Here is a 144,179-nt window from a genome sequence, read left to right on the forward strand (position 1 = left end):
TTGTATTACACAACTTAACTACATTTGTTTCATCCACAACCAAACTCAACCAGCTTTTCACCTTCAACTACTGGACAAAATCCTGTTTATGTAGCCACAAAAATGTTCAAGGACATTTCTGATCTTTTAATACACTTCTTCCAACAACTACCTGTCCAAAAATAGTGGCATATCTAGTCAAACTTGTCTCTATGCACATCTATATCCATAGAGCCAGGTGATTTGTAAAAACAAAAGAAATAAATGTTGTCACTGTATTGCGTAGACACTGCAGAGCCACTCTTGGAGAGATATATGTGTCAGGCATAAAACTTGACACGGAGGTAATGGGTAATAAAGTGGTGATATTGTGAAATGATATTGTCTCTGTTATTGTTTTACCCGTGCCTGTCAGCAAGACACACAATTCTGTGTAATATAATATATTGTATAATGAAATCACAGTAATAGTAGTGGATCCCCAAACAACAAATGTCATGACAAACACATTTTACTATGCAATGAGGAAACCGATATCGGGTGCAGATTTACTGTAGAGCATCAGTAAGTGAAGCTGTTATTATTAAATGATGTGAAAACCTCATATCTCCAATTCGATTATGTTTTATTTTTGTTTTTAGGTGGGGTTGACTGGATGTTGTGGAGAACAATAAAATCTGATTCAGCATTTTATTGATTTTACGTTGGCCGCAAAAGCTGTGCTCATGTGTGGGACGCACATGCAGGACAGACCATGACCTTGTTTACTATCAGGGCACCTGAGTGAAGAGGGCTGGATAGCGTGAACTCATGTGTATTCAATGCGTGTGTAGTGTGGGATGAAGTGTATTTTGACCCCAAACTTGTTTATTCCTTTTTAACTACAATATTTTGTTTTCTGTATTTACAAAAGTGTCAGAATATCTCCTGTACTTTGTGCTGTATAACCCCATGCAGCAACCCCTTAATGAACTTTGGTTAGTCTAATATCTTTTAGGTCTCCAAGTCCTTAGTATAAGTGATACACGTTTTTTTCACCTACAATGACATTAGCACAATATTCATTTATTTGTCTGCAGAGAAACCATTGCTGCTAGTGCAGCTGCTGCAATTCAGTGTGAAAAACACTGCCATTTGATAAAGCACATTCAGACTGTGAATGTGTGATTAAACATTTTTATTGACAATACATAATTATTTGACACTTGATTACATAAAACTCTCCAAATGTGAGTCATGACAATGTCCTGCTTTGCCCCAAGAACATAATAAAAAGTGGACAAGACACACCAAGTGCTGCTAACTGATTTCATTTCAGTGCTCTAACAATCATAAAACAAAGCCAATTGCTTTTTTTCCTTTTTTTTTTTTTTTACCCATTATCGGTCCAGTCCTTGTACCTGACCATTTTCAGAGAAATATTTCTTTTGCTTACTAAGACAGTTAACACTGACCTATGAATAATTCAAGCATTTCACCTATTTCAGGGGATGAACCAGTGTTGAGTTTACATATAGCAGACAACTTAGCAAAGAACCAACTTTAAATTGTATCTTTAGCCACTTTGTTAATAGCAGCTTGTCACAAAAATACATAATTTGTTTTCATTTCTTTCATTCTTCTCCATTATTGATATCACTTATCGATTCAATTCCTTATTGATTCTCTTATGGATTGTCATTGGGTTCTCATAGGCTCTGTTTTGAGAGTCACCGCAATCTCTAAGCAGCAATAAAGAAATTACATTAATGCAAATTAATTGCATGCTGTGTGTCAAATGTTTCATGTTTGTTGAGGTATTTCCCCTCTTCTTTGAGATCAGTGTTGGAGTCATTACTCAAAAAAGTAATTATTTCACATTTTAAACAGAACATGGACAATTTGACTTCAGTAAATCGCATTATAGGGTGGGGCTAGGTTTCACAATGGGTTCACCCGAAACCTTGGCTGCTTGTGACTACACCTGTTTCCACACTTTGGCTTGTGTGATTAGGAAGGACCAAAAGGGGTCCATGGCTCTCTTGGGGACACTCCCATAGGGCTTAAAATCTGGGACTCTGCACCAATTGCTTAGAACTGAAGAAGCTTCTCAGATGAGATGTGAAATGTCTTCAAGGAAACTTAAAGTACTCCGGACGCTTTTCTTTACAAGCTCCTTACACTACGATGACCTGGATGACTGAGAACCTTCACAGACATTACACAGAAAACTTTTCTTAAAAGGAATGCAGCATGTTAAAGAGAGGCTACAGCCTGACTGTTCATCTGTTTGTTACCTGATATTAAGGGTCTGGCTGCTGGGGTCGGCATTCGCTGAGCACTCGGGGTTCTTGGCTAGCTTAGCGTTAGCATGCTGTCTGCACAAATGCTTGCAAAGAACTGAAGTTGTGTTAGCAGAATAATGCGGTTGTTTCTGTCCTGGAAGCAGTTTTCCTCTTTACCATTTATGTCACCCTTCTGTACAATAAAAATAAATGTCCATATCCTCGCTCTACACTGTGTCGCTATCAGCTGATTGTAGCCCAATTGCAAGAACCAATAAGTGGCATCAAAAGGCAGGCAGACTAACAAAACAAAAGTCAGCCCACATTCAACAACAGCTTTAAACGTCCTAGAACTATTCCTAAAGACTACTTAAAGAAATGAATGAATGAATGAATGAATGAATGAAAGGGGACATGCAGAGGGTTGGTGTGACAGAGGAGAATACTAGTTACAGGGTGAGATGAAGGCATATTATCTGCTGTGGTGAGCTCTAAGAACTGCTGAAAGAAGAAGAAGGATCTAACAGCAATTATTTCACACTTTCTTTTTCAAACCCTTCCCGTCTATAGTAAGATGCTTCACTGGCTGAGACCACATCCTCATTTATTTCTCACAGCATTTCTAGTAGATAATGGCATGAAAATGAGTTGAGTCTACGATTTAGAAAAGGTCTCTGAGTGGACTGGAGATGGCTTCCGGACAGGGCAGATCCCCATGTTTTCCCCAGGGAGGTTGGGGCATGAAAATGAGAACAAACTGCTTATAGTGCAGGGGGGTCATATATCAACAGAGAATGGAAAGGGAATGCATGAAGTGTGAGCCTGCTCCTGAAATTCAGATAAATGATCTCCATTTTATTTTATTCATTTTTGCCAATTACTAAATTAGCATCCACACTCTTGTTTTTATCAGCAATGCAGAAAAAAAGCTGCCGGAATAACAGAGTATAATCAAGTATAATAAGAGGAATTAACTGTAATACAACAGCTGAATACAAAATCAATCCTGGCAAAACTAAGCTTCTTCTTTTTCACCCCGACAGCTTCTCTGGGGTGGGGGGTCATTACATCGGCTCATCCACCATTAATATCAAATCTGCCAAGAACGTTGGTATAGTTTTTGACCAGCATTTGAAATGCACATTTCACATCTCAAAGTTCATCCAATCTTGTTTCTTTCGTCTAAGAAACACTGCAAAAATCCAACCTCTAATTTGAAATCTTGAGTATATACGCTTTAACTTTCTTCCATCTCGAAGAGATGGCCCATCAAAAAACTAGCTGACACTCATACATCACTCCTCTTCGTTCTTCTCTTCACTGCCCAATCAAATTCTTTATTCATTTAAAAATTTTAATAAAAACATATAATAGCTCGATGGTCAGGCTCCTGCATATATAGCGGAGACCTTATTCCAGCAGTTAGCCTCTCTTAACTCTTAACTGTTTCCCTCTTTAGTATTAAATCCAGAGGCAATCAAGTTTTTGAGGATGAAGTGCCTAAACTTTGTAACAACTTGTCTCCGCCTAATCTAAATCTGTGGTGTTTTTCAAAGACTACTAAAAATTCGTTTTTATAGGTAAATTTTTTCAGTCTTTCACCCATTTGACTTTGTGTCTCTATGCTGGAACATGTTTACTTATCTTTAATGTGTGGTTTTATTCAAACTGTAAAGCACTGTGTAACTGTGCACTGAAATCAGGGCCCCTACCTTCATCACGCTTCCATTTACCACTGTGCTTTTAAAAGAAGTAGTGGCAGAACCAATTTCTGAGATAGCATCCAAAACAACTTGACATTGAGGGAAAAGAAGGTGGAGGGTAATAATACATTTAGTTACAGTTTGAGTACAGAATAAGCTGCAGTCAGTCAGCTGTTGTGAATGCTCTGTCAGTGGGTAATAATGGTGAAGGATCATGATGTCATCATTGAAAGTAAGCCACCCACTCAGCCAAATGACTTTGTTCTTAACACTGTACTTTCTTGGCCTCCTACAGTAAAGTAGATTGGATGATGAGTCACTAAGAAAAGCAGAGGACAGTCATACAGACACACGTTTTACAGTTAGATTATTAAATTGTACCAAATACATCTTAATTACAAATTTTTCATGGCCTTGAATAACAACCACATGCGCCTCACGCAATGCTGATCTGAAAATATAATCACTTGCAAAACCCATGTTTCTAATGGGCTCATCCGATGTCATTATGTTGCCTCATTATAGCACCTCCTGCACACCCTCATCATGAAAATCAGTCAGCAGCTAGTTCTGCATATATTTCTTCTTCCTCCAGAAGAGAAATTATGCAATAAGTTTAACAACTTTATAATGAAATTATCCAGATCCTAAAATGATTAAGCAAAACTGTGAACATTCAACATTCTTACACTGTTTAGACAAAGCAATGTGTTTATTTTTAAGATTTTTCAATATTACTAAACTAACAAAGTTTTACTTTGCAAAGAAAAACTGAGATTTTGGCAATGACAGGTTTTTGCACCGAAACATACATCATTACAACAAAAACAACCTGATGTTAATGTTAATGTCTGTCAACAACAGAGATGGGCAGTACAAGTAACGCGTTACTGTAATCCGATTACTTTTTCGAAGTAATGAGTAATGTAAGGGATTACTATTGCAAAAAATTTAATTAGATTACTGTTACTTTCCCGTAAGCACGCCGCGTTACTGCGTTACTAAAACCGTGATTTTTCGACGTTCGTGGCAACAGCTGTGTGCAGATCAACAAAGGATAATCTATCGAGTGCAGGAGAGAGTATGAGCGTGCAGCATTTAAAGCGTGGAAGTACTGACCTTACTTTGAGTTTGATTTCGTAAAAAGTGACAAAAACATTAGCGTCCACTGTTCACTGCGTGGGAAGAAAACTTCTTTTTACAGCGAAAAAAAACCCTAAACCTCCAAGGAAGCACCCAGTACGCTACGACGTAATCGGAAATTTATAGACAAACTCACGGATTCTTCCACTGACCGCTGCGGCACACCTGCACCAGGGCAAACATCCGCCTGCTATACAGGTGAAAATAGAGCAACAGGACCGCTGAGTCTTTGATTTTTTTTATTTTCTGCTGTGTTTCACTTGCATTTATTTGAAAGACTGAGTGTAAACACAAAAAAATATTTTATTTTATGTGCTGGAATGTGCAGAATATAGGTTTAAATGTTAAACAAATTTCTTCCAGTCAGAGAATGTTGTATATAATTAAATCTTTGCTTGATTCATAAAGTTAAAAGATTAAAACTAATAAAACTTTTTGAGGGTTGAAATAAAGAAAACCCTTTTTGAAGATATTTTTTTTGCCTGTGTCCTCTATGCCTTGGCTGCTTGGTCCCTCACAGTTTTGTTATTACTATTATTCCTGTTTTAATTTCTTTCCCAAGTTGTTGTGAGCCCCTCATTTCTTATAGTAATTTTGTTCCATTATTGTTTCTATTTGTTCTATTTACTTAGTTCCCTCTGTGTTCCCTTTCGGTTCCTTCTGTTTTCTCTCTATACTTGTCTATCGTTCTTCTGTCCAATACCTGTCTTCCTTTGTGTCAAGCTCTTTCTTGCTCTCCTGATTAGCTGTGGCTAACTTCCTGTTTTGTTTTGGTAGCTGTTTATCGTGATTGTTTTCAGCTGCGTTTAGTTCCCATACTGTCTCTGCTTTCCTTGTTACCTCTTGTTAATATATTGCTTCAGTCTTCCTTTGTCCATCTACATGTCATGCCATCCTCTCTACCTCCACTAAAATAACCAGTAACCGCCCGGTTACTGTGGATCAGGAAGTAGAAGAGGTCGTCCACCATTTGGAAGATTGCTGGTTTGACCCCTTGGGTCCTGTAATCAAAGTATCCTTGGGCATGTTACTACATACAGAGTTGGCCCTTTTAGTGTGAATGTAGTAAAAAAAAAAGGGCTTTGAGTGCTCAAATAGAGTAGTAAAGTGCTGCATAAGTACCAGTCCATTTACCTTTTGCTCCCGAGATGTTCATAGTATCTCGTCATGTTGCTGGTTTCCCTTGTACGTGTTAAACATTTAGTAGTCTGTGGACTCTGCATCACACTCTAACCCAGCGGTCCCCAACCTTTTTCGCGTCACGGACCAGTTTATGCCCGACAATATTTTCATGGACCGGCCTTTAAGGTGTCGCGGATAAATACAACAAAATAAAACTAGTACCGGTACCGAAAGGTTTATTCATAACCAGTGTTGGGTAAGTTACTTTAAAATACATTACATTACTAGTTACTTCTATCAAAAGTAACTCAGTTACTTCAAGTTACTCGTTACTTTCAAAGTAACTAGTTACTAGGGAAAGTAACTTTGGTTTTACTCAAATTCTCTTGTTAATGTGTTGCTTCTGTAACTGGATACCCAGCAAGATTGCCAGTCTTCTAGCTTGCTTACTTGCCACAAGTGCACTGTGCCACCTACCAATAGAAAGGAAAAGATAATGTGCATATTTCCACGAGAGAAATCCCACACCTGGACCGTCATTGACTGCTGCCATGATTCTAGCCTACGTCACAGCATCATGTGCGCCTTTTACATCCAACACAAAAACTGCAGTCGTGGTGCTTTGATTGTACTCAGAACTCGGAAATTCTGCCTTCTTAATAGGAAGATGTAGGTAACACCAGACTGCAGATGAGCTGCACACAGGGCTGGACTGGGACAAAAAATCGGCCCGGGCATTTTGACTAGAGACTGGCCCGCCATTATAGGAAAAATCATAAAGCCTTTGAATGAAAACAAACGCTGTTGTGACAGTGATGTACACTGTTTTGATGGTATATATGCATCAATTTATCAATTGTTTGTTGTAAGATTCAGATAATTATTTTTTAAAAGCGAGACATTTTAAATTAGAATAAGAAAGAAAAGTATTTCTTTGTGCCCCCCTCTCCCTGTTAATGCCCTACCTGGCCCTCCTGGCAAAACTTTGCTAGATCCGCACCTGCTCAGTTACCAGCTGTCAGCTACCTAAAAAAGGATCCTGGGCTTATCTGTCTCTCAGAAACAGTTCATAACTTCCCTTCAACTCATTTATGTCACCTAAAAGGTAAACCTGTTTCTCCATCACCTGTTCAGCTCTGATGATTCAGTAAGATGATTCTCCTGGTTTCATCTTCATGTTTCCCTCACACCAGATAACCAAACCAACATCATGACCAGCAGCTTTTTTGCAGCTGTGGCTCCAGCAAACATCAGCTGATACTAGAAATTAATATTAAATAAATTCTAACAACAGCTGATCAAGCTTAAACGTGCGGCTGTTGTTTAGCGCGACATCCGCTGCACTGTAAACCCGAATCAGTTCACTGAACTTAAAACATTTGTGGAAACTGATTACCTCAAAAGTTTTAAGTACACAAACTCATCTCTTCTAAGTATGGGGGTACTCAAAATTTGTATTTATTGTTAACTTAAAAATTTTTTAATTATATTTTTATTTTATTAATTGAGCTTTACTTAAAAACTATATACTTTAATTTTAATATTTTTGTGTTTTTTGTAGTTTACTATTTTGATCCAACACAATGCAATTATATTACAACCTAAACGCAAATTATATGATTATTAATTAAAAGATATTTATTTTTAAATGTTTGAGTTTAGACTAGTAAAAAAAATTTGAGAAATTCATTTACTTTACATTTTGTTTATTTAACATTTTTTTATGGAAATGTAAAAACATCACAAATGTTTTTATAAAACCATTAACATGGACATGGGCACCATAAAGTGAGCATTATAAATTCGGTGTAGAACATCTTTTTGTAAAATCACAAAGGACAACATCAGTCCTAATAGCATCTTTCTCAAAATACACAAAAATTCAAAATAAAAATTCAAATACTAATCACTTTTGTTTGAAAAAGAAATAAAAAACATTTTTTAAAAATGGATACAAATAAAGATGATCATCTTACAAATAACAAGAACAGGCAGGCAAGTATAGGAAAATTAGGTAAACTGATGGAGTTAAATCCACCCAAAACCTGTAGTAAACTTAAAGTGCTTTAAATAAAGTGCTTCAAACAAAGTGCTCAGTAACAGAGTGCATGTCCTAACAAACATTGCCTTATATTCCTTCCAAAACTACTCTTTCAGCAACAAATCATTTTTAAGAGCATGTAGGCAGGGTTTCAGGGGTTTGCCGTCATCAAGCCCCATGAAGATTTTTTGGACAAAGGTAAATGTGTGAACCAGCTTCCTGGGGTAGTCTAAATGCAGAGCATAGATCAAGCCAAACAATAAGGCAAATGCATCTGCAAATCTGGGAATATCACGCATCACCAAGTCGCCTTCCACCACAACGACCATGCTTGAGGAAGTAAAATGGACAGAACTGGTCTGGGAAGTGCCGTCGGTAACCACTGTGAGAAGGGCAACTGGAGTGTCAATGAGGGTCGACTCATCCAATGTGTCCGCCTGGAATAGACACAGTATCAATAAGTAAGGTTGGTTTGAGAGAATGTGACAAGCAAGACCTGTAATCTAGCAAAAAATTCAGCAGTGTAGTGGGTTACTTTGTAACGGGTTAGGGTACTCTACTTTTTTGAAAAATGTACATTAACGCGTTAGCTTCTGTCATTACATAATTAGTATGTTTGTTATTTTTCTAAAAAAAAAAAAAAAAGAAGTAATTTTTTATTTTATGACTTTATCTCAAAAAGAAACTAAATCTTGACTTCAGCCTTGTTTTTGGGGCCACCTGCAGCGTAGCCGAAGTGCTGTGATACGCCTGTGCCCTGCTCCTGACTCTGTGTGTGTGTGTGAGGGTTTTCTAAAGAGAGGGTATTTTGCTTGTACAATTTGGTAGCTGCTAGGGTATTAAATTGTATTTTAAAAAAAAACATGGTGTTTTATCTCACTGGCAGAATTTAAGTGATGCAAAAATACACTTACATTACATGTCTTAAAGAATTCTGGGTCCTCCTCCCGCAGGTATACAGGAAGGGCACGAAGCACTGCAGTGCGTTTCACGTTGACATCAGGCGCCTCCTAAAAAGGGAAAAGAAAAGTTCATTGAACACAAAGTTTTCAGGTGTCATTCTTTGGGGAGAATACATGTTTATGAAACTGCATGGCATGTGACTCTACATAATTTTGGAGACATTTCTTTTAAGACAACCTTTCTGTCTCTTATGACAAAGAGTCTGTATCTTACTCATTTGACAAAAATCCTACACAGTATTTTAAAATAATAACAGATCAGAGCTGTAATCTGTATAGAACACAGATGTTCAAAGCAAGGAAAAAATTGAGTTTTTATCAGTGAAACGTTTAATTTGTGTTAATTTTATCATTATCAATATTCACCTGAAGATCATAATGATTCAGGATGGTTCGCAGAGCCTCCGATATCTTGCCAGTCCGTGCAGCCTTCTGTCTGTATAGAGCCATGAGTCGTGGTGTGTGTCTGTCAAGTTCAGCGTAGAACTGGTTCCGCAGGTTGATGTTTGTGACTCGGTGGAACTCCGCACAAATCTAAAATAAAACAGGAACAAAAACATCAACATGAAGCCAAATTACTGACCAAATTTACATCTTATCATTAAAGAGGAATTGCCCAACTTCTGTCTAACCTTGTTTTATAGATGTCCTATTAAGTTTTTTTTTTTTTTTTTTAAATTGGACCCGAACCACAAGCACAAGTGTATCACAAAGCTGAAATATATTTTTGTTTGTTATCTATTATTTATTTATTTGTTATTTATTTATTATCTGAATCTGAAGAGATCTGCTGAACTTGCATTGTTTCATGTTAAACTGAAGAAGAAAAAAAAAATCAAAGCACAGATACCTGAGAGTCAAATAGCAGAGCAGGCCATTTCTCTAAGAAGTTCTTTACCATTGGGTTGTCTTGAACAATTTCATGGCGACGAAGTGGAAAGGTAGTCTGCATCAGTTTTTCAATCATTATTTTGTTGGGCTCAGTCTTCTCAACCTCATTTTTTATCTGGACTCTCATATCCTCCAAACTGACCTGATCTTCTCCTCTTGGAAAGTTTGGGAGGTAGTTCACCTCAGCTCTACTGGCTCTTTTTATGTTTGAGTGGGGGTGCTCTCCTTCAGGGTTGTTAACACTCCTCCTGCCAGCGTTGACAGACACCTCCACACATCCAGATCTGGCTAGCTTGGTGCGATACTTTCCCATCTTGAATTTTAAACTGGTCTTCCAACCATAACTTCCATTCCTACTTCCAGGCTCTTTAAGACATGGATGAGTGGTAACAAGAGCTTCTGCTGCCAAACCGACATCTCCATCACTCGGATAGGCTTTGAAGGTGTGCATCGCTGAAGCCATGGTCTCCAAGATGTTGTGCTTTTGGGCTCGAGTCAACTTCAGATGTTTTCCAGACATCTCAAAGGCTCTATTTCCCTCCTCAAGTACATGTTCAACTTCGTAAGAAAAGGTAGGTACTGGGAAAGTGTCAGGCCAACACTTCAGACGCTGAGCTAAAGGCACATGAGGAAGGATGTCTGTATCAGAACTTGCACAAGAACTGACATCACTTTCAGATCTCACTACTTTTAGTGTGCCCTTCTCCGGCAACTCTTGAATATCCAGTAGGCAGGTAAGTTGCCCATCAAAGTCGGGGTCTTTGTATTGTAAGGTAAACTCAAAGTCCAGCCTAGGGTTGAGCTTCTCACGGAGTATGGTGATTAGTTCTTCCACCGACTCAGGCCGCTTAGTTAGAGAAACCTTCACAACAACATCTGTGGTGAGGTGAACTCTCAGCAGGAACTTTTGGGATACTGCCATCATCCTATGAATAAAACAAGGAATGGAGATGATTTTTAAAAAAAATGAATCGTCTCATAAGCACTGTACATCATACCATTAACCTTATTATTAGGGGTGGGTTTTTATAATCGATTCATCGATTAAAATCAATTCTGGCTTGGATAACGTAAAATCGATTCATTAAAATCCTGAATCGATTTTTTAATATAAATTTATTTTGCCGGAAATGCCAGAATCTCTGGTGAAATCTCACAAAATTTCAACAACCACCAAACAGCTAAGACAGTAAAAGAGAGCAGGAACACCGATTCTGCACAAAGACGTAAACACACAGCGCAACCCGCGGATCAGAATCAGTTAGATGTCGCCTTTCTCACAGTCGGGGCTGAAAGCCGACAGCTCACTGATTCTGATCTGTCGGTGGGTCCGCGCTTTGTGTTCACGCCCTTTATGAGTTGATTCTAAAGCTGTTAGTTTGATGTCTCTCCAAACAATATTGACCGAACCAGCAGCAAAAGAAGATCCAAACTACGCTTCACATTAACACCGTCATGTATTCACTCTTACTTTTACTGTTTTGCTTCGACCACGATGCACAGCTCTCTCTCTCTCCCTGTACTTCAAGAACAGTTTCCCGTCTAAAAATCTGTTTTCTGCATTATTCGCTTGCTTGTTACGCACAAGTCTACCATTGTTTACAGCGCTGTCGGCCAACGTTTTTTTTCTTTGTTTTATATACTTCCGAAAAGAAAACCTAATTTCTGCCGTTCAATACTGAACAAATTTAAACTTTTTAAAATTATGCAAAACGCTTAGCCGTGTCTCTAATAAAACCGCTTTAACATCAGAGGTAATGTTCATATGTTGATTAATGGTTTTCTTTCGTTTTTGATGTACTGCAGAATATTTTTATAAAATCCCAGGCCAGGAAAATCGCCTTCATGTTTTTCTGTGTTTTATCCTCAGCTACTTTAACACAAAAGCATCTGCTGTGATGCTCACACCTTTGATAAAGTCTTGCGTGTGTCAGCTTCCTTTTTATAGATACAAAAATATGTAAATATACTGTTCTGAATTATAATATTTCTGACTGTCAAAATTTCCCAGATTCAAATCGAATTGAATCGAATCGAATTAAATCGAATCAATTCGGGACCTTGTGAATCGGAATTGAATCGATTCACGAAATCAGTGACGATACCCAGCCCTAGTCCTGACACACAGGCTGGTGTTTGTACAGCTTCCACAAACACAATAATTTTGTATTTTTAAGAAAAATAAATGCAATATAATCATAGTAAACACACTAACGCTCACGAACACCACCTACTGCCAACAGCGCATAACATACAACTCCCTTCAGTTACATCACACGTCCAGATTATGAAACTTTCAGTCAAAATTTGGGTTTCTAAACATTTTTAATTTTGAAATACCCCAATCAACGTATGAAGACGGTTTTTGGGGGACATTTTATATGCATTTCAGCAACTACTGAAATCTGCACTTTAAGGGACTTAATGAATGGTTTCTTTTAAAAATTAAAAATGATTGAGTATTTTCACATCACATGAAAATATAAATTTTTAATACAAATTTGGCCCTACAAAAAAATGGAAACTCAGTAACCAATATAATGGAGATTCTCTAAACATGAGCAAATATCACAGTAAAATTGTTGATTGGGATTTACACATTGGCTGTATCCTCAGTAATTTTGTACAATTATACAAAATTATTTTATAAGAACGCAACAACTGATGAAACAACTTACTTATGTGACTAAATATGAAGTGTTATAACTTACCACAAAGGTTGAACTGTGCCACCGACCCTTGGTAGATCTGCACATGATAAAAAGATGCATTATAAATAATAACACAGCTATTAAAAATTATACTGGCGGGGTACATTTAAGATGTTAATGTCACAAAATAAAATAGACCGGTTGAAAGAAGTACAAGGTAATGGTAATGGGGGGAGCCATGAAAATATATCTTTTCAACATGATTCAGTGTGACAAAGCAGGGGCATGATTAAAAAGAAAAAAAAAAAACAGGTCTTTTAACCTACAAATGTTTTAATGGCCATGAAGAAAGGACTCTTCAATAGATCTTTCAACTCACCTGTGTTTACTGTCTCCACCTGAAATTACTTGCAGTCTTAAGTTTTTTTCTTCGGTCTTCAGCCTTGGAATAAAAAATAAAAATACTGAAAACCTTATCAGCACACTAAATATACAACACCTTGCTATATTTCAATCTGGGTATTACTTTTAATTGTTTAAGATAGAAGTTGCCACTGCTAGCTAAGTCACTTTTGAATGATGCTAATGAGAAGAAAAAAAAAACCTGCCGAACAATGAGGCTGCTGTTGTAAAAACGCCAACTTTCTTGCGTTGGCAATGGGTCGTTAAAATATCACTAAGACACTTTCTTTATGTGCAATTCTTATTAAAACTGTGTTTTAATCGGTTAAAACTGTAAAAATGACGACATCATCGGTTTGAAAAAGAGCGCGAACAACCGCGAACAACTATTCACTACCTGGGTCTGTGCTGTTTAACACAAAAGTGCATTCGAAAACAAGTTATTGGCTTCAACATATTAATATACTTGCTTTTTTACAGAAAAAATAAACATAACGAAGGTTCCGTTTTACTTACAAGTTTCTCCAAATGTGCTCTCCAGTCGCTCGAGAAGGGCAGCCATATTGAACAGAATTTTCTGTCAACGTCGTTCAGGTTAGAGAGAAAACGTCATGACGTCATGACGTACACATGCGGAGCTCGAAAAAAAAAACATTTACTCAAAAATCATAATTAAAAAAGCAGTATTTACTCTTAACTTCTAAGCCATGTACAATTATAACTGTTTGAATCGTTAACAGAACAGAAAAGTTTTAAGTTGTTTCAACTTTGTGACGAATTTCAATTGTTGTATCCACAAACTTTATAAGTCAGGTATACTGTTGGGGTTTACAGTGTGGTTTCCTCTTTCTGGCGCAAAGTGGGCGATAAACAAACAAGAGAGAAAAGCCGATCCGCTGATCATTGATCAGTTTTCATGATTGAAGTAGAAACGGGAGAGGGAGGGGGAGAATGAAAGAAGGAGAGGCAGCTGTGCAGCAAAGACACAGAATAACTCCAGCTTTGTGCCTTTTTCATTGTAGCTGAATTACGGGACAAACTGTTCCTTTTCACCTCAATAAGAAACGCGTAATATTTTCTCTGAATACCAGATGGGATGGTTGGCAACTCTAATTTATGAACAAAATAAAGTTCAACATCATTAACTTCATAGCACCCACCCAGCTGTATAGAAACTTCGTCATGCTAGCTAGTACGCAGTACGGAAAAGGTCAGCAAAACGAAAATAAACTCCACCTAAACTTGGTTTATATCTGACCCAGATAGACTGCAGGTCATAACTTCTTACCTGAAGTTCAGTTCACACTTGGACCGGCGGCCGCCTCGGGTCTCTTTTCCTTCTGCGTCCCCTTTCCCTCATCCACCTGCTGCCTCCACCACTTGCTAATGTTACTGAATCTGTGGAAGCTCTGCGATAGCCACCACACGAAGTAACGAGTAACGACCCTATCTAAATCCCAGTAACGACTAACGCGTTCCTGATTTTGGCATAATAACTAGTTACTGTGCTCGTTACCACAATAATAACGTAGTTACTGTAACGCGTTACTTAATAACGCATTAGTCCCAACACTGTTCATAACACACGTGAAAAGACCCAGGAAAACCGAGTAAACGATAAAAACGATAACAAAATAACGCTGAAAACTGATAAAAACCCTGAAAACTATACATTTCACACCTGAGCCTCAACTCTCGCAGCCCGGTACCAAACGACTCACGGACCAATACCGGTCCGAGGACCGGTGGTTGGGGACCGCTGCTCTAACCTATCCTGTCAGTGTCACATCTAAAGAAATGTATGAAAAGCATCAGCAAATATCAGCATCTGGATTACAGTAAATGTTGTGGTTGAGGACTGATGTTTTAGTACTATTTCTCAGCATCTTGTTACACTTTTCAAGTTTATGTGTAAAGTTGTTTTTGTAGGATGGCACATTGAATGTGTTTAAATATCAGAATCAGAATACTACCATACCTTGGTACCTCTATTCTGCAAGAGTAATTTGGTTTTACAAAATCAGTTTTATATCTTTTTAAAAACAAGGGTGTTGCAGTGCTCGTATTTAATCAAAGGACAACTGAGTAGAAGATGCATTTTTATTAAAGAGGTTCCCTTCAGTCACTCTGAGTGACGGTTGGCATGTCACTTTTGGATTCACCTCTCGTCTTCATCACCCTCATCTTCATCACCCTCATCGCTTTCTTTATCGCCTTCAAGTAGGGAGTCTTGTTCTTCAGAGGCGCTGTCAGCAAATTCATCCCACCAGTGGAACTGTTCGCTGGCATGACTTTTCTCATCGTCACTGTCTTCCTCTCTAAACTGTCTCCTAAATCCTCCAGGAAGCAGATCCTCCTCTGCTTCTCCTTCATCCGGGTTGACTTCATAGTCAACCTCAGCAGCAGCAAGTTCATTTTCATCTTGATGAGCTTCATTGCATTCTTCTTCATCGTTGCTGCTGTCAGCATTTTGATCATCATCGGCAAAATTATAATTGCAATAACTGTGGTCATTTTCAGTATCTCTGTTATTGTGGTCATTTTCATCATCAGCGTTATTGTCATCATTTCCATCATCAGAGTTGCTGTCATCAATTTCAAAATGCATGTTGAAGAAATTATTCTGATTGATGTGATCACCATCGTTGTTGTCAAGCTGCTCTGGCTCCCAAAGTCTCGCAACTTCAAAGATATGTGGTGCAAACATTATAACATGTTCCACACCATTTTCAAAGAAGTTGTCCATATCTCCCCAGTTACCACCTTCAGCCAAGAGTGGTTGCTCTACATGAAAGTTCAGTTAGCAAAGTCACAGCTAATCAAAAGAAACGTCAACACTGCATTATGTTTCTTTTGTACAATAACAGATCAAGTTCTTACCCTCATTAGGCTGAGCATGGGCCCCATCTCCTTTTTCCGTCATCTGAGCTTTAAAGATCCCACAAAGACATAAGTTATTCAGGTTAAGCAGTACATTTCCCATCTGTACTGTAGGGCATGCTCAATAATCTCACTGTAAATATCTACCATCAGCTATCAAAGTTACAGCATCAAAATTAAGTTTCACTTATAAAGCAGTTCCCCCAAAACTCACCTTTTTTTCAAAGAAACTGTCCTAGTCCTAGTTCAGCTGGGTGTGTATCTGCTTGTTGCTGGAGTCAAAAATATGTTTCAGTTGTAACATTTAAACCTGCACTGTAACTGTGCAATAGCTGTGATGTCATAAGAACTACCAGAATTCCATCCCATGAGTGTTCCATGAAATTCCAACTCAGGAAGGCCAACTCTGATGGCCTTCATCAGGGCTTATGTAAGCTTACTTCAGGACTACCAATGTAGCCACTGTACTCCAGGTACCCTATGACCCTGATGGAGGGAGGAGTTAGCCCTTTTCTAACACAAAAATCAGTATAAATCACAATATACTGATATATAAAAAACATAACCATGCTAACAGACAGCCATTTCTAAGTAGGGATGGCGGTAAAAATAAAAAACTGAGCTTGGTTCTTTCATTGTGACAAAAAAGTCGGCAATGGCTGGGATGTGAGTCATTTAATTAATATTGCATGTACTTATGTGCTTAAAGTAAACAAACAAAAATAATATTATTAATGTTTTAGCAGTAGTAAAAGTTTTATATATTTAGTCTTCTCATATAAAACTGACAACACAAACATCATAAATAAGAGAAAAAACTGACCTCCTATTTTTCACCTGCTCATGAGTGTTTTCATGATGGCGGCAGCCTTGTTTTCTTTCAACAATCAGGAGAAGACCACAGCTGAAGACTCTGTATAGATAATGTAATTTATGGGAAGCTGCATCCCCTTTTACATTACAGGCAGGGGGAGAGGAGGGTCACGAAGACACGCTCATAAAACATTAATTCAGCACTTCATTCTGCTCAAAAGCAGCCACACACGGTGAAATAGGCTGTCAAATACAGTGTGCTTCTGCAGAGAGTTTGGTTCACTTTACTGTTAGCAGCAGTGGCCTCGGAAATGTTCATGCAGCTCATTGTAGTTCAGCATTTGAGAAAAGTCACTAAATAAGCCATTTCTGTCAAAATTGTTAGGAGTGAGAGTATTTACATAATTTTTACATTTAGTAAAATCAATATGTTTCCCTGTGATCCAAGTTGTGTAAACGCTGTTGTGTAAAAGCTGTGTAAACAGCAGGTTGTCACTTACCTGCAGAAGAAACAGCATGGGCTTTTTTTTTTCTTTTCGTAAGTGTATTGGTGCCTATGTCTTGTTCAGTCTCTGAGTGTTCCCATGCTGCAGGTAGCCAGAGGGTATGTGGACACAGGAACATTAAGTGTTGAGAAAACAAGTATTTATTCAATCAGCAGGTGTCATCAAATCTGAGAAAGAAATCCTAAAAACAGAACATCTGAGATTAAAAAAAACAACAACAACAACAACAAAAAAGAGCCAATTTCTAGGAATTAAGGGGATGGGGATTACTATATGTTTGTTGTTTTGCTTCATCATTAAACCAGACTGAAACACTGAACAGAGTGCGTGCTTTGTGCTAGCACATCTCACCGAGAGTAAAACCTCCCGAGTCACCTGAAAATCCTGCATTAAAACTAATTCTAAATTCTGCTGCTTCCTTAACGAAACCTTCTAGTAATTCTCAGACGTCTGACATTAAATGTGACAGCAGTTACCAGGAATGAAATTCGACTGTGGTAGACGGCACTTTTGAATAGTCAAGAATGGTATTTTTATCAGTATGGAAAGTGTCTCTTTTCATGGAATTTTTACTTTGTGCTATTTGTTTAACCTTTTCAAGATTTTAACAGGTAACCTTTAGAAACTGTGTCTAATTTCAGGGTTGTATATACCACTTATGATGCTGTGTAATGTATGGTTGGCTATGATGGTTTTGATGCCTCGCTCTCTTATAGGTAGAGTCGGGCCATTTGTTGTTTATTCTTTGTCTGTTTACATCAAAGAAAATGTCAGCCATGTGTTTCTGCGCTCCGTGCTCTGAGCAGGTTTCCTGTAATAAGGCATGAAAATGTTGAGGTGACTGTACCAGCACAGCACAAAGTACAAGGGACTCAATTTTCCAGCTAATGCACATTTTTTCAGCCATGTCTTTTCTCACTGTGCAAGACACACACTCACACAGATGTGCACATCAGCACACATATAACCCCAATTTGCACTTGTGCACCAATGCATGAAATGCACACTATGTCTGAAATGCTTTTTCTGTGATGTGAAGTGAAGGTCAAGAGGACGGGGCATGAATGACTGGCTTTTATTTTAGCTTGACATCATATGCAAGATACCATCTACGTCTTTGTATTGCAACAAAAGAAGCTCTGTCCTTATTTATTTATTTTTTAAATACTGAAATTCAAAGTTGTTTTTTGATTGGATCTAGCTCAGCAATATTTAGTGCATTATGTGTCATTTGTCTGTGCTATATCGAATTAAGAGACCTAGGTTAACAGAGAGTGAGGCGTTTGGGTCGAGTAAGTCTTTCCTCAGGCTAAACAATGAGACACAGCCAATGGTGTGCTTGATGAATCTGCTGACGTGTCAGTGTCGTCGTGTAAATAATTCAGAAAGACAATAGAGAAGAACAGAAGAACTCACTGCAGATGGCTGAAGGTCAAAGGTCCTTCCAGCTCCTTGACATGTTGGAAAAACAAACTGCATCACCGCACGGTGACTTATCCAGTTGCTCTGCACGACCCTCTTGAAAAGCTGAAACCTGACGCTGTTATGATCAAAGAGGGCAACTGTCTGTTAGACTGACCCACCTCTTCTATGGAGCTTTTTGGTAATATTTTTTACATGAGACATGATGAATGGAACAAATTAAATCCCTTATTATTAAGCTGCCCGAGATCACTAAATAAATAAGCCTGTAGCGAGTGATGCAAAATGATTGATACTGATGGACTGATGTGGGCACTCAAAGCCTCTCATGAGATTTTCATGACAGTCACATTAGAAAGAAATCAAAGGAAATGGACACTACTGGCAGCGCTTAATAACAATCCATCTATCCACTGTTCGGTGATTTTTATGCGGTTGGATATAAAGCTTTTTAAATGGAAGGCAAGGCCAGCATTGATCTGATACTAAAAGCCTTCCTGTTGCTAATGAGGATCATGTCATGCTGTATTTTTCTGAAGAAAATGTCAGCCCATTCAACCGCAGCATTTTATTCACTTACATCACTGTAGCTTGAACCAGCAGTTTATTTCTGGAATGAAATCCACAAAGAACGACGATTTATTTTTCATGTTGTAAAAACTTCACAGTCTTCATTCTTCAGGTGTGATTGCCCACTTATGACGTTATAAAACATATTCATCTGCTTTCAAAGGATCTTTGAGACGCTGTTGTGATTGATCTCCACAGAGCTTTTAAAGGAAAGGTCTTTTATTGTTAGTTAGAAGAAGAGAGCTGCATAAATATTTTCAAACTATATTTGCTTTCATACCTTTTTTCATGTCGCTTTACAAACACATCATGTTCACATCACAAAGTCACATACCTCCCAACGCTACCTCCTGTCTTCCACCCCCATATTCAACCATCAACACCTACCCTGCATCCTGTCAAACTGTCACATCACTCAGTCTCAGCTCTCAGCTTCATGCTAACATGCTGGAAAAAGCTGCTTAGCATTATGCCAAATGTGAAGCTGTCTTTGTCAGGTGATGAAAATGGTGTTTTCATGTGTTGATACTGATATACAGTCATTTTAAAGGCTGGCACATAAGTTTAAAGTTTCGACAAATAAGTGTACTACCTTACAATACAATATGTAATTTGGCGCTATATAAATTTAATTTAATTTAATTTAATTCTTTATTCTTGCCCATCCCTCTCATGCTGACACGCTTATCCAATTCATAGGAGCCTATCCCACACATCTGCCGAGAGGCTGGGTACACCCTTCAACAGGCCAGAGTCACACTACTAAGTTAGTCACCAGTGAACCCAATGCTGAGTTTTTCTGCAGTGTTCTGTCTGTGCTAGTCCTTGGTAAATGGACTGTAATTTATATAGTGCTTTTCAGCACCCAGAGCACTCTTTACACGGCAAACTGCATGCATGGAAACAATTCTAATACTCATGCAAATATGCAGATGCAGATGGATACATCAGGAGGTCTTGGGGAGTTCAGCATCTTGTCCGAGATCAGTTCCGCACACAGTATACATCTTCTGAAAAGTAGACAAGCCACGCCACCATAAACAATATGCTTTTGGGGGGACATAGGTGACAACTGGGTAACCAGTTTCATGTGGGGTGGATTAATATATATATATTTATATAGTTAGATGAAAAAATGCAGTTCCGTACTGAAAAATCCATCTTTAGTTTTTAAAATAATTCATTTGTAACAACAACAGTTGCCTCAAGGCACTTTATTTTGTAAGGCCCTACAATAATATAAGAAAACAGAGAAAACCCAAACAGTCATATGATGATGATGAAAAGGATGGTAGTATTTATTTATATAGCTAGTACCGGTACTTGTGAATGTGTTGGGGTCCCGGTGCCTGCCCGGTTGTCCCAGCGTGGCCACAAGTGGCTTTCCCCCCACTTGTATATAGAGCACTCAGTGTTGAAAATAAAGTACTGTTTAACTGTTATTCTCAAGTCTGCGCCTGAGTCCTTCCTGCCTGCCCTGATAGAGGGATTCCTCTTTAATCGTAATCATCCCTGAAGATTAGAGAGCATGATGTGAAATTGCCTGCATTTCTTTCCACACTTTGTAAATCTGCTGACGCCGCACTGTTTGTATGTTGCAAACAAAGAAGAAAAAAACTCCTTTTCAGGGTGATGAATGGACACTTAAAAACTTTGCAATGCTTAGTGTTCTGTTGTTTACATTACGCTTGTAGCTTATCTCTTTCTTCAGTGCACAGTCCTAATCTCTTGTATATGTTGTAAAATGTTTCCCATCTTGCCCTTTTTTGTAACTCTGAGTAATTTTTTTTAGTTTGACATGTGAAAGGTCAGTGAGCTCTGGAGAGGCCAGCAGATAATAAAGTGGTTAAGTGGCACCACCGTGTGGCCTTACAGACATTATTTTTGCTGACATATACAGCAGGGACACATCTAGTTCCTGAGAGTTTCTATGTGGAATTCATTTGCATTTATTGCATCTATACTTGGAGGTTAAGGCACTGCCTTCTCTTCTGTGTGATTTGCTGAATTCTGAAAAGACCAGGTGAATGACTGATCAGACAATTTGCAATGCACGAGTTCTTCAACTGATATAACACAGTTGCGAAGACTGTTGGGAAAAGATTTTTTCAATTGAATAACAGCTTAATGAAAATGCAATAGAGGGTATGATTTGCAGTTCATTTTCTTCTTAATGTGACCATGCATGCTGAGCTGCAGTCAAAGGTATAAAAATATAAAGACTTTGATACTGTAATAGGATCAGCACCCATCATACCTCGACGCACATCATCATTTATTACTAGCTCAGAGCGGGATTACTTGTGGGTGATGTTTGTTTACTGTGTGTGCTGATGCATATCAGTTACATTATGTTCTCTTCTAAAGTGCAAACAGTCTTTATGTGCACCTCTTACAGCAATCCTTGACCGTGTGGGTCTATAAGATGATCATTTTTTTAATGTAATTATTAAGAACAAAAATCTATAACCATTAAATGTAACAGTTCAGCGCACATTCTGCTCTGCCACGGTTTGTTTGATGTAATCAGGACAAACAGTAATTTAACAGAAAACATGGATATTTCTAGTAAATTAAAAGACATTTTTCAGCTCTTGGCACATGTTTGGCTTTTACCCATAATTCCACTATCACTTCCCTCTATGCCTGCCTCCTTCCCACCCCTCAGTCATGTGAATCCTCTTAGAGGTGGATTACTGGACTACGATGTCCACATCGAGAAGGAAAGCGAGGGCGAGAGATGGCGAGAGAGAAAAGGAGCATGAAGCGTCCAGAGTGAGAGGAACACGCAACAAAGAGAAGAAGAAAAAGACAAAGACAATGGAAAGGAACCCTTGGCCCCATGCAAGCCAGGAATGGGGTAGAAGGTGGTGTTTAGCTACACTTACTTTTCTACAGGTGCTACTATTTGTTTGTTTTTTCATATCTTCTTTTTAGTTATAGGTTATGTCTATAAAATAGTGGATAAATAGACACTTAATGAGTGGTACACTAAGTTGTCTGACTCTGTTGCTTGTCTGTCACAGTAATCATATCTTAGTGAGTTTAAAGTGTCTTTATGGCTTTGTGAACTATATTCTTTCCTTTCTATATTCTGTTTCTGTTTTCTCGTGGAATGATAATGCATGTGTTGTCTTTCTTTCGCTCCTTGCAGACAGAGCCTCACATGGTGAAGCGCACACTCCGGGTGTCCCACGCCCACTCTTGCTGACAAGGCAGGGAAAGACTAACAACCCGTGGCAGCAATGTCTCTCCTGTCCTTAACTGCCCCTCCCGGCTGGAGCATGTGCTCTGCTCTTTATATCCTCATTGTGTTGCTCCCAGAGGCCAAAACAGACGGCTTGAACGCTACCATTATCCGCAACGGTGGGGGCTCCCAGTGTGGGGAGTACACAAACCAGGTGATTACAATAACCATCTTGCAGTGATGTTCTCCAGACAATAGTAGCACAGCCTTATCACTGCAACAGCTTGCTACTTTTACCGTACACCAGAGATCCATCAGCTAGGTTAAGGAGCTTTCCATCTGAGCAGAAATCAGAATAATGTTCCCATCAAGTACATTTGAAATGCATAAAAAATATAAAAAATAATACACTAAGGTGGCAAGACATCTATTATTTTTTAAGTATATATATATTTAAGAGATTTTTTTTGGGGGGGGGGGGGGGGGGAATCAGAGAATTTAAGTGAGGAAAAGATAACACTGTTATGAGTTGATATAAATCTGAGATTATGTATAAGAGCATTGACAAAAACAAGTGAACAAAGACAGCGGTTGTTTCGGCTGTCTGAACTTGTCCTCAACAGGTGATGGAGGATGGGATGTGTCGCCTGGTGGCCACACTGCCTCAGCTGGACGAGCGTAGATGCCCCGATATGTTTCGCTGCACAGACGAGGTCTCTTACTGGCTGCATGAGAATGAGGAGAGGACGCAGCAGATCATGGCGCTGAAAGAGACCATCTCTGAGCTGCAGGAGGAGCTCAGGAACCATCGGCATCATATCAAAGTCCTCGAGCTGCAGGTGCGATTTCCATTTTTATACTTAAGTAGGTGGGAGAAGAGGGGACGCTATACTTAGCAGACTCGAGTCAACCATCAGCAGCAACCCTTTTAGCTTTGATTGCTACATGGAGAATATTGTGACAGTGTGAAAACACATTTTCTTGTTTTATTTTTAAGACTATACATGTAGTGGCTCACTTTTTTTGCGCTATTATAACTTAATATGTTCTGTCTGTAGTATTAAATATAGCAACATGTGATCAAATAAGCCTTATTGCAGTTTTATTTGAAATAAACATGTCCGCCTACGACAGGAAACGTGCTGCAGTTCTTTACTCTGATGTGGTGCTTGGTCATCAAACTGGCTTCTCTCCCAGCATGCCCTTGACCTTAGTCACTAACAGGATTACTCTACTCTTGCATGTGTTGCCTCATTCGTCTCAGTGTGAGCTTAAACAGAGACACTGGTCGGTGGCCACAGATGAAGTGGCTCGTGTCTTGTGTGTTGCACAGGAAGCACAGGACAGGGGAGAGGGCTCTGGAGTTTGTGGTGATGGGAGTTGTTGGTGGTGGTGGTGTGTCTGAGCTCTGAATAGATTAATCTGTCTTTAAGTATTACAAGTGGACTTGCTCCACACGTTTCCTGTGTGTGGTGTTCTGGGCATGTTATACCCAGAGGAGGCACTGGGGCAAACCCAGGACATGCTGGATAGATTATATCTTTTGGATAACTTGGGAACATCTCAGTGTTCCTTCAGATGAACTGCAGAGGCTAGCTGGGGAGAGGGAGGTCTGGGCTTCTGCAGACCCCATGACCCTTTATGGATGGATGGATGGATCTAGATGTTGGTGTGGCAGATATTGCATCTCCTAACATGTGAATGAAGGGTTCCTGTAACAGATTGATATATCTGTCACAGGAATGTGAATGATTTATTTCCTTTATTTTTTAACAAATTTAAAAATGCACTTGTCTCAGTTGTTGCACGTCCTTTCATTCACATGTGAGTCTGTGTATTTCTATTTCAATGATTTCAGAGTGAAGAGAGGGCCCACTTGAACATCTCCTTGGAGCAGCGTTTTCATGAGTTGGAGCTGCACTACGCTGAAGCCACTACCCTGCTGCACTTACAGGGGACTCTGATCCTAGACCTTCAGGTTATTACCATTTGGGGATATTTTGTTCAAATTTCTTCTCTCTTTTTTGTCATAAATGTTAGCAAAAGTGTTTTTGAGTGTTGGCCTCTGTTTGTATTTATGTTTAGAACCAACTACATAATCTGACACTTCTGGTGGATAAAGTAAAAAGAAGCCCCGGCTGTCTGATCAACATTGTCCGACCCAATCCTCTCATGAATGCTCACAATGCGCTGCACCCAGGTACATGCTCAAGCAATGATATTCCAGCAGAGGGTGCCAAATACTACTTGTTGATTTTCTCTGACACTTTCTTGCCTGTTTTACTCTTCTTTCAGAGATCCAGCATGTGAGGAACTGTCCTATAGACTGTGCCTCTATCTACCACAATGGTGTCAGGAGATCTGGCCTTTACACTGTGGTGCCATCACTGGCAGGGATGCCTGTGGAAGTCTATTGCGATATGGACACAGATGGTAAGTCATGTGCAAGTGATCCTGATTAAAGGGAAGCTATGGTGTTAATTTTTAACTCCATGTTATTATTCTGGGATTTACAGTCTCACACTCATCCTTGGCAAAGTCCCTGAGTTCATTTCCTGTCTAAAACAGTTTGCTTTTACCCCCAATTCCTTCTCTCATTAAGCCAACTTTCTTCTGATTTGCTGCCCCTCAAAACAAAAGATTCGAACAGCAGGTCTGTGCTGACAGCCAGAGCTGTGTGCCTGAAATGACCATATGATCATGTCTACTCTTAGTGATATCATACAAAGCCAAGGGTAGAAATACCTGACTAAAACAGAGTATTTGGAGCAGTCTAAAGCCTGAGCTTTAACTGTGTAAACCCTCATTATTTGAAAACTTTGGACATGATTAATGTGACCATGCAACACCAAATATTGTTATTCATGTGCATAACTTCAAAAGCAGTGCCATAGATTATCCATTAGTTATTTTCATCCAACACATAAATGCAATACCATTTTTGTGACCAAACCTCCTTTAAAACCAGTTCTACTTGGTACACTTGCATGAAGCCTTCACAGTTCGTCTATGGATTTAGGCTTTCTGAGCTGATACAGTCACTTTATGTGATATCAGACCGATTACTGAGATCAGAAAAATGGCCAGAGTTAAAATATGCACTGCCATTTATAATAGCTACTTAGTGTTTTTGTCAAATTGTTAAATATTCTGCACCTGACCTATAGTCATCAGCTGAGCAGATGATAACCCATCAAACATGGAATGAATTTTACACTTTCTCCCAGGTGGCGGCTGGACTGTGATTCAGCGGCGATTTGATGGCTCAGTGAGCTTTGACCGCAACTGGAGGGACTACAGGGATGGATTTGGTGAGCTGCACTCAGAGTTCTGGTTAGGCAATGACCACATACATGATCTGAGTGCCCAGGGAGACTACAGCCTGCGGATTGACCTGGAAGACTGGACCAGCAAGCACAAGCATGCCCTCTACCAGAGCTTCAGGTTAGTGTCAGATGACAAACTGTGCAGACTTTCATTGGGCTGGATATTCCAAAACATACACAAGCAACTGTGTTCCTTACATGATTTCTTGCAGTGTGGAAGATGAGGAGCATCAGTACCGTCTCCATGTGTCAGGCTTCAGTGGTACGGTTCAGGACTCTTTCAGTTGGTACCACGATAAGCAGGGCTTCAGTACACCAGACAGTGGAAACATCTGTGCTGAGATCTCACATGGCGGTTGGTGGTATAACCAGTGCTTCTACGCCAACCTTAATGGAGTCTATTACAGGGTAAGGATACACAAATTACCCTGCATTTTACATTTTTAAAGACAAATTCTTATTTTCTTCTTCATCATACAGGGAGGCCATTACACTCCCAAAGGGCGAGGGCCGCTGGGTCCAGATGGAATTGTTTGGCACTCCTGGAAAGACTCTGATTATTATTCCCTACGCAAAGTCAGCATGATGATCCGGCCACGCAACTTCCAAAGCCGCTCGTCACCATAACAATGGTGAGGACACGGGAACTGGCGTCCTTGGCAGCATTTGTAGGGATGAAGATATCTGATGATCAGGACGATGATAATTACACTTTATTGTATGCTCAGGAAACGTTTTGTGTGTGGAGCAGACCTACCCGGTAACCTCTTTGCTTTTAAATCTTATGTGACTGCGGCTGATAGCCATGTTGTATTGTGTGAATATAAACATCATCCTGTTCACTGATTATTTCTTTCCCCCCACTCACTCCTGGTAAGTGAATTCTTCCTTGTTTTATACTTCTTTTTGTACTATAGTTTGTTAACGTTGACATGTAAAATACCAGCCAAAATATATTTGTGTGATGACAAGGTTGTCTTCTAGCCACCATGTGGAGACAACCTGCAACTGGAAAGAATCACATGACACAGTTTGCTGAACGCTCGGCATGTATGTGCTTATTCCATATTTGTAATCACTCTATTGCCAGTTTTATTATTTTGGAGTTCTTCTACTGTTTTAATCAATGGGGGAAAAAAATCATTGAAATAAAAAGGGTTTGATATTACTAAACAAAGTCACTTAATATCTGATACGTGCTACTGTCTCAAAGTATTAGGTCATGTGCTATCTGAAGACTCCATATACATACACATTAATGTATTAATTGTGCAATAAACACTATATATACACTTATAAAATGTGGCTTAAAGACATGTTTCACATTCAGAAACTAGAAGCAGAGCATCCCCTCTCCCCAACTCTCCATCAAGGTCTTATCTGTAATGCATTATAAGCATCTTACATCATGTGCAGGGCATTATAATACATTTATAACACATTCCACAAGTGTTTAAATTGACAGCTTTTAACGAGGTCTAGAAAAAATTACCATTGTGGGTCATAATTTTTTAGAACTTTATAATGCTTTATACCTTCATGCCAAACATTCTGTATAGCATGCAATAGTGTTATATGGAGTTAGAAGAGACATTACATGACTTTGTCAGCTTTAAGTGACAGCACTGTATGTGCCTATTAAAAGCTGTCAATAACACAGTTATGAATACTTACACTTCTTTTTTTTTGGGGGGGGGGGGGGGGGGATGCAGTAATTACAGCAAAAAATAAAATAAAATAATGTAATTGCCAAGTGTTTGTTCTCACACCACATGCCATATAAAAGTGACACAATCAAATCAGTCTCTGTGGCCATGGTGCCAGAAAGAGGTAGTACTGAGCAGCAAATGTGCAGCTGAGCACATGAGCAGGATGTAGCTCATGTGAGTTGGAAATTAGACTGTGCGGGACTCAGACTCCTACAGTTGGCACTTTAAAGCACTGAGTACTAAATGCACAGCACTTTCTATGCCTCGTAAGTTATGCATGACCATAGACATCTTTTTTTAATAGAATGGCATTCATTGCTGTATAATCATTCTACACATTATCTGTGTTAGTTACTTACATCGTATTGATTTAAACCTGGGGTTTCCACAGTCCATTAGCATTTCATGTTACTATAGTATGATAATATGGTATGTGTTTAGCAGATATATTCCCAAAAAGCCTCGGGATTGCAAATTATCAGTTCAAATTCTTGCAAAAACTGGAAAATAATTCTGCAAGCTTTCTATATGGTCTTGTGAAGCAATAAACACACTGCGGGTGATTCCATTTGATAAGATCTATTCATATAGCCACTGTGGCCTACATGAACAACTGCACCTGATGGCAGCGTGAAATGAGAGCAGGGTAAAAAGGGCTCTTTCACTTCCTTCACAACAAGAATTCACAAAATGCACTCTTCACACAAGCTGCCAGCTCATTCCCATTCCTGTCCATATCTACGCAAGAATCTGCTGCAGCGAATAAAGGCTTTAGTGTGAGGAAATCCGGGTGCGTAGTGTGCCGTCCCCTCCGAGTCAGAGAACAAGATGAGGGCTCTTTCAAAACACACAAAGACACACACACGCAATAAATGACATCCTAATGAGTACAAATCATTGTTTAATAAATCAAACTGAATTTTTGCTTCTTTTTAAATGACATGTGTATTGCAAATAGTTCTATACATAATATATCAATTACAAGAAACCCCTGATAGGTGCAGTAGAATTTATATTTTCTAACAAAGAGTGAACAAGATTAGAGATTGATTTGAAAACTGGGCGGTGATAAGCAAAAACAAGAACATATAATTCATGGCTCTTCCAAACTCCTCTAATAGTACGAATTCTTACAGATGACTTTATTCTTGTACCATCATGTCAAACACAATGACTGCGTCAAACAATGGCAAATATTCTTTCAAAGTACTGAGAGAAAGTTAACTAGTGTGGCAGGGAAGCACTGATCCAATGACTTTTAGTTTAAACGTTTTAAAAAAGAAAAAAAGAACAGAACAGAAAAGAAAAGAAAAAAAAGAATAGAAAAAAAAAAGACTCATTCCAGATTCTTTTTCTTAAAATGCAAACTGCAGTGTGTGAGTACGCAGGACCTTTGGGGTGCCAACCAGGTTGACCATTTCGATTTTTCTCAAAAGGGAAAACAGGAAGAAGGTGGAGCTTCCTGTTCGCTTTTGAGGAAGTGTGGGATGAAGGGGAGCTGGGAGCTGCGAGTGGCGGTCACACACAGGGAGGACGTACACACTGCCTTTGCTAACTCTTTCAAGATTTGAATCCTTAAAGGAATGCTTCTGCTAACAATAGTGTAAATTTCTTTTTACATATAAATACTATATATGGTAACAAAATTATTCAAATGAACCTACAGTAAAGCTTGAATATATCCTGGCTGTCCTTATTGGCAGAGCGGAGAATAGCTTTGGTATTTGGCGTCCTTTCCTATATGACTATTAACATGGAATAAAAGTGAAAAGCTGCAGAGCGTTACCTTGAGATAGATGGTTATGTTTGCACGTGAAGCTGTACAAAAAAACAAAAAAAAAACAAACTGTATCACGTTAAAGAATTGCCAGGGTTTGATTTCATTGCCACTATAACTACAACATGGATTTTTTTCCCCCTGTCTGTGTTAAGAAGTACAGCTGCTGTCACTCTTGAAGCCTTTTCAGATGTCGTTCGTACTCTTTAACATCGAAGTAGCGGATACCGCAAAGCAGGGACTGTTGGGATGAGTTGTAAAAAGAGGAGATGAGGTAAGAGAAAAACAGAAGTGAGGACAGGGGTTGAAAAATGCAAAATAAGCAAAATTATTTTGGATCTTGAGCTGGTTTAAATCTTCTCGTCTCTTAGTGCAAGACAGCCAGCGGCCGCTTTCACATTGTAGTGAACTGACTGTGCGCTTGTCTCAGCTTCGCTGCGATCTGGGGGTGGGGGGGTGGGGGGGGTGCAGAGGAAGACAAACGAGCATTAATACAAAAAGGTCATGTGACGCCTTCATATCGTCACTTTGGTATGAAACTACTTTCTTTCCAGGTAATAAGGAAGTGAAAAGGACAAACTGTTTCACAGTCAAATTTACTGTGAGAAATGCTCTATTAAAATGCCTTTACCGTCTCGTAAAATTTGACTTGCTCCTCCAGGTACAACTGCATGACCCTGTTGTAGTCATAGATACGGTTGCTATGGAAATGGTTCATTTCAGCTGCAGCACAAGACAAGAGAAACCACGGTGATCAGCCTGCATGCAGCGATAAAGCAAATTACTTCATTATCTGTGACCGTGCTGTACCTTGTAATGCGTAAGACATGGTGCTGGCACGTTTAGCCATGGTGACTTTGTCCTGCTGAGTAATTTTACTGGCGGCTACCAGCTTGTCACCCTCCTTCACTTTGTCTATGGCTGCCTGCAGGGACCAAAAGTAAACATAAGGCACTTTAGTTAGACTATTTAAACCTTGTATAATAATATGCACACACTGCTACTTGTTAATTTTTGCTTCTATCTGATAAAAGGGACAGTACAACCAAAAATCAGATATGCATGTTTTTCCCCTGCTGTGCTATTTTTACCCTATCGTAGATTGTTTGAGTGTGTGTTGACCAGTTTTGGGAAGTTCCGCTATAGTGATTTCTGCAAATAGTACAGGTCCCAGACATCAACAGTCGGGGGCTTCAGAGTTTTCACTTTGCAATGATAATAACTATGAAAAACAGAAATTGCTCACAAATTAGTATGGAGTGCATAGGCAATTTTCTTCTATATTACTTAGAAAGTACTTAAAAAAAGCACTGGGTCCCTCAAAAAGACTGTACATGCAAAATGTGTGTGCATACACATTCCCAAGTTTTTTGTAATCTTAGGCAAAGAAAAGGGATAATAATTAACTTAAACACTTGACATATATTGTAAAGGTGCAGTAGTGATATAGAGGCGGTGACATATTTTAAACAGGTATCGTTATACTGTAGTTGAAGGTTGAAAGTGTATGTGTTAGCATGTGGGGCTGTGTGTATATGTGTAAATAAAGGAAGATGTTGGTATGATGTCTGTACTATCTATATTGTGGAACACACAGCACCTCTGTTCCTATCAGATACCCCATAACGGCAAATTATCACATTCCAGCCCATTTCCTGTGGCATGGGTGTTAGTGTACCTTATGGACTCCAATGGTATCTGGAAAACATCCAAGTAGTCCTTTGTATTCATTGTTGGTCTCCATGAGATGGTGGAGGTCTTTCTTGGGCTGAGAGAAAACAAAAATAGACACAAACATGAATATAAATGTAAAAAGGTAAAAGTCACCAGTACTTAAAAATAGAAGAAAGTAAAACAGGAAGGAATGCAAGAGCCAGATAAGAGAAAATACAATGAAGCCATAATTCAGTGTAGTTTTTTTTTTTTTTTTTTAAATAGCAGTACTATATATAAAACATCATGTATTCAGAGGAACATCCAACAGGGAGACACACTGGGATGAGATGGCACAGAAATAAAAACAAAATATTTAGCCAAACTATCATTTTAAATTGTAGTGCCAATTCCTTTGCACGCTATTGACGTTATTGTGCTGTTTGCATCCATTTTGGATAACATCAGATAAATTGGACTGGTTCCTTTTGTGCCCTGAGATGAATCCGTGTCTAGTGATCGTATTTCTCCAACACTAAACCGCATCACAGGTTTCATTCAACTAAAATCAGAATTCTACCAAATCACTAACAAAGTCTGCCTGGAGCAGGACGAGCTTACCAGACAAATCCTTCCTCTGGAAGCTGCTGGGACATCAAAAAGGCCAAGAATGGACTTTATTACTTTGCACACTCATCGGGTCATTCAGTCAAAAAAAACAAAAAAGCCACATTGATACACGAGTCAAAGCAAAACTAAGGAAGCACAAGGAATAAGTTTGCCGTAAGCCTCTTCCTGCACAGATAGAAACTGACGAGCAGGACGCTGGGTTAAAGAGGTCAGCAACAGGGGAACTGGGAAATGCTCACAGATATTGAGACATGCAGTGAACACAGATAATGGCCACAGAAAGAAGTTGCCCCACCCCTCTCTCTTTATGGAGAGGGGTGGGGTTTTGTGTGTGTGTGAGTTTTCAGACATAATCACAAGAGGAAAAGTAAGGGTAGACACATTTCTCTTACTTTTAATAGCAGTCACATTAGATTATTTTACAGCAGAGGTCAAAGTACGTACCTGCTCTGCAACCAGCTGAGCTATCTCTTCGTATGTCTTCCCAGCTGCTGTCATGGCATCGGTTAGGGCTGACTCACCTGCAGCGAGAAACACCGTTAAAATACATCCTACTGTTTCCCAACAGTCAATAACGAACACTCGATTTCAAAACCAAAGTCCACATAACAAATTACAGCATAGCTCTGATTGCTCCAGATGTCTTCAGCTGTAACCCGAGACAACGGTGTGACAAACACAGAACACCTTACACCCAGGAAAATGCCTCAAGTGTTCCAAATTACACATGACGCTGAATCGATATTTGTACTCCGTACCTTGGTATCCGCTGCTGGTGAAGACAGAGGAAAGGTTTTGGAAGGCTTTGCCGATTCTCTGATACTCTTTGGGCAGAGCTATGGTAAAACAAATGAACAAAGTAACAAAGACATTTTTCCCCCCATCTTTCTAAGTTGACAAAATATTCAGAATAATGAACATTTAATGTAAATAGTAATTACAGCACAGACTTAAGGTGTGGCCTAGGCGTGCTAAACACTTATTTAGCTCGAGTGCAGTGTGAACATACGGCCTGTGCATCTCTTCCAATGTTCATGCCCCACTGTGAGGATTTCCTTCACCCCGTCATCCATGGATTTGGTAAACCTGCTAAACTGCTCACATTTCTGTTCTCTGTGAATGAGGAACACCACTGGCATGAATTACGCAATACAGTACTACACACAAGTTACATAAACACTTTTCGGTGCTATAGTTTCTCTTGGTAAAACTCACACTTCTATCAGGTCCAGGTCTGGAGCTTCAGGCTCAATTGTGGAGAAGATCATCACTCCTACCGTCTCATCCTTCTCTGCTTTTCTCTTGCCCATCTTCCAGTCCTGTAACAATCAATTGTTTTAATTAAAAAAGAAATAATTAATGCCACAAAATAAGCCCCAACCCTAAACTATTAGTAATAACAATCTTAGTTTTGATCTGCAACATTTGGCTGAAAGAAAGTAGAATTAACTTCCTGCGGTTGTTTGCTACTGCTTTGCAGTTTATAGTCGTGGCCGGAAAAGGGTTTCTGCGATACTTTAAAAAAATCAAACTGAAGCTGAGTTTGCACTTTTTGAACAGACATTTCAGTCTGGTGTTGATAATTATTACGCTAATTATTACAAGTTATGGTCAAAATCATAACCGGCAAATTCAGTTCATTTGGGGCACAATTAATATTTATGACAATGTTAAAGAAATTCCTTCATGCCTTTCCAGAGACAAGACTTCCATACAGAAGGCTGGGCAACCGGACAACTATGGGAGTCCATATCCAGCTGTTTCTGCATGGTTTTAATTAGTTTTTGCTAGTTAGGCTGTCTGTCTAGTCTAGAATTTACATCTGTGAGCAATTAACTGATTAAATGCAACTGCTAAACAGCACCACAAGGTGATGCCTTCCTGTGCGGAGGTCCCAATCCTGGATGAATGGGAGGATTGTGTCAGGAAGGGCATCCAGTGCAAAATCTGTGCCAAATCAAACATGCAGATCCATCGCTTGGGAAATAAGGGCTCAGCCAAGAGTACCTTTTTAGTTGTACACCAACATGGACACATGTCACCTCAGTCAACTGACAATAGCTAGTTATTCTGTAGTTACATATTCCATATTATTTTGTTACATTAGCTTTAAATAACTAACTGACACCCCAAATCATTCGTGTAAGACTGATTTCAGCAACACAGTCTTAGAACACATACTCAAAGACCTTAAAAGATGGGAAGTGGATGTATCAGTTTACCTTCTCATCCTTGTAGGTGACGAAAAGCTGAAATACTTCACTGCTGGAAATAACGGGGTGCCTGCACATCCTGGTCATCCAACCCTGTAACCGCTCCATACGCATCTTAATAAACTCTTCCTCGAAACGGCCTTTTAAAAGAGATCAATGCATAAAGAACGGAAAAAATAAATATATTCAGCCATACGCATTTATTGGCTAGTTACCTACCTGTAACCTGCTTATCTGGTAAAGAAGGGATGGGAATGGCTGACCCAAATTTTTCCAGAAGCCTTTCATACAACCAGTCAAAGTGTTTATATCTGTGATTGACGGGCCGGTTTGTGGTCTGCATGCCAGGGGGAAAAAAAGTACAGCTTCCATTAAAGGAAGTAAAGATATACATTTCAGTCCTCCTTATATTTATTTATGCGTCTAAAGATTAGCTTAGTGCATTTAGTTGATTTGATAACCTAAAAAATAGCTCTTGGATACTTACACTGGGTGTGACTTGGTACTCAATGTAGCTCTTGAGGCCATACATCTTTGAGCCTTTTTTGGGATCAGCTACAACACAGTCTAGCTGGGCTTCTGGGTAAGACCACACTGGACCAACTTCTCCCGTCTGAGCACAAAACATGAAGGTTCAGAAGTCTACTGCGCCAGACAAACATATGGCGAGCTGGCAAAAGATGCTACAATACTACTTTATATAAAGGCAAATATCTCTACAGAAATAATTTAGCCATAGGTTTTTAATTATGACTGGTGACTTCTGTGTAATAACTTAATAAGACGCATGTTGATGTTCTAACAGAACTAAAGAAAAACACAAAAAAAAACATTTTTGGAGATGACCTACATAAATTGGAAGCCTGTCTTTGCCCTTTACAAGCTGCTTGCAAAGGAGGTAAAGCTCCGGACCCGACTTGGAGAACCCAGGGAACCTGCTCAAAGACACAAGACAAAATTTCCCGATTAGTCTTGTGTAGAGCAGTTATTTGATACGATGTTACCGTCATTAGAACAAGATTACTCTGTGCTGCTGCAACTCAGTTTATTATTATCTACAGTAAGAGCCTGAACACACTTTGGCTGAAGTAAATTCTGCTGTCCAAACTCTGATCAGCAGCTCAAACTGTACAGTGCAGCTTATTTTATGTTAAAAGCTGATTTGAAGCCAGGCACATTACTGACTTATTAACTCTTACTTGTTGAGGGAGATTTTCATTGAAGTTGCATGTGATCCGCCCCTCTGCAGTGCTCCACTTTCTCCGGCTTCTGACTCAGCATAACCAGTGGATTTCATGTCATCCCATTCATCGTCCCACTCGTCATCCTCTGCCCCTGAGGTAAGATTCGTGTACACCAAGTTGTTTTCAGATCACATACACAAAAAAAAAGCACTGTGTACAACTATTATACTACATTTATAGATGTTCCTACTATAAGAGTTGTGTGAAAATTCACACCTTAATGCTTCACTGAGCTTTACTTAGTGTGGGTCTAAATATAACATAACAGATTTTTCTTGAGATAGAGGTGTCAGTTGTTTGAGCATGAGGGCATGCAGCACACATCTATATCAGAAGCAATGCAAATCTATAAATGGTTCTCATGCTTTAAGATTTTAAGCATCATCACTGTCGTTTTCAATTAAATGGCTAAAAATATTGCACACTGCAAAGCTTAAATTTGTCCTTCAGTACGTCTCATTTGTGAAAATAGTGCATGCATACTGAACCAGACATGATATCTAGATCATTGCTTTTGTCAGAAGCTGCACACTTCATTTCAAAGCAGGCTTCAAATGCATTGACACAGTTCAAAGCAAAAAAGGGCTGAGCATGATTTGTTAGGATTGGTGCTAACCAGACCATGAAAGTCTGAATCAGGCAGCAGGCGGTAAGAGAAAACATTTCCACATATACATATAGCTGCACTGTTCCAACACTGCCTTTCAAAGCCAAACTTGGAGACTATATAATAACTTAGTTAAAACTGGAACTGGCATGTAAAATATCATATTATACTAACAAATCACACTGGATAAAACAGCAAAGAAAATACACAAAAATACCCCATAAATTACAGCAACTTTCATTCTACCTCCATGTTGGCCTGCCAAATCACATTTACTCATTAATTTTCATTTTTGTTTTTTTAAATATATGTGTCCTTGTGTCTGATCAGTTAGTTGAGATATGTGTGTTGTGTATGTGTGCCTGTTCACTGCTGATAACGCTACTGCTCCAACCCCCACAGACAAGCACAGGAGGACGAGCTCAGACCCAGTTCAACTCCTTTTTACTGCAATCGGATCACAATCAAACTGAAAACGAAACACTACAAAAGGCAAAGCAAATGTGCTGCCGTGGTCTGCCACCTGCTCCAAAGCGAGTTGACCAACTAGGGGTAAACACTTGGGGTATATTTAACCTGCTAGTAAGCCACAGCCTCAGCCATTCTCCTCCGCTATCTATCTGTAAATTTAAAATGCCATAAAGGTAAACGATTAAGAAAGGCAGCAAAGGTAGTCCTGCCAAAAGTGTTCTTGTATAAATCTACAAATGTTTAAAAGTTTATTCCTGCACCACTCACCAAAGTCTATAACTGAAAACTATATCTCTGTTTAGTTACTGATCTCTATCTGTGCAGGGCGTCTAACAAAGCTCCTCCAACCTCCTCTTATACAAAGATAATATTGTTAGTCTCAAACTGTACACACATGCTTTAAAAGAAATGTTTCTTTCTTCATATTATTGGCAGTCCACACACAAAAATGAGCAACAGGCTTCCAAAAAGCAATAAACGGAATACCTGTGTAATCAATAAGGTAAGGATATGGGTAGATGTCTTTAGCAAGAGAGAAACAGAGGAAAAGTCTGTTAATTTCCCCTCTGACCATTTTTCCAATGTACTATTTTTTTTTTACAAAAGAAAGTGAAGAATTTAAAAAGCAGCTCAAGTAATTTATCCTTCTGAGTCATGAGTGAGGCACAATTTTCCACAGTCTAGAGAAAACAGAATCATGATTTGACCGTTCTGTCCCCGTGCTGGAGCTTCTCTCTGTGGCGGGACTGCACAAGTAAGAAAAACCACATCGAGGAGTTACAGTCACTGCAAATCTGTGAAAATCTGAGTCACGTAGTATTTTCAAATACAGTATGTGGAGTTCAAGATTACAGGTTCTACTGTACATAGCATGCATTTCTGTTCATATCAGATAACATGAAGGACAGGATATATATGACGCAAACACCTTTCACTGGCTGCTCAATGAAAAATCATAATTGCAATTTTAAGATTTGTTTCCATAACATCTATTTCTCACCACACGGGAAAAGAAACATCCAAAATATACATCTGGGTGTTCTTCCTAAATCACATATTATTCATTTTTCCTCATACACTCAGCCAGAAATCCTTATTTCAGTAGCACTTTTTTCACAGTAGGACTTTTTCCATATATAAAAAGCCTGACCTCTTGAACATCTTATCACTGAAAACAAAGAGTCAATGGACTTTTTCCAACTACTGACAGCAGTTTGTGATTTGTGGAGTAATAAAAACACTTGGTATATCAATTTGTCGCAACAACAGTTAAAGAACTTTAAACACCATGTTATCCAATGGTCTGAAAAAATATGCTAAATTAAACACATAATGCCTCACTTGCATATCTAAAAATGAGCTTTTCAGAAAGCATGATTCAAAAACAAAACACTTGATAGCAAGCATGACTCAAAAATTTAACACAAAGCTTAATTTATCTTTTGTATTACCACAGAGGCATTCTCAAACTCGCAAGTTGTTGTCTGTTTGTAATTCAAACACCTTTAACCAGCCGAGCTCAAAAACTCATGCAGAATCACTAAAAAGCACCAAAGGCTGTTTGAAGCAACAACCTTTATCACATCAACCAATGTGATTGCAACAAAACAACGTGAGCCTGGCTGTTTGATGCATTAAGTGCGAGGGACTCTGAAGTCACTCGTGTTTGTAGGACTGCTCCCTCCCCTGCAGCCATATATACAGTACAGCTTATGCAGAAGAACAGTTTAACAAGTAAAGAGTGAGCTAAACTGTTTCACGAGGTAGTGTGATGAGCCAAAACCATTGCATGACTTTACCTTTCCTGTAACCACATTAAGACTAGGGGTGGGGGAAAAAATCGATACTGTGTAGTATTGTGATATTTTGTTTGCTAATAATGTATCGATACAGGGACAGCAGAAATCGATATTTTGTTACAAAAAACGTTTTTGTGCTCTGACTTCAGAGCATGTTGATCCTTTTTCTGAGCAAGAATCCTGACATTCCTTCACTGTCCAAATGTGTTTAACTTTTTTTTTGCAGCAATAAACATGAGAGTTTACTTATTTTAATTTAAGACATGTTTTATTTTAATTAAGTTTAAAACTTTTTTATTTAATGTAAAATTATATTTTGTTTTAATTTACTTTCAAATTCTTCAGTTGCTGAAGGGGCTGCATAGTTTTCATAAATTGCATAGTTCAGAATAGCTATAATTGTACCAGATGGTTGCGTTCAGTTAAGTTGGACTAGACTGTAATACAAACCGTTCAGTTTATCAACAATAAAACTGAAATGAGAGAAAGACTGAGTGTGAGACTTTGATATTAGATAAAATGAATATTGGTAAAGTTTACCTTTATGTACAGAATCTGAATATCGCAAAATATTTAAAAAAATTGCAATAATATCGTATCGTGCGTTAAGTATTGTGATAATATCGTATCGTGGGATGTATGGTGATTCCCACCTCTAATTAAGACGTTAAAAATTGCAGTGAAAATGAAGCTTACATACTTCAGAATGACATAAACACAGTAGCATGCGAGTATTGCTACAAAAGAAAAAGTTGAAATTTCAAACTATCAAAAGATATTACAGTGATTTTTATGATAATAAAAGGTTTACATTATACTTCTAACAATAGGACAACCATGGTTCCTGAAGCTATCTGGGTTTTTTTTTTTTTTTGTTTTTTTACCTGGGCCTTGGTAAGCCTGAGGGTGACCATGTGATACAGGGGCCCAGGGGTCAGGAGCGCTCTTCCCAGTCTGTGTGCCCTCTGGATTAGATGCCCAGTTGTTGGTGGAGTCCCCTGATGGGTCCGCGTTCCACGCCGACCACGGATCATTACCATTAGTAGCCTGCAAGAGTGAAACAGAACTTGTGAGGAATGGACGACGGGCGGTAATAACAGATCAAACGCGAGAAGAAGAGATGGTGCAGAGTCAAGTCCAGTCCTGTTTGGAGTCTGTTTAATGAGAAGTTGACAGTAGTTTCAAAACAACATCCTTTTCCAAACATTTGATGAGGACCAGGCTTCTCTGAGGGAATCTGCTGAGAGATAAATCAGCCCGGCAGTGAGTGAGCTGCTGTAGAGAAGGGTTAACTGAAAAGATCAAAATAATACCCGATAATCTGGAGAAAGAGGCACATGCTTGCATACAAAAACTTCCATTTGTGTTTTTACACAACCTATTTTTGTTTTTACAGCATTTAAAAATGCTCAAAATGCAGCATGCCATGCTTGCAAGGCAGGCATATACACAATCCTAACAACTCGAAGGCATGCAAAAACACTGCTGTTGTGTGTTTCTCTTCTGTAGGTTAAAAAAAAACAAATCACTGAAAAAAATAAACAGGCAAACTACTCAAATGACATTAACAAGCAAGTGCATTGAGGAACAACACTAAGAGCATGTGCTTTTAAATTTTGCAGCTCTTATACTTCTCATTACAGAGCAGCACTTAAAAAAGTGATTATTACTGATATTTGCATAATTTTCATCATGATTTGTGGTACAAGCGTGTGTTCTGGCCGGATGATTTGTCAGTGTGATTAGTAAAATACATGTGGGGATCATGAACTCTTTTACCACCGATTCATATGGTTTTTCTTTTCTTTTTTTAACAGTGTGTGGGTGCTGATTGGTGGAATGTCTTGTCTTGTGCTGAAGTGCAAGGTGAATGGAGAAGTTGAGATCATGCTTTTTGCAGGCAGTAAGGGTTGCAGGGGAATTTGCCAAAGCAGACCAATCAGAGAGGATCGCTTGGGCAAAGAATGAGTGAGGGCGGGAGGGCTTGGGTTCATGCTTTTAGGCCACTCCCACCACCCCAAACTCACGGTTACCTCATCAGGGGACGAAAGGTAGGGGGAAACTGGGGTGTCGGGGGTTTCCGGCTGGGGACTCAAGCCCCCAGCATCCACCTTGAGGGGACGGGGAGGGGGAAACAAAGGTGACATCATCACAAAGCGCCAGATGTGACAGTATACACTGTGCAGGGCTTTTTGTTAAAGTGATATAGATGTGTCAGAGGAACAATAGCCGACACATTTCCTGCTTTACCTCACTTGCTGAGCCGCAACATATTTTTACTGATCCAGCAGTATGTTCACTATTGTGGAACTTCCTGCCTGCTAACTGAAGATTTTGGTGGACTGCATATCGTTTAAAAATGACATGACAAAGATTAATATCTCCCACACCAGCTGGTCTCACTTCTGCATCTCTGGGGTTGACGGGATGCATTAACGTCAATACATTTTTGCCATCGCTCACTTCTGCTTTTTGATTGTTTTCTGTAGCGTAACCCTAGCATATATCATTTTTGAAGGGGAGAATGGAAGCACGCCAGGTGCACCGCTCTATATTTTGTACACCTACTTACCCAGCATTGCACTAGACTTGTGAAATTGAGAAATCTTCACTGGCTGAACGCATTACCTGGTTTTGTGCAGGTGTTGATGCAGGTGCATATGCATCAAAGAAGGACAGGTCTGAAGCTGCAACATTTCCTAAACTTGGAGTAGGTGCTGCAGCTGATGGGAACACAGAAAACTGCTTATTGAGCTGCAAATCAAGAAAAAAGAAAAAAGAAAAAAGACAATGGAAGAGAGAAAAAAAAATCCCATTAGCGATCAGATCCAGACATTCCAGCGTGATCTAATGAATTTTAAAGGTGCATCCTCATGCGGTAATGTGATCGTCTCATTTTTCACTCGTGGCTTTGCGAAACAGGGTTTTAATTTTCTCAATCTTTCCAAAAAACAGCAGTGTGATTGAAAAACAGACTGAGTTCTGGTGTTTTTCATGAGGCATTACATAAGCTACAAGTGCAATTGTCATCTGTGGGTTTTATATGATTTGGACACAGAATCAAAACAGTCCGGGAGCAGCTGGGGAGGTAACTCGAGGTCAGACAAACAAGCACGCACCCACCAAAATTTGCAAAGTTAAGCAGATGTTTAATATCAATGCCTCTCACCCTCACATACAATCATTAGCTCTTGTGTGGTAAGTGTTTACAGTGATGTTAAGTTGTTAACATCACAGACTTTAGTTTTAAACAACTCTTTCTGTGTCTGTAAATTTCTTCAGAGTGAATCATATCCTCCACATGAAGTCAGAGTTACTGGCTCAAGCCATACACCCGCGCACGCACACACAAACACCCAAATCAGCAAAACCCTGAATGAGGCACATCCTGTTGTGACTTTAGTTTCACGTAAGAGATGGCACCACAGTATGCAGATGCATCTTTGTCTGTGACGAGGTGTCTATGAAATGTCTAGCTGATTAATGTTCCACTGCACCCACGGTACATCATGACCTCGGTACAGAATGTTTTGTTTTCGTTTCGTTTTTTTCTTGCTTAATTTTATGTGAAGTAAAGTCTCTTTGAATATTCTATGGGGTTTGAAAGCTCTGCTGGCATCTCCTCCATACTCTTCACATCAACAGACACAATATAACTCACTTCAATGTAGTCTTCAGGAACCAGTCCCACCTCCCCTCTTGAGTTCTGTGCTTCCACCCAGCCACCTCCAATACTCTGAAAGAGAGACCCAGCTGCATATTAGTTACAGGAAAAAAAAAATACAAGGCATGTACTTAGGTATTTCAAAGTACAAAATGTTTTGTCTACAATGTTTCTCTCCGACTACTACTTCTTTAAATGCCACATATTTGTGTAATATTTTAAGTAACATCAATGCCAAAAACTGAAGACGAAGGTAATAATGTAGCACATAGCTTCTGAACGGCTTCTGATTTACTTTTCATGCACAGGTCGTATTACTACAAATCCAAAGAGAACCACATCTTTCCTTAAAAATATCCTTTCAATGCAACAAATGTTGCTTGGCTGATATGAAGCTCGCACATTTTTTTCAGTCCTGCTCGACCCGCAGACAAAACGTGTACTTTTAACTTGGAAGTCTAACTCTCCACTTACCTTTGCGCACTGGATTAAGGAGAAGTTATTTTATATACAAATGGAAGAATCACTTACCCATAAACCAAATACTCCAGATAGATTTAACAGATGACGGGGCCTTTCCTTTAAAGACACTATATTATCTCTATATTTTTCTCTCTGCTCAATAGTGTGTGAAACTTTATTTATATATTTGAGTTATGTTTTCTTAATGTTAATACCGTCGAAGCATTTGCATCATCTTCAATTCCCTATTTATATTTTAAAGGTCTGGTAGCCTCCTGCTTATTTTTTGTGTTTGTGTCTATTGTGGCAACATATGTATCCTTTACTTTTTCTTTTTTTTTCTTTTTTAATTGCTCTGATTAATATCTTCACTGCTTACAAAGCTGTCCTGCAAGAACTTTATCCTGTACCTTACATTTTTAAGGGAAGCTGTATGGTAACTAAAACAGGCTCAGTAAAAACTTGTACATATGCAATAGCCTATACACAAAAACTACATGTCACCTGTGGGAACCCAACAGATTGTTTATCAGTCACACTTGGATTTGACTCATTGTGAGTCAGATCTCGAGCTTACCATTTAAACATCATTTAAATGTTTAGTACCAAGCAAAAAAGAAATAAACAGGTAAGCCAGGTATGTACACACCTGAGACAAATTCCTCTTCAGTGAAGTTGATGAAAAATAAAAGTTCTGATACGCTGAGTCCTGATAGCCATGACACAGACATCGATTGGAAAACTATGTAGTTCACTTAACCAGTGACCTTTGAACTGTTTGTGGCTAGCAGCAATGACATCATGTTTGCTTTCTGGGGTTTTTTTTCACCTCTTGTCCTTCCTTCTTTTGTCCACATTTGTGACACACGTGAGGTCATGTGCTTTAAGTTTTTTGTTTTTAAATTGGAAGATCTGCACTAAACATTTGATCCTGGACTAATGTATGCAATGTTGTTGTAGGCAAAGTAATTAAAAAATGATGGTATCCACAACACAAGCAAGTTTTATGATTTAATGATTACAGGCAGATGCAAAAAAAAAAAAAAAACCCACACACACACTGAATTAAAAACTTATATCGTATACGTCACATCTAGACAGCTTCTTTACAGCTGAGAGCGTGAGACTTTACCCCTGATGCTAAACAGATGGAAAGTAGAGCAGTGTTTGTATCATTTACCTGATTGGTGATAGTAATTGTCTCGCCTTCTTTCACTGACAACTCATTGTTTCCAGGCTCAGCAGTGAAGTCGTATAAAACCTGTGCCTGCAGACAACAACAAAAAAAAAAAGTTCTAAGGTTTACTAGATAACTGATTAACAAACTTCAGACTTATATGAGGCCATAGTGAAACAGGCCAAACTTGTTCTTGGTATAGTATGCTTACTCTCAACTAAATTCTTGCATCAACCAAAACACGGGCAGACCCACAACGTTACCCAGTTCAGCTTAATACAGGAGCCAACAAGGTCTCTCACAGTGACCCACATGTACTAATCTGTCATTTCTCCATGGCCCCAGAGAAGCTCACTCACACACACTCACACACACACACACACACACACACACACACACACACACACACACACACACACACACGCATCTATCTATTCATCTATACTCATGGATGAATTTGAGACAGTAGACGGAAACCTTTCCAGTATGTTGTAAGTTAAATAAGCACAAACCCGAAATTGTTCATTAACCATCGACATGGAATGCAAGGCTATTAGGAAGCCATCAAAATAACATTTGTTTCAGTGTCCACCAACCACCACCCTGCAGTCCAGGAAGCTGGATGAGGTTTTTGAACAGAAGCATCATACCAGAAAATGACAATAAATGTTTTCATGTCTGCTGATGATCTTTAAAAAAAATCAAACTGAATTATCAGGTCGTTCTGTCGTTGGTCCCTCACATATGTTTTTTACTGTGCTGACTGCTGCATTTTTTATTAACACCAGTTATTTTATTTTATTAAGGATTTCCTAAAATAAAAAGCAGACCTGTGTTATTATTCTCAGTAGGATTTTTTGCATATCATAAACCATATCTAGAGTAGAGGGGATATTTAACTTCTTAGTTTTACGTACGGTTTATCTTTATACACACTCTGCTTCACGTACCATTTCCGGTACCCCTAAAAGAACACTCATTAGGTCCAAATGCGAACAATACTATGAGCAAAATTATCGTGTTTACAGTGCTGCAGCTACATTTATGGCCCTGTAGTCCTCACCTAAGGTAAACAGTAGTCACATATATGGTACGAACAGTGTTTTGAGAAAAGACTGCATTTCCCAGAATTCCGCGGAGGCAGCTATGACCCACAGTGGAAAGGTAGTAAAATGTCACAAGACACTTCGTTAATGAGACACATTTTCCATGTATCGCAAAAGCATTCGTTTCTCACTGAGCGCATACAGATGTGCGACAAGCGGCCATAACGCTTTTAAAGCAGACTCCCTAAATGCTTTCAGTCTTAATGCAAAGCTCACCGAGTGAAGTCTTCACTGTAAAACTATTGCGAGAAACTACACTTCTGACTGTTCAAGTCTACAGCCCTCAGTATTGGTGAAAAACAAGCTCCAGGGGGAACCCAAGAAGCCAGCGTAGTCGAGCTGGGGCTTTAAGAGAAGCCCAGGAAAGTTGTCAAACCCACCTTTTGCGCCATTATCGAAGCATTGATCAATCATTACAAAAACAGGCCCTGTAGTTTTCAGGATTTCCAGTCCTCAGCTGGACATTTCCTCCGCGCTTCTCTTCAACTGGAGGCGAAGCAAACACGATAACTCCTCCCGGTGGAAAGCCGCCGCGACAAAGGCATTAACACATGACTTAAAAACAGTAGGTCGTTTAAAAACTCAAAAAATCCGAGAAAACGAAAGGTGGGAAGGAGACCAGCTGAGTGCGACTACCAAGTTTGAAGCGCGTAAAGAGCTGCTGACAGTACGGAGGAGGGAGTGACCTGCAACACGCACAGAAACCGGAAAGGTAGTCCAGGTCCGATATGGTGGCTCCTCCAGAGAGACTACACGACTGTTTAAAATCGCAAATATTTTTTTTTTCAATATGAAGAAATAAAACACTTCATAATTAAACGATGATTAAAAAAATACAATATAAATATAAAACGTGGTAACTTAAAAATTTTAACTTGTCGGAAAAAATAAGTAATAACAATAATAATCAAAATAGTAGTAGTAATAAAATAATTTCTACTATTTGCCGGATTTTTTTAAAATTTCCAGTGCGTTTTTTAATTGTGTGTTTACTCACTATGGGCCTGACAGCTCAAAGGGAGTGACCCTGAACCTAAACTTATGTTTACTCTTTTGTTTAAGTCTCCCTCTGCTGGCCTCATTGTGCAAGTGCGTTTTTATTGTTGGTGGGTTTTTTTCTTAACTTTTTCAATAACAGCTCAAACCCCTAGCACATGTCAACAGCATGACATCTGTAGTCCTTCTCACCCATTATCACCTTCTCATATATCAAATATTTATTCGAGCCAAAATAATTCCGTGGTTCAGGACTGTGAATAGTGTGGTTGTTCTCTGAGTATTGTATTAAAATCCTAATCTCTGAAGGCCACAAAGAGTTTTTGTTATTCAAAATTTCAGCTGCAGTAAGTCTTCATGTCTTTATTTTTAATATCTGAGTTTCAGCTTTAATAGATTTTCAAACAAATCCTAAACCCATGGTTTGTTCTTTTTGTCCAGCCGATGTTTTGTAATTTTTATACAGCCTTCGGGACAGGTGACAGGGCATTGTACAACTCCGCTTGAGATAACATGAGGAGGGGCATCAGTACTGCCAAATCAGAATACAAGAGGAGAATAGAGGAACATCTTAACGACCCCAGACAGGTGTGGAGGGGCATACAGACTATTACCAACAAAGGATGTCCTGTGACACCTGTCCTGTGACACTCAGATGCAGGGCTAGCAGAGGAGCTGAACAGCTTTTTTGCCCGTTTTGAGTCTCAAACACTGCACTCAGCCACACCATTCCAACAACCACCACAACCCACACCAGACTCTAGCAACCCCCCACTGACTCTTGAGACACAGGATGTGAGGCATGTGCAGTGAACCCCAGGAAGGCTGCAGGTCCTGATGGAGTACCTGGGAAGGTGCTCAAGGCATGTGCCAAGCAGCTAGCACAGGTCTTCACTGGCATCTTCTTCAACCTGTCTCTGAAACATTTCACCTGCTTGAAATCTGCCATAATCATCCCCATTCCTAAAAAGTCACCCACAACCAGTCTCAATGACTGCCGTCCAATTGCGCTAACCCCTGCCATCACCAAGTGCTTCACGAAACTGGTTCCGGGGCACATCAGAACCTGTCTCCCCCCGCTCTGGACTCACACCAATTTGCATATCAGACTAACAGATCCACCAAAGACACCATAGCCATTGCTCTCCAAACAAATACTGAGTCACCTGGAGCAACAGGAGAGCTATGTCAGAATGTTCTTCACTGACTTCAGCTCAGCCTTCAACACAATAATACCGGACATTTTGATCACCAAGTTACCCAACCTCGGGCTCCTGCCACCCACCTGCTCTTGGATAAAGGACTTTTTGGTCAACAGATCCCAGCGGGGGAAACTGGATCCTCGCCTCTCCTCCTCCCACACTCTCAGCACCGGCTGTCCCCAGGGCTGTGTACTAACTCCCTCTACACATCTGAGTGCAGTCCTGCCCACCCAGAGGACATCATTGTTAAATTTGCTGATGACACAACGGTGTTGGGGCTGATCACAGGGGTGAGCGAGTGCAATCCTTCAAATTCCTTGGCATCCACATCTCTGCAGATCTCTCCTGGTCAGTAAACACCACTGTGCTAGTCAAGAAGGCCCAGCAGTGGCTACATTTCCTAAGGGTGCTCAGGAAGGAGCAACTAAACACCCCACTGCTGGTGACCTTCTACATATCCATCGTCGAGAGCCTGCTGACCTATGCCGTGTGGCACGCCAGCTCCACGGAGGCAGACAGGAAGAGATGCAGAGGTTGGTAAACACAGCACAAAAAATCATCAGTTGGCCTCTGCTCTCCTTGTCTACCATCTATAACTTCAGTTGTTTCAGGAGGGGCAGAAACATCTTTAAGGATATCACCCACGTTGGCTACCATCTTTTTAACCTGCTGGCCTCTGGCTGGCGCTTCAGATCCATATGGGCCAGAACAAACAGACTAAGGGATAGCTTCTTCACCATACTCAACTCAACCTTGCACAAAAGTAATTTGCACTGAAATATCTGCACTGACCACTGCACCGTTAGAGTGCTCATTCTGATGCTCCTTGGACTCTAGCATGAACTTATGTCTGTGCTTAAAATTGTCGGTGCTCAAATTGTCCATGTCATTATTCTCTGGTTGTGCTGTGTATTTATACTATGTGTATTGTTATATTATTGTATAGTTTTTTATAATATGCTAAGCACTTGTACACTTTTATGGAGCTGTTTTAAATCTCATTATACTGTGCATAATGACAATAAAGGCTTTCAGTTCAATTCAATTTAATTTTTGATGCCTGTCAGTTACAATTATATTTTATTTTCTCTCCTGATTTCCTGGGTTATCATTATTGGTAAAGACTTACATCACTGTGTAAAAGTCTTTTTTTAAAATATATTTTTCTCAGAAATTGCAGTGAAACAAGTGCAAGCATACATAGAAATACAGGACAAAAGTCAAAAACAGAGCTTGTATAGTTCTAATACACTTGAACCTTTATTCTTTAACACAGCCTGAACTCTCTCAGGTAAACTTTCTTTTAATTTTTAAGTAGTCTTTAGAATTAGTTCTCCAGACTTCTTGAAGGACATTGAATGCAGTTCTTTTGTCGCCCTTTCTTTCATTCTCTGTCAAGATGATCTCACACTGCTTCAAAAATGTTGAGCTCTGGGCTCTGGGGAAGTCAGTTTCTGTAATTTTCTGTTCAGATATACTTTTACTGTCTTGACAGTGTGTGTTGTCCATCAATCAACCCACTCTCCTAAACAGAAAGTCCAACAAACAATAAATTCTAGCATGCAAAAACTTCTATGAATATTTGTTTGCAGTTTATCACTGACAATGATGACGATGACTAAAGAAATCTTCCTCTCTCCTTATGTGCTCAAGTTAAGAAAACATTGCATATGTTGGTAAAAAGACAAAACAAAACCTAGACTGTGTGACTGAACCTGTGAGCAGGATGAGTTGCACAGTAAAATGACCAAAGAAGTGTCATGTGTAAGAGCACTCAAGTCAGTTGTTATGTAAGTTGTAACTCTACTTGAAGTGAAGTGCTTTTCCTTAAAATATTAGATATTTGTTTAGCCACTGCATAGAAGAAGAATCTCTCTGAAATGTTCGCTAAAGAATATGAGACGGTTAAAGATTGCACACTGTAAAAAATTACACATGAACAAGGAAATAAACCTAAAACTTTTGTATCTTAGGATCTGAATGCAGCACTCAGAGACTAACTACACAATTCACATTCCTGCGCCATGAAATTCTTTTGGCTCGACTCAAGCCTTTGATATATGAGAACGTGACAGTAGGTGAGAAGAAAGTATTATACATTTCACTTCTCCTTAGCACCCATTCATATATCAATTACCTGAGCCTGCCAGTTATAAAACAAAACAAAGTGTAGGTGAAATCTTCAGCCTACCTGTGGACATTTTAGTGCTGTATGAAAAGCACTGTGGCTGGAGACTGCTAGTACATAAAAGATTCAATTACGGATTTAATACTAAGGCTTTAAAGAAGTTGAGTTGGAAACTCTTCTGTGAGTTTTTACAAGAATGAGAATGTGACAGTGAGCCCAGAAAGCCCAGTTTTTATTGTTCAGCAAGGGCAAACAGTAAATGCCTGAGCACTTTTTTTCCCCCACTATCACTTGAGCTGATCTCGAAACGCAGGTGTGTCTTTGGATGGTGGGAGGGAGTTTGGCAGCCCCGCTAGTATTCAGCTCAGTTTGAAGATTTTCAGCTTTGCAGAGACATCATGTGCTCTCTGCTTCCCTTTTTCTCCCTGCTACTGATCTGCACAACAGGGTCATGGGCGATGGATGTCACAATGCCCTTTATGAAGTACCTGGACCAGGAGCAACTGGTGTGCCTGAAGTGGGGCTTTGACAGTCTAGCAGGTGACATTACATTCCAGCTGGCGGTCAACACCACAGGCTGGGTGGGTTTTGGTTTGAGCCCGAACGGAGACATGAAAGGATCAGACATCGTCATAGGAGGAGTTGGATCCGGTGGAAGCTACTTCTCGGTTAGTTATGAAATAATTATAAATGAGCAGCTGTTGTATTTTTACTTATTTAGCATAAACAGCTAGAAGCTTTCATCCTCATTCATCCTGTTTAATTTAATTTTGTGTTTTGGTTTTCTTTTCAGTTTCATATCAGTTGTTTTAGTTTGGATTCTATTGAAAATTATTAATTTTTGTTTCGTTTTTAGATTTGCATAGTTTTAGTTTTTAGTGTTACTGTGTCATGTTCGGTATTTTTCAAGGACAGAAATAGAAAAAATAGATACAGCGGTGTGAAAAAGTGCTTGCCACCTTCCTGATTTCTTATTATTACATGGCCCTGTGTGAAAAAGTGATGGCCCACACCTTGTTAAATCACAAATTAACTGTGATTAACCACATTTTATACAAAGCTGAGTTCAGTGTCACTGCCACACCCAGGGATGATTACTGCCAGACCTGCTGAATCAAGAAATCACTTAAATGGAACCTGCCTGACAAACTGAAGCGGGCTACGAGATCTCAACAAAACATTTCATGATCCAAAGAAAAAGCTGAGAAACAAAGTCACTGACATCTATCAGTCTGGAAAGTGATATAAAGGAATTTCTAAGGCTCTGGGCCTTCACTCCAGTGAACTATGGTGGTATTTTGTGGTAGTAGTGTGATGGTCTGGGGTTGTGTTGCTACCTAAGGGCCTGGAAGACTTGCTGTGGTAAATGGAACCATGAATTACAGTCATCTGCTCGTGACCTCAAGCTGAAGCACACTTGAGTTTTGCAGAAGGACAGTGATCCAAAACACACCAGCAAGTCCACCTCTGAATGGCTTAGGAAAAACAAAATGAAGACTTTAGAATGGTCTAGTCAAAGTCCTGACCTGAATCCGATTGAGATGCTGTGGCATGACCTTAATAAGGCATTTCATACTTGAAACCCCTCCAGTGTGGCTGAATTACAACAATACTGCAAAGATGAGTGGGCCAAAATTCCTCCACAGCGCTGTAGAAGTCTCATGGACATTTATTGCAAACTCTTGATTGCAGTTGTTGCTGCTAAGGGTGGCCCAACCAGTTGTTAGGTTTATAGAGAGGAATCACCATGCAGGTTTTGATTTTCCCCTTACTAGTAAACAGCTTCATTTAGAAACTGCATTTGTGTTTACTTGTGTTATCTTTTTCTAATATTTAACTTTGTCTGATGATCTGAAACAATTAAGTGTGACAAACATACAAAACAAATAAGAAATCAAGAAGTGGGCAAACCCTTTTTCACACCACACAACTTTTGTAAGTGATCTTTCAAAAGGACACACCTAACAGTTGCAGAGATTAATGTCTGGCTTTCTGCTGCTGTTTTTTTCCATTAGGATCGATACGCCACGGGCAACTCCATGCCTCTAGAGGATGCACAGCAGAGCTACACTCTCCTCTCTATGCGGGAAAATGAGGGGCAAACCGTCATGACCTTTAAGAGGCCTATTAAAACGTGTGATGATAAAGACTTCCAGATCACTGTAACTATTTTGTTGCTTGTTTCTTTTCTTTTTTTTTTTCTTTCCCCTTATCACAGTCTGCATGTGTAGGATTAGTGTGACACAGCCATCACAATTATTTTTTTTATTTTGTCTAATAAAGGTTTTTTTTGTTTTGTTTTGTTTTGTTTTACAAAGTAGTTCCCATAAAAACATAAAAACAAACAAGTGAATCGTGCTGAGAAGAGGTGTAACGTTTCTCTCTTCATACCACATCTTTAGGTCTCATATGACACCACAATTAGACTTTGTTGTCTAGGCCTGAAACACAAGTTAAGTCTCTTTGTTGTACCCTTTTCTCTGTTTTCCTTCTTTGTTTCCATAGATGTAATTCTCTGTCTAATGCTCAAGTTTCACAGTCTACAATCTGCTATTCCAGTTCTTTTGTTAGGCTCCCCGGGCTTTTTTTCCTCCACACATTGCCCTGGGTTTCCAGAAGAATACAGGCATGATTTCATTTTGAACACATGAAATGCTACACAATTCCTAGTAACAAGACTCAAAGATTATAGTACACCTTTGCAGTGGCACAGAAATCTACACAGTCAGAGCATTAAATCACTTTATGAAACATGTTAAGTTATTTTACAAGGTATAAAAAGATATTAATAATCAGAAACCTGTTACAATATCACCTTCCACATGAATGTATATATTACTGTATTGCTTCTATACTGTGTAAGGGATCATATTGCCTGACCTAAATTACCATCTCTCTCTCTCAGGCTCAGCCAATCAAACTCATCTTTGCCTATGGGAAAACAGATGAGATCTCTTACCACGAGTCCAGACGAGGCACCAAAGAAGTAAATCTACTGAACTATATGCCAAAGTCCATCCCAACCAACTCCAGCTATCTTAGTGCTACGGTGGACAACGTAAGAATTACTGACAATAACAGTCAGATCAGAAATATCGTATTGTTTGTTGTTTATTTACCTTTATATTTGTTGTTTACAGATCGTAGTCCCTTCCAACACTACCTACTATCACTGCAAAGTTATGCAGTTCCCAAAGTTAAATACAAAACATCATATTTACCAGGTAAGCATTATTTCTTTATGTTTCTGTCGCCACTGTTCTTTCATTTGTGTCTGATTGGGTAATTAAAATGCATATAAAAGCACACCCACATTAATGTACGTGTAAGCATAAATAAACTAATAAAAAAAAGTGTCACAGCCAAGTAGACTTTATGAATTTATATGCTGTCATTGTGATTTTTATGTTTATTTCAACCTCGTTGTCCTAATTTACCTCAGATCGAGCCTCTGATCGAGCACCTTGACCTCATTCATCATATGCTGCTGTACCATTGTCCCCCCAAAGTGACAGAGCCTTATGACAAGCCATGCTACATGGGAGACATAGAAGACAGCTGCTTTGGAATAGTGGCTTCTTGGGGAGTGGGAGGCGGGGTGAGAGAGACTGTACACTGTAAACCCAAAGAAGTTAGCAGAAGTTTATTAACTTAACAGTTGGACCTTATCAGAACTCCAATAGTTTGATTGCATTTGACATGTACCTTTTGTCTAAAATAAAAGTAAAATTGTTTAATAATTGAATTCATAAATATTTAGTAACAAGAACTTAGTTTTCGTTTATGACTCCCGTGTGAATAAGCTGACATAACTTACGAGGAACGAGTACAACAGAGTCATTATTTCAGTTTAGCAAAACTCAATATTTATTGTTCACTTTCGTAATCATTTTTTAAATAAACAAAAGTCAAACATCAACTTTGAAAACTCAAAAACAAGTCAGACAAAATGTAAAGTTTATTTATATTTTTATATGTAGCAGGTACTTAATATCCAAAATAGTTGAAAGTTCATCAAAAATAATAAGTTGAACTGACTAAAATGGGAGAAAATATTAGATTAACTGGAGTTTGTAGGACTGATTTTTTTTTTTTTTAAATTAAGTTTACATCACATCATTTTTTCTTGTGTGTGTTGTTTCTGTGCCAGTGTTACATCAGTTCTCCTACAATTCATCTCTAAATCTTCAGGTGTACGAGCTTCCGGAAAATGTGGGAATTCCCATTGGAGGAGAGAAGAGCGATGCATTCTATAGGCTGGAAATCCATTACAATAACCCAGAGAGGAAAGAAGGTAAATAGTGAGTTCATTAAAACTAAGGACAAGTTAAAAGAGAAATATGACCCCTTGACCTCTGCAGTGAGGTTGCCGCATTGATCTGGATTCTTTTATTACACTTAAAGTGTCACTGAAAATTAATCCAGAGTTGTTCTAAATGTTCACCTTTCACAATGATGAAACATTTCTGGCCTGATAGAAGCCTTAATTTTTGCCACAAACCCCTTCAAACACCATTTTTGGTTTTAACCTTTATTTAACCAGAAAGGAATAATTTTGAGATTTAGAAATTATTTTCTGAAAGTGCCTTGGACTAGGGCCGCACGGTGGCATGGTGGTTAGCACAGTTGTTCAATTCCACCATCAGGCCAGGGTCTTTCTGTGTGGAGTTTGCATGGGTACTCTGGCTTCCTCCCACAGTCCAAAGACATCCACTTTGTGGGGATTGGTTAATTGAAAAATCTATAATAATGCCCATAGGTGTGGATGTGACTGGTTGTCTGTCCCTGTGTGTTGGCCCTGCGACAGACTGGCGATCTGTCCAGGGTGTACCCCGCCTCTCGCCCCATGAAAGCTGGGATAGGCTCCAGCACCCCCCGCGACCCTGAAAAGGATAAGCAGAAGCAGATGGATAGATAGATGCCTCAGACTAAAATGGGTAGCATTAATCTTAATCTTACATACCAACACTGGGAGAAAACCGGCTCCCAGCTGGAGTGGGGGGCACCTGGGGAGCCATGTTTAAATACTGCGGCACAGATGTGTTATGCTGTGCTTTCCAAAACACCAAAACACCCAGTTAGATTGGCGATCTAGTTAAAGTGTTGAGGCACTTTGATACCCAGTATCCTACTATGTTTGCCAAAAATTGAATATGCTTCCTATGATCTTGAATTTATTTACTTAACTTTAATATTATTATTATTAATAGTAGTAGTAGTAGTATTTGACTGTTCTTTTTCTCTCTTCAGGCATTAAAGACAGCTCAGGATTAAGATTACACTATACTGCAAAGCTACGGCAGCATGATATGGGCATTCTGACTACAGGTGTCTTACCAGAAAGTGTGAAGTACGATATCCCTCCAAAAGCTAACCAGTTCCACACCTACGGCATATGCAACACTGCTTACTTTTCAAAGGTATGCACCTCTGCAATATGGATTCCACGATGCGTTTAAAAAGTCTGTAAAAGTTTTCTTTCTCCTTCCCATAGTTTTTGAACCCTGTGCCTGATCTTCAAGTGTTTGCTGTGCTCTTGCACACTCACTTGGCTGGGACGAAAGTCAGAGTTGGCCACTTCAGGTAAAAAAACAAAAAAAGGCAGACTGTATGCAGCTCAACAGCAATCAATGTCGTCTGCATGAATTTAGAGTTGACTGGTTTTCCCGGTGCATCCCACTGCAGGAATGAACGACAGATAGATTTTTTGGGCATAGATGAAAACTACAACTTTGATCTACAACAGGCTGTCAGTTTGGGAAGCATAAAGACAATCAAGCAGGTAAGGGTTCATTACTTCCATGCACATTTATGAACACGATAGAGAAAAATGGAAAACAATTAGGTGTCTATGGTTTTTTCCTTCCACTACAGGGTGATGAAATTGTAGTGGAGTGCACCTACAATACTACCAATCGTGCTTCAGTCACTAAGGTGGGTTACTAGTGTATGACCTTGTGTCATCGTATGGCTTGAATGAAATCAGGACTGCCTGAGTGAAACCAGAAAAAAATGTAGCACAAGCAACCTTAAACAAACAAGTGGTTTACTAGTTTTTGCTGTGATTATGACTGTTAAATATGTACTGCTTCCCATAGCAGCAAAATCCTTGTATCAAGAAGCATACAGATATGAACACAGTGTTCCTTCCTATTCATTATAATAATATTAAAAGATATGACACTGTGATCTGTAGTGAGGATAGGGAGTCAAGCGGAGACCTGGAGGTGTGCTCTGGAGCGAAGATGAATAAAAGTAAAAAATATCTGTAAATGAGAGGGAGACATTTGTATCGTGTGAAACTGCAGGGAGTAGAGGTAGTGAAAATGAACTAGCTTAAACACCTGGGGTTAACCAGGAATAGAGGGCAAGTGGGTTGGAGATGAGTGTCAGGAATGATTTGTGATTGAAGCAACAGTGAAAGGGAAAGTTTACAAGATGATAACCCTTGAAAACCACAATCTTCAAACCATACATCATAATGAGGCCTGTTGTGATGTATGGCTTGGAGATCGTGGCTCTGACAAAAAGAAAAGAGCTGGAACTGAAGATTCTAATATTTTCATCGGGAACCACACTGGACAAGATTAGAAATGAGTACATCAGAGGGGCAGCTCAGGTTGAACAGTTTGGAGACAAGGCTGAGATGGTTTGGACATGTGCAGAGGAGGGACAGTTGATTTATCAGACAAAGGATGCTGAAGATGGAGCTTCCAGGAAGGAGAAGAAGAGAAAGACCTCAGAAGAGAGAAGAGATGCAGAGGGTTGGTGTGACAGAGGAGAATGATCCACTGTGATGACTCCTAAAAGGAGCAGTTGGAAGAAGAAGATCTCGCAATCATTTTACACCATGAAAGCAAGTTAGACTGCATTGAATCTCTAATGCATGCTCCTTTCAGATGGGGTTAGCAACTACCAATGAGATGTGCCTTGCTTTCCTGTTCTACTACCCTGCGATCAACATCGCCTCATGTGTTAGCATTCCAGATACCAAAGGAGTGCTGATAGACGCAGAGAAGTAAGCTCTGATGCAATGCTTCAGCCACCCTTTTGATTTTTTTCCCCATACATATGCATTTGAGTAAACTAGCTATATACTGATTTTTGACAGAATACCCATGGATAAGATCACTGAGTATGAAATGATGTTAAAGAAGGCGCCGCAATATCAAGCAATCGTAAACAGCAATGTAAGTATCAGTCTTAGTTATTTGATACTGTCCTTTTTTTCCTGTGGGATTTCAAATGTTTTTGAAGATTAAAAGACAGATACTGGCACCGACAACACGTTATATTTTATTATTTATAGGTTATATAAAATGTTTATATCAATAAGCTTGTTTCTTTACAATATAGACATATAGTGGCTGGTTTATTAAAGTACAGGAAATAATATGAATATGAACGTGATTCCATCATTAACATTTGACCTATTGTTTTTGTTTTTTACATGTATTTATTTTTATCAAACAATCCATTGTTTCCTCCTCTACATCTGTTCTGTATTGTTGCCATTTTGCATTTATGCTAAGCATCTTTGGAGTGTTAATTTTTATAATACAATTTGACTGGCCAGTAAGCCAGGCTTCTATACTGTCACACACATCTATGCATGTGTATTTAAGATTTTATAAATGGTTCTTATGGTTTATGATCAAAATATGATAAACACAGCATAATCACAAAGTTGGAGCTTTTATTTGTCTTTGTCTACAATATGTGGCATTTAAGTGGAAGTCACTGACAAAAAAAGCAAGATATTTCATTGTTTTTTAACTGCAGAAAAAAAGTGTTATTGTGACTATCTTTTTTATTATTTGCAGCACAATGCCAGCCTTTTCCCAAATGGCACTGTAAGGGATCTGATGAAGACACCTGCTGCTTGCCAGATTAGAAACACTTCAAACAGATTTAGCACATCCTGGATTGTGAACCTTGCAGGGATCATACTTGTGCTACTCTGGATTATATTAATGTAGCCCAGGCATTGGCAATAGAGCCAGTTGCAATCCCTATAAAGGAAGACAGAGTTGTTCAAATCTTTACTGTATCGACATTACATCAGATTTTCCAAGCTTTTGGTTTCTCTTTTTATGATATCATTTATCTTTCTTGTTAAATGTTAATCACAGTCATTTTCTTTAGCACCTGATTGATTTTCATACAAAGCACAGGGACAGGGATATTTACATTACACATATTAAGCCATTAATACTGAAGCACAACTTCAGTTTGTAAGCTGGGATACTGTCTCTACCACAGCAGCAATAAAAACATTTATTGTTTCTGAAATGGCAATAATAAAAGTTTGCATGATTTTCAGTATGAATGCAGTTTATTTATTTTTCCTTTATTGCATTACTATTTGCTAATTGAGTAGATCATAACTTTCTGTATTATTACATCCAAATGTTGGTTGTTAAGATTAACAGTTAATTACAGACATGACATAATATGCTTCCCATGTTGCACAAAAAATGACTTTCTGTTTGGTGACATTTATTCTGTTGATTTGTCTAATTGTTAATTTCTGTGTTTAAAAGAAATCTGATCACTCACGTAATAAAGAAATGCACCGGTAGCAAATTGAACTGCCATTCCCGTAGACAAAGATTACAATTCAGTTGCTTTCCTAAAGGGGGCGCTCTGATTTATTTGTCTGCATGTTACTGACTGTGCAGTCAGAGAATGAATGTGTACGGCTAGCCGGCTGGTAGCTTCGGCAATGTTGTCAATATCAGAATGATATCACAGCGGGACAGAGGAGAACTTGCTCGGTTTTATACTGTTACAGATCCCAAGAAGCACCAGAAAGGCTACACTGTGTACAAAGTCACTGCAAGGGTAAGTAAATAGACGATAAGCACTGGGAAGGCTAGGCTAATGCTAGGTGTCAATAGCTAGCAGTGTTAGCCAAGCTGTTATGATTATAAAGGGACCCAAATAAAAACGTCAGGTTAACCGTGTGGCGGTGAATTAAAAGTGGCGACAGCTTTTGAGAACATATGAGTAGCTAATGGGCACATTCATACCCTCTCTTGTTTCAAAATACATGCTTTCTATTTGCTAACTTACACTGTCGATTTGAGGCGAATTGAATGTGACCCAGAGTTAACCCGGGTGTTAATGGTTTGATGCTAAGCAACTAAGTTAATGTTATGTATAGTGTTATGATACACAGATATTCAGGAGGTGGCAACTCGTTCTTTTTTTCCGCTACATTTTCAGCTAATAAAACTATTTAACACTTCTGTGTTAAAGATAAAGTACTTTATGATCCGCATGTTAAGCAGAACCGAAACACAATACGTGTGTACGAATGAGGAGGAGGCAAGTGTAACAGTGAAGCTGCAAGGTGCAGAGTTCGTAAAGGTGGATGAGTTTAAATACCTGGGGTCAACCATCTAAAGCATCTGAGTGCAGGCTGGGTGGAGTGGGTGGAGAGTGCCAGTGGAGATTTCTGACAGGAGGATAGCAGTAAAAGTCAAAGGGTAGGTTTAGAAAGTTGGAGATTAGGTTTAGGTTTAGAGACAGTGGAACTGACAAAAAGAGAGAAGGCAGAGCTGGAGGTGGCAGAGCTGAAGATGTTAACATTTTCATTGGTAGTGACCAGGATGGACAAGATTAGAAATGATTATATCACGGGGACTGACTAGCTTGGGTTGTTTAGAGACAAGGCTGAAATGGTTTGTACTTATGCAGAGGAAGGATAGTGGATATATTGGGCAAAGGGTGCTTAATTTAGAACTGCCAGGCAGGAATAAAATAGGAAAACCACAGAAAAAATTAATGGGTGTAGTGAAGGAGGACATGCAGAGGGTTAGTGTGACAGGAGGATGCTAGGAATAGGGTGAGATGCGTAGAGCAGCGTGCCTACTGATGATTGAATTTATCTGATTATTAATCAGCACTTGTGCGATCACATTGCTACATTCGCATTGTAAAAACTGGACTCGGGCAGGCTGAGTGTCTTTGTCTGGCTGCTGTCCTGACTCTGGGTGATGTCTCGTTCTAACACTCGAGACTTCCGTCACTGTACATAATGCCATCATTGTGACACTCAGAGCATTGTCCCTGCTCATACTTGTGACAGCCCTGCAAGGAAGTTGCTCTAGCAAGAGATAGGGATTACTCACATGGATTTTCTCCTCTCCCTCTTTCACACAGATAATCTCCAGGAAGAACCCAGAGGATGTCCAAGAGGTAAGACATGCAGCTTTTTTTCAATCCATTTTTTGAGTGGTCAATGCTTCTTTACCTTTGACAACTGAGAAATACCAAGACAGGGGCTACTGTGTTTCTCATCCAAAAATAATGGCAAGGAGATATTTCAGTTTCAGATATTTAGTTTTACTCGTTTTAATTCATGAATTTCAGAATCTGGCTTTATGGCTTCTTCACATTATATCCTGAAACCGAAGCTTAGCTCTTTTAACCAGAAACATTGTGAAATGTAGTTTACAGATAATTAGGCCTACACCTGGAAACTTGTTCATATCTAACTTTTGCACTATTTATTTTAATCTAAATGCTTACTATCTATATATGCCTTGGTATGGACAGAAATCCACCGAAGTTACTCATCATTTGTTTTGCTCATTTTACACGGTTTTACAGAGCATTTAACCAACCATACTTGTCTGTGTTGTGCGTGCATGCTGTCTTACATTTCAAACACACTGAGGAATGCAGTTAAGCCCACAACCAGTGCTAATGCAACAGGCATGATGTCAATTACTGTATGTGTTTCTAAGAGACAGAGATATGTTTTGCCAGAAACACACATACCTCCATTACTGAGTAATCTTCCTGTTTGGAGGATGTTGGCCTAGCTTTTCCCCACACCATCCAGCAGCCTAAAATTTCCACACACCACAGTAGCATCTCAATATGTGGCCATTATGCTTTTCTTTATTCCACTAAGTAACTGCTTCATTCTGGTTGTTGTGGCTTGTATTTAAAGTTTCGAAACACAAGATGACAGCAAAATGTGGACTACATTGATTTATGTTTTGGCCTAGTAGCAGTCACATGAGGGAAAAGTCTCTGGAGTTTAAGGCTGTGGAGTACTCTGGTTGTTATGTTAGCTATTTTTGAGTTTAACAAGATAGCAGTGATTTAATAGCATTATTGGTGACAATGAGATTGCATTTACAAACGAGTAGAAAATCAGCTGCTTTTGTTCAGTCAACGATAATAATCATAATCCATTCAATTAAAGGTAGATGGATCTTTAAACCTCAAATGATTGATTTATCTGTGTCTTCTGTGTCTGTCTTTCTGTAGATAACGGTGTGGAAGAGATACAGTGATTTCCGGAAACTCCACCAGAATCTCTGGCAGCTGCACAAGAATGCATGTGGCCAATCAGAGCTGTTTCCTCCCTTTGCTAAGGCCAAGGTCTTTGGTAAGAAGATGACTTTCTCTATTCCCCTGTGTCACACATTTGCCCTAAAATTATCCAGAGCGAAAGCTTGTCTTGATTGACAGAATTACTCCTCTACAGTTTTGTTCTTCTGTGAGATTTCTTTCAATTCTACAGTACCTCATCTTTGAGTTGTTGAGATTTTGAACAAAGAAAAATGTGAATGTTAGACTCTGTAGTAGGCGTGCAACTAAAGATTATTTTGTTAGTCGACTAATCTGCCAATTTTTCTTTGATTAGTTAATCGGTCAACAATTATTTCAATAACTCTTATTCCCGCTGTTACCCTGTTGTCTCGTCCCACAGCAAATTGAAATAATGACACAGGAAACAAAGGATTTTGAAAATAATCAAATGTGTTTAAACATTAGTCAAGAGGAACTCCGTGAGAATAAAAATTAAATAAATAAAAAATTAGGTAATACAAATTAAAGTGTCAGTAGTATTTTGGCCAAAAAAGTTATGTGCAAATAGGGAACTAAAATGGCTTCTGTCCATAAGTTTAAATAAAGCTTAAAATTAAATCATAAAGATTTTTTTTCCAGTCCAAAATAAAAAAAATTTCCAAAGTTTACAGATGATTTAATTCATGAATGCACGATTGCAGTGAAAATGCTCTGGACTGTTATCTTTGAGATGATGTCCCCAGCTGGTGATAATCATGCTGAGGATCCTCTCTGTCATGACTTCAGTCATTTGAGAGGTGCAAGAGCCTCTTCTCAGGACAAACTCATCTATACGCCTTTGCTTAATACTAGGAAAACTGAACAAAACAGAATTAGAAAAGACCGTTACTAATCCCAAATTTGGTTTTATTTCCTAGTTTCTCAGAGGGTGTAGCGATCAATGCCAATTACACTGTTTAATCCTGATATTAATGTGAGAAACAAACTAGGAGACAGTGTAGCTACTGCTGTTTAATAGTTTTCTATCGCATTTCACTTACTAGCCGACAAAACTGAAACAGTGTTCGCTTAGCAAGCATCATCCATGAAAGGTTTCCGACAGGTAAGCTAATATAAACATTACTGTGAAAACATGAACACAAACAAGGCATTAACGCAATGCACTAACTTGACTGCTTAAAACTGACCCATTCAGAGTCGACGTCACAGCTCCAGGGTGCCGGTGTTGTGTCAAAAACTGATTTCCAGATTTTTCCATGTGATTTATATGTAACGTCTTTAGTGCATGGTTTTAGAACATGACAATAAATGTTCTAAAACGTTGAGAATAAAATTCCACAGTGACAAATTTTCATAGTTGAAGTCATCAATTATATCGACGCATCGTTGCAGCCCTGCTTTGTAGAGATGGATTTGTCCACTTCAGATAGCTTGGTCTTATTATACTGTAAGCAGGCACTAGTTATAATAAATACAGTATAATCACTTGCTTAATGGAAGCATCACTTATGTATGTTTTTTGCATCCGTGTGTGCCTGTCGTAGGTCGTTTTGATGACTCAGTGATTGAGGAAAGAAGACAGTGCTCTGAGGATCTCCTGCAGTTCTCAGCTAATATCCCTGCTCTTTACAATAGCCAGCATATCCAAGATTTCTTCAAGGTATTCTAGTACACATTGACAGAAACACAAGAATAATCGCAAAAAACCTTTGACTGAAGTATTTTTTTATTGTCCAGGGTGGTGAGGTCCATGACGGCTCAGAGCTCATTGGACCAGCGGAGCCCTTTTCTGACTTCCTGGCTGACACTCTATCAGACTGTAGCTCTGATGGTAGGGTTGCACACAGAATGTCTTTCCTGTTATTAGTCTTCCTTTCAGCTTAGGTGCTGATTAGTAGGTGCTAATTCAAATTTGCTTTGCGATGTCTGGATATGTTTTTCAGTTCAGAGAGATATCAGTGGGGCAGAAGATTTGACTCTCACATCAGAGTATGGAGGTATGTACAATAAACATGCACACTTTAAATATTTTGGGATGTATATGGATCTAATAAATGGTGAGTGCAAAAAAGAGTCAAGACAGGATGGAGAGGGTGAGCATGGGTGATTTGTGACAGAAGAGTGAAACTAAAGATTTATAAGATGGTAGCGACTAGAAGAGACAGGATTAGAAATGAGTACGTGAGAGGAAGAGCTGAGATGGTTTGAACATGTGCAGAGAAGGAATAGTGGAAATTTTGGACAATCAATATAGGGCTGCCAGGCTGGAGGAAAACAAAAAAGGACCACAAAGAAGGTTAGTGGATGTAGTGAAGAAGGACATGCAGAGGAGGATACTAGGGATGGGGTGAGATGGAGACAGGTGATCTACTGTGGCTACCCCTAAACAGAGGAAGATGATGATGATGTAGTTTTGTTAAAGGTTTATGTTTGTAGCTGTCCGTTATGACCGCGGGATTCCTGTTATTCCTAGGCCCATCCAGTGACAGCGACTTGACCTCCCTTGCGGTGGACACAGACTCTTTGGCTGAGTTGGATGATGGCATGGCCTCAGGTCACACCTCCCCAAACCAGCCACAAGGGGGAGCCACCAACATTAGCAGCAGCTGCAGCCCTCGCTTGCCCTCCCTGCATGTACGTCGCACTCCATCACCTGCCCCGGTCCCTGCTTCCTCAGCCCCTAACCCAGAGGTTAGCTGGCCAGGTCGAGCACCGCTCTTCCCCAGCAGTCTGAAAAAATCCACTGGCGGCAACCTTAAGGACGTTAATTCAGACTACTTGGACAAAGCCAGTGAGCTCATTTGTTTTGCTGTCCAAAAGGAGAAGGAACAGGACTACCAGGCAGCTTTTTCATACTATCGCAGTGGAGTTGACTTGCTGCTGCAAGGCGTGCAAGGTTAGTTTGACCAAGAGCTCAATAAATTTCTTTATGGCCTCATAGTAGTTTTAAGTTGAGTGACACTTGGGCTCAGGAACTTACCTAGAAAACTTGCTTTGATGTTGTAGACTGGCAGTTATTGAAATGCAGAAACAGTATTGTCCAGAAACAGTGAAGTCCAATTTGTTAAAATTTCACTACAAATGGACCTTAAAAAGGATCTATTAAGCATAAATGCATCATTTTTACTTTGTAAGCCATTTAAATTCCATGTTTTTAACTTTAGACTCCACTCTATTCGATCTACTTTGTTAAAAAATATATTAATTACATTTTTTTTTCTTTAGGTGAGCCAAGTGCTACACGGCGAGAGGCTGTGAAAAAGAAGACTGCCGAATATCTGATGCGTGCAGAGCAAATATCTAGTCAGTATCTGAGAAGCAACATGGGTCAAGGGTCAACACAAACAGTGGTGAGTGGGAGTGAAATGCTGGTTCATAGGCTTTCTGTATTGTATTATACAAATGTTCTTTATATGCATGCATCTACCAGGTTCCTCACATGCACTGCAGTGAAGTGAAGTTTGTGAATAAATTGATTAATTGATTAAAGTAAATAAGTTTATCTTTTTGAATGAATGATTTAATTGCATATGTATGAAACACTGAAAGGTTTTTCTTTTCAAGGCCTTTGGGGTACAGTGCTGCTCTTCTTTGAACAGAGGAGGGCAGCAGAGTCCATCTGAGGAGCTGAGAGCTTACAGGGTGTTAGGGGTCATAGATAAGGTATGCTTTCAATTTACAAGTGTTGCATCTTCCAAGCTGACTGTATGACTTCATTTAAATGTTGTTTCATTCACCCAATCACCAGTTTGCCTTTTTTCTACCAAGTAATTTTTTAATGAAAACACATTTCATTTTTGATAGCAGAATTCTCACAAAATAATTACACTCAGGGCTAGCAGACATTCGTTAATTTAATGATGACTTCGACCCAGAGTATGGATGTTATCCAACTCCAGATTTCTCTTCCTTGTGTGTCCTTTACTTCTTTGACCATCTCTTTTATCAGGGGTAATAAAACACAGTAGATTTACTGGATGTATGGTAAGGGCTGAGTGTGTGTATGTTTAGCATCAGTTATGACTACCACAAGGTCAGTTTGGGTTGCTGGTCCTCTCAACCAGCTGCCGGCGAAGCAACTTCTCCACTCAGCCATGAAATGACTTGGCAAGCAGCTCAGAGAGCGACACACAACACTGAATCAATGATGCTCATCCTACACACTCACTCAGACACACGCACGCACACACAACAACAAACCCTAAGGAAAACGTTGACACAATACCAACATGTATAACTCCACTGAGGTGCACTCAAAATACACAATATGTCAGAAGTCTTTGAGGCGTTAAAACAAAACAAAAAAACTCAATCAAAGATGAAGTTATCCAGCAGTGGTGTTTTCTTTCCTCTTATCTATTTCCACCCCGTCCTCCTTCCTCCTTTTACTTTAAATGGGGACAGCGGGGACAGATGGAGAGAGGTCCTCGCCCTGCTGCCCCCACCAGCACCGCCTCACCCACCCCTCCTATCTATCTCCCCCCTTCCCTGATGTTTGTTTCTTAATTATATTAGCACCCTGGCTAGCACCGCCACTCTGTTTACTCACTGCTCCATTCATATCCATTTAGCCTGCACCTGTTTGGTCCCAGTCAGGGTCACATGGAGAGAACGCACTCTCAAAACATACACATGCACTACACACACACACACACACACACACACTGGGTCGCACACATATGCTCAAGCTCTCCCCTGAGACAGGGAGGGAGTAAACGAGCGATGGAGATGTCAGAGAGGAAGGGAGAAATGAGGAAGAAGGGAGAAAATGAAGATCTCAGGAAGGAAAAAGGGGGAAAGAGTGAAAAAGAACAGGGAAATTAAATGGGGGGGAAAAGGATTTGCTTTCCCTTTCTGTTGACATCTGACAGTTTAGTGATGACACTGCTAGTAATTACTGCCTCTGTCATGACAAATTGCATAGCTCTGTGGTGACATGTTTTAGACAGCACATGTTCTCTAAAATTGATGCTCAGTCTTGTATATAAACAGAGTTATAAATGACTCTCACTTTGTTCTGAATGTTTTTTAAGGACCAAGGAATGGCCAGATTTGCTAGAATATTTCCAAGAATATTTAGGTCTTTTATATCCTTTAAAGCCCTGTTGATTCTTGTTTTTCTGTATAATATGTATACAATATCTGTATAATATCGCGGAGACTGCAGTTTTAATGGCACAATAGGATCTGACATAGTAGTGTCAATTTAGTGTAATTTAGGGGCCTGCATTAATCTCTCAGTAAACCTTATGTGTGTCCTGACCCGGTCATTAAAAAAAAAAAAAAAAAACTGCTTTGGAGGACATAACCACTACATCATCTTAGTCTGCATATGTCTCTTCGTGTCCTGCAATTAATGGTACTCTTCTATCGCAGGTTCTTCTGGTCATGGACAAGAGAACACAAGAGACTTTCATCCTGAAAGTAAGTCTAGTGTGTGTGTGTGTGTGTGTGCGCGCGTTATGTTGTGGTGTGGGTTTTTTGCCCTGCATCCTCGTCGTCCTGACTGTAAGTGTGAAGTGTGCCAGAAGCCCCTGTGTGTGACTGGTGTAATTGATTCTAATGGGCCTGTCCCTGTCAGCTCCTCTGCTCTCAGGTGTGAGACGTGTGCCAGATGCCAACGCACCGCACAGGCATAAATGACTACACACACGCGTGCGCACACGTGCATGCATGCATACACACTCTCGCACCCGATGTGAACTTTACATGTAGCGCTGATAGATTTGTGCGGCTCTTGTGCTGTATGTAGCTTGATGAATCCGGTGACTTTGGGTTGCCACAGGGCATAACTAGCACTTGGTTAATGGGAAGTTTCTCCTTTGCCACATTTTTTCCTCCTATTCATGCACACTCTTTTCTTATCGTCTACTTAAATGCTTGGTATTTGAATCAGTGCATATGTTCCCTTTAATGACTCACCTCTCATCTTTTTTTTCATTGTAGGGTTTGAGGAAAAGCAGTGACTGTGGGCGGACAAAGACGAACATCATGCCTCGCTCTGTGCCCCACATGGTGCAGCTGAGAAAGTTTGTTGTCTCCGAAGACACCGTTTTTCTTCTGCTGCAGTATGCCGAAGGTAAGAGACACATTGCAGTCTCATCTGTTTCATCTTCCCTCATTTGTCTTCTTTACCTCCACCTCTCTTTTCCCCTCCTTCTCCTGACTCTCCGGTCTCCTGCCCCTCTCTGTGCCCTTGTTCCAGACAGATGTTTGATAGAGATGGGTGTGTGTCACAGGTCATTATTCTGAATACCAGGTGGCGCCATGCTTCATTAGCTATGCCAACACCTGGGCATCCTTACATCCCACTCACTCTAGGATGTGTGTGTAGACTGTGTGCGTGGGTGAGTGCATACTATGAATGGCAGCCATATTTTTTAACGCCCTGTAACCTATTCAATCTGGTGTACTCCATAACCATCCTGTGCTAATATTAGTGGACAGTATTGAATTTCATATGGGGATGTTCAGCAGGATTTGATAAAGCCAATCAGAAACCATTTCACTCATTATGACTCACTCCTGTTACACGAAAAAAAATCCCGTAGTAGTCCTGCTTTTATAGTATTAACATGGAGGTAGTTGATAGGCTGAATAAGGATAGACGGGCAGACGGAAAGAGGCAGTGACCTGAATGACATTGGACAAAACAACATGTGGATGGTTTTACTTTCTAAGCCATCGAGCTGCCCCGCTATCATTATCATCACTGTGAACTTCGTATTCATTCTAATTGCACACAGCAGATGCTAGCTCCCAATTACTTACACTACAGCTGCGTGTGATACGTATGTATGTCTGTGTGTATGTAGCCACTCTTTTTTTTTTTTTTTTTTTGATGTAGCATTTTCAGATTCAGAAAAGTGAGATGCACATCTGGAAAATGGTGTCAAAAAAATGGGGATTTCTACCTGCATAGAAATCCTCAAACTCATCTGTGTGCCAATACTTTGTTGAACTTAAGTCAGTTATTAATTAAGTAGTTAATAAGTACCAGTAAATTTTAAGTGAAGAATGGAAGAAGAGTGTAGAGGCGCAGAATCAAAGGTGTTTCACATCCAATGTAAAATTTGATGTTAAGGTTACCTTAGTCACCTGACCTCTCCACATAGACGATCTGTAATGTGTTCTCTAGAGTAGTGGGCCCCTGTTTTATCATGAACTAGAGGGTAGCAGCTTGTATAAATATAACTATTGCACTTTATATTATGCACTGTCAATAATTATTACATGATTATCAGATTAATACCAACTCGCCATAATGCAGAATCAGTGAGAGCCCAGAGCTTGTTTCATGGCTTCATTAGCTAGCTGGGCAATATTATACAGAGTAGATGTGGAGCGTGTGAATCACCTGTTGCGAAAGTTGCACCTGAAGCTGCAATTTAAATGGGATTCTTGACATTTTCTTTTAAATACAGTTTTCTTTCCATTGTCCTCAGCTTTTTGTGAGGGTTAGCTTTCAGAGTTACTGATGCATGGGGGGCAAAAAAACCCCTCAGAACTAAGTTAAGTGCAGGAGTGAAGTCCAACTCGAAAGTGGCATTGTTTTGAAAAGTAAAAATGTCTGGAAAACTGATAAAAATTAAATACATACAATTTTAAGCAATTTTCTTCTGTCTTTGCGGCCTGGTAGCGGTCCTCAGGCCAATGGTTGGGGACCTCTGGTCTACAGGAAGATAAGTTGTTATTGTTAACACTGGAGCAGAAATGTTTTAGATAAAGAAAACTGTTTCCTAGGAACAAGATTATGTGTTCATGATAATAATCACAAAGAAAAACAGGAAAGTGATTATCTAGCTAATATTGTCTCATTTGTTTCTGTCTGCTCCCTAAGTTCTACTTCTGATACCTCTAGTTCTCCCCATATTGTGCACTGTTTTCTTTTTAATGCTCTGCTTCTTTCAGGTGGGAAACTGTGGTCTCACATTGGAAAATACATGCATAACTCCAGCCCAGAGGACAGCTTTGACATCCCTTTCATCCAGAAGAGCCACACAACCGCCGTGCGCTCTCCTCAACATACCATGCCACAGCTGGATGTAGATTCAGCCAGCTGTGGTTCGGTGCCTGTTGCTGATTCAGAGTCTGTCTCTGGGCTACAGAAGGAACCCGAGAGCCTCTTTTCTCCTCTTAAAAGCGTTCTTCCTCCCAGGCTTGTGGAGCAAACTGACTCTGGAGCCACTTCTGAAGAAGAGTGCACCAACAGCTATTTGACCCTTTGCAATGAGTACGAACAGGAGAAAGTAGAACCGGATGCACTGCAGGAGGAGGAAGAGAAGAGCGAGCAGGAAATGCTCTCATTAGATGTACCTAATGCAACGACCACCACATCGTCACGTAGCCGCTCACTTCTCAGCAATGAAAGCCTTTCTTCACCAATCAGTTCTCAGGAGCTTGGCTTCTTCAGTGAGTTGTCTGATAAAAGCGGTAATGCCCAAGACAGCGATCAAAACCGTGGTGAGGGACAGGATCACAATGAAGTCTTTAGTCCTTTACGTTCCCCCGCTGTGCCTCTGTCTTTAGATGAGTCCAAGAACACGCCAATGGAGTTTTTTCGTATTGATAGCAAAGACAGTGCAAGCGAGGTTATGTGCCTTGAACTAGGAGAGCAGCGTCCCTCTCATAAACAAGTCCCTTTCTTTTCTACGTCCGACCTGGACTCAGGTGTAACTGAGGATCTTCCAGAGCTGGCTCAGGAGGTCAAAGGTCCCGGGTTGGATCTTTGGGGTTTGGACTGTAGTGATAAAGCCTCCAATGAGTCAGTGCCAGTGATCTCATTTAAAGAAGCAGTAGTGGAGGATGAGGGGCATCCACCAGACCTTTTGGTGAACCTCCCTGTAGTGAGCGGGACTGCAGACTCTTTACAGGAGGAATTGGAGACTTCAGGAGTGTGTCTGGGCCTCGAGGTCACAGCCTCTCCTCAAAAGTTCATCCAGCCAGATGTCTTACAGCTTCATACTCAGCCTGAGGAAGAGGAGGAACAGCTACTGGAGCAGGACCTTTCATCTTTATGTACAGCCTCTGCAACTTGTGACACGAGTGTTGCATCTCCATCTCCATTCAACTCGCTTTTGGATGACTACAGTCTGGCATTGGGACAAGAGGCTTCTGACAAAACGTTTATCCACCCTGAACGCCAAAATAATGACCTCCCTCTTGACACAGGCATTCCAGACACTGACTCTCATAGTGAGAAACTAGAGCCCAGCGCAAGAGTAAACACAGACTTGGTTCCAAACAGCACAGGCTCTGACTCTGCCACAAATGGCACAGAGGCCTGTGGAGCGGTTGAGAATTTATTAGGACTTGATGACAAATCATCAAGAGTTATTAGTAATACAGGTGGTAGCGAATTTGATAAAGAAGTATCCCGGCTGTTTGCCGAGCTGGACAAGCTGTCGTTGGCTGCTTCCCAAGCTCTTATCCCGGAGGAGTTTGTACGGTGCTGGGCAGTAGAGATGGTGACAGCCTTGGATTCTCTACACCAAGAAGGGATCATCTGCCGGGACCTAAATCCCAATAACATCCTGCTTGACCACCAAGGTTAGACTTTTTTTTTTTTGTCCATAACCTTTATAATTGTGTTAAGGGTTTTGTTTTTATTCTGTCTGGCATTTAATCAGTCCTGAAAAATCTAGGGAATAAGATCACAATTAATATTTAGTTATGTTTGATAAGGAAAGAAAGAAGGATATGCAGTTTAATGACAGAATGTTAATAATTAGTCTAGTTTATCACTCTGGTCCAACCTTGGTAATAGCTAGCGCAAGTCATCGTTCCCGTCACTTCTTGGTGGATTACTGGGTACATGGGTAACATGTATGTTAAGGACTTTTACACATGAAACTAGGGCTGTTCGATATAACGTTATATATCGGATGACGATATAAAAACATCTATCGTTTCATTTTACGCCATCGTTTGTTTCGTGGTGTTGCAAAATAAACTGTTTACGGCAATATTTTTTCATCGTTTTGATGGTCATTGTAGTGGTTATATTAATTTCTTAAAGTTCTCTCTTTCTCTTATATTTAATATAACCACACTACGGACGGACAAGCGCCTGTTTTTATGCGTTGTCGTTAGCAACAACGACGGTAAAACCATCGCATGTCCGCTTGTTTATTTTCCACATAAATCCTTCACAATAAAGCTCAAGATCCTGTTGAGACTTGTCAAAATAAACTGAATCACGTGAAAAAGTATGCAGAGTATTTATGGATGAGAAGTAAAAAAGAGTCATCAGGTGCTAAAAAATAAACCTTGGACTCAAACGTTAGAGCAGGCTTTTCCCCGCAGCACAGCGTGTAATAAATACTCACAAAGACAACGGCGGCCATTACAACCTATGTCTAAAAATGTGTAGTTTCTTGCATCAGTTGAAACAGTCAACTTTAGGTACATGACGCCCAGCTAGAAACACTTCAGCTACCCGAGATTTACAGAATTTACAGAAAATGTGATTTATACCATTATCGGGACAATAGATGTTTTATATCGGGATATGAGATTTTGATCATATTGCACAGCCCTACATGAAACGATAAAATGCACTAAAACAAGAAACCAGGGAAGCAATTTAAACCTTTAACAGTCAGTATGAAATTTAAATGCGCACTTGATTAATCTAATCTTGATTAAATCTACCAGAAGCTGGACAAAACCAGGTTTAAAAAGAGATAAATAAATCACCATGAAGCAGCTACTGTATATAACAGTTGTCATGTTTAATTTGCCCTTTTTTCCCTCCCCAAACTGGATAACTTGCATTGTAAAGATACAGTCCACAGCCTTCATCAGTCAGCCGTGATCTAATCTGTTTAGCAGAATGAAGTCTCTCTGAGAAGCGAAAGCGTTGTTTTACCATGAGGTCACAGATTCCCCCTCAACTTCTTCTTTTGTCGTCCTACAATCATCTCTCTCCACCTCGTTATCAACAAGCATCTAATTAGCTGAGTGGCTGTTTTCGTCTCCCTGGTGGTAATTATTGTTCTAAAGGGCCCATCAACGGCCTAGTGTGGTGCATCAGTCTGGCTAGCCCAGGCTAATGGCCACGGCTACCTAATGACACCATTAGTTCTAATGATAGCGTTAACGGGTACCCGCTAAACAGGAGTAATCGCTGGGGCTGTGTGCTTGAAAAGTTCAGAGGGATGTAGAGCGGCAGAAAGGAATGGAGGAAGGAAGTGCTTTAAAGGTGGGGTGTACAGTTTGAAAAGTTGAGTGTCTGGGTGACACTAGACTGTGTTGGTTTGATGAGAGGCAGAGCAACAGATTGATGTTTAACTCCAAGCTGAACGCTTTCTGTCTTTTGTTCTCATCTTAGGTCACGTTCAGCTTACCTACTTCTGCAGCTGGAGTGATGTGGAGGAATCCTGTGATAAACAGGCCATTGCCAATATGTACTGTGCACCAGGTGAGACATATGCAATGATTTCAGTACATTTTTTTATTGATTTCTTTCGTTTTATCAGTTAGTGGGTATATTTCCAGTTAATTATATGCTGACTTTTGTTAATTCCCACCACCATAATACTCAAAGGGGCTTGCAAAGAAAAGCTCATTTTTATATAAACTAATGAAATATGAAGTATTGAAAAACTAACAAAATAAAATAAATGTACACAAATCTTTTATGGGGTTAAAAATACTACTTATACATTTTATTTACCTTTCTAATTGGTCAGTATATTAAGGATAAATAAGAAACACCATTCATTTTTAACTCTTCCTCCACAAATGTGAGTGGCTGAATCTCGTTGTAGTTGTTCTGATGTCCTGTAGAGTGCGCTGTTGTGCAGCAGTCAACTGGTAGCACGGCGGGCCTGCTTGTGGCAGCTCTGGCATGCTGTTTAAAAGCTGCCTAAAACAAACTGGTGCTAGACTACAGCACCGAGTCCCTACTTAGCCCTTCAGCGTGCGTGGTTGGGCATTTGTACATGTATGTGTGCCGTCTAATGTATTGGTCCTTTAAGCAGGTGGCTTCACACTAAGGCTGTCAGGCAGAGTGTGCGTGATGTGTTTAATCTTCTCAAAATGTTTTAGCGGCTAGTTGAAAACACTGGATGCATTCTGAGACACTCACAATGACCCTCACACCCATTCACTCTCCCACACACTTATATTTAGCTATTCTTTCATATTCATCCTCTCGCTCAAGTCAGGAAGGTCACTTCAGATTTAAATCCTCCTTTTGTCTAGAACGTACAGTGTCTCACTTTTGTAATAAATCTGAAAGGAACAAATGCTCTCTTTAATATCCAAAGTGTTCATTTTTATTCCCTTGGCAGCAGCTTGTTTAACAGCTTACTAATAGAAGTGCATACATTTTGAGACATGTGTTGTGAGTGATGTGGAAGCTAGCTTAAACTCTTAAATGGTGAGCAAAGACATCCCACTTGTTTATTTTTCTTCAGTTATTGTAAGCAGTGGGAATTTTTACGCTAGTCTCAAATGCGTGGTTGATGAGTAAACTGTAATATGCGGATGATGCTTATCCAGTAAATACAACCTCATTAAAAGATTTTTTTTAATGCATTGTATTTTATGCAAGCTTTTTAAGTTCTATCCTCATGTATCATATTTGGTCAGAACCATAAATATATTTCATTTAAAATGATGTAAAAATGTTTCAGTTAAACCAAAATTTACAGTTTTATTTACAGTGGAAGTCATCCTTGACAGCGTCTGTCAATGGTAAGAGGAGCAGGAGACAGCAACATAATGACACCTTTATCTAAACCATCTGCAGTTCCTCCTGAAAAAATAATGTGTTTGGCTCACATTAGTGTAATTCATGCCGTAGCATCAAAAACATTTTATGACAATATGTGACCGGGAAGAAAATGTGGTTCTGTGATAAAAGGCAGATGACCTGTGCTGAAACTGAACCCACCTCGGCCTAAGTGTGAAAGGTCTAGTTAGTCAAACAAGTTGATCCCATGTGAATTTAAGGATGTAATGCATTTTAGCTGCCAACAGGGGGTGTGTTACGCTGCTGTTAAATGAAAAGACCGCTTCAACATATATCGACTGTCCTACTCAAACGCTGGCAACTTTCTCTCTCTTTCTAGCGTCTTGTTCTGCCTCATCTTTATTTAAAATTCATCCATAAAGACACATTAAAATGTAGAAGCTGTTACACACTTTGTTTATTTATTTATGTCACACCAGATGACTTCTACATCATGGACATGCATATGTCTTTAGATGTGTGTGTGTGTGTGTGTGTGTGTGTGTGTGTGTGTGTGTGTGTGTGTGTGTGTGTGTGTGTGTGTGTGTGTGTGTGTGTGTGTGTGTGTGTGTGTGTGTGTGTGTGTGTGTGTGTGTGTGTGTGGGTGTGTGTGTGTGTGATTGGGTGTGCGTGTGTGTGTCTCCTGCCCTTGTTATGCATTGCTGTTTATCCAGACAGGGTCAACTCATGCAATGGCTTCATTCCTGATGACAGATTTATGAATGTTTGCCAGAAAGCTAGCAGGGGGCCTGCTGTGACTGTGTGTTTGTGTGTGTGTGTGTGTGTGTGTCAGAAGGAGAGAAACATGTTTTTAAATAACACATATTCACACCCAAAAAAACACAGGAGTGTTCTTGGAAAATGCATCGGCAGCAGGGCATTAATCCGTTTGTCCAGCACTTCTGCTTATTTATTTTCTCACCATTTTTTTCTTTACTGATAAACATCAGATGGCTAATGTTTTGTTCCTGGTAAGAAAAAAAAACAAAACAAAAAAAACGCCTTTGCGCGAACACGACCTGATTTGAGCAGAAATGGGAATTGTTTATTGTTCTGCTGAGAAGGAAGCACAGCCAAAACCGATTGTCTTCGATTTCTAAGAAAAGGGAAATTAAATATTCTTCCTCTCTGTGGTGACAAGGCAGTTCCTGAGGACACGATCATCATAACCACTGTTTGTTTTATTGTTTTTGTTTTGTTTGGTTTTTTTAAGTCCTTTTACCTGCTCAGCCACGCCTGATCTGATTGAAGTTACAGTTTAGTTCTCCTTTTGACACAGAGCCATCATCTCATTATTTTTTGAAAGGTTATACAAAGAAGAACATGTACCCTGAAGCCTTAAAGTACTTCTGCTTTACTATTTCAGTGTGTTTACTCTGCTTGTAAATATGCCAGGAATCTTGATGTGGACATGAACTCTGAGCTACATTAAGGCAACTGCAAATTTATTGACCTGTCACCTCTAGATTATGTCATGATTTACCTTATCTTGGTATGTCACTCTAACAATTCAGATGAAAGAACAGATTCTGAGTGACACTGTCATTGCTCACATTTTTTATGTATGTCAAATAATTCAGCTGCTAATGTTTCCCCAGGCTGAGAGGCTATACATGTACATGCAGATGGAAAAAGAAATTCACCCCCTGCCCCCTAGAGTGGAGGTGATCTGGTGTCTTTGTTGTGATATGGGGTCATTTTACTGGCAACATTTGAGTCATCTTGTCTAATTAGAAGAAACCTTCACTAAAAATCAATTCAAAGTTGTTTGGACTTCACAGCTACTGGTTCCAAATGTTGGTCGGGGCTTTGGACCCATGTCATCGTAAAATTAAGGGTCAGATTTACTAAATGGCGCAGTGAGTTCATTTCATTATCAAGCGCAAAAAATAAGATATCCTTTTTTTCCAATGTTAAATGAATTAATGGTAGTTGCAAACGTTAGTAGATCAGTTTGTGCGATGATACCTTGAGAAAGGAACTCCCAGAAAGACATCCTAAGATTTGTTTGCTTGTTAGTCAGATTAGTTAAAGGATTTTATCTGCTTGGCCCAACTTACACGTGATTAGGAGTTTTCAATTAGTTTATCATTGAGATTGCAGGCAAAACTGGACACTGGTCAAAAGTTCACAAGTGTGTGTATATTTGTAGATGTTCGTGTTGATCTAAAGTTCCTTCTTAATCCAGAGATTCCATTCATGCATGGTGTAGGGTCTTGGCTTTTTCTTTTCTTTAGTTTTGCACATAAACTTGAAGTTTATTCACAGTCTCTTAGTGGTTTCATCGTATCGTTTTTATAATGGAATCGTTTTATACAAATGTATTTATACCTTGTATGTCTTGTGTAAATCTCTTTGTTTTAAATTGTTGAGAGATCCTTTACACACAGTGCCCGCCTTGCCTTGCCTTGGAACAGCAAACATCAATCCTTCCTTACTTCCTACCTGCATATACTTGACTTCCTCTTTTGGTAATGACTGTCGGTTAAGTTTTTAGGGAAGTCAGACCGAGAGGAGAAGAGAGAAAGTTCCTTATGGCCCCCAGGAGGGAGGAGATGAAGTGTGATTAAGATACATAGTAGGAGGGAACTTCATTGTTGAGGGGAAAGGGAAGAAGAAGAGGCCATAAGGTGAACACACTGTATTGTTGTCGCGTTGGAGCCGAACTTGTCTGTATCGCTTTGTTGTCTTAGAATTCTCATGTGTTTTTTTTTCTTCTTCTTCTTTGAGCTGTTGAAGAAATACAATGCAAAGTTAGTTTAAGTATGCTCAGTGTGGAAAATGTGCACATCGTGTAGCACACTGTAACACTGGGCTTTGCACGACCCATGGCCTGTGGATGCAGTTAATTCTCCCATCCTCTCCTCTCTTTCTGCATCTCCCTTTCTCCTGCCTCGCTCTGACAGAGCGGTAAGTGTAGCCAGCTCCACTGTACTCTCCCTGCAGCTCCTTAGACATTAATCCATTGTGATGACATCGACCTTGCTCTGAGACGTACGCGTGTGTGTGTGTGTCCAGTATTTTCCCTGCAGCTCATAACTACACAGGTATCACTGGTCCATTCAATGACGATCTTCTCTCCTTGGCTGTCAAAACAGTAGTCCTGGGGAGCCCTGAAGACTGGTTGCTCAGTTGGCCATGCGCGTGTGTTTTTGTGAGTATATGAAACATGCAAGTCGTATCATAGCCCTCTCTAACCTTGGCTGCAAGAGAGCTGCATAGTCCCCTGGAGTTCTCAGCAGCCTCCAGGAGACGAGGGGTCTTTGTCTAATATGCTCCTCCAGCTGAGGAGCCAGGTCCCTGGGCGCACACAACCATGACCCTGGGTCCCGGCCCAGTGGGCGACCAGACCCCCTCCCTGTGGACAGGAGAGGAGAGGGACACTAAGCGGCACAAGAGGCCATCTGGTACCCAATGGAGCTGCCGTACGCGCTTGACTTTTGCAAACAAGTGTCACTCTTGTTCTCTGTGTCTTAGTTAGACTTGTGCTGCGGAGCCTGCCAGATGGGTTGTAGATCAGAGTTATTTCTGTCAGGTTTTTGAACAAAATACATAATTTTGGGATGTAAGTAAAATAGGAAACTAGTTTCTGACACTTTACAGAGCAAAAAAAATACTTGAATGAAGAATTTTTTCTTCAAACAAGCTGATGTCATTAGTTTTAGCCCTGAGCTCAACTAAAAGAAAATGTGGGAGTAAAGAAAAATGAACAACATATTTTACTCTTTTTTTTTTTCCTCAAGTGTTCCTGCTCTCTTTCTTGATTTGTGTGTGTGTATGTGCTGCCTGAGTGTCTGTGTGTTGCATGAGTGTGTGTGTTTGTGTTTGAGGTCAGGTCATGCAGATGGCGTGAAGTTGCAGCACAGACGGTTTCCTCAATTTAACTGCTTTTTATTATGCAAATCACCCTTTTATGAGACACACACTTTGTGTGTGAGTGTGGCCACGTTTTTGTGCTCATTTCGAATTGATTGCAACAATTCAGCAAAATATTAATCCAAGTTGTTACTCTGAAACGGTGGCACAAAAGCAAGATCCTTAAAGTTTATCGTAGGCTTAAGATCAACGACTCCACGTCTGTATGCTTGATCATATCCCGACTTCACATTTGTCACTAGTTTATTATTGCTACCTGGGTTCCTCTCCCACACACAGATGATTTCTCTGCTTTTTAATTTATTGATCATTTCTGTCTCTCTCCTCTCGCTCTCGCTTCAGAGGTGGGAGGTATTGGAGAGGAGACGGCATCGTGTGATTGGTGGAGTTTGGGCGCCATCCTGTTTGAACTCCTGACAGGCATGGTGAGTCAAAAAGTACAAAAACTGTTTTGTTTTGTTTTTTTATCTTTGTTGCGAAGGTGTTGTGGGATGTCTGTAGGTGTCTTGGCTTTCAACTCTCTCACACTCTTTATGGTCGTGCCAGGTTGTGTGTGATTCTGCGCGCGTGTCTGTATGTGTTTGAGTAGGTGGAGGTTGTTGTTTTGGTGTGTGCGTGTTTGTGTGAGGTGCGTCTTGGCTGCAGTCTCTTACTCTGGTTCTCAGGGAGTGCCAGGGGTGTCGGTGTGACTTTCTCCCCCAGCCTGAGCTCCATCTGCTGGGCCATGGGGTGAGCTCTCACCGGGCCTCTTTGCTGGCTCCTAGAGCAGCGCTGGGCTTGGAGCACACCGACCTTAGATCGCCGTGGAAGGTGAAGACCAGGGCAGCTCTCAAGGTGCTGCAGCTCGGCTGGTCCAGGATCAGAGGGGACCATCTTTTAAGACCGGCTTGGGAGAAAGGGGAGAATCTCAGAGCCTTTTGTTTTGAAGATAACGGATACATTTATAGCTGTCATGCATGTACACAAACACATGCTAATTATAACTTGCTGCTCTCTTGAAGGACAAATTCGCACACGGATGCAAGCACAAACGGCCAGTGCAGGTGCAGAGCGTCCCTTCAATTTTTCATTGTCTATTAAATTTGAATAAATTCTAACTGATTGCCAGTGGGCACATTTTCATATCAGCCATCATCGCTTCTTTTCAGTGGCTCAGACATGAGTCGGGGTGTTAGGTTAGGGCCATTGTGTTGAAACAATAAACAACTACTTACCTGGGTAAAAAAAAGAAAAAAAATCCCAAAACAAATAAATAAACAAAAAGCAAACTGAGTGACACAGATGTCTCCTTTGATGATTATGTCTTGGTACAGTCCTGGCAAGGATACACTCACACAGGCACACATAGTGTCTCTTGATCCTTGCAGGATAAGATCTTGCCTGGAGCAGTCTTGACTGCGGCTAGGAACGCAGCCAGAACTCCTGCAGCACGTATCAGGAGAGAGAGAGAGAGCCAACCGACCTAACTGATGGAAAAAACACACAGGGTCCCCCCCACCCCCCCACAATACAAACACACACAGTTTAAGGCTTTTGCTGGGTGCACAGATTCTGCTCTAGCATTTTCAGCCTGTCAGTGAAGATGCACTGAGAAAAGTGCTTTTACAACAAGCGCCGATTACACTCATTATTGTCAATTATTTCAACAATTGGGCTATATACTGTGGTTAGGAAAGCATTTGGAGGTCTTACTGCTTACGTTTTCTCACTTGCAGGATTAGGTTTGCTTTATTTTCCTCTGAGTGAACTGATAATTTGACCTGATCAGGTTTTACCTCTCAAAACATAAAAAAACGTTTCGCATTTACCGGTGATGAGCTGCTGTCCCTTCCAGGAAGCTTTCTCTGTGTAAGCGAAGAACAAACGAACCAAACACAATAATGTTTTTGTCATTCTTTCTTTTTCCTGTGATTTTCACTTCATGTGACACACAGAGGGACAGAGGGACGGCTCCAAGAAAGAGCAACAGTGCTGAAATCATTAGCTTGTTGCAGTTGGTGTGATCAGTGTTGTTTCAGGTGCTCTCGCTCTCTGATCTCCTCCCTATTTGTCCAGTCCTGGTGCTTTAACATTGACTTGTGCTCTGCGGGTGTCCGTATATTCTGTGTGTTTACGTGATGGTTATCTACCTCTCTTCTTTCCACTCCTCCTTCCCTCTGCACAGTCTCTGCTGCGCTGCCATCCAGCAGGAATCGGTCGTCACACGGCGCTCAACATCCCCGAGTCTGTTTCGGATGAGGCCAGATCTCTGCTAGAGCAGGTGAGAGTCTAGTGTGATTACTACTAACTTAAATGCTGTACACAGAATTAGGTTTCCCTCCTAAACAGATATTGAGTAGGGCTTTCCCAGGAACAAAGAAGAACAACTAATACTTTCTTATAGTAGTGGTTAGTATGCAACAAATACAGTGGAAGAAATGGGTTGACATTCACTGATGTTTTCCACCAGACATGTTAGTAATCTCTGAGAAGTGCAATGACACAACAGTGAAATCTCCAAATATATTTTTAAAAAAGCCAAGCTTCACTGTAACATCATTAAATGATAAGGAATATACAGTATGCATTTGTCAGACAGATTATGGCAGATGAACATACACTACTGATGATGGACATGTCCTTAATAACACAGCTGGCACTGTGCTAATATCTTAGAGCTAATTGCAAATCCTCAGAATTGGTAATCTTTGGATATATATTAATGTGGTCAGCCTGGATTTCTCTCTGCTTAATGTAGCATAAAGCTAACAGTAATCCAGTGTGGCTATGCCTACAAGGTGACAGCATATACAGACTGTATACCGTATTTATTGGATCTGCCTGATGTCTTGATTTTGGTATTTTTGGGTGCATCGTATGCAATACAGTGCTTGTTTGAAACTGTCAGATGTACTGTTTTTAACTCAGAAGTTGAGAAAGGCTTTCGAAATAATATGGTTTATTTGTGTCATTTAAATTATTAGTTTCCTTAATGTTTTTTTTTCTCTTCAATTTCTGTCTTGTGCTCCTGTGCAGCTGCTCCAGTACAACCCGACAGAGAGACTGGGGGCAGGTGTGGGAGGTGTGGACGATATCAAATCCCACCCCTTTTTTGCCACAGTGGAGTGGCCCAAATAGACTCACCCCATTGTGGAAAGCAGAGTCGCTTGTCGTCAAAAAAAAAAACTGGCTGTTCTCAGTTAACTTCCTTCTGACCGAACACACAAATACAGTAAACTGAACTTTGATCCCCCTTTTTTTTTCCTCTCACTACAGCCACGCAGCTCCCATGTCTGAGTTTTGCCAAGTAGGAGATTGCTCAGTGCTCATTTCTTTATCTCATTTACTGTGTAACGTTTGGTGCAGGGAACACTCAACACGTGTGGTGCAATAATTTACGCAGTAAGTGTTTGTACAGAGCGATGATCACTGCAACACTGTTGCATTTCCACTCTGCGCATAGTAGCTGTTAGCCAAAATGATCTAACTGAGAGTGAGAGGTGACATTTCTGTTCCCTCATTAAGTACTGTAAACTATTCAGTCACTTGAGTCAGCTTTCTTAAAGACCCATGTGCAATACGCTCGGTTTGTTTCCATAGACGACACTTACATCATTCCTCATGGAGCCCACTGAGATTAACTGACATGAGGCTGTGTGTTGTATAATATATGATTACCTACTTTTTTGTGCGTGTGTGTGTGTGTGAAATCCTTTTATTGAAGACCAGCCCAAGAACAGTAAATGTAAAATAGACTGACACTATGCAAGGCGAATGAACAAAATAGTTAAGTGATATGAGTTGAGTGGTACTGTTATATGGAGAATTTAGTTACCATGAGATTAAATTATTTGATCGACTGTAACTCTGTAAGGGCCGGTTGGCTTGAGCCTCCTCCCTGTGTGGTCAGTAACGCTTTCAGTGAAGAATGAAAAAGGGTGAGGCGTGAGCTACACATTTAAAACCAGCCCTTTTTCAGAAGGTTGTTTTTATGATTATCAGAGAAAATTCTCTCTGTGTTGTACAACACTGCATTTTGTGCATGTAGGATTAGGATATTTAATACTATAAAAAAAATATATGAATAATGCGTATCATGTAAATATACATTTTTAAGGATCCACTGACAAACAAAAGGACACCAGGTGTCAAAGTTGTGATTACGTTCAGCCTGTCAATCATTTTGGCTCAGTTAAATCCTTTTTCTTTGTGTGCGTTTTGTGGTTGAGCAAACACGTCTACTAACTTGCCGCAGATACGGTAGCGCTGCCTACGTTGACAGGTTTACGTTTTTATGGTCACATGCCATGTATCAGATATAATCATAAAAGGCTTTATTGGAGCATTTTCGATACATTTAATACATTTGTCTAATCAATATTCGGATAATCACTCAGCTGTTAGATGCTGCACTCCGTTTTTGCAGTATTCATCCATCTATTAACCATTTTGATGAGACATAAACATAAATGTGACATGAGGTTTTTTTTGTTTTTCTAATGCTCACTCTTGTCTGTGGTCAGTGTCGTATCAGTGCACTCTGGAAAACAATAAACATACCTGGATGAGCACATGTACAGTAGTGATGCTTTGTGTGTTTGTGTGTGTACACAGTGATTAAGTGCAAGCAGCTGTGTGTGTATTTCATTTGTTTTTTCCTGTTCTGAGACCTGTCTTATCTGCTGGACGCATGATACTCCTAGAAAGCTGATGTCACGCCTGCTGAGTGTCATGTTGAGCGCAATATGAGACGGCACACAAACATGCCAACACACACACACACACAGTATGGTAAATACCCAGCAGTCACTAATGCACAAGGGACCTTTTTTTGGGTCCAGTTACTATTTTTCTGCCCTCATTTTGCTTCTACGGCTATTTCAAACTGTCACTACAATTTTTCCAATAAAATTAATATCAGAGTTTTTGTAAAACAGGAGAGTACATAGAGGTACACTCGGGACCGCAATGAGCAGTTTTCACAGTAAAAAGGCAAACTACTGAGGTTGCACCTGTGTGGAAATCAGGCTCCAGGGCTAAAACACAACAAAAACATGGAGCCAAAAAGCTGCAGTTTCTTGAATGGCCCCTTAACGTTGAATTTGCATGACAATCCTCACAGACTCAGCACAGATATTTTAAACTGCTAACACTACAACATAAATGAATAATTTTCTTCTTCATAAGTGCATGGGAATTATTAGTTTGATTAAGTTATCCATATAAACTGTTAAGGCTCAACTTTGGGGATGCATATAGACTCAAAAGCATTAAATCATAAGGAAAATTGTCACTAAGGTCACATGCAGGGTGAAAGCTTTCTTTTCCCACAGACTCATCCCTTGCTAAAAGAAAGAGTACAGGTTTAAGGCACTTTCACATTGGCTTCTCTTTACAGACTTGACCCCGTGTTGAAATATGCCAAGTTTTTGACTAATAGCACTTTGGGAATCACCTTGTTGGTGCAGAACTAAATAAACGGAAACAAATTGTAGATTTTTGTGACTTGCTGCTAAAATTGGTTGTTTGCTAAGTTGTCTGTTATCTGTAGGCATAATTGGGGTTCATCCCTCGAGGTAGGTACCTTTTTATGCTTGGATGATTCATAGGTCAGTATTACTTGGCTTTAAAAAAAAAAAAAAAACTAAGAAAGAAAACGAAGCTGAAAATGGTCAGGTACAAGGATGGAACTAAAAATGAGTAATACAAAAGCCAATGTCCAAAGAAAAACTGAAAGACTTGATGGGAGGCTCTAGGTTTTTGCACAGTATTGTACATAATTACTATAAACATACCTCATGCAGTTAATGATTGGATTATTTTCAAAAGGCCCACGAGGACTGTGATGGAAGAAGGAAGTAATTTAGCTACAGCATAAACTCTAGCTAAAACAAATGAGAGCAACATCAGTGTCCTTAACGTGCCTTGACCTGAAAGGTGGAGAAAAAAAAAACTGTAATAAATCATAAGTTTAGTTTAAAATGTGAGTTGAAATTACATTTGTGTGCTCAAAGGGATGCTTTTATTAAACATCTTAAATCAAAGAGAATTCTCTTAGAGATCAATATTCTGGCTTTTTCCATGTTGAGGAAATAAATTACAGTCTAAGCGCAGTGACCTGAATGCGAAGCATTTCCCGCTTTGTCTCCATTACCTGACGTGCCACTCACTCATCCACGCACAGGTCGCAGGAGTTTGTTAGCAGTGTCGTAGTGCATTCCTCTGTGTCAGCTTAGCCGCCACGGGGTCAAGAGTCTGGGCTTATTAGTGCTTGTCATAAGACCTGTCTCACATTACACACACACTCAGGGCAAGAGGTTCACTTCAGTTCAGAGAAGAAGCCTGTCAATCTTATTCAGTGCAGATGTGAGTGATGCCTTCAGTGGGTTCGCAATAGCTGCAGGATCCCTCCAAGCATATTTTTATGATTTCTCTAGTTCCTGGTTACATTTTCATCAGATTGTGTGATCGGCGTTAACAACTGCTACAGCTCAGAAATGACTCCTGTTTGCAGTGAGACACTTTCACTTACAAATGTAAAGTTTTAGTGTAGTTGAAGTTTCAGCTTCAAAGCTTTCTTAAGTTCTTGGTGGTTCAGTCTGATCATTAGAGTTTATGTTTGGTTCTGGTGATTGGACTGACATGTTAGTCTACCTGTTCGTCTATTTAAAAGCTCTTCGGTTGCTTCAGCTCTAAGTTTAGAGTTGCTGTCCAGTTAGTTTCGACTCGGCTGTCTAAATCTGAGCACGCAGAAAGTGCCTGTATGCGTCTGTATTCATGCTGTTGCTTCCGTCAGCAGTGAAACCATCAGCAAATGCTGGCGTGCCAGTTTCATTAGCAGGCATGCGTGTCCAAGCCTTAACATAAGCACCACCATGTTTGACAGATAAAAGGATGATTCTTTTTTGTTGTCACCACGCTTTTTGCTTTCCATCCTGTTTGATATAAAAGGAAGATTTTTTTTTTTTCATTGTAGAACTTTGTTCCAAAACTCAGAGTTTATTTTTCTGTGTTTTCTGCAAGCTGCGACCTGGCCTTTCTGTTTTTAAGGCTCACCGGGGGGGGTTGCATCTTGTGGTGAATTCCCTCAGGTTCTGGTCATGAAGTCTTTCCTGGGTTGTTGACAAGGAAACGTACGCCTACGTCTTGGAGAACATCCTTGAGCAGTCTTAAAGGGCTCGCTGGTCCACCGGGTCATTTGTCATTTCCTGTACCTTTTCAACTTCTTTTTGTCTCAGGATTTACCCAGCTGTTTTACAAAATCAACGATAGTACTGTGCAAAAGTCCTGAGCCGCCCATTATTTATTTGTACTTTATTTGTAGAAAAATGTGAGAGGAGTGCAGTTTTTGTGTTTTACAGACCGCTTTTGACGCTCACTGTGTATGACCTATTGCCACTGATTTTCAGTCTGGTTCTTGTGTAATTTGGCATATGTCAGACTTTTTGTCCTGCGTCCCTTCCTTATCAATGGCTTCTCGACAGCCACTTTTTCACTGAGAAAATTTCCCATGAGTCTTCAGTGGATCCAGCAGGGCGTAATTTTTTTTTCCTTATTGCTTCAGAACTTTCACTTAGTCTTTATTTTTACTTCACTTTCATGTGTAGACACAATGCTCATTCATGTTTTTTTATGCTTGTGTTAAGTGTCTTAACAAAAAAATTTTATCCACAAATGGTCAGATACTAGGAGTAGACTGAAAGTGAGAAGAAATGCAGACAATGTCCAAAGAAAAACTTTGAAAGACCTTCAGAAAGCCTGGAGAACAAGACCACTTTAAAAATCACAAGAAGAAAAAAATACTTTTCAGACGGAAGCTTGTAGCTGATAAAATATCCCAATATTTCATAAAAACTGAAAGTTAAAAGAAAATTCCAAATGATTTATCTAGGAGAGGTTTGTGTCTTCTTTCCCACCTCATTAATCGTTTTTCAGTCCTTCAGATTTATCTGTGACCTAGTTAAGGAGGGCCTCACACCTCCAGTTGCTTATTACACCTTAAGTACACAGTATTTTAAAATTGTTGTACTGATACTTTGACTATTCTGCTCTCTCTGTGTTGCTCCCAACATACAAAGAACCAAGGTGCATGTGCTTTATATGTGTATCTGTGTCTTTGTGTGTGTGCAAAGCCACAGGGAGAGACCCGTCTGGTCAGAGGCAAGATTAAGAGGACACACCAAGGACTCCCGTGATGCAACAGAGGCCTCTTTTCCTGAGCCCCGAAAGCATCACCCAGGCCTGCAGGCTGAATTGACCCCTGAACCCATTCTGCAACTTCCTGCACCTCCCTCTTTCCCTTTCTCTCTCTCTCTCTTGTCTTTTCCCACCTCTCTCTTTCCTTAAATGTACCTCCCTTCAGCTCTCGCACCCATGGCTTCCACACAGAGGCACCAGTGTGCGGGCAGCAGCCAAATGGCCTGCCCTCTGCTTCATATTGCTGGTGGTCAGGTTTTGTTTTTGTCTTTGACGGTTTGACTTTCGTTCACAAAGCCCAGGAGGACTCAGATCGCCCGGGGATGGACACACACACGCTCACACTCTCTCACACATACACTTACACCGAGCTGAAGAGTTCCGCTCCGAGACCTCAGGCATCTTCTCCAGCTTCTGTCAGAGCCATGATGTCATTATGAGGAGACACAATGCCTCTTCATTATCTCCCCCCCCCCCCCCCCCACCCCCCCCGCAAACACACACACACACACCCTCAACATTGCACAGACACACATACACTACGTGGTCAGTAGCTATAGAAGCCAAGGCGCGGGTGAAAACAGGTACAGGTGGTAAAAATTAATAATTTATTCAATTTTAAGAATTTGTGTTTTCTAGGATTAAAAACAATATTTAAAATGCAGACGGAAAGTCTGTGTTCTCTGATGTGCATTCTTAAATTAGCTTTATTATCTGATGGTACTGCATCTGTTGGATGATGCATCACAGGTTTAGTTTTTATTATATTTAGATCTAAATAACAGAAATGTTTCATACACCAACAAAGTATGTCTATTGCTTTTTATCTATGGAGAAGTGAATATAGCTTCGAGGCGCCTTGTAATAAAGAGTAAACTACGATGGTCTCTAGTGTCGTCCTTGGGGAGGCCGTCACCAATAAAAGCAAAGGGCCAAACAAACAGAGGTGCGCACAGCTATCATTCAGTTACCAGCAGAATAATTGTTTTTTCCTTTCAAAGTTCTATAAAAATTATACAGATGTGTAATCATAAGAACAGGATCTTATATCTAAGAAAAAGATATTTCAACTTTGTACCGTCTGCTGTAGTTTACAGTAGCTGGGTGGCTTTTAATGAGGTTATTTCAGATAACACAGAAGGTGAACTCTGATTTTAACGAGTTCAAAAAAGGCAAAAGTGGTCCACTAAAGATAAAAATAAAAAGGTCTAACTTAATCTGCTCCTGGTCTGACTTTAATTAACTGCTGTAATACTACTTGTTAAAGCGGGGTCACTGCCCTTCTGCCTTGGGCTGTCTCACACTTTAATCTGATCAGATAGCACAAAGCAGCTCTGTCTCTTACCCTAGCTCCTTCACTAGCCTGAGAAAAAGAAGCTCTGCAGTAGCAGCGCCGTAACTGTACAAAACATTTCCTGCACCTGCACACAATCACGATTTCAGTTCAGTGTAGACACAGCCACGAGATTAACCACCAATTGGCCTTAAGGCTTTTGGAAACAGATCATTGACCCACTGTGTGCACCACCACCACCACTCCCTCCACCTGCAGTGGTCCTTCATTAGCTGTATTGCTGCAGATTTGAATGATCTGGTTTCTGCCTTAAGATAATGACCAGGGTCAGTGAGAGGCCACTGGAAACACTGTAGGTCTGGTCATCAGGTCATCAGACGCCACCTTGCATCCTTTGACTTTTGACTCCTGAGATCCTTTTTTTTTTTTTAAAGATAAGATAAAAGATTTTCAAAGATAATCCCAAATAGCTGTAAGAAATAAAACATTTACCCCAAAGAAGAGAAGACATAAATAACATAAACATAAGACATAAACTGTGGATGTCAAGCATAGGTCCCATAGTTCTGTGGACTGGATGAATTTATAAAGTGTGAAAATTGCAGAGAAACAATTAAAGATTCTACCCTTTTAACAAAATTTCTATTATTACTGTCATGCCAACATTACTACACAGGACTGAAAATGTATGGAAAGTTGCAAGTATTTCTGTCAATAGTAAGACGTCCAGAGATAGGACCGGAGATGCATCTGGCCCTTTATTTGATCAACCTACTGTTCACAATTCTTCTTAAGGAAGGAGAACAGGGCTAAAGTATGTAATTACACAGAAACTGGACTAAAAATCAGTGGCAACAGGTCTTACGAAGTGATGGAATTTTTGGTTGAAACCATCCTCAAAGTACAGAGGTCATCAGGAGGAAGGAACAACACAAGTGTCTACAACCATCTGTAAAATTGTGATGTTGTCAAAACTGATGGAATTATAAATGCAAAAAGTACCATCAGATATATATTGATATCATCTAGAAAGTATCTGATAGGCAAAAGTTTAATGTTTCAGCACGACAATAATCCCAAACACATTGTCAATATGATAAAAACATCCCTGGATAGAAAAAACACAAAATGAAGCACTATCAGTCATGGGTAGGCCTTCTCAGAGCCTGAAACTCAACGATATTGAAGCAGTGTTGGGTTGGATCATCTCGACAGAGAACACAACAAAAGTCAGCCAACTTCCAAAGAAGATCTTTGAATGTCCTTCAAGAAGCCCAGAGAACTATTCCTGCAGACTACTTAAAGAAATGACAAGAAAGCTTGCCAAAGAGTTCAGGTTGTGCTGAAGAATAAAGTTGGTCCAAATACCAAATATTGACTTTCATGTTTCAATAAATCATTGCACCTATTTACTGTTTTCATAGCAAAATATGATGAATTGAAAGGTAGGTAATTAGGTACTACAAAACCTAAAAAGAAAAAAAACCTGTTAAAAACCTGTTGAAATCAAGTTTTATGTTTTTTTCTTTTTTAAACAGTTTTTGGGCATTCAGGCTTGTTTGATTAGGATGGAGGCATTTTCAAATTCTATGGAAGAACAAAGACTGTTAGGTCCTTACTGTTCGTACACTGTGGGTTTAATGGCGAGAACAGAAAAAACCCACTCCTTATTCACATATTTCTCCAAAGTGGTTAGCATTAAGGCTAACCTTTAGGGCTAATGCTAACTAACAAGTTAAAGTAGATACATTTCGTTCTTTTACTGTGTGGCATATTGTTGTAGCTGGTTGTTACCCACTGAAATTGAGAGTGTGGTAACATGTCTCCAGTTCTTTTCATTAATGGGATGCCAGCAATTTCCAGTAAGTATCTCTGACTTACAAGCTGAAACACGACAGGAAAAGTTTGTTCTACCTATGTCACTCATAGTTAACGATTTGACCAATATGGCATGAAAGCAACATCGGACTTGTACGTTTTGTCTTATATCAAGACAGGATACACTCAGCTGGGTAAGAGAGCAAGTACAGCCCTGGGAAATGTCTGATCTCACTTCAAGTCAAATTACTCAGAGTGTCTTGCTGCATAAAGCCTTTTCTGTATACCTCGACTTGAAGTGCCAGTTAGTTTTACCGCTCTGAGCATTGTTCTACCTCACCTTCGCCGCCACATTAGATTTAGGGGTCTCTTTATCTAACCCACATGCCTGCATGTGAGTCATGGTACGGGAGGCTCAGATGGTAAAGGAGTCCCAACCGGTGCCCAAAAGATGTGTCACTAGTAATACTTCCCCTCGAGACCCGAGGTGTCTCTTTTCGTTGCGCTTTGGGCCTCTGTGATCTGTGTGGAAGGGCACCGTGCCAGGGCCCAGGCATGCCGTTAGCAGCTCACTAACATAGCATTAGCTCTACGGTCATCTCAGTGGGCCTGCGCTGTCTCAAATGTTTCCTCACGCTCGACTACACACACCTTCTGTGGCTCCACGCTGCTTGTTAGCCACAGACCCCCTCTGTCATAAGACCACCCTCCTCTCTCCCCCTCCCCCTGACCATGTCTCCTCCTAGGCCTTTATACTCTTTCTTTTTTTGCCTTTCATTCTCTCCACTATCGCTCTCTCTTTCACGGGCTAAAGAGGCCTCAGCAGGGGCTCCTGTTAGTGGCGTACAAACATGCACAAACGCATGCAAAAGCATCTTAGGGATGTACCGTGTCAAGGGGGCGGAATTTGTTTGACTATCCAGCAAAGAAAAAAGAGATAACAAAAAATAAGCAGGAGAGTGCCATCAGATCACTTTCTGCGCTCCTTGTATTTGGGGTGGAGGGGATTGCCACAGGCCACCTGGAGGGGAATTTGATGCTTGTTAAGGAGGAGACGTTCCTGGGAATGTAGCTTGAATGGCACGCTGGGAGCAAGACTCTTCTCGCTAATCTGTCTGTTCCTCCAAGGCGCAAGTCTTTCTGGCGATGAGACACATTTTGCTACCACACACACACGCAGTCGAAGTTGGAGTCCTGGCCAGATGATGTCTCGCTCCCCCTCGGGGGAGAGAGGAAAGAGCAAAGGAGGAGATTTAGAGGGGGGGGGGGGGGGGGGGGGGGGGGTTAAGGGAGGTAGATGACATCTCACACATCTTGGGACAAGGGGGGCAGAAACAAGGGGAAGGGATCTGAGGGAGATGGAAAGGAAAAGGGAGGGGGCAGAAGCGATTAAAGAAGGGGAAAAAAAGAAGAAACCAGGTGGGAGGTTTTACTTTGATGTGCCAGAGTCTGTGAAGAAGATGTAAGACTATAGTGATGAGTAACATCTAAGAGGGGAGAGGAGAGCTAATTTTATGAAGCACTGAGCAGAGGATTTAGAGTTAACTGGACATCATGATGCGAAGGTTGGGGACGAGAGCAACATCTGAGGGTGAAGTGTAAAAAGGGTGATAAAGGGGTGAGGTTAGCAGGACATAGAGCAGTGGTCTTGAGGGAGTGCGGAGGATCCTTGGAGTCCTGGCACCTTATGGCATGGCCTCCAGTCAAACAGATGCTGCAGGCCTTGCCAGCCTTGAGCAGGGCACAAATGAGACCATTAGTAGCAAAGGAGGAACGTGCCTTGTCTTACCGAGCAGTGCAGGAGCGTGTCTGTGAGTGTGGACCTGTCTAAAAAAAAGAGCGTGAGCTGTTTGCTGATGTTATGCTAATGAGCCCACTTTTCTTCACTTGTACATTTAGCGGCTTTATTCCATGCTGTCCTCGCAGTGAACTGCTAACAGGAACTAGTTTTCATAGAAGGTTCCAGTTCACTAGGTACACATATTAATATTGTGCTGTTATATGTTTAAATTGGCACATTTATCTTAAGCATGTCTTCTGCTTTGGGGTGGGTAAGTCAGCAGAAAAGAACAGGATAAAATTATTCTGTTGTACTGAGTTCTTTTAAAGTGACAACATAACACATCATTACCCATTTGCAGGTCACCAGGAGTGCAAACTAAAGGCTGAACCTTTATCGTGTCTGAGAAAAACAGACATCACCACTGTTACGGTTAGCTGTGTGCTAGCTTAAGCGTCCTGCATGGTTGTGCATCAGTATTTATAGTTGGTACTGTGAAGTGAGCTTTGCTTACTCAGTGGTGAACTTCATTGTCGGCCTTTGGAAACACTACACGCAATTGTGTCTCCCTAGCTTCTGTTTAACTTAAATCCGCACAATCCCCTTCTTCCTAGCCAAAGTGTTACGTGAAATGCAAAAATGCTGGATTAGCATCTGGAAACATTTCTGATGGAATCATTAAACTGGCAGTATGCCATGCTATTAGTGGCCAAAGGCTCGAGTATTTGCGGAATTCTTGTCAAATCATCGTTTCCTCTGACTACTTAGTGTCACTTTCCCTCCACTGTTCCACAAAGGAATTCTCTTGGTCAATTTGGTCAGATCTTACAGCATGGCAGTACTTTTTCATCGTCTTTCTCCTCACTCTTGTTAGAAGATTTTCACATGGACCTGTGTGTGTTCTTCATTAATCCTGCAAATCCTACAGTATTACTGAGTTTCAGCAGATGTGCGGGGCAAACCACTTGTTCTTCAGCTAGTCTCTTCATCTGCCTCCATCTCACCCTACCCCTAGCATCCAGTTTTATCAGACCAACCCTCTGGATGTCCTCCTTCACTACATCCACCAATCTCAAAAGGTTGATTCTGTTCATCTGGACGTAGCATTTTCAGTGGAAGAAACTTTTGGTGTCTTCTTTAGTCTCACTGAAAACGCTACGTCCAGATGAACAGAATTAACTTATTGGGAGTTCCTTTCGTGGATGATTGAGTATGCATCAAGATACACCCACCAATCTTCTCTGTGGTTTTTCTCTTTTCCTCCGAATACGTCTTCCCCCTCCCCTTTCCTTTGTCTTCGGCCAACAGTAGCAGTTTCCACCAACACACTATTGTCCAACAGCACCATAGGTGGTTGTTATTAACACGGACCCTGTTAAATTCTCCCAATTCTTTTGATCTTTTGATATCATCCATTCACAATAAATCAGCAGTCTAATGTAATACAACTCAGTTTAACAAATGTAATAGTTATCACCTTCTTCTAATTCAGGAGAATAATGCAAACTAAAACTGCATAATAATTTCACAATCTTTAATTAAGGCTATAACATGGCATAAGATAATATTATAATCCCACAACCCCAACCGATGTAGTATCAAAATCTTATTGATAATCCAAAAGTTCGATTAGGCAATGATTTTATGACCTTTTTTGACACAACTCTACCCATTTATCCGGCCTTGGGACCAGACCCAGGAGGATGGGTTTAGTCAGTTTTTACAAATGTAGATAAAATTGTAATAAATAAAAAAAATTATGTTGGATGATAGCCAATGGTTTAGAGAGTGGATGCTGGCAAGTCCCTCTTTTGCTTAAACATGATTGGTCATCTTGGAACTTGGACTTCAAGAACCCAATAGGAGTCTGCTACTAAAAAGCATATCACTCTTTAAGTATATTTATATGCTGATTTTGATTCATAGAGATTACTCAGTTAATTCATATCAGTTTTCAGTTTTTTCCCTTTGTCAAATCTAACTCTTTGAGCCTATTTTTGAAATAACCTCTATTAACAAAACAAAAAAAATTGTCAGCGCTGTCAGAGGATTTATAACATATATTAGTCCTAACCATTCTTGACTCCCTTCGCAAATCACACCTGCATGTTTAAGGAAGGCAGATGAGTTAGAAAAAAAATATCTTAACTACAGACTCTATGCCTCTGTTTTGGAAAACTACTGACTCTAGTGGGTGGAAGCACAAAGTAAGTGGAAGAAGAGCAGCGCCAACTCTCTCCTCGCTGTCTATTTTCTCTCCTCCATCTCTAGTTTTTTCAAGTGTAAGTGATAATATCCTCCCTTTTTTCTACCTCTCAACGGCTTGAGTGATTTGCTAAGGCGGTGTGTTCATGTGTGTGTACGTGTACATGTGTGTGTGCATCTCACATTAGCCTTTTTCCATTAAAGCAATTTCGACGCCCATTGTATTCCTGAAGAGGACCTGGGAAGTCACTAATGGTGCCTTGCGTCCACACTTGCACGCTAGCACACACACCCGCCGCGCATGCACACAGCAGAACATCTCTGAGCGTGTGCTATCATCACCTGTCGCCTGATAGCTGTAAAACACACACATTAGCATAGAATGAGACACATTATCACTCCTGATTATGGGACGCTAAGAGGTTTCACAGAAAAAAAAGACCTCACACCTTTTCTCCACAATGCCTGCTGCTAGTGAGATAAATGCATGTTGTCCAACATCTCTGACGCTACTGAAACAGCCTGAAGACTCTGCTGATGGATTTAATGGCCTCTTGTTGTTCATGTTCATAACTGCTCAGATTTGTCATGTCAATACTAATTTTTTAAATTCAGACAGCACTGTGATCCAGCTGCCACCATCAAAACATGTACAGTACTTTGTGTGTTTACGGCTGTTTTGAAAGTGGAGTGAAAAGCGCCCGGCTGGTGGTGATTTCAATAGGTTATTACTTATTTTAGTGAGATCAAATCTAAGTAGGTGCAGAGCAGACAGACACACAAACACACAGTGCATCCTTTGTGGCCTCCTCTTCCCTGTCTTAATGAGTCCAGGAAGTGTTAGCCTTGTACAGGAGAGGCAGCAGTCAGTTGTTTGAGTCAAAGGGCAGCCCTCTTTGATATTTTGCATTGGCTTCTAAAGTCTCGCATATCGGAAGAGGTCCCGGCACTTTTGACACCCTTCACTTATTTCAGATGTATAGGAGGAACAGGAGGAAGGAGGACAGATGTTATCATTGAGTTTTGACTATTTTCTTTAGTCTTTCCTGTATTTTTTCACCAGCAGACTGGAAATGAGGGGTGCATCCTAATATAGCTTAGAAAAGGTCACAGGGTGATAGGCGGTGGGTGCTAAGATGGGGATTCCCTTGTAGTCCGTTTTAGTTAATGGTATATTGTTTTTAAAAAAAAAAAGAGGGACTTTCCATGCTGGCAGAAGATGTATGCTCTCTGTTGAATATATACTTTCTGGTATGAAATCAGGAATCAAGGTCCAGGAAGTAGCTTGACATTTTGTGTTTTCTTGTCAAGAATGTCAAAAAAAGATACCACTTTTCATAAAAACAATCAGCACTAGCATAACATGAAGACAAGAAGGTTTGCTGTGTCCGCAGGACCAATCGCTAATTAGCCCATTATATATATATATATATATATATATATATATATATATATGTAAATGTAATAAATGCATTAAGAATAGGTTTAAAAATTATACATCGTGTTTTTACTGGGTATCACATGATGAAATTGTTACCTACTTTTGGTCTTCTTGCTAAACAAAGCCCCTATAGCTCGAATAGACACAATTTTTTAACAATATTTAAAACTTCTGTGTCTACACACACCTTTAGATTAAAGTTAAAGTAAAATCAACTCACACAGTGTATGTTCAGTTGAATTATTTTTCATTCGGTTCTAACAGGACCTGCATTTCTTTCCAAAGCTTGAGCAGAGAAGCTTGAAGTTCACTGTTTGAATCTCTCTGCACACTCTCAGCAGCTTCTAGCAGGTAGCCAAATGAAACAAACCTGAAAAACCTTAACAATGATCTAACACACATAAAACAACTAGGGCCAGATTTACTAATGTATCTCTGGCTTTAAAACATTTTTCAAAATCACTGGTTTTTACAAACAGAGCGCAGTGACAGGATTGTGTGTAAGAGGTAGAAACCCTTGTGACTGACCCTGTTGCAAAATATATGTTGGAGAGTATACTGCTAATTGCTCTGATGTTTAATGCTTAGAAAATGGTGCAACTTTTGTAAATCACCTATTAAACTAACCAAACCCGTGAGCACTTTTTGGGGATTGTACTTACACACTATAATGTGGCGCTACATGCAAACTATTTTAGCTAACACGTACAAGCTTTGCTATTTGAAACTTGCAAATCCGGAACTTTCCAGACCCACCCAGTCTGCACTACCGCATTAATGACAAGCTGGCAAACATGGTGTTGGTGGGTCTTCACTTTTCCTCACCTCTCTCCTGTCTTTCTGGATCATAGCATAATCTATAATTGCATGCTAATACTCTCCTGACAAAGGCTAACACTAGTACTTTCCTATAATGCATGGCCACATGCATTAACATGATGACACGACGACACACACACACAATTAAATACTTCCAAGTGCTGCCTACTTATTCAATACCAATCTATTTAATTAATTCCAAAAAGAGTCACGAAAACTCAAAATTTTGAATAAGTAGAATTGTAAATATTAAAGTTTGCACAGCTTAAACTATATAGCTTTGAACATTCAGGTTTACAGTGTGTAGTCCTGGCTGCCGCATCGCTGCTAATCTCTTCCTGTCTGTGCGCCACCTAACATTCAGAAAGAGGGCCCAAATACATTCGACGCTTACTTTTAGCTTAGCAGGAGCACTCACTGCAGGAATTCCATTTACTGAATGAATGAAATTAGTGAGAAAAGATTTCCGAGTTAAAAGAAAAACCTGCTGAAACAAACTGAGAACATGCTATTAAGAGATTTTAACAGGCAACAGAGAAAGTGAAAGAGAGTGAGTTCAGATTTCCTTGGCACTTAGCTTCGTTTGCCCACCTGTCACCCAGCACACACACACACGCACACACACACACACTCACAGAGGTCTGTGATAATGACATAATTGTCCCAGAGCACACAGCCATGCAAATAGGGAAGATGGCTTGTGTTGCCATCCGTAGGTCTCTGCCATCTATTTCCATTATTCTAATGCACTGCTACTGATGACCTGCTCTCACACAATTAACAATCAGCGAGTGAGAGGCAGAAGCAGAGAGAGAGAGAGAGAGAGAGAGAGGGAATTTGTGGTATTTGGGAAAAGCATTTTTCTGTGCTCGTCTTTCTAGCCTGATCTTCTGGCCTTTAAAAAAAATGGCATTACAGATGGAACATATGGTAACTTTTTGGCTCTCATTTTTGTTTGACTTTTGTCATCTCGTCATTCATCCCCAAAAGGCAAAGCTGGAGTTCACTGAACTTAGAAAAAAAAAGAAAGAAAGAAAGTAGCTGGAACCATTGCTCGCTTTTCTGTCCATGCTTTCTACGCCATTCCTCTCTCCATATTCTTCCCGGCGTCTCTTCTTGCCCCCATATTTTCCGTGTGTGTGTGTGTGTGATCTTGAGAGAATGGGCTGTTGATTCTGGTCTGTTCCTTGGCTCCCCATCTCATGGTCTTGGCCCGGGTCTGATCCCTGTGATTGGATCGGGGGGCTTTTGTGGTGGCTGATGGGACAGAATTAAGCCAAGTGGCACACAGTGAGCACGCTCCATGGCGGGCAGATGGACGAAAAGTGAAAGAGCTGTGATTTCTCATTGTGTCCCACCGTCTTTTGGGGTGTGTGTGATACCCCCAGAGCACATCCTCCATCCAAGAGCCTATTCTCAAATCAGTGGCCACCGCTTCCTGGATCCAGAGACACGCCTCTCCAAGATTTCATCTCTGTATCAGACCACAACTGGGTTGTAAGCAGCTTAGAGAAGAATAATGCAGGGCAAGATGTAGCTGCTCAGTCTTTGTTTAAAGCGCTGTCAAAAACTGCAGTACAAAGTCTTATTTCACATTATTTCAATCTATTTATCGCTGACGTCTCACCATAAAAGTTTCAACTTAATCACATTTGCATCTGCGCTTATTGTCGCACATATGTTCTTGATCGTTTTAAAACACAGTGCTTGTGTGAAGTCAATGGATCAGTGCACTTGCAGCCGTCCAGCTGTTGACAATGCACTCGACATTTTCCAAAACCGATTATAAATACATAAAGGGGTTAAATGACTGAGGCGGTAAAAGTTCCAGCAGTTCATATTTAACCTCTTACCTTTGGAGCCACCCCCGAACCCAAGCTGTGCAGCTTAGCCTCAATGGGATTTGCACAAGTTTGTGCAATGGTTATTTGACCGACAGCTTTTCTGTGCATACATATGTGAGTGTGTCTGGGTGAATTTGCCGATTACAGCAGATTACTTACACCCGTGGAAAAACAGGAATTAGTTCCCAATAAGGCATGCTTAAAGGGCCTAAAAACATTAAAGATAATCATTAGGCCAAGGGGAGCATCACTCATCGCATCACGCAATCACACATCCTCACTATTACATGTTAAAAAGGAGTAAATATCCCCACAGCACCTTTTTTTTCCAGACCCCCCACCCCTTCAGAAAGCAGCAATCTGAGCCGTCAGTGGTGGTGCTTAACTGCTCCTCTGATCTGGACATTAGCACAGGAGCTTTGGAGTTTTATTCTGAGTAGGGAATAAATCACATGAAAGGTACTAGCATGGACAAAATGCTTTGCCTCAAGCCTTTCCCCTCTCTAGGACTTATTCAGGCAGAACCTTTTGTAGCCCTTTCTGAGAGCTGACAGGGAGAAGGAAGCAAGACTATAGGAGACAACAGCGGTAGCATGGCATCTCCAATAAGGGTTGAGTGATCTACTTAGAAGGGCCATGGCAGGCCTGGGCAGCAGAAGCCAGATAGATGCCTGAGCAGGCTGGCAGAGGACCAGACAACCCTTTAAATCTGCTACTATGGCTAATCTCTAATCTGGAGATTTAGTCTATCTGTTCCCCTCTCCCACTGTTTCTCTTCCTCTCTCTGTTCCTACTCCTCTACATCTATAAATGGAGCAATCTGTGAGTATTTCAAAAATGCATTTATCCGCAAAATGTGTTATTAAAGACCGTCTAATTCCTCGCGCATCTCTCAGCTACTTCAGCCCCACCCCCCAAGGCCCAGCAAAACACACACACTCACACATGCATGCACATTCTCGCAGTTTTTTGCAGATGGTCACATAATGCACAATCAGCCAAACAAGACGGCTGATTTTCGGGTGGAAAGTTGGACTCCCTCTCCTTTGGAGGGCATCCTTGGTGGACATTGCTAGCTAGAAGCCATTAGATGCTAGCCGTATGCAGTGAGCCAGCAGCAGTCACAACCAATCCTGAATCTTCTTGTAACTGGAACAAGCTGCAGTCCAAAAACTGGAGCGAAGAAGAGCTCGCCTGCTTGAGTTAGTGAAGCTGGACGGCAGGAATAACGTGCCGAGCGCCATGCATGTAGCAGATGATTTCTTGCATAGCTCATGCTAATTAGTCTTTGGTGTTTCAATGGACATTCTGCTTGCTTGGTAGGTTTTCTTCCTCTGCATCTAACACTGCGAACAAATGCACCTTTCCCTTGCCCGAAGCACTAAAACATACGGTGGTCTTGAAACTTGCATGATGAAGACATGTTGTTTCATAATAATTAGAAGGTGGACAAAGGACCTGCTGTTTAACATGGAAATTTATGCAGTCCCCTGCGCTTTCTGTGAAGCTAAATTTGAGCATTAATTTATTTATTTATCGCCTTCCAGCTCAAGTTAATTTTCACTGCCTGTCCACTGAAGACTTGCAGTGGTCAGTGACACTACTGTCATGCAGGTCAACATAGGAAGGGTTCTACATAATGTGCATCTCCTTCTATGCTCTCTTCTTTGCTACTGGCAAAAAAAAACCAAAAAGAAAAAAAAAACAATGCATCCCTCCTCCCTCGTTCTCGTCTCTCCATACTTAGGCCCTCGCAGCAATTATGCCCAATCACAGGGCCTCAATAGGAAGCAACCAGGGCTTGTTTGTGCCTCTGCGGTCATTAAGAGGGGGGCGAAGAAAGGCATTAATGACTTAATTGAGGAGGAGAGAAAAAGGGGGAAATCACACAGACTCTGGGAGCGGAGGGGAGAGTATGAATGGGGTGCCTGGAACGCTCCTGGAGCAGGGGATTGTGGGATTGCTGAAGTGTGTCAAGATTTTGGTCGTCCTCCAGAGCAGATGGTGGCTTGTCGTTCGCATACCATCTATTCTCCTCTTTGTCAACCCAGAACGGCTTCTTTTGTTCCTCCCCATTGCTTTGCTGCAAAAGTTCATGGGCAGAGAGAAGGAGGAAAAAAAAAAACAACACAACAAAACTGAAACATTGGTCCAGTTTGCTCCAGCTCAACAGTCTCAGCATCTCTCTCTCTCACTCGTTCTCCCTCCCTCCTAAAGTTTTGACCAAATCAAAAAGGATGCTGTGTCTACAGTGTCTTGTGTGCCAGGCTTGGCACATTGCTATTCATTCCTGTCTAATGTGGCAGTGTCCCCCTACTGCCAAGCCTCCGCTCCTGCTCCACAGACTCCTGATTACTGTGGATAAACACGCAGGAGGAGATCCCCCCCCCCCCCCCCCCCCCCCCACACACACACACATCCCTTCCTCTCTTCTATCCACACCAACTGAGACTTGAGAGATACGCTACCTCCAGGAAATTCTGGCTCGACCTGCTCTCGCAATTACTCTTCTTATCCAAGATTTCAAAACGATAAAGTAATCAGGAGGAAAGTGAAAAACAGCTTGCTATTAAAAAAAAAAAAAAAAAAAAAAAAACGCAACAAGGTTGGATGAAGCACTGTTAAGCCCCAGGGTTGACAGACCTGATGATAGCAAGCTGAGGTGCTTTTAACATTCTCCTTTCTGTTTTTTGTTTTATGTGTCCTGATTCCTGGAAGCATTCTTTCTGTAAACAGCATCTGAAAAACCCTCCCAACAACAACAACAACAACAACAACTGAGGCTTATTTGGAAAATGGTTAGCACCTTTGCAGGGTTGAATAATTAATGTATGCTAATGCTAACGATGTATTAGTTATTCAAATGTAATCCTTTTAGACAACAGAACTGTTTACCCCCTATTACACCCTCTGATCGTCCACTCCAAAAGGGAAGCGCATAAAGAGAAGAAAGCAAAGGAAGAGAGGAGCAATGAGTGTATGTGACACTAGCAGACACCAGCCAACACAACAAAGAAAAGCAGTGAGATTAGCATGACAGAGAATACCAGCGCTTCACACATTAATACACAACATGAACTATAGCCATAACCCTCAGGGGCCCGATCCAATATGCATCTCCTCTATCTCCTCCTTCATTCTTTCTTTCTCTCTCTTCACATCTCTTTTCTTTTTTTTTAAAAGAACATTTTCACCCCTCTCTCCGGTCTCTTCTGTTCTTTGCTCAGCTCCTGTCCTTCTCTTTCCCACCCCTCTGCTCTTTCTCAGTAGACGTCTGAAGGGCTCTTCAGTCCAGAGGAGATGGGGACTGGTCTTACCAGGGCAGGGGCCAAAGTGTGTGTGGAGGGGTGGCACAGGAGGAGAGGAGAGAGCTTTCTGTCTGGAGGAGGGAAGGATGGTTCAGTGTCTGAATGTTGGGAGAGGAGGGCCTCCCATTGATAGATTAAGGACCAGGTTGGCTGTACTTGAGAACTATGGTGCTCTATCGCAGGAGGTGAGACTCGAGAGCCAGGTCACGCATTAGCATGTGTTTTGTTTTCGGCTCGACCGTCCCAGAGTCCGTTACTCGGTTGTATCACTGACGAACAGGGGGATGTAGAGCAGGGTAAAGCCGTCTTGTTTGTAGAGCCGTATTTACACAGCGTGTTAGGCTTATGGAAATCTTTAGAACACACATTTACAGCACACAGCCAAAAGACTGGTTTAATGTCGCTACGTATAAATATAGTGTATGCTGTCAAGCTTTGTCTCTTTGTAGCACTTTTGTAGCTGTGAATTCTAAACTGCCACCTTATTCAATATAGTTCTGATAAAACTGTAAAAGAAAGTTTAATAACTGTCATGATAAAACCATCAAGCTTTGTATTCCGACCAATCTAGTGTATATATATAACTAGCTACCTATAACATCAAGCTGTTTCAGGTATAATTTGGTGCATAATTTTTACATTCCTTGTGGACACTGCTTGGACACTGCAATGATGATAGGCAGTGTTGTAGAGAAGCTGCGTTGAAACCAAAAGGAAATATTAAAGACAAGGACATATTCAGTCCTTTCAGCTTACACCAAGAGAACTGAATAAGCTAAGATGTGCACCTGATTTCACCAGGTCATTTTAACTGCAGATAAAATGTCTTGTTACCCAGATCAGGGTTCTATTATAATGTCCTGTTTAAAAAGAACAAATATGCCAAAACCTTTTAACGGTCTTGACTATTAATTATGGTAGGTTTCCTTTAATATTTATCCATGCTCGCCCATTACTTGGGTCTGGTCAGCGCAGCCACCAATGTCTTTCAAAATGATCCTCAACGCTTTGTTCTCCACATGCAAATCCCTACATAGATTTGATGCTGATGAATGACACAGTGCCTCTGTACTACAGTTGTGCTGAGTGGTCACAATATCTTTTAAAGGTTCTTTAAAACATATTTTCATGGCAGTTCTCATTCATGTGACACTTTTTTTTTTTAATATGCTAAGACCACCAGAAGCAAGATCCTCAAGGTGATTCAGTCTGGGAATGTCTTTGAAGCTCCCCGAAGCCACTCCTGCCTGCACAAAAGATCAATGCGTCTGCGAAACTGCGAGCGCAGTTGAGTTTACCCCTCTCCCCCCCTTCTTCTCATCAAAGATAAGCTTGAATTAGGTGCAATTAAGGTATTTCCACAGCCACCATAAAACAAAAACCGCATGACAGCGGAGCTGCAGCTTCACTATTAACAATAATCGCCCACTAACTTCACACATTGTCTCTCAGCAGCAACAAGGTCAAAGATGTGAAGCTGACCTGTTTAAAAAAAAAAAAAAAAAAAAGGTACATGCCAATCACTAAAACAGTAAAATTCAACTAAGGGGCTCTGAAACAAAGTCATTTAAACACTGAAAGCTACAGACCCCCTCCTCCATTTCCCCTTTTGATAATGATATCAGTAATAGAGTCTTTTGTTTGATAATGAGAGCTGCTATTTCTGATAGGAAATAATAATACATAGCTATTATAGTTTCATCTGTTGGGATTGAATGAATAACAATGCTTGGTGCAATATTAAGCATCACACTAAAGCACACATATTCTGTGTGTCTGTAATTGAGGGGTTGATATTAAAGTGGCCGGCCACCTCAGTCCAGCAACACAGGGAGGAAAGCAAAGGTCCTTGAAGTTATTGTTGCCTGTGTAACAATGTAGACGATTTGGAGTTTTTTTGTCATGCGCTTTCGTCCTGGCTTTCTTCACCCTGCTATGAGATTGTTTTGATGCTAATTGTACAGCGGGCTAATAATTAAGTTAATAGCGCGGAGCTCTTTACCTGCGAATTAAGGGAGTATGTTTGTGGTACTGGGAATGCTTGGCACGCATAATAAGTGACTCAGGCCCGGCTGTTTACAAAAGTTGGAGAAGTCGAGATCGTAATTCCCTGCGATAATTACAGTGCACATTGTGAAGAAGAGTCAATATAGCTGGATCTCTGTACGGCATGTGCAAAAATTCTCATGCAAAAACCCCAAAGCGAAATCACAGTTTTACATCCAAAATCCATCTATGGTTGAAGCGTAACCAGTTGTCTTGTTTTTTTGGTGGGGGTTTAATCTCTTTTGTTTTGCTTTTTTTTTTTTTTTTTTTTTTGCTGCAACCTGTGAGAGCGAAAAACTGAAAGATGAAAACTGCGACAAACTGACAACTTTCCGCTGCTCCTGCTTCCTGCCAACTTCAATGACTCCAGCTGCAACTGCCAAAACACTGATTCACAATCTGACAAAACTGGATGATGACAAAAAAGCACATTCTTAACTCAAAACACTGTGCCGATGCTTGAGATAGAATTTCTCTCCTTTGTGGGATGGATGATAATAGGTGAAAACAAAGAAGCGGGGTGTAAAATGCTTCAGCTGAGCGTGATTACAGCTGTGGCCGTCATTAGGCAGCCTCTTTAATGTAATTGATGGAGTGGATTCTCATAGCAGACCTCAATAGACTGGGCAGGGTCTCCTCGTTTATTTGGACTCATCTGCATTTGGTGTGCGTGCGTGTGTTTATGTGTTTATGTGTGTATGTGTGCATGCAGGCATGAGGTAAAGCCAGAGTGTGCTATAATTACAACTTCACACTCTTCAGACACTTAGAGAAAAGAGCAAAACAAAGCCCAGTAATCAGTGTGTGCATGTGTGTGTGTGTGTGTGTGTACATGCGTGCACAGTTTGCTACATTCGGAGTGCAAATGCAGTGCGTGTGTTCGTGCACACATGCCTGTATGTGTGCGCAGTCCCGTGTGTTTGTGTGTGTGTGCGAGAGCGAGAGAGGGAGAGACTGTTTGCATTTGCTCAAGGATCCTGACCCTTCAGAAATGACACGTTTTCTCTATCTACCCCATCCTTTCCCCACACATTAGGTGCTTACAAAAGACAGAGCACTAATGCATCATCTAATTGGCCTAGGCTCCTGCCTCTGCCTCTCCCTCCATCACTCTATTAGCTCAGTAATTACCCATATGCCTCGGCGAGGCGGGCGTCCAGATAATGGCCGCCTCAAGGGCCCTTGAGCGCGGCAGAGAGGGGCCGCAGTCTGTCGCCGCGGGAACAGAGCAACCTCTCCAAACTATCCCAGCACTGCACTGGGAAAAACACAATGGGGAAGAAGTTTGGCAACACCCTCTCCCCACCTTCCACCAGAGCTACCCCACTCCCACCCCCCCCACTCAAAAAAAAAAGTTTTGAGTTGAGTGTGTGGTGGAGATTCGAATTGGTGGCTTTTCAAGTTGGATGCTGTCTGTTTACCTAATATTTCTGCACTTGTGTGAATGAGCCCGAGACATGCTTTTGCGTGTCTTGAAATGAGAAGTATGAAGGGTGGTGAGAGAGCATCTGCACAAAACATCCCACACACACTCTGATGACAAAGTTCAGTCATTTAGATCTTCATGAAGAAAACATATAGCATTGGCACAATATCAACAAGGACTTATGTTAGTGGTGGTGAGTTGTTTGCTATTAGGATTTCATAGCAAATATGGATCAAGTGCAGTTTGATTACCAGGTTTGTAATACTCAAAAATCTTCTGTGCAGTACTCCTGTTACAACATAATCAGTAAAATGCAGTTGCATATATGTGTGAGTGAATGAGAAATTCTCATTTTATGTTTCTCAGTTGAAACCATGCCACAGTTAATAGTACTGTACAAAGCATGAATATGTGAATACAAAAGCGTGATAAAACATTTCATCGGCGTTGTTGTGCATTTTGCAGACTTGTCCAATGTCAATGTCTAGCAGTTGATTTGAGTACTCAGGTAGTGCACACGTAATGCATTAAAAGAGTGACTATTCACCATAATTATGTTTCCCTCTGCAGTCCTTTTTAAAATGACGAGTGACAGAAAACACATATTTGTGTTGATCCAAAACTTAACCAAAACAGTATTAATCCCCTGGTGATAATGTAAAGGTTTACAGAAACTACTGCTTCACTGCAGCTAAGATAGAATTAGACAAAAAAACAGACACTCTTTGGAAGACCACATGAGCCCACATGAACTTAGACCTCTTTTGGCTTTAAAAGAAATGTTTTGATTTAATCCTCTGTTTCTGGACAGACGCTACAGGGCAAAGAGCTCCTTTGTCAAGTACATTTCGATAACTAAGATTCTGGAGTATTTTAGCACATTTGAAAGTAACTAGACTTGTCCTTAAACTGTTGTCTTTCCGCCATTCTCTTCCGATTCTCCCCCTACATCTCATATCTTTTTAAAATGGAAATTATAATTCTCCAATCTTCAATCTTCATCCTCTTAATTGAAATCACATAATCTGTCACAGAATAGGACTCGCCATCCTCATCCCTTCCCCAAACAACACTTTTGAAAAAGAGTACAACAAAGAGCTTCTTAAATAATTCCCCCGTTCTCCACAGCATATAATATGGATTACAGAGCCCTCTGCCTCTTTTCTCTCTCCCTCAATCTGCGATATGGTCTCATCTCTCCATCCTACGCAAGGCAGATTTTGTGACACTCAAACTGACCAGGCAGCATTATCTGTTTTTAAAATCAGATAAATATATAAATAAAGCATCCAGCAGTAATGCTAATATATGCCCTAAGAGGGTCTAAGGCTTCAGATCTGTGGACTTAATCTGGGTTTTGGGGAGGTATCTTCCCTTGGCCGTTCAGAGATTTGTGAGATCACTGTCAGTCCTGGGCTGGCTGAATTATCTTTGCGTATTGTGTTAATCTGTTGGCATGCAGATTGTGGTGGACTAAGGTTCAAGTGGGAAGGATTAGGGGAGATCTGAGCAAAGCTGATGCAGGCAGCCTTCTCAAAAACGGCCCATGCGTTCAGGCTCCTCTGTGGGGTTTTTTGCAAGCTGACCAGCGGGACCACTGAAGCATGTTCTCTCCCTCGCTCTCACATACACACTCACACACAAATCGCCTTCATTCCACCCTCTCCATTCCCGATAATTCCCCTCTTAAAATCTCCCCCTCAGACCAACCACTGCAAGTGCAGGACCCAAAATGCAAAAACCAGCAGCCATGCCCACTCCACAAATCCCAAAACCTTTTAGAGCTACTTGACAGAGAGAAATCCATCTGGAGAGGATATCCACCATCCATTACTTAGAGACTAATGTCTAGTTTTAACTCAGCGGTATTTATTTACATCATAGCATCTAAATAAAGCACATTTTACACCACAAACTCAACCCGGTAATGCCTTATTAAAATACTCGTAACACACAGCCAGTACGCGGACAAGGTTTGTAACTTTGTTAATTGTTCGTTGTCAGTTCAATAACCCAGCACTTTGTGTCAGACTCTCCATGATTATCTCTGGAGAGTGATAAAATCACTTCAGGTAAATGAGTGATTGGACTGGAGGACCGCTGAAGTACAACTTAGCAGTCCTTTAGCAGCTTCTGTTTGCTAAATGGAGCCATGGAGTTGGGAGGATGAGGAGGCTGGAGGGGTCAGAGGGGTCCATACGGACCAGCAATTGGACGACTCTCGGAGGGACGAGCAACCAATCACGTTCTCTAAAAATCCTCGACCCAGGGACCCGGAGATCCAGCGGGAGAGCCGGGATTTCATTTCCACCAATCACTTGGCTTCAATGAAAGCTAATTGAACAATTCTGATCTCTCAAATAATTTTATTTGGTTTAAGTTCTCGGTGACAGAAATAACATTGTTGGAGGTGCACTTGTCTTTATGGAAATGTTAGAAAAAAAATCTCTTTGTGTGGAGATGACTGTTGAGTTGTCCAGAACAAATGGACTGTTATGGTTCTTGGGAAAACCAAAGGAACCACAATTCATCTTGTTCTGACTCTGACACAACTGGTTAACTGGAAAAGAAGTGACCTATTGATTTAAATCTGGCTGAATTAATACATACCTTTGAAAAACTTGTGTCCATCCATTCAGATCTGGGGGTCGGAGCCTATCCCAGTGGAGAGGTATGGCAAACCCCGGACAAGTTGCCGCTCTGTCACAGGGCTAAACCTTCAGAAATTTACATTTTACATTCATGTATGCATTTAACATAGATAGAAATTAATGAGTGCATAAACCAAGACACAGAAAAAGAGAACTGATGATTGCACTTGTTTAGTTTAATAAACCAAATGTCTTCCATTGCTCATCTCGCTTTATTAGAGACAGAATCTTCTGAGTCCTTCTGCCTGCATTTACAAGGTTAATAGGGCTGTAATATGGCAATCGTGCGGTCAGGGTGGAAGGAGACCAAAAAATTTTAATTAAGGAGTGAGTAGTTTTTTTTGTTGAGACTTCAGGAGCAGCTGTTTTGTCATTTCTCCAATTAAAAGAAGAGGACCGTCGGAGGAAGTCACTGCCTAATTTCTTTCTGTTTGTGATTCATGAGTGAACAATAAGGACACTAATAAAATCTGATTAGCGGTGGCAACAGGACTCCTTGATTGATTCTTGTCCGATATTGTTTTCCACAGACATAATTGGACTCATGTAGCTCTGCATTTCATCGCCACTGCATTCATTTTCCATCTTAATATTCTTTCCTAAATATTCTGTAATTAGTTCCCATTATTAATTCCTTCCGCCTTCCAAAGAAATGTCGAACAAATCTTTAAATGCCACGAAAAATATCAAGCAGAACAGAGAGCAAATGCGAGGCAAATATATGTAAGTCGGGCAGAGAAGTTACAAAGAGAGACAAAAGCTTGCTTAGCATTAATGTCAAACAATTAAAGCAGGAGCATTCATAACGGGAAGGATCTTATTAGCTGGAGAAAAACAGAATGAGACGGACCGTTTCTCGGCTGCTTAAGCCTCAGGATTACTCAACCTTTGGTGGCGGAGACGAACAATGTGGCTTTTAAAAACCCATTCTGGAGAGAAACGTCTGGTTGACAATTATATGCCTCTAAGCTGTTTAATAGGTGGTTGGGAGAGGTCTTTAAGATCCTCATTCAGGACTAGTGATCTGGCCCACAGTGTTTTAGGCATCTCAGTGTGTGTGTGTGTCCGTGTGTGTGTACGGGGGGAATGAGAAGGGTTTTACAGAGAGCCTGACATAAGAAATAGAGAAGCGGCAGAGGAAGGGAGACAGTTTCAAGCTTGCTAAGCAGATCAGTGTCTTTGTGTGCGGTCAACAGAGGCACTTGAAACTTTTCGTGAGCCCCAGCTGTCTGGAGCTTATTCTTTCTTTTTATTGCTTTTGTACAGAGATGAGGGGGGTAAACAGAAGAAGGACATTTCTGAAAAACTTGCAAAGCTACTTTTTTGGGGGGGCTCCGCACTTGTTGAAATATTTTGCCGCAAAATGTTACACATCGAGGGATGATTGTCGACGAAGCCAACGGATCCAACAAATCAAAGACTTAAAACACAACCAAAAATCGCTTTTTATTCAGAAGACTTCTAAGCTGAGGTGAAATCTATGACTCCTATTGGCTCCTTAAAGCAGCCTATTTGTGTTTACACATTGACTTTTTTTTTTTTAAAGAAACAGTCAATAATCTGTTTTCCCAAACGATTTTTAATCACCCTTTCAAATATTTGTGCCGTCGCTTGTGTGTGGAGTCGTGTCCTTTAGGATTTCAGATGGCCACAAACAACGAGGCGGAGGGGGGGGCAGGAAAAAAAAAAAGATCAACAAACAGGCGAAGCATAGAGACAGAACAGTTTGAGGATGAACGCTGCTAATCCTGACCTCAGCTAATGCTAATGCAAATGCATGTTTATCAAATATGTAATCGACATTAGTTAGAAAAACAAGGATCTGCCAGCACTCTGCTCTTTGTTCCGTGATTGTGGAAGAGGGAGATTAAGATGAGCTTTAGTGATGCTCAGATGAATGGAAGGAAAGAGGGATGGACGGATGGATGCACTTGTGCTCACTGTCAAGAAAAGACGTGGACCTGTGCAGCTGAATCTGCTCCATGCCTGAGCTGTGTGGAGCTTCATGTTAATGTTGATGCCTGATTTAATCTTTGCCTTTTGACCAAAAAAATAATCTTTTGTTGTTGTTGTTGTTTGTTTGCTTTCGAAGATTCCCATCTATGCCCATATTCCCCACAAATCCAGTAAGTTTTACTCATGTAGGTGATAATGTATATATTGCATTAGCCAGTATATGCACATTCTGTAAGCATGGAATGTCTTGAAGGCTGCCGAGGTAACAAATGCTCAATTAATATTGTAACTTTTAATTATTTCTGTTGATATCTGTATTGTGTTAATTATTCATGTAACATACCATTGAAAAAAGGCAATATCTAACCTGGATTCTCTTTCCACTTAACACTGGTTAGCACGGTTTCAACCAATTATCATACAGGCCACCTGAACTTATTTTGTAATTTTGGCTGTAAAATGACAAAATATGTGTCATCTTTCAAGAATCTTTTAATTTTGTCTGTCTCTAGCACAAATGGTCTTTTAACGGTAGGTTGTAGCTGATTAAAAAAAGAAAAACGTTAACACTGGAGAAGCTTTGGATAGCTGTCCACCTTCACCTGCCATAACAACGTAAAAGATAGATAGCCAGCTGAAAATCCACAGTGGTCTTCATTGCCACTAGCTTATTTCCTTTATATGACCTTTCAGTAGGTGCGCAGGGTCATATTAGATAGATTCACAGGTCAAAAGTGACAAGTTAGTGTAATGCCTGTCACGAGAGAATACCTGCACAAGATCCACCTCCACAGCCTTTGATGGCATGATATTTTCTGGTTTGCTCCAGCTGTTTTGTTGCTGCTTCTTGTCTAATTTTCAGACGGTTTATAAATGAACTTAGTTCATATTCTGCTTATGTTACTTTTTCCGGCTAAATGTTTACAGGATGACACAGGGGCACAACTCTTGCCAGTTAGTGGCTCCCCTGGGCACCCAGAGAAACAGAGGTAACCTATTTTCTTTGGCAAGGTTGAGCAGTCACACGGAGACTGTGTTTGTGTTGTTTGATTGCATTGCTCCTTTAGGCTCCTTTCTCTTCTTTAATCTACCTTTTTCTTTTTTCCTTTTTGTCTCTTTGCCAAGATTTTCTCAACTTTTATCTCCATTACTGCTTTTCTTTGATTTCTCTTAGAATTTCCTTATTGCTTTGTCTTCATTTCCCCCCCTTCCCATCCCTCTTTTTCACCATCCACTGTCACACAGCGACAAAGGGGAGAGGTATTGCTTTGCTGTGTGTTTGCCTGCTTGGTTGCAGGGTTTGTTGTCAGTAAATGAGGTCATTAGAAGACACTCTGACCTAACCAAAGGCATTTGTTCAGCATGCTGTATATTTTTAATGCTTTTCTTCTTATAAATATACACCTCTGATGGAATGGCCAGATGCTGGGATCATTAACATGTCATTATATCACCCAACAAATTAGCATGAAAAATTTCTTGCCGCGTTCCCTTCACCTCTCTAAACGTTATATACAGTACAGAGAGGTGCAAATAACTTTCAATCTGTATTTGGGGATTGGCTATCTACTCTCTCTTTCTTTTTCGGATGTGCCTACTCCTTTTCTCCATCCCCTCCTGACTTCTTTCCTTGATGTATTGGTACATCTTGCAGCAGGATGACACCTTTATGTGTGCCTCGGGGCCTTTGGATCTTCTCTCTCCGTGGCACGAAGCCAGATCCCCGATGACACCTGTGAGCCTTGGCAGAGCTCCTGGTTTACAGTAGTTGTTAGCAGGCTATTATGTCAAACAAAACACCAATACAATGTGTTCTCTCTCACTATACCTCAACAATTCCCCACCCCAAATGACTCCAGCCCACTTTCTCCTGCACTCAATGTGACCAAAGCTCTCCGTGCAGTCATATGCTACTGTAAACACTGCCAGTGAATCAGCCTTTTTCTCACCATGTCAGCGAGTTTTAATTATTGGTGAATGTCAAGGATGTCTACTGGGTCCATCTCATTTCTCTCAGAGCCAAACCCATTTCTTGTGTTGTGTAACACTGTCCCCCATTGTCTGAGCGCACTCATAAACATACTTCATATGCAGCATCTCTGAAGTGTATTCCATTGTTCCTCAAGTGGGGAGACGAGTGTTGCTGCTCTCCAAATGGACATTGGCGCATCTCCTGAAACAATGCGGCTCCCCCACACCACATCACTCGCATGCGTTTAAAAACGCCAGACCTTGACCACTTACGCCTGGAAAGAAAATTACCTGAGCACAAAGCGGGAGCTCTTATCTCCACCCTAAAACACACCATAGCACTCTTGTGATTGCAAGTGGAGGGTCTATTATAAACAATTATTTTAGCCCTTCACGGACAGTTTGGTCTTTTTGATACATTGTGTTTTTGAGTGAAGAAGTATAGGCAGTAATCAATGGAGGAGCCGTACGGTCAAGGTAAGGCTGCTGTGTGATCTAAACACATGCATACATGGGAGGGAGAGGGAGGCTATGTTGACTCAGATACTGATGTTTGATATGTTGGACTCAAAAAGCTGATTATGACACAGAATACTGGGTTCTGATTGGCACCAATACTTTTTGGACTGGCAACACTTCATCCACAGTCTCAGCTGTAGCGACCCTAGCTTTGTGTTTCATCGGCTGAGACTGTTACTTACTGTTACTTTTCTATTTTGGTCACCAACTCCCCTGTTGTCATTTGCATATGCAGTATAACATGTATACATGCATAATGAGGGCTCATTTATTAAGCGTTTCTGTAACCATCAAATCTTTTTTTAGAAAGAAAGAAAAAGGAAAGATTACCAAAGTCTTTTTTTGTTTTTAAAGTTTCGAAGATAATTTCTAAATGGTCAAGAACTACCACTTTCTTCATTTCATATGAGGTGTTTGCTGTGTAGTCCTGAATGACTGGTGGATAACCTACATTTAAAAAGAATTACAGTGCTTTGATTGTAGTAAAATACATTTTTCTAAGGATTACCTCGGGTTAAATGTGGATTTGAGAGAACTGTAATGCCTGGTGTGGCCCTAAGACAAGTAAAGATTTGTTGTCTTTTCATAAAGGTTGTGATCTGCTGACCTGTGCTCTAAAAGTTTACTGCTCTTTGTGGATTTAAGCAGAGAAATCATCTTTAGTTTAAATTGTTTGCTATCCTTTATGCAACCTAAAAGTAACCACGAACCCCAGTGGCTGCCCTGCATCAATCCAGCACAGTGCAGTACTGCAGACTTCACACAGTATTAAACTGTGTAGTATTTTCATGAAAACTTTGAATAATACAAATGATTATGCTTACATTTTCAATATGAAACACAAATTTGAGCAAAAGTCATATATAGCTATGGGAAAATAAGCTCATTTGCAGCTTATTCACGTGAAACACTTCAATAAAATGCATTTCTCACACATAGTTTGAGAGATAATGGCAGACAGTAAAGTTAAGGCAACAAACACAGAAGAAGATATTTTAAAGTTTGGATCTTCTTGATTGCATCATTGCTTTGCTGTTTTTGTGTCACTCTCAGTTTGTGTCTCTAGCCGACCTTTCTAATGCTGGGTCACATATGACAGAGGTACCTTCTAGGTAAACTGACTCCTCTAGATCAGCTCTGTTACAAGGCACTATAAAAATAATTACTCCAGTTCTATGAGTATTTAAAGCCTCCTAACACTTCAGCAATTCTGGGTGATGGTTGTGGCTACCCTCCGCCTTCGCCCCAGTTTGTGCAGACCTTGTACAAGTGGATTCCCATTAGAGCATTTATAGCTGCTGCTTGGAGTGTATATCATAACAGACGATTGATTTACGTTCATCCGGCAGTAATTAAAGCCATAAGAGTGTCGCTGTGAGACAGGTGGCATCACAGGAGAAAAGTTAATTGTAAACCTAAAACAATGAGATAATCAAATCAGGGTAAAAAATTATGATTAACTTTGAAATGTTATTCAAAGATAAAATGAAAAGTAACTGACCACTTGTGATACTGTCAGGTAATGTTACATTCGTCCCCATAATGTCTGTAAACCATGAGAGAAGCCCTGTGCACATGCACACACACAGTTGTGCAATGCTTACTCTGTTTTGTCTGAGCTATATGCAAAAACTCAAAGGATAAAATGCCAGGAAAGAAGGATTCAGTTTTTCTTGCTACTTTCTTGTCACAATATTTTATACTACAGTGACGATCTGCAGCATGAGGAGAGAACAAAACATCAGTTAAATCTTGTCCAGGTCCTTGAGTCCAGGTATGAATTTCATGGAGCATAACTAAAATACAAAAAAGAGAAAGAAGGTTAGAGATAAGAGACAAAAAAAAAAAAAAAGAAAGCGAGGTGTTAGACGTGTGGGTGGACATTGGGCATGGTGGCAATAGGCAAAAGGGGCTTAATGAGAGGTGAGCCAGAGGAGAAACAGAGCAAGGACAGACGGAGACAAGGTAGCAGAGAGAGGGAGAGGTGAGAAGGAGGGAGTGAGTGATAGATGGTGCAGAGGGAGAGGGGGAACAGAGGAAGAGGGAGGGAGGACAGGACTTTGGAAAAAACAGAAGCAGTAAACAAAAAGCCAAGAATAGAGTCCAGGTGTGAAAAGTGAAGAAACAGGTGGGAGGCAGGGATAGAAAGGACGGTTTAGAGGAGAACACTGAAGGAGCAAGGCGGGGTCATCCGAGTTAAAACTGTGTATCAGAGGAGAAGAACACAAAAGGAAAACCCGAAAATATTTTACAGTTTTTCTGTACATAAATCCATAATCATATCAGTAGATGATGAGCGGCATGCAATAAGAGAAGTTAAAGAAATGTCCTAAACAGGAGGCAAGCACCAGATTTCAGTGAATTTTATCAGCAGGTGGCACAAATTCATCCACGTGGCTTTGTGAAATACTGTCTCATTAGGCTGGATAACATATATACTTGGTAATAATTTAGACGGCCATAAAACCCCAGAAAGTGGGGACAGTGGTGGCTGCCGTTCACAAACAGTTTCACCTGGTTTCGCAGCCTTGCATCACCTCTTGAGTTTGAAGGATTTACTGATGCGTGTGCCAGACAGCCACCAAGGTTCCAGTCACCATCATCAATAGAGTGATGCAGCGGCAGATATAGGCACAATGATAATGATAATAAGACATGACTTAAAAAGTAAATTTGTACTCACAAAGCAAATTGAATGCAAAATGACTGTGGAAGTGGATCCCATAGTTTCTGCGTAGGATCAGGCCCAAGACCTTTTCTCACCACTACACTAGTATTTCACTTGATTTCTACTCTTATTTTTTTTATTTTTTTAAAGTCTCATAGAAATTCCTGCTGATTGGTTGATAAGTTAGTCAGAATAGAGAAGGAAGCAACAGCAGAGCTCACTGGGAATGGGAGAACCACTAAAACACCTCCAAATGTAAAAGAACAATATGGGATGAAAAGCATGGACAGTGTCTGCTCTGGACACTTTTTATTGTTTATAATACTCATTTTCACTTCAGCTCTTTCAATGTTATAACTTTGCTTTTCTCCACAGCAGGCTGATTAATCGACAACTTCACAAGCAAGAGTGGCCCACAGACCCGTGTAACCGCATACTTTGTACACTGCCTTCATCTGGCAACAGAGCTCTCTGCAGGCTGACAGACCATCTCCCGACTGCCAGCTGACTTCAAAAACGCTTCTTCTGCTGGACTATAAAATTAGGTATAATAGTTCACATGGAAAGCTTCTTTTGTAACTGTTTTAAAATATATCTCTATTTCTCATACACTATGACCAGTGGACAGAACAAGAAGTCTTGGTCTGGATATTCACTGGAAACACCGGAAGCCCTCAAAGAGAGATGAAAAGTTTAAGTTGTCTCTGAAGAAAGAAAATCAGTATTCTGATGCAAAAGAAATGGGAAAGAGACAAACAGAAATCTGGCACTATCCCAATTTGTGAAGGAGTATGGGACATCACTGCTTCCCCCCGTCTCAATACCCCCCACATAATCCCCCTAAAAGGTGATGTATGGCCAGGGAATGGATGTGCCCTTGTCAGAGCCCTGTGTCTAAAAATGCTGATGGATGGGGAGGAGGCGCAGGAGGAGAAGGAGGAGAAGGAGATGCAGGTGATGGGGAGATGACAATGATGAAACATCAGCGTGCCACACCACCACATCTCAGACAGCTGTTTAGCAACGGGGGCTAACGCCCTGTATGTGTGTGTGCGTCCAAGCCTATCTCTGTGTGATTTTTGGGAGTAAGGGACAAGAGACGCGTCTATTTTGTAACAAAATCTGTTGGCTTAAAGTCAGAGGCAGCTTCTCTTCTTTCTGTATCTCACGTCCTTCAAGGCCTGGCTGCAGCCTCCAGGCAAGCCTCGGGCTCCGAGGCCTTTCTTTGTGTGGCAGGATACCAGATCGGACTCAGACACACACAGCTGTGGCCCAGGGGCCCTCACTCCTCCCGGAGTGACATTCAAACTCCCAAGAGCTATATTTAAGTGCAACAGTAAGTGATTATGTGTGTATTATCTGTGTATTTTGTGTGGTCGTGACTTTTAGCCTCCAGACGGCAGGTATCCAAGGGCTTTTTCAAATTAGAAATGGGGGGATTAGCCAATTCCCCGAGGAGACCATTGGCTTTCTGAGCAAGGACTCAGGGAATATCACACATATCTGTCACAGCAGAACATGGTAAAACATCACAGCAGCAGTCATAAATCACTCAGCTGCTCCTGATCATCCACCACAGGTTGCTTTGTCTGTGAATAGAATAGAATAGAATAGAATAGCCTGAAGCAGTTAAAGTTTAAGTCACAAATAGCTGCTATTCTGTTTTACAAGCAAGACTCTGAATCACTATCAGTTCTAGAAATGCTCTTTTGTAACAGACTGATATCCATCTGGAGGACACTTATAAAAGACACTTTATAAATGCCCAGTGTTTCCAGCTTGCTTAGCTAAAAAATAAAATATAATAAAATAAAATAGATCCCCTATAGCTAATTAATTGCTAATTTTTGCTTTTCTTGCCACTTGTGGGCAGCAAAACAAGTTGTTAGGATAATAATAGCATATCAGGCTTTATTCTACTGTCGTCGGAGTTGCATCATACTGACACAGCAGTTGCTGATCAAGATTATGTGATTCATTTGGAGTCACATTCCTGGCAACTGGTGCATATAAAAATATTCACTCTCTTTTAGCTCTGTTGTTGCTCTACTAGCCCTGAGGGACTCTGGCTGTTTAGCAGCTAGCTGCTGAATAAAACCCTTGTGTTCATTCTCTGACAATATGTAGAAGATGGAAAAGCTCATAGATTGAATTACTATTCTGAAACCACACTTTTGACATTTTGGATGTTCTTTTAAACCAGTTGTAACATTTAGATGAGATGGTAGAGCCAGGGAATGATCAGTTTTGCTAGTAGAGGACAGCTAGCTAGATGAGCTTCACTGTGATATTTAATGGGCTCCTTATTTGAGCTGCCAAAAACTAAGCCTAAAATAACATTTATTTACTGTGGAAATTAAATAACTGACTCCTTGAAGTGTGCTGAAATAGAACTGAACATGCCACAAGCCAAAATGAAGCATGCCTGGTACTCAAACGTGTCTCTTATATAGCTATAAGCTGTCATAGGATTTAAATAAATACGTTTTGTAAAAATCATGAAGGAAAAGCATAAATGTGCAGGCCTTCAAGTTCAAGTTCCAGGCTGTTGTCTCAGACCAAAAACTTGAGCTTAAGTTGAAACTTCATATTAAAGTTCTTTAAACTGATGACAGTTCTTTGCAGTGGTCACAAGGTTACAAACAGCTTCTTTCAAATGGCATCATTATTATCACTTTTAGACAAGCAAGCTTTAATTAGACTGCATTACCTCCCACCAGTTGTGGCAGATGGGCACCCCTACTGAAGGTTGCTTCCTGTTAAAAGGGAGTTTTTCCTCCCCACTGTTGCCAGTGTACTTGCTCATTGGGGGCCATCTGACTGTTGGGGTTTTCTCTGTATTACTGTAGGGTCTTTAACTTACAACATAAAGCGCCTTGAGGGAATTGTTGTTGTGATCGGGTTGTGATATAAATGAAACTGAATTAAATTGAACTGTATTGATAAAGATGCATGTAATCCGTCTGTGATATTACAGCAACGAACTGTGAAAAATTTGTCTACAAAGAAGTTCACATTAAACAGAAATCCACATGCCCTACTTCCATTCAATCTAGCCAGAATCTCATAGATTTAAAACAGAGGTTTAGAAATTGCTTCACAAATAGCGATGTAGTTGCTGCAGGACAGTGATTTAACTGCAAAATGACATAGGTGCTCAGTCAACATGCTTTTATTTAGGAATCTAACCAGAATACAGTAAGCTGGCACCCAGTTGAGTTGACTCCCCTTTTGCAAAGAGGCAGATGAGCTACAGTCATTGACACAGACTGACTCCAAAAAACTGCAACAAGCTGGCAATCGGTCTGCATTTGTAAATTAGATAACAAGTATTTGCAAACCTTCACCAATTTGACTGAGAGTGAGCGGAGTCAGTTAGAAGTGCAATGTGATTGTATGGAGGCAGGTTGCCTCCCACCAAGTGATCGGTGTGATTGCCTTGTTGGCCTTACAAATGAAAGTGGTCACCCAGATGTTGAATTTGTTATACTCTTTAACCTCTGTGTGACCAGTTGGTGATTTCAAATACTTACAATCAGTCTACAAATGCAAGAAAACAAAACAATTAAATGCAAATCACCAAGCAACCAATGAATTTTTCTTAGTTGCAAGGAAATTACTCTATTGTGACTGAGTTATAACAAAACATTAACTAATCAGTGCTGATACACTCCTGTAGAACTCCTGCAGAATGACAAATCAAGGTAGAAAGAGAAAGAAAATGAGGACGAATGGAGGAAAAAAGTGTGGGCTGAGGTTTTTTTTTGTTTTTTTTTTAAAGGAATCTAGTTTTCATTCCATTCCTGAGCGCAGGGGGTGATGCTGATAAAAAGACAGGATGTGAAAAAAGGGGAAAATGGGGCAAGTTTAATTGAGGACTGGAAGAGCACCAGAAGGGATGTGTTGAGAAGGGAGAGGTCTGGCTTGGGAACAGGAACTGGAAGTGTTTGTGTGTCTGCATGTGTGTCTGCATGTGTGTCTGCGTGTACAAAATGCACTTGTGACACAAAGCAGTATTGACAAGTGGGGCCGATGCCCCTGAGAAAACCTTCAGAATTCAATCTCATTGATTCCCACAGAAGAGTGGAGGACGCCGCCTCTGGTCCATGCCCTGAGTCGCATTACATACACACACAATCACACACACAACCACACACATCCAAAAAAAACTGTACAGTACTGGTGCAAATTACCTAAATCCATGCACAGTAGTTCGATACGTGTGAAACTTAAGAATTTAAAAGAATTATTTAGATACATTTTTCAATTTGATGTGGACAGAACCATCCGAGAGTATCAGTGAGCCATCACTGCTTTCGTGATCAGCGGCAATTCTAGAGATATCAATAGCTCCCAAACTTAAGACTTTATTATATTATCAATGCCTTTCCCTTTGAGAAAGTTAAAACAAGAATGCATGAGTGAATACATCCAAATGCATTTCCACATACATCTGCTCACAATATGTGTGTGAGAGAGAAATGAAGTGGAGGAAGAGATTATAGTGGGTATAGAAGGGGTGGTGGTAGTGGTGATGGTGTTGGGAAGGGGGGGTGGCACAGAGTCCATGTGTTGTATGACCTTGGTCACCACTGAGGGGACCTAGTTTCTTGCCAAGCCAATCAATAAGCTAAACAGGCGGAGGATGGCTATTTGGAGCATGGGAAGCCAAACTCAAATACTGATAGTTTATCTGGCTGTCCCAGCACCACTTCTGTGCAAATATTGGACCAGCACATTTTTCACGGTGACTTGCATTTGGAAAAAAAAAAGAAAGAGAGTTAGAGGGGGGTGGTGTTGAGAACATTTATGGTTGAGTGCATACGTTTGAGGGCAAAATCTCCCTCCTTCCTCCATTTCAGTCAGTCACAACCCTTCACCCAACAAGTGAATCTCAACCAGAACAAACAGGAAGTCTCCAAATTTGATTGTTAACATTTAAAATGCACTAATGAGGTGCCGTGCAGCGAGGCTGTAAGAACATTTTAAGATATTTATTAAATTACAAAAATATTTAAAAACTCTAATCCCTCCAATAATGGTAAATGGTAAATGGCCTGTATTTGTAGCGCTTTACTTAGTCCTTAAGGACCCCAAAGCGCTTCACACTACATTCAGTCATTCACCCATTCACACACACATTCACACACTGGTGATGACAAGCTACATTGTAGCCACAGCTACCCTGGGGCGCACTGCCAGTTGAAGACACTTCTTCAACTGTGTTTTACCATGATGTCAATTCTTATCTTTTTTATAGTCCAGACCATCACATTTTGTTATATTTGTGGTAAATAGATAATAATGATATTATTATAGTCAGACCATAATTTAATCATAAACTGTAACAAGTAAAAAAATATATATAAATACATTATTTAAAAAGTAATAAATTACTTAACTTTTTGTGCTCCTTGTAGAGATGTGCTGCGATGTATACATTTCTCATTGTTTAGATTATAAAGGACACCTGTGATGTCTTGTCACGTACTTGTAGTTAACAATATAAAAATTAAAACGTATATATGCCCATAAATCAAAACTCTACCCTCATAAGGCAGACAAAAGCAAAAATTATTTCACCATTACCACAAATCTAACAAAAACTTCACAGCTGGTGACAATAGTAATTCTGCTTTTAAAATGGGCTTCATTTCCTCTTCTCCATATGATGCAACAGACCTTTTTATCTGTCTTTTTGGTAACTGTTGAAAATTGAGCTTTGACTATTTGGTCAGGGTCAGCTTGCCCTCCATCTGGACTCCACTCTGGGTCCTGGATGTTTTTGCATCTAGCTTTATGTTAGCATTTTGGATTTGCAGATGCTTGAAGGGATTTGGTATCTTGCTGCTAGTGGGCAGTTATTTCCAACCTGGACACAGTTCAATTATTAAATAATAATAATAATATAAATCCAAATGCAAAACTTTACCTTATGAAAAGTCAGATATTTTCAATTTATTTATTTTTTAAAAAGGTACTATCTGACAGCTTAAGATGAGTTGAGCGTAGTGAGTTTAAGAGAGCTATTTTGGCTCAATGACTACAATCCAAAGTGCATTTTTTGTTAACTTTCAGGACAGACCAGAGCTACCATTACAAAGTACACACTGTTGCATACCTTTGTCATAAGACTGGCCCTTTAAACTTGATTGAACTTGGATCCTCTTCCAATAAGTGTAGCTAGGGCAAAGGATTGTGTATCACAATTTCCTGAAAAGTATTGTGGTTTGCATACTTGCTGGTTTGCATTGAGAAATAATGGTATTTTTGCCATTTGACTAAAGAACACACCAATATTCTCTGAATCATCATAACAAAGTCTCCCCAGCCACATTTACTATTTCACACTTTGCACATAAATGTCTACCCTGTAAGGCAGCTTTTGATTGGATGAGAGAGAGTGAACACAACTGCCAGGCACTCAGTTAATCAAAACAGTTGAGTTCATCTATGGAGATCCTGCTATTGGCAGTGGCAATAGCAATTCTATTTGTATAACACATTTCATTACACGTAACTCAATGTGCTTAACATAAAAGATAAATACATAGAACCTATAGTTTTACTCTGCCTTAAAGCAACAAATACCATAAAATAAATCATTACTACAAATAAATAAATAAAAGTTAACACACAAACACGCACACAGCTAATAAGTGTAAGTTTAAGAATAAAAAAGTTTGGTTTTGAATGGGCACACGGTTGTAATTGATTTCAGATCAGCCCTGTTCTAAACAACAGGACCTCAGTAACTAAAAGCCCCTTCAATACACGCAGATCGAATTCTGGGAATAGTTAAACAATCTGCACCTGATGACCTGAGAGGTCTGACTGGTTTATACACACTGAGTAAGTCAGAGGTGGCATTGGGGTGGCCAAATCACTGAGTGCTTAATCTAATACAAGGATTTTAAAGATAATTCTGTATTGAACTGGGAGCCTATGAAGTGACTTCAGTACCAGAGTAATATGGTCAACTTTCTTTATACGTTGCTGACTGAACTTATCTCAAACTCAGTTTGAGATAAGATTTTTTTTTTCAAATGCTAGAAAGCAGTTCTGGATATTTTATTAATATGATTATCAAAACTTAGATCATTGTCCAAAATGATTCCAAGGTTCATGACTTGCTCACTGTGTTCCAGCAAAAGGGATGATAAATATGAACAAATATTCTGAATTTGACTTTTTGGAACAAACTAAAATATTTCCATCTATTTAGTTCTAAAGTGTTTCGAGACATCCAGGAGTTAATTAGATTAAAACAGCTCATTAATTTGTGAACAGAGCTTAGGCGATCAGAGGAAAATGATAAGTGCAGCAAAAAATCATCTGCATTGGGATGACAGGATTTACTGCGATACTTTTTGATAGTGGGAGCATGTAAAGGTTAAAGATTAATGCACCAAGAACAGAGCCTTGAGGAACCCCTGATTGATTTTTTATTTCTCCATATCAAAAATTGAAATAATTGAGAATCAATTGCCTTTGAATTAAAAAGTCATAATCTTGAGTGTTGAAGGCAACAGCGAGATCAACTTGAGGCCATTATACACTGAGCATGGTGCAAATAAAGTGAAATGAAATTTGCAAACTTGTCGTGTAACATATTTACACTCTGAAAGCATTACGTTTGTGTAGAAAATTCATTTTAAAAAGCAGGGGAAAAAAGGAAGTCAACATCAATCGATGAAGACCTGGTCCTGATGTTTCTAAACATGAAAAGTAAAAAAAATTATTAGATTTTGATTTGATCTATTACTCTGCTACCTTTTGCATTTCATGGTTTGAGGATGAATCTGTATCACGGCCACTTTCGTACAAATTTCAGGATGTCATTTGGGCAGTTTGAGGTCTTGTTGGCATAGCTGGGTACACATCTGAGGAGGCAGAGACATCATTTCAGAGAGCCGGTTATTACAGAGCATCTCACTGCTTTTTCTGAGGTAAAACAGCTAGCACCTGTTGCCAGATGCAGTGATTTGATTGGTCAGATCCATTTGTTTGCATCACAAATCAGAAATATCGAGCTAGGTTAGAAAAAAATAAATGTCGCAAATTTGTTCAGTAAAATTACACAGTTGGTGTGAACAGTTGCATTAAGAACAGGTGAGTCAGAAAAATATTCACCAGTTTGCAAAGGCCTTAAGACTGAAAGTTTCTGTGAGTTGCCTTTTCTGTTCAGGTTATTAAAGACTTAAATAAGAGTGTTCTGATTGTGTTCTGATTGGTTTTGAAATCTGATTGGTATTTATCATAAATACTGTGAGTTAAAAGATATTTATTTGATTGTTAATAAACATTTTTGGGAGATTTTATTCTAGGACAGCGGTCCTCAAACTCCAGGCTGGTCTGTGAGTCGTTTGGTACCGGGCTGTAAGTGTTGAGACTCGGGTGTGAAATTTATGTTTTTCAGGTTTTTTATCGGTTTTTATCATTATTTTTTTAAATTGTTTTTATTGTTAACTCGGTTTCCTTGGATCTTTTCCCATGTATTATGAATAAATCTTTTTTTTTTTTTTTGGTACTGGTACTGGTTTTATTTTGTTGTATTTATCCGTGACACCTTAAAGGCCGGTCCGTGAAAATTTTGTCGGACATAAATCGGTCCTTGGCGCAAAAAAGGTTGGGGACCGCTGTTCTAGGACATATTAACTCTGTGCCAAGCAGTCACTTGTGAGCTAAAGAAAATACACACCTAGTTTAAACAAAAAAAGTAAAATTAGATTTTACTTGTCAAAAATGCAGTATTATTGGCTTTAGGTCAGAAAAAACAATGAACAAATACGAAAAGTTCTAACAGTAAAGTAAAAAGGTACATTTTTGTCCAGATAACATTAGCATTCTGCTAACATATGCTATCTGGTCAGTTGAGTATTTATGACGGGACTTTCTACCTTAATACAACACATCTCCATTTATAATGACAAAAGACACTGTGAGTGCAGCTAAAACAAAGGGTGGCCAAGAAGACTGTTGCTCATGATCCATGAAGTTAAAATAGTGAATGCTATTGGTACTGGAAGTTAATATCCTAATATAGCTGAAAACCCCATAAATATAAAGGTTTTGTTTTTTAAGTAAACATGAGATGCCCATGTTGTAGGTCCATTCACATGATTAGAAGCTAAACATCCACATGGCAAGATTTTTTATCATGGAGGAGGAATTATGTCAGTATCTTGTTGATGACACGATATCTGTAGCTGTTACGGTAGTTGATAAGAAAAGAACACCAACAAAAAAGATTGGGTATGTGTGCTGACGGTGTCAAAATATCAACAGCAGAAACCCACACCCAAGCAGTTGTGTGTGAGAAGGAAAGAACAACGGTGGTTTATCTCTAAGTGAGCCGTAGTAGATGACGGCATCTGGATCTGATCAATAATAGATGAATGACACATGCCAACCACTGTATCCCTACCACTCTGGAGAGACACCAGTCAATCCAAATGTGTGTGTATCTAAGCATTAATGTGTGAATGCAGCAGTGAGATCCCTCTGAGACAATTCAAAGCTAAGAGAAAAAGAGAAAAGTAATAGAGAGATAGATAATTAGACAGACAGAAGGAGGGAGGGTGAGGTGAAGTGACGGGGAGAGCGCCGTGATTTTCCCATCAGGTGGAGAAGTCAAAGCCAGCTTGTGTTGGTGCAACGGAGACTGGAACAATGACTTCAAGAGCAGCGCGCAGCAAAACCACATTAATTATTAGAGAGGAGCGATCAAAGCACAACTGTGACATGAAATAAATGAATTAAAGCTGGAAAAAAATATCGCCATCTGGACAAAGGGTTTCACATCCCAGAAACAACTCACTGCTCAGATGCCTGGCTTTGTTTTTTGCCCCTTTTTTAAAATCCATTTTCACTCATCAGTTGAATACTTGTACAATATGTAGACTGAACAAACATTTTCTTGTATTTATATCACTCACTGGTTGGAAATGTTGTAGTTCATTTTAGTTTCATAAATAAAATACACTTTGTCTACTTAAAGAATTGTTATTTAAGACGACCGGCCTTTTCGTGTTCACTTTTAGCTCACGGCTGGAGTCAGAGCAACTGTTGGCCTACTTTGACATAAAGAAAAGCAGGTGTTGTCTTTGTCCAGATTTGAAAGCAACCACTCCAAAGGTTACACTGTGCATCTTAAGCTCACTGAGGAACAGCGGACCTCATACGCTTATGGAACTGGTGTGAGGGTCATGGGAGTTTATGCATCCAGTCTAGACATGTAATGTGGAATTGGAGGAGGCTTATGCTCATGTGCCCTCAGAGACCCCGCTGAGGGAAATTTGGAACCGTGAGATTTCAGGGCATGTGTTACATGCTATCCAGTCCTTATATGAACTGTGTATGTTTTCAGTTGGTCTTGGGCTCAGCTAAGTTGCCCCTCGCTGGTGCTGTTTCTGATTTTCATGTATCTCAAACCCAGGCTAGGTGGCAGAGAGTTGCTGCCCCAAGCAAAGAGGTTTAAGTACTTCTGTATCTTGTTCAGAAGTAGCGTAAGATGAACAATATGATCTGTGCAGCATCAGTAATGTTGGCAATGGTGTGTTATAGCAAATAGCTGAGAGCTGAGGTGCAAGTTGAAGCTTTCAATTTACCAGTTCATTTACGTTCCATTCGCTATGAGCTCTGGATAGAGACCAAAAGAAGATCTTTGAGGTTCCTGTACAAGGGGCTTAGGTGCAGCCTTAGACATCCAGCAGTAGGAAAAAAGTACAAGCAGAACTGCAACAATAACTTGTTGAAGTTCTGCGCAATCTATGATCCCTCCGTAATCACGGTGCTGTGATTTTTGGGGGGAGGGGTTTGTTTTGTTTTTTGCATGCATGCATAGTATTTGAATACAATTCAGCATACAGTCTAGTGTATTGGTCGGTTCCTTTTCCTTTTTTTGGGACATGAAACTGCTATTTCCTGTTGTATTCCGCTTTTGTGCACAGTATCAGTATCTTTACTGGTATTCACCTTCCATGTAACTAATGAAAATAAATTAATTTAATTTTTAGATAATGTTAAGCTCTTCCTTTAAATCCTTTACTGTTGCCCTAAAGACCTTAAAGGCTGCAGTTTAGCAGGAGCATGTGATTACAGACTGTGTGTGTTTGAAAACATAGATGGCCACTTTCTCTGTCTGCAGCTCTGGCTGGCCAAGCTGGTGTGATGTTGTCTTCCTGTTTCAGCTCCTCCACTTGGTTCTGGCACGTGTCCCCTTGCTTCTTTTTTTCCAGCTATTTCACTCTTTCCCTAGCTCGCTTTCTCTCTTTTCTCTCTCACCAACATGGGCACTGCTCCCTTCCCTGACCATCTGGGCCTCTCCTCCGCAAAAAGTGTCTGTGTTATTATTATTTATTGTGCACAAACCAACAGGCTTGTATGAGGTGGAGTTTCAGCACTGTTTTCTCCTCAAGAGGGCATATATGTCTATGTCTCTGTTAGTGTGTTTGCGATGTGTGTGTGTGCGTGAACTGTTTGCGAGTCTGTGTCAGTAGAAGGTTCTTCCTTCGCCAGGTGGACAGCTGCTACTTAGTAGCCTTATAGCCCAGCCAGAAAAGTCAGGGATAGAGAGATGGCAGCCTTAACTCTTAATGTGCCAACACATTGCTTAAAGTAGACGGTTTTACTCTACTTTACTTTACTCACTAAAACTTGCTCAGTAAACAAGCTTTGCGTATATTGTAGATGCACATATATATACACATTGTACAATGCTTGAATCCCTGTGTGTGATTGTATACACTGTGTATGATCTACATCTGTATGTTTCTGAGCCTGGCAGTCAGATTTAATACTCTTATTCATCCCTGCGGCCCCGTCTTTGTCTAGTCCTTAAATGGAGGTTAAGTCGCTTCAGTACAAGCCTGGATGAGCTTAATCAAACCATTAGGGTCCTGAGCCCCAAGGAGCATCTCATCACCTCCTACTGAGATCTGCTTTAAGACATGGTGGCAGTGGGAAACCTCCGGATTAGATAGGCTCTCAACGACTTAGCGATCTCCCTCTAGCTTCCACCCCTCTCTCTGCTCTCTCACACTTTATCTGATTCGGTTAAAAGCACTTTCTTCTTTCCTTTTAAGAGTCCTAGAGTAAATGCAACCAAGCAAGTGCAAAGTACAAACATAGCATAATAAACTTCATTCAGAACCACTGTAGACAAAAGTGACTGATTTCCATCTGTAGTCATATTTAGTTATATTTGGTGCCAAAGGGCCACTGACCACTGGCCAGAGGAGGGGAGAGCAGCAGCAGCACCACTGACAGCTGATATGGCACTGACAGGAAAAGAGGAGATGGGATGGAGGTGGGTTGCAAAGTGGCTTGCAGATACATTTGCCAAATGTGTTAAAGGGTATCTGCAGAGCCATCACCTGAGGTAACCAGGCACTGACAGTGGACCGATCTACTGAGACTGAAGCTAAGCGTGCCTGAATAAACATTATGCTTTTTTATTATTATGTTCGCTGCCTACCATTAAACTAGACTTTAATGCTGGTAGACTGAGGAGAGACTTGTTATATGGAATGACCTCCAGACATCCCAGAAAGTATCCTCCTGTCCTTGAGTATTCAGTGTTCCCTCTTTCCAACAATTTGGAACAGTGAGCTTACCCAGCGTGATTCTCTGCTCCAGTTTTCCATGGGCCCTAACCTTAATTGATTTCACGTACTACATAGAACAGTGGATTGTCTTCCTGAGTGTTCTTTTATGGTCAGTGTCCAAATGAGGGGCAGTTACAATGCTTGTTTTGTCCCTGGCCTCTTTACTTGGCTGCTTGCGTTTCAGTGTTCTTGCTTTGATAAGCAGCATCAGAACGCATTCTTCCATGTCCCCATGGGATGATGGGTATTAGTGTTTTCCGAAGAGTCTGGAGTCCACTTCCTCTGTAGCCTTCGTCCAAGGGGGAGAAGCGTGTCAAAATTCTTCCCCTCAGTCTGACTGATGCTCCATGTTAAAAGATTAGAAACACTGGCTTAATTTGAAGGGAGAGCTTTGGAAATATCAAGAAGAGGCCATCCTCCCCTGTGTTTAGCTTGTAGGAAGTGGATAGAGATATACTCCATTGTAAATCTTTCACCGTGACATTTGTTTAAAAAAAAAAAAAAAGCTGGGAGAGGGAGAAAGAAGGAAATAGGACATATTCTAAAGCCTTTCTGTTTTGCAGGATTTAAACAAACGCAAAAAAAGGGATAAAATCGGCTTAGACTGCTGAGACAAGTACATCTAAGAGAATGCACAAAAGGAGGGGTGTAAATGGCGGATTCTTCCCTGCTAAAAACTTATCAAGCACAGGCTTTGTGCTCAATCCATTTAAGTGAGTCCCTAACACGCCCCTATTGTATGCCTTTAATGGTCGAAAAGTGACTTGTGCAGGGCTATCGCCTCTTCATGGGGATTACAGCTAAGTGCTTAAGTTGTAGTGAAACCCGGATTTACTGATGGCAAAGAGAAAAGAGCAAGAGAGGGAGGGCAGGAAAAGGACCCTTACCAAGGATTTGTGTCAGGATCGTGCTGTTCCCCTCATCTGTCTGTGGCAGGACAACTGCTCCATGCAAACCAGCACGCAGGCGCACACATGTAGCAATGCTTTCGCACAACACTCTGTTATTGTGCATGGTTTTATTTTCCTTGTCATCCCTTTCCATTAGTCCCTCTCACTTTCTCTCTCTTGCCCTCCCCATCTTTCTCCCTTGCCCTCTCTCACTGTCATCCCTTTTTAATTAATTTCTAGCTGTGCTCCCGTATGAGACTTGGCCCTAGAAGTGTGTACTCCTGCAATTTCAGCCCTCATCTCCTATGGCTGCCAGAAAATGACTCAATGCTACTTACTTTTCAAGAAGTAGAGGTAAATAAGGACCATCAAAAAAAGGCATACAGTTTGTTTTTTTTTAAATGCGCACACTAATTACATTTAACAATTCTTAATTCAACTTGTGGCACAATAAGACAATAAACAATGGTTTATAGAAAATGCGTGAAAGGTACTGCTTTGTGCATTCAAAAATTGACGGCAGTAGTAGTTTAAAAAGTCTAAATGCTGTCTTGGGAAGAACTCCATCATAAATATGGATCCGATGGTCAAACAGTTGGAGTTAGGAGTCTGTGTCTGACAACCTCAAAGCCAACTTCACGGAGCAACTGGCCAGATGTGCAGAAGTATGAAAGCTGGCAGGGTTTGGACTTCACTCTCTGGCTGTTTTTTTTTTTCAAACTGCTTAATATTTCTGCTACTTAAGTTAGCAAGTACAGAAATATGACTTAATTTACTGCTTTACACAACCTGTTAGTTGTTACACAGAGTTGGCGATTTTCTCAAATTGTTTATTCAGATTCATTGTAACTGGCCCAGCAAAGCCTGAGATGCTGCTGACTTTTTTGTACAGTATGGTCCAAAATCCTGGAATCTTACATGTTACACAATTTAAAAAGTGTGTCTTTTAATATTTGTACCTTTCATGCACTCCGGACTTTAAGTTCTAACCAGAAACGCTTAGGACATCTTTGTAGCTGTTTTTTGACATATAAACCACTGAGTGTCACTTCAAAACATTAAATAACCTGATTTAACTTGCATGTATCAACAAAGAAAATGAGCTCCTGTCATCAACGGTGAAGCTTAGAAAGCACTATCACTTTCAGATATGAGCAATATGATACACATACATTTCAAAAGGAAGAGGCCATGATGACACAGACGACAGACGAATGTCCAAGAGAAAACGCGTCTCCTTGAGCATTGTGTGTTTGTGTGTCCTTTCCCTGAGCTAACAAACTGTATGAAGGTAAACTCAGGAGCACCTGCCCCTATTGTCATGCTCTCACCCACCCACACTCGCACACCTTTCCCTTGAGCATACAACACCCAATACTGAGTAAAGATGAAGAAAGGGCCAAGCCCTGCATGAGGCAAAGGCTACCTATTCAAATAAAGACAGTGAACGTTTTGTCTTTTCTCTCACTAAGCCTTGATATGTTCCTCAAAGCCACTGGGGCCCATTGTGTGCCTCAACCTTTGTTGTCTTGTGTTTAAGCGGGGTGATTATAAAGATGATGATGATGGTAATGATGACGGCGATGGCAGAGGCTTAAGGAGAAGCAGCTGCCGAGGGGATGAGAGAAGCGCAGACAATCAGCCTGTTTACTCAAGAAAAGGTACACTTTGGACGTTCAAAGTGGTGCCTGCTGAATGGTGACTGACTTGCGTGTGTGTGTGTATATGTATGCCTTCATGTTCGTCTCACACACTCTGCAATTACTACTTCAGGTGGATTTCTCTTCACCTTCTGTTTGCCATTTAACTGGGGGCTTGTGTATAAAAACAAAACAAACTAGAGGACTATGACACAGTAACTGAAGTAGTGTAATTGCTTTAAACATATTAATACATATCTAACATAGTATTATGGTTTCTGTGGTTTTACAATATTATGGGAATATTACCTGTGTAAATAAAAGGAATGTTGACAAGACATAGAACTTTTACTCAGTTATTGCTTTGTGTGATTCTTAAAGGAGAACAACTTAATTTTTCATTTTGTTTGTTTTCTCACTGTAAGCTGTATTCTGCTGCTGCTCTACTTTTTGAAATTAACTAACACTGTGCTCGATTGTAGCGCTTCTTAAAGTGACAACTGTCACATTGCACATGGCTTAAAGGTACAGTCAGTCCTTTTTTGATGCTGTTTAAAAGAAACAAATTGTGTTAAACTTATAAATATAGAATACAGCATACAATTATGTCTTCCAACAAGTCGATTGTTGAATCATAAACTTAGAATTAATCCATCCATTGAAGTGTGCATCAGTTTATACAAGCTGCATAAACATGCTTATTTATTTCCAAAATTATTGCAATTGCTTATTGGCAGCAGGTTAAACATGCGATCCTCCCTTCTCCGGGCAGCTGTCAACGAGCTAGCTTAGCTAAACAGTTGGTTATAAGATAACATTATGCCAGCTAATGTTAAGCTTGAGTAAAAAATAAAAATCACACTTTCCGTCTGATAAACAGTTTTTGATTATGTTCATTAGATTCATTAGAGTTTATTTAAGAGTCCAACAACGTCACATTCACGTCAAAGAAAGCTTTTCTGATGCCGGCTAACAGCAGCTAACAGAGACTAACAGAAGCTAACTGAAGCTAAAAGCAGCAAAAACAGCAGCGGTTACCAAGAAAAAAGTTCAGCATATCCTTAACAACTCACCTCAGTATCACTGTCAATGGAGAGAAGTGAGCTTCACTGACTCATAGACTCATATCAGACTCCTTTCAACACGTTTCACAGGATCCTCCACAGTAAATAGACGTGAACAGCAGCTCAGGTAAACAGCAGCCTCACAGCCTACACTCGCTACAGATGAACAACAGCCAGAGTTGTTTGTCTTACATGTTTATAGTTTTAAATGTTGATAAAAGTTATTCTTTTGTTTGACTGTCATTGTCTGACTTCACAATAAAGCCCATTCCAGGCACTGAATATGTGGCATCAGTGGATTTAGTGGAAACTATTAATGAATGTGACAAGAATCTCAATAACCCTTCAACACCCGTTCTGTCACATAGACAAGTTCTTTTTTGGGGCAATTTTTTTTCTTTGTCTAGCTACATGTTTGTAGATGATGTTTCTCTATAATGAAGCAGTACAACAAAGCCTGTTTAAATTTTGAAAGTGTTTTTTTTTTTTCTTTCTTTCTTTTTTGTTGTTGTTTGTTTTGTGCAAATGCCTATAATCCCATGTTAAGACATTCATCAACCTGCTGTGACTTCTCCATTTGTGGTGGCATGACCCGCTCTCCTATCTTAGAGCCTGTTTCCAGGATTTGCTGTCCCCTCATCGTAGCAACAGTGATATTTTCGCCCTACTTAAGCTCCAGATGCTGAGAGGTTCCTTGTACTGGCACTGCTGCAAAAAGGCCAAAGAGGTTAATGCACCCAGGGAGGGAGAAGCAACCAGCTGTTGGCCTTCTACTGTTTAAAACCACCTCCCCTCCATCTATCCATCCCCTCTCTCTTCCCTGCTATCCTATTCTCCCTCCTGCCACCCCTCAAAGGAAGAAAGTGCAGGCAATAAAAAGCGCTCAAATGTTAAAACATCTGCTGGGAGCATTTCAGGACGACCAAGAGCGTCTTAACTCCTCCTGAGTAACAATATGAGACCATTTTCTGGGCAGGGGCGACAGGGACTTAGAAAGAGATAAGAGGAGATAATGGCTGGATGGAGGACTTGGGGGCTGCAAATGTACAATCAGGAGGTCCGGGTGGAGATGGGGGTAGAGAGGGAGGTGCAGGAGGGAGAAAAGGAGGGAGGAGGAGGGTCTTGGGGGAACAGAGGAAAGTGGTTTGGTAAACAATGGCTTTGCATTAGCATGATAATCTGAAACATGCCTTTATTTAGATAAAGATGTAGGTTACACTGGGGGAGGAGGGTGTTTTTATTAACACGAGTGTGTTCAGCTGTATGCATCTCTGTAAACATATGTATGCATGCATTGCAAACATGAGAAATGCACTGATGTACAAAGGGACTCCTGTCCATGGATGTATGGACATGTAGCTAACACTTGCTATTGCAGAGTTACTACAGCTCACAGCAGTTTACCAGTCAGTGAAACTGTAGTTTGCAAGTGTTACAAGAAAAAAGACTGTTGAGTTTATGGTTATTACAAAAATAATATTTAATGCACACACATAACCACAATAAATGTCTTTGGTTTCCTGCTTGCTGTTCTATTCATCCCTCTCTCAAACTTATGTTTATGAGATTTATTTGCATGACAACTATGTTTCTCACAAGTGAGGTGTGTGTTGTAAACATATAGAAAGTACCGTATAAAGATTTAAAATATCATGTCACATTTGACCTCTGACTTCTCTTCAAGGTCAACAGATTGAGCTGAAGAGCTAACTAATAATAATGCTATTTAGCGCTGTTTAAAAGCTGTTTCTTACTTCTAGTGTTTGTATTGACAATACATCGCCATATAGGGATTAATATATAGGGATTTTAAATTTCAAGTTACTTTGAGCGTCTGACCTCTTCGTCAAGGTTAAAGGTCAAACCTTCACATAATGTCTTTTAAGTTTAAAACTTTGCTTAAAATTCTACTGACTTCATTTGTATTGGAAACATTTGTGAAATTCTCCTGTTATATGGGGATTCTAAAGATCACATTACAGTTTGCATGTAAATTCATGTCACCTTTGACCTCTGATCTCACTTTTACATTTCACATCTGCCTTTCTTTCAAGTTGATCCCAAGATGCATGTATCTTTAAAAAAAAGTATTGTGAAAAGGTAAAAATATACTGCTGTGTAATATTATAGAATCAGCTCAAGTTATTGAAGTCCAGTTATCTTTAAATAATACCGATTATCCATTACCTACTCCTGGATAATGTTTGTGTGATGAAAGTAAAAAAAATCATTTTTGAATTTTGGGCAGTTTTTATAAAGATCAAACTAAACAATGAGACAGTGAACTGGAAAAGCAGGAACTTTTTTTGCAGTGTAGCCACCAAGCAGCGACACTAATTTTAAAGCCTTGTTACATTTCATAATAAGGCTTTAAGATGGCATACACACATGCACTGGTGTTTCATGTCCTCATCGCATGCCCTTGTCATGTACACTGAAAGTGAGAAGTAGCAACAACTGGCTTTACTGTGTCTTGGATGTACAAGACAGATGTGGAATTTTGAGGTTGCGTCTTCTCTTTTAAGTATCCGTTCCGTCCACTCTGACGCCTATGTGGCGCGCGTGTGAGTGTGCATATGTGCTAATGGAGTCTAATTGGATAAATCTGTGTTATACTTTAATGTGTGAGTGGTGTGAAAAATGTGTGTGCATGTGTCAGTCAAGGCGCCACTCACCCTGATAAAAGCCCTTTGACACTCAGCTGTTTAACAGCTCAAACTGTCTTTGCTCAGTGGATTAATCGCACATACACACTGACACACATACACACACAGCTTCGGTGACCTCCACAATACCTCCAACACACCCCTCCCCAATTTAACAAGGAATAACTCGTGAGTATGCGCGCGTGCGTGTGTTTATGTGTGTGCGTGTGCAAACTGGAGCATTTACACACAGATCCATTGGCCTGCTGAGGGCGTCCTTCTCCGTACGGCCCCGTTCTCTCTGCATTTTAACACTGTGGTGACAGGTGCTGGTCCAAGAGACAATGGAGCTCCTCCAGAGCTGGCAGCCAGCACACCAGAGACAGAAACAGAAGAGGCAATTGTAACTCTGTGCACAGGAGAAGCATAATAGACACTTTCCTAATGTATTCTTTCTCTGCAGTTTTGCCTAAATTCAAAGGTGAGAATAAGAGGTTTGAAAAAGGTGAAAAAGGAGTTTAAGACACCGTGGCATTGAGAAAGAGACTAAGGGAACTTTAATGCTACAAAGAAAAGGAGAGGCAAGTAAAAGAAAAAAGGAGCATGAAAGATACGGAGCTACACCCTGCTCACGGTTCTTTCAACTCTAAAGGAGACAAAAAACTGTTGAAAGTTTTCAGCAAGTCTTTGATTCCACCAGTTTGCAATGTGACTCCTCGTGAGCACAAAAACGAGATGTCAAAGCACTTCTCTTTTTTTAACGCCTTAACCACACAATACAAACTGCTGCTGCCAAATTGGATTCGATTCAACATGCTTGGTGGTTTCTGGAGTGTATTTTTAGTAATAGTGTAATGTATGTTTCCTGGGTGAGTGCATATACAAATATAAATTTCCATTTGGCCCGTGGTCTGTTCAGAGATGCAACCCCTCACCCATTAAAATCCTTGGAAAGCATTGCTCATGCACAGAGGCACTCAGCATTTGTTTTCGAATGTGAGCCAATTTTTTTTATTTCCATGTGTTTTGGTGAGAGTCTAACATGTTTCCAAAGCTGATAAAAAAAATTTCAGAAGCGCAGCTCCTTTATGGACTCAGCCAAGACTTTACCTGCTACTTGCATTTACCACAAACTCTTTAAATTCTGTCCAAAGCCAAATGTTAGAAAATGGGTACAAACAACATAATGAGTAGCTGGTATCCCTATTTATACAGCTATTTCTATAACCCTCTAAAATTACATCTTATTCTGCCTAATACTGAGCAATGATGTACTAAGAGACCTGGACACAAGATGGAAAAAAGCTCAGTGACACATACTCTGAAAATGTTTTGCATAATAACTGGATGTTCCACATAACTGCAAACAATTCAGCTCATAGAGCTGTAATAGTAGCATTTTTAATCATTGACGTCATAGGGCATATAAGACCAGGATTCCAGTCAGCCGAGACAATTTACTTTGGGTTTAAATAAAATATCAGTAAATACATATATCTTCTAGATTTTAAAAATATTATTGAATTAAATAGATCAAATTCTACTGTATAAAAATGTAATTTCTGTTGTGTTAGCCCTGCGACAGGCTGGTGATCTGTCCAGGGTGTACACTGCATCTTGCATTATGGCAGCTGGGATAAGTGCCAGCTTTACTGCGACTCTGAATTAGATAAGCATAAGAAAATGGATGGATGGATAATTTAACTAGGTATTTATCCCCATTATATAGCCACTGATGATTCTGATGATTTTGTGCAGTAAAAATGCTTTTGGAGTCAATATGATGAATGTGGAACTTAGTAGTAACACATTTGGCTGACAAAATCGCAGTAGAGCCTAGTACTATTCTTGAGGGCGTTATGAACGGCTTACCATTTAAGGATTGGACAATAATGATTGGATCTAAAAAAAAAATGAAAAAGATACTTCAAAGAGTTGTAAAAAATCAGTTAATGTTTATTTACGTGGTGCCAAATCACAACAATAGTTGTTTCAGTGCTAGTTCTACTGCAAGGTAAAGACCCAACAGTTGGGGACTGGTGTTCCCAGCAATCAGATGATCCCTGAAGAACAAGCACTTTGCAACTGTGGGAAGGAAAAACTCTCTTTTAACAGGAAGAAACCTCCTGTTAAAAGAGAATTTTAAAAAATTTCTGGCAATACAGGGAAAATTATTCTAAAATTACAGAGTGGTAAAATAAATCAATAAATACGAGTCACAGAAAAAATGTTATGTTATATACAGCAGTAAAACCTTCGAATGCTTTCTTAAGAATCTTGTATATAAGAAAGCTACTTTCTGCTCCCTTATTCATAAGGGGTCGCCATAAACTTTCTTAAAATGTAATCGTTTTATTACATGTAGCGCGTGGGATTCATTGTGTATTTTCTATTTTTGTCCATCTTGTGATATTAACTGTAGCTTGCATTCGCATGTGTGTGTGTGTGTGTGTGTGTGTGTGTGTGTGTGTGTGTGTGTGCGGTTGAGGAGGATACCAAAGTGTGTGTACTTGGCATGTCAGTGGGCGCCAGGTGCAAGGCTGGGTTGTAATCACGAGTATGACTTCTGCTCATGACAAACAGGGTCTCTTTCTCATCTCTCCAGGGGCCACTGTTTCCTGGTACTCTTTGTAATGGGAGGAACACGACATCACAACAACAAAGAGGATCAAACAGTGGTCATTCGCTGAGTCAGGATTAAGAAAAACCACCAGTCAACACAAAACATGCGTGACTGAAGGAGGTCATTTAGCGGCGCGAGTTCTGGCTAAAGGTAGCAATGGAAAGCAGGTGTCGAGAATATCGTATGAGATCGTTTTCTATGTGGAACACCTGCTTTATAGCTTGGCAATGTAACACTTAACGATTTCTTGCTCAAATCTGGCATGCAAAAATATCCACAGATCAATTTTTTTTCTGCCACTGCTTTGTTTGTCTGTTTTCCGACTTTAGCTCGGGAAAACTTGTAGATAAGATCTGACTCAATGCATCTGACCGTAATTTCAATCGTATATCTAACACCAAAGCCTGTACTTTTTTGTTTTCTTTCCAGAATTCCCCGTCCAGCCTGTGATAACCTACCATCAACCCGCCCCTACCCCTGCCTTGTGGGACAGGAAGTGAAGCAGCTCAGACGTACTGTACGGTCCCTCGCGTCTGGGCCGGAACCAGGATGTGTTGCTAGGCGCAGGGATGATTGTGTCAGCACTTGCTGGCCGCTTCGTTTCCTTACAGGTGATCTCCTGAATGGACAATGACAGATATACGTTTCCTGCTATTTTTCACTTCTGCAGGAGGGGATCAGACAAACACAGGACTCTGTGGCCATGGGGCCACCTACATAAGCAAGAAAGCAGGCTCCTAAAGTTAGCAGAACTTCAAACCAGCAGAGACAAAGACACAATCAGCCAACCAGCCACGAGACCTCGCAGTGACCCCGTGACCTCAGATTGTAGGTGGGTGTGGGGCCTGGTCAGTGGCGGCTTCAAATCCGGGAGATGGAGGGTAGATGATGAGGAAATATTGAGGAAGCCACTCTTGATTTCTGACGCGTTTGATGAACTCTGATGGATAGAAGGTCGAGGAGGATGAAAGGGGTACGGTCTGGCAGGGGGGAGGGGGGGGCAGGGGATGTGATGAGGAGTGGGGGGGTGGTGATGGCGTGTGGCAGGATAGCCGAGGTCATTCATTTGATTTATGAATTTTCAACTTTTTCTAATGGTGATAGACTGCAAAGTGTGCGGCAGGGAACGAGGAGGGGGGGCTCAAAGGAGGGACGGTCACGCTCTTCTGATTGATGACAGGGGTGATTAATGCCAAAGGATATTACCCCTTGGAAAAAGTGCTGGCCCCTCCACTAAAGTTGTGTTTTGCTACATGTCTGGCAGACGAGCGATTTGGCCTTCTTTGTTTTGTGATGACATTTTAAAGAGGGGTCATCTCTTGTTCGCAAGCAAGGAAATATGTTTTTGACTTGTGAAGAGTATTTTAGTCTAACCGGACTACATCAAACTTCCATAAAAATTGCAAGCTGGTTAGAAAAATCAAAAATAATCGATATAACGCAGAATCCTTTATTAGTTTACTACAATAAATATAAAAAGTTTTGTTTTGATGAGATTATCATTAAAATTGTTGTTAAAATAAAAATGTTACAACACCTTAATCTGCACATATCTGCTCCCTGCTGAAAGGCTGTGGTTTAAGATTAGCGCAAATCATTGAAATTATGTTAAATGCACAACAAGCAGCTAAATCCAGCAAACAAACAAATAAACAGTTTCCCCTCATTCATGCTGCAGCTCTTCAGGCTAGACAGTCAGTCTGGAGTCTCAAAATACAAACAATGCACCCGATTTTGTGATTTCTTCTCTTATTACAATAATCATGATGCTTATCTTGAGTGGCACAACTCAACCTTAATCTGTGCTTTCTTATATTCTTAGGAACATAATCCCTTTTTTTCCCACCTTTGTTGTCTCCCTTAATAGCATTTACTCTTCATGACATATGTAAAACATTTGTAATCCTTAATGTACATGAGTTTGTTTTTGCAAGCCAGGGCAATGCATGCAGACACATGAGGAAGCAACAGGAACCCCTCAGGTCAACCATGGTCTGGGACCTCTGCTCAGCCATCTTGTTCTCAGAGATCATAAATCATATGAAATCTACCGGTTCCGCTCTTCTTCAAAGGCCTTTGTTTTACAGCTCCGGCGCAGAGGTTATCAGCAGGGCAGCAGCAATAGTGTGTATAATAGACCTACTTACACCCCCTGATAAGATACAGTGACACTCTCACTTTTGGCTGTCAATAAAACAAGGGAATAAGGGTGTTTTTTCAGGCTTTGAATTATATCTCATCAGCGTGACAGCAGCACCGCTTTCTGATGCCGACGTGTCTGCCAATGTAAACTGCGGAAGAATCGTTTGGGTTCCTGTCTGTGAGTTTCTACGACTGACCCTGTCTGGGTGATTAAATAGCTCTGTGCTGCGGGCTTCGGCTCCATCATCCTTGGCTGGATCAGAAGGTTATACACCCGGCCGTGTACAGTAGATATTGATGCTGTCAATAAAAGTGCCTTGGAGTTATGTCACCCGACCAGACGCTCCAAGGTTAAGCGGTGTTAAGCACACCTTCTCCTCCTTGTTAGACGCTGTTGGTCCCAGTGTCAATCACACCATATGTCAGCCTCATTTATGTTTGCTTGTTTGCTCGCAATGACAACTTTTCTTGCTCTCACCACTGTACCCTCTCCTCCGCGCTATAACGCACACAACTAATCGTAGGTCACCCTCACGGTTATGCATGTGTTGAACCAAGGAGGAGAGGAGGGGTTGGGTTCAGGGCATCAACTATTGCTAATCACTACCACTATGGCTAACATTAGCCCTGTGGAAGTAGTAGCCTAGCAGCCGTGTGATCTCCAGCTAACCTTGCCCACGGGCCTCTTTTGTCTGCACGCCGCACACGGCTGGCTCTATCCTCTCTCTGTTATTGAGCGGGTTGGAGGGGGGCTAAATCAATGGCAAATCGCTGGCACTGTTCTCAGGACAGTGACCGAAGCCCAGTCTGTTAGCCCCCTTTGCTTCCCTTCCACCGAACTCCCCCTTTCTCCTGCCTCCCTCAGCCGGTCCTCCACCCCTCAGTCACCATCCCCCAACCCCTCCTGTCTGATTGACACTTGAAAGGTGGCCGAGGACGGGGCCGGAGGCGATGTTCCACGCTCTGGAACCCTCCGTGCAGGGGAACAGCTGGTGACATCTGCAGAGAGGCCCACAAAAGGCAGTTGAAAGCGTGCAATCGCGCCCCCTCCTTCTCTTCGTCCCTTGTCTCACTCACTCTCTCCTTCTCTGTCTCACCCTCTGTCTCTCTAACCCTGCTCACCCTCCTCGTTCTTTCTCTTTCATTCTCGCTGCTCCTGTCTCCCCCTCTCTCACTGCCTCAGATGTCCCCTCTATCTCCTAAGAGCTAGCCCTTTTGTCTAAAGCACTGATACAGGCACCCAAGCGCCTTTGAATCTCATGCTTTAAACTTGAAGAGCTTACGCTGGAGCATGTGTGTCTGTGCAAAAATAAAAAGGGGGGACGGAGAGAAAAAGAGGAAAAAAGAGGGGATGGAGAATGAACGGCTGTATGTTGTACAACAGCCAAACAGCAACACTTTTTTGCTCTTTAAAACAAACTCCCTCTAGTCATTTTATTTATTTATGTATCCACTTCTTCACTGAGCTTCCACCCAGTGTCTCTGTGTTTGATCTTCTTACATGGAAAACTATCAGCTGTACTGATATCCACGTGCACACGCCCAGTTAAAAGCTGCCTTTTAAGAGGTCCCATTGTCCCTGTTCAATGGCATTACCCTGGCTCAGCTCACAGTGAGTGCTTGGGAAGCGGAAGGGGGTATCGACTCCCGTTAAAAGAATCCAAACGCGTTCACTGACGAGACACACATCGCCCACAGGAATGTCAAACTTCCGACCCGTTCCCTGTCTGCCCCACTCCCTCCCTATCCATCTTTCTCTCTCGTCGCTTCATTTCTCTGTCCTAGAGTCAAAGGCTAACTCCATGCTATCTGTTCTCCAGTGTTTTTGAGATGTTTCAGTTACATGCATCTTTAAAAATTCATGCATAATTGTTTTGTCAGACTAAATTCCTGAATAATAGTTATCATATGGTTATCATATCAAATATAGTAATCCTTTGTTTTTATCATTAGCAAAACAAAATCCCCTAAAACGTTTACTGCCTATTTCATTTAGCCACACCTCACACTTCCAGCCTCCTCCTCTTTCCTCTCTCCATCTCTGTTACCTCCTCTCCTCCTCTAAGAATGTAAAGGAGAGGTCAAAAGGTCGGCGTGCTCCAGGTGCCCTCCTGGCATCAATATTTCAGAGCCGTGTGAATCCCTCCTTTCAGGGAGCCAGTCTCGCTGACTGAAGGTATCTTCAGGACCCAGGGGCTGGCTGACGGATGAGCACAAAGCGCCCGTCAAGCTCCAAGCAGCACCGCGGCATGCACTGTCCGTTTTAAGTGTGTGTTTGTGTGCATGTGAGCTTGTGTTGTGTGTGCGCAAGTGGAAGGCTCGGGCAGCTCCCCTGCGGTCTCCTTTGTTGGGCTAACCTGCTGTTTGAATGGAGTGGGAGCTGTGAGTGACAGAGGAAAGTGTAGCTGGCGGTAAAGTGAGATATTGACCTCTCAATCACCATGGAGGGTAAGCAGGAAAGTTAAGCGGTCAAAGCTTGCAGGTGAACATGCAGCGAGATCTATGTAGAACCCACCAACACGTCTGAAGCTCAGGCATGCTAACTGGAAAGTGTGAATAGGTGTTTATGCTTGCATGTGAAACTTGTGTCCGAGATTTTAAAAGTGACCCGTTCCCTGTTGGGTGAAGCAGCGGTGCACCCAGCTAGCAGGGTGCACTGTAACATGAAACAAGATTCCCCCCAATGATAATATTCAGTTTCAGCTCTGCCAGCGCGTCCTGTCTGCCCCTGTTCAGAGCCCCTCCAAGACAAAGGGGGAAGGAGCCTGGCGGGGGAACAGTAGCTTCTTGTTATTATGACATGTGGTAACATGAACTCCTTGGAAGACTTCTCCTGTCATCCCGACCTGAGGTCCTCTTTATTCCACAGGCAGGGGATGTGGAGGTCACAACCTCCTGGACAGATTATGTTGGAACATGCCGCGCCGTGTTGAAACTGACTTGAATAAGTTTATTGGCTAAGCCGGTGATGGCCCTTTGTGCGAACTCCCTTGGGAGGCTGAATACAGATTAGTCCATGGATTGACTATTCATATTGGATTGTACTTCACCTGAGTTTTATCTGACATCAGCCTACTTAATGTCTATTGCTTAGAACTTTTAAAGCGGAGGTTTAACCCAAAATCTAATGCACACATCTCTTGTCTGTAATGCCATTTATCCTTCTACTGGCTGTAGAAATGTCTGCTTTCGCTTGACTGTAATTAAATGTCTTAGCTTTAGCTTTGTCTTACTAAGTTAAGCCTGGATTTCAATACCTGTTTGATATTTATACAATTACATGGCCAAAAAAGTAAGCATTTGGTAAGATGCTACTCCCATTCTACTGTCTACAAAAGAAGCATGCAGCCAACGAGATTACCGTTCATTTTCCGGGTGGGCACTTTTTATGTTTACATCATGTCACAGTCATTAGCTACAATAAGGTTTGTGGATTTTTTTTAAGTAGCTTTGCTATGATTCCTGGAAAAGGACGTTACTGTTGAGCTTTCAGAGGTATTTTTGGCATTTGTAACACTACAAGGGCCTTTTAGGTAAGCAGTTAAGAAATGGACAGATAGATGGCTATACGAGGCAAGATAATATTTTAAAAAAAAAACTCATATGCATTTAAGTAAATAACAAATAGCACTACAGGTCAGAGGGAAAACATGTAAACTTCATTTTGGAGTGAATTGTCCCTTTTATTTTGAAATTTCAGCATGGCATGATGCCAAAAGCTATCTGCAGATTTTTTAGCCATTTTTTTAGGTTTCTGTATTTCTTCTTTTTAACTGAGATTAATGATGTGAATGAGACTTGATGTACAGTATACAGACAAAACTATTGGCCTACACGTTTTAAACTTTGAATTCCCTCCCATTGCCGCAGGTGTATAAAAATCAAGCACATTTGTCTTTACAAGCATTTTTAAAGCCAGACTTTACAAACGCTTGCAATTCAATTCAATTCAATTCAATTCAATTTTATTTATATAGTGCCAAATCACAACAAATGTCGCCTCAAGGCGCTTCATAGATACAGAGAAAAGCCCAACAATCATATGACCCCCTATGAGCAAGCACTTTGGCGACAGTGGGAAGGAAAAACTCCCTTTTAACAGGAAGAAACCTCCGGCAGAACCAGGCTCAGGGAGGGGCGGCCATCTGCTGCGACCGGTTGGGGTGAGAGAAGGAAGACAGGATAAAAGACATGCTGTGGAAGAGAGACAGAGATTAATAACAGACATGATTCAATACAGAGAGGTCTATTAATACATAGTGAGTGAGAAAGGTGACTGGAAAGGAAAAACTCAATGCATCATGGGAATCCCCCGGCAGCCTACATCTATTGCAGCATAACTAAGGGAGGATTCAGGGTCACCTGGTCCAGCCCTAACTATATGCTTTAGCAAAAAGGAAAGTTTTAAGCCTAATCTTAAAAGTAGAGATAGTGTCTGTCTCCCGAATCCAAACTGGAAGCTGGTTCCACAGAAGAGGGGCCTGAAAACTGAAGGCTCTGCCTCCCATTCTACTTTTAAATACTCTAGGAACAACAAGTAGGCCTGCAGAGTGGGAGCGAAGTGCTCTAATAGGGTAATATGGTACTACAAGGTCATTAAGATAAGATGGGGCCTGATTATTTAAGACCTTGTATGTGAGGAGCAGGATTTTGAATTCAATTCTGGATTTAACAGGAAGCCAATGAAGGGAAGCCAAAACAGGAGAAATATGCTCTCTCTTTCTAGTCCCTGTCAGTACTCTTGCTGCAGCATTTTGGATTAACTGAAGGCTTTTCAGTGAGTTTTTTGGACATCCTGATAATAATGAATTGCAGTAGTCCAGCCTGGAAGTAATAAATGCATGAACTAGTTTTTCAGCGTCACTCTGAGACAGGATATTGCACATTTGAGAATGGGACATTTATGATACTTTAATAGGATGCCACCATTGCAAGAAGTCTGTGAAACTGTGAAATTTCTTCCCTGCTAGATATCCCACGATCGACTGTAAATGCTATTATTACAAAATGGAACCACAGCAACTCAGCCACAAAGTAGCAGAGCAAGTAAATTTACAGAGTCACTGAGGACTGAGACGCACAGTACGTGGAAATCACCAGAACTCTGCTAACTTTGTCACCACAGACTTCCAAACCTCCTTTGGCATTAAAATCAGTGCTAAAGCTGTGCACTGGGAGCTTCATGGCATGGGTTTCGGCGGCCAAGCATCTCCTGTAGGTGTACCAAATGCATGCAGTAAACGTGCCAAGCATTAAATCGTAGCTATGAAACAAATGGAAAATTTTATCTTATCGATGTCAAGGCTGATCATCAACACGAACATCTTGTTGGAAAGCCAGTAAGGGCTGCAATAGGCTCCGATTTCAATTTAAAAAATCTTGTTGGTGTCAAAGTAAAGACATAATCAAAGTATATTTGTAAAAGTAAATTTAGATGATAAAAAGTAAGCATTTGTCTAGATGTTTACATGAGATCATAAGTCTATTGCTTCCCTCACAAGTCCTAGAAAACCTGTTATAAAACATGTGACGCATTTAAGCCTCGACGCTTTTTTTTTTCTCCTGCAGGTCAGTCTGCCAGACAAAAAGAGTCGCTGACACTTGGCTTCTGACAAAACCGTGTTATTTTTAAAGTCCTGTTTTGTTGCACTATTAATATTCTCACTCTGTAGTCCACGGCAGGGTTCAAAGGCGCACGCCACAGCGTAGGAGATGACAAGTCTGCTGTGACGCTGGGCGAGCCAAAAAAGTGACAGCAATGTGGCCACTCTCTCTTGTTAACGAAATAAATAAATGTGCTCTGAAAAGCCAATAAGCGGCGGGCGGGATGCGGAGCCAAGGATCGCTGCGTCAAAAACAACTGCTCCAGCCATTAATCTCTCTAACTCTCTTAGCTCCCCTTCTCACTTTCTCTCTCTCTCGCTTTCTCCTCAGAGAGAATTACTGCCATAGATGTATAATTCACGGTGGTTTGGCTTTAGAAGGCAGCGGTTCTGTTGGAAAACACGGTGACAGCCAAGTTAGCGCACCCTCTCATTCAACTCAGCCACCTGTTCACTGGGGAGGGGGCAGAGAGGGACGCTTGATTTATATTTCATCTTTCCTCCCAATCTAATGACTTTGTTGCACACTCCGGGCTGGAAATTGTCTCATGCATTAAAGATGACAACTTAAAGGAATCTGAAAGCCCTGACATGATTGAGCACTTAGGCAGACACTTTTGGTTGTAGTTTAGATTGCTTATGTCAAGTTTAACTTGTCAGCTTTTTATTCCCAAGACCAGCTCGTCATTTCAAGTCCAATCACTGTCACTAAGTTTAAAAGAACGGCAAACCTTTGTGCATTTAAGGGTACTTAACTCTCTCTAGGTCTCGCTCCTAACAGCAGTTTTTACTCAAACATTATTTTCTCTCCAATTAAGAAAACTTCTGTGTCTATACATATTGTGCTCGTATTGCGCACAGTACATGTATACAATAATTGTGCGATTACTGCTCTACACATGCACGCCCATGTCAGCACCATTTATTAGCATGGCTTCATTTCTGGAGGTGAGGAGGAATAACAAGTTAGAGCTTTGGCAGCCGTTTGCTCTCGCCCATCTGCGCGGCCCCTGCATCAGTCTCAGGGTTTCCTCGCCGATGATGAGGGCTGTCAGGGGCTTTTTAACCTCCTAACTGCTGCTCCCCACCGGCCCTAATCACACATTAATGACATCAGGAGGACCCCGGGGCTGGCCACGTTGTTGCCTGCGCACACAGAGTACTGATGAAGAGGGCAATTACCGACTAGCAAATAGCATAACCTCCACTGATCTGCACAGAGGTTATGGGCTATTAGCACACAGGTTACGCTCGCAAGATACGGCAGAGGCTTGAGGAAGGATCTGGTGCTGAGAGTAAATGGGGAGGTGAATCCTGTCTGAATGCACGTGTGATAGAGGGAAGAGGCTCTCATGTACTGGGAAGGAAGTTTCGTACATTTGAGTAAAAGTCTTCACAAAGTCTTATGTTTACCAAATAAGTGAGTGATGATTGATTATTATGCACGAGAAGCTGATCTGTGAAGATCTGAGTGGGAAAACTATCCGTATTCATTAAAAAGTCTTCTCCCAGACACACACACTTGCCCCTTTTCTCTCTCTCTCTGTCTCTCACACACACACACTTGTGCTACGCTCTCAGTCCTGTCCGTTTCCTCGCGCGGAGATGAGTGAGAGTGATTGTATGAAATATTAACAGGCCATTTGCTGCTCTGCTCCTCTGTTTGAGAGCTGGATGTTGGCCCTGCGTCTCTAGTTCCTCTTTGAGGCCATCTGCTGGGTATGGGCACCAGGGAGGTTTCCAGGAGGGGGCCCTGTCACCCAGGCAGGCCAGCCCAGAAAACAGCACCGCCCTGGGGATCGATACACCCGACCTGCTGGGTGACAGAGCATCAAAGCTCTCCAACCTGCCAGATCAACGTACATGCCACAAGGGCTGCTGATATGTAAACGCTGCTGCTTACCATCAGGCCCTTGGGGAGCCACCACCACAGTCTTTGTGGCACTTCTAAGGGGCTGTTTTCAGTGTAGTTTATGTGCTATTTATGTTAGCCTTTGTAGAGTGGCAGTTTGGTCACAGAGCCTTGACAAAATGCCCAGGATCCCTTTAGAGAGGTTTTCCTTTTCCTTCAAAGGCTGCTTCCCTTGTTTAAAAATTTTATTATTGGCTAATTATTCTTTTCTGAAAGATTAAGTTAAAACTAAGAACTTATTTGTGAGTCAGAGTGGAGTTTTGGAGGATTAAAGATGTAAGTAGTTACGTAAATGTATACACAGTACAAATTTCCATACAGCAATCAATTTGGCACTGAAAGTAAAACAAAACCCAATATTACCCAATATTTTTCTTTCTAGTGACATTTTTCCTTTCATGACCTCAGTCAAATACACTTTGGAGCATGTATAGACAATCTTTGCATGCAAGTGTGTGTTTACTGACATCTGATGTCCTGGTAAT

The 144,179-nt window shown here is 40.6% G+C and overlaps 6 protein-coding genes across 13 annotated transcripts; 3 read left to right on the plus strand and 3 right to left on the minus strand.

The window, feature by feature from the left end:
- Positions 1–7,900: 7,900 nt before the first annotated feature.
- LOC148098411 (uncharacterized) lies at positions 7,901–13,893 on the minus strand. Of its 2 annotated transcripts, XM_087852390.1 has the most exons (7): positions 13,675–13,893; positions 13,136–13,198; positions 12,817–12,853; positions 10,065–11,031; positions 9,581–9,748; positions 9,167–9,262; positions 7,901–8,689 (listed from the first exon to the last, which is right to left on the minus strand). In XM_087852390.1, the coding sequence occupies exons 4-7, from the start codon at positions 11,028–11,030 to the stop codon at positions 8,357–8,359; spliced, it is 1,563 nt and encodes a 520-aa protein (XP_087708516.1). In that variant the 5' UTR covers position 11,031; positions 12,817–12,853; positions 13,136–13,198; positions 13,675–13,893; the 3' UTR covers positions 7,901–8,356. The 2 variants fall into 2 exon arrangements, with proteins under 2 accessions (XP_087708516.1, XP_087708517.1); XM_087852391.1 differs by lacking the exon at positions 10,065–11,031 and having other exon boundaries at positions 13,675–13,830.
- Positions 13,894–15,259: 1,366 nt separating this feature from the next.
- Positions 15,260–16,880, minus strand: LOC102780801 (uncharacterized). 2 transcript variants are annotated; one of them, XM_006797098.2, is made up of 4 exons: positions 16,862–16,880; positions 16,253–16,310; positions 16,039–16,086; positions 15,260–15,942 (listed from the first exon to the last, which is right to left on the minus strand). In XM_006797098.2, exons 3-4 carry the CDS (start codon positions 16,079–16,081, stop codon positions 15,317–15,319), a joined length of 669 nt encoding a protein of 222 aa, XP_006797161.2. In that variant the 5' UTR covers positions 16,082–16,086; positions 16,253–16,310; positions 16,862–16,880; the 3' UTR covers positions 15,260–15,316. The 2 variants fall into 2 exon arrangements, with proteins under 2 accessions (XP_006797161.2, XP_006797162.2); XM_006797099.2 differs by lacking the exons at positions 16,253–16,310; positions 16,862–16,880 and having other exon boundaries at positions 16,039–16,227.
- Positions 16,881–22,518: 5,638 nt separating this feature from the next.
- Positions 22,519–27,039, plus strand: si:ch211-203k16.3 (angiopoietin-related protein 1). The gene is made up of 8 exons (XM_006797097.2): positions 22,519–22,750; positions 23,160–23,375; positions 24,395–24,514; positions 24,622–24,736; positions 24,832–24,969; positions 25,764–25,980; positions 26,075–26,270; positions 26,343–27,039. Exons 1-8 carry the CDS (start codon positions 22,595–22,597, stop codon positions 26,487–26,489), a joined length of 1,305 nt encoding a protein of 434 aa, XP_006797160.1. The 5' UTR covers positions 22,519–22,594; the 3' UTR covers positions 26,490–27,039.
- A 1,103-nt stretch (positions 27,040–28,142) lies between these two features.
- Positions 28,143–45,077, minus strand: snx9b (sorting nexin 9b). Of its 6 annotated transcripts, none has more exons than XM_035910484.2 (20): positions 44,755–45,077; positions 43,272–43,358; positions 41,627–41,701; positions 40,594–40,719; positions 39,999–40,076; positions 38,850–39,012; positions 36,653–36,688; positions 35,044–35,179; positions 34,695–34,782; positions 34,332–34,457; positions 34,064–34,181; positions 33,854–33,984; positions 32,847–32,950; positions 32,641–32,744; positions 32,390–32,467; positions 32,076–32,152; positions 31,027–31,116; positions 30,159–30,273; positions 29,980–30,071; positions 28,143–29,790 (listed from the first exon to the last, which is right to left on the minus strand). In XM_035910484.2, the coding sequence occupies exons 1-20, from the start codon at positions 44,764–44,766 to the stop codon at positions 29,743–29,745; spliced, it is 1,884 nt and encodes a 627-aa protein (XP_035766377.1). In that variant the 5' UTR covers positions 44,767–45,077; the 3' UTR covers positions 28,143–29,742. The 6 variants fall into 6 exon arrangements, with proteins under 6 accessions (XP_035766377.1, XP_035766379.1, XP_035766382.1 ...); XM_035910486.2 differs by having other exon boundaries at positions 34,695–34,779; positions 44,755–45,076; XM_035910489.2 differs by lacking the exon at positions 39,999–40,076 and having other exon boundaries at positions 44,755–45,076.
- A 4,021-nt stretch (positions 45,078–49,098) lies between these two features.
- Positions 49,099–57,001, plus strand: moxd1l (monooxygenase, DBH-like 1, like). The gene is made up of 13 exons (XM_006797094.3): positions 49,099–49,368; positions 50,716–50,862; positions 51,606–51,758; positions 51,841–51,924; positions 52,143–52,298; positions 52,892–52,994; positions 53,951–54,120; positions 54,195–54,283; positions 54,386–54,482; positions 54,575–54,634; positions 55,600–55,718; positions 55,812–55,890; positions 56,524–57,001. The coding sequence occupies exons 1-13, from the start codon at positions 49,099–49,101 to the stop codon at positions 56,677–56,679; spliced, it is 1,683 nt and encodes a 560-aa protein (XP_006797157.2). The 3' UTR covers positions 56,680–57,001.
- Positions 57,002–57,376: 375 nt separating this feature from the next.
- rps6kc1 (ribosomal protein S6 kinase B1) lies at positions 57,377–81,211 on the plus strand. The gene is made up of 16 exons (XM_006797093.3): positions 57,377–57,544; positions 58,868–58,903; positions 59,987–60,107; positions 61,576–61,691; positions 61,769–61,862; positions 61,975–62,028; positions 62,505–62,927; positions 63,257–63,381; positions 63,596–63,694; positions 65,408–65,455; positions 65,978–66,110; positions 67,943–69,580; positions 71,364–71,453; positions 76,989–77,071; positions 78,811–78,906; positions 79,662–81,211. The coding sequence occupies exons 1-16, from the start codon at positions 57,443–57,445 to the stop codon at positions 79,761–79,763; spliced, it is 3,360 nt and encodes a 1,119-aa protein (XP_006797156.2). The 5' UTR covers positions 57,377–57,442; the 3' UTR covers positions 79,764–81,211.
- The last annotated feature ends 62,968 nt before the right edge of the window (positions 81,212–144,179 follow it).

This window comes from Neolamprologus brichardi, chromosome 15 (assembly GCF_056152115.1).
Source record: "Neolamprologus brichardi isolate AB-2024 chromosome 15, ASM5615211v1, whole genome shotgun sequence".
Taxonomy (NCBI): domain Eukaryota; kingdom Metazoa; phylum Chordata; class Actinopteri; order Cichliformes; family Cichlidae; genus Neolamprologus; species Neolamprologus brichardi.

Bases quoted from the DNA above. Each gene is read 5' to 3' on its own strand.
- LOC148098411 (XM_087852390.1), bottom strand. From the start codon at position 11,030: ATGATGGCAGTATCCCAAAAGTTCCTGCTGAGAGTTCACCTCACCACA. The intron at 9,749-10,064 runs GTATCTGTGCTT...GTTTTATTTTAG, and splicing joins CTCTGCTATTTGACTCTCAG to ATTTGTGCGGAGTTCCACCG. The intron at 9,263-9,580 runs GTGAATATTGAT...TTCCCTTTTTAG, and splicing joins TGAATCATTATGATCTTCAG to GAGGCGCCTGATGTCAACGT.
- LOC102780801 (XM_006797099.2), bottom strand. From the start codon at position 16,141: ATGGGAAATGTACTGCTTAACCTGAATAACTTATGTCTTTGTGGGATC. The intron at 15,943-16,038 runs GTAAGAACTTGA...ACTTTCATGTAG, and splicing joins CCATGCTCAGCCTAATGAGG to AGCAACCACTCTTGGCTGAA.
- si:ch211-203k16.3 (XM_006797097.2), top strand. From the start codon at position 22,595: ATGTCTCTCCTGTCCTTAACTGCCCCTCCCGGCTGGAGCATGTGCTCT. The intron at 22,751-23,159 runs GTGATTACAATA...TGTCCTCAACAG, and splicing joins GTGGGGAGTACACAAACCAG to GTGATGGAGGATGGGATGTG. The intron at 24,970-25,763 runs GTAAGTCATGTG...ACTTTCTCCCAG, and splicing joins TTGCGATATGGACACAGATG to GTGGCGGCTGGACTGTGATT.
- snx9b (XM_035910484.2), bottom strand. The intron at 32,951-33,853 runs GTAAACTGATAC...TGATTGTTACAG, and splicing joins TCACCTACAAGGATGAGAAG to GACTGGAAGATGGGCAAGAG. The intron at 32,468-32,640 runs GTATGTTCACAC...GTTTTACCATAG, and splicing joins TTGGAAGAGATGCACAGGCC to CTCTGCCCAAAGAGTATCAG.
- moxd1l (XM_006797094.3), top strand. From the start codon at position 49,099: ATGTGCTCTCTGCTTCCCTTTTTCTCCCTGCTACTGATCTGCACAACA. The intron at 51,759-51,840 runs GTAAGAATTACT...TGTTGTTTACAG, and splicing joins TTAGTGCTACGGTGGACAAC to ATCGTAGTCCCTTCCAACAC. The intron at 51,925-52,142 runs GTAAGCATTATT...AATTTACCTCAG, and splicing joins CAAAACATCATATTTACCAG to ATCGAGCCTCTGATCGAGCA.
- rps6kc1 (XM_006797093.3), top strand. From the start codon at position 57,443: ATGATATCACAGCGGGACAGAGGAGAACTTGCTCGGTTTTATACTGTT. The intron at 61,863-61,974 runs GTAGGGTTGCAC...TATGTTTTTCAG, and splicing joins ATCAGACTGTAGCTCTGATG to TTCAGAGAGATATCAGTGGG. The intron at 66,111-67,942 runs GTAAGAGACACA...TGCTTCTTTCAG, and splicing joins TCTGCTGCAGTATGCCGAAG to GTGGGAAACTGTGGTCTCAC.